Source organism: Rhinolophus hipposideros, assembly GCF_964194185.1.
Source record: "Rhinolophus hipposideros genome assembly, chromosome: 19".
NCBI classification, from domain to species: domain Eukaryota; kingdom Metazoa; phylum Chordata; class Mammalia; order Chiroptera; family Rhinolophidae; genus Rhinolophus; species Rhinolophus hipposideros.
Genome location: NC_138065.1, coordinates 13,998,616 through 14,140,079, shown reverse-complemented (window position 1 = coordinate 14,140,079; position 141,464 = coordinate 13,998,616). Strand labels below are relative to the sequence as shown.

The 141,464-nt window shown below is 47.1% G+C and overlaps 6 protein-coding genes across 16 annotated transcripts in view; 2 read left to right on the top strand and 4 right to left on the bottom strand.

Annotated features, from left to right (window-relative positions):
• SARS1 (seryl-tRNA synthetase 1) overlaps positions 1 to 16,144 on the top strand; it is an 18,360-nt gene extending 2,216 nt beyond the window's left edge. Inside the window, exons 2-11 of the mRNA XM_081025060.1 lie at positions 4,698 to 4,768; positions 8,712 to 8,792; positions 9,749 to 9,907; positions 10,845 to 10,988; positions 11,977 to 12,132; positions 13,263 to 13,484; positions 14,066 to 14,195; positions 14,452 to 14,609; positions 15,278 to 15,407; positions 15,766 to 16,144. Coding sequence (XP_080881186.1) covers positions 4,698 to 4,768; positions 8,712 to 8,792; positions 9,749 to 9,907; positions 10,845 to 10,988; positions 11,977 to 12,132; positions 13,263 to 13,484; positions 14,066 to 14,195; positions 14,452 to 14,609; positions 15,278 to 15,407; positions 15,766 to 15,923 — 1,409 coding nt within the window. The 3' untranslated portion in view covers positions 15,924 to 16,144. The remainder of the gene's footprint in view (positions 1 to 4,697; positions 4,769 to 8,711; positions 8,793 to 9,748; positions 9,908 to 10,844; positions 10,989 to 11,976; positions 12,133 to 13,262; positions 13,485 to 14,065; positions 14,196 to 14,451; positions 14,610 to 15,277; positions 15,408 to 15,765) is intronic.
• Positions 16,145 to 26,059: 9,915 nt separating this feature from the next.
• CELSR2 (cadherin EGF LAG seven-pass G-type receptor 2) lies at positions 26,060 to 49,260 on the top strand. The gene is made up of 34 exons (XM_081026281.1): positions 26,060 to 29,510; positions 33,939 to 34,586; positions 36,581 to 36,803; positions 37,197 to 37,312; positions 37,486 to 37,574; positions 37,971 to 38,128; positions 38,526 to 38,689; positions 38,839 to 38,964; positions 39,326 to 39,492; positions 39,799 to 40,086; positions 40,173 to 40,347; positions 40,566 to 40,707; positions 40,881 to 41,001; positions 41,431 to 41,614; positions 41,793 to 41,894; positions 42,623 to 42,717; positions 42,948 to 43,157; positions 43,629 to 43,812; positions 43,898 to 44,026; positions 44,112 to 44,292; positions 44,453 to 44,620; positions 44,719 to 44,845; positions 44,959 to 45,159; positions 45,465 to 45,639; positions 45,970 to 46,082; positions 46,187 to 46,266; positions 46,356 to 46,482; positions 46,575 to 46,697; positions 47,265 to 47,392; positions 47,625 to 47,713; positions 47,816 to 48,007; positions 48,144 to 48,314; positions 48,407 to 48,641; positions 48,968 to 49,260. The coding sequence occupies exons 1-34, from the start codon at positions 26,204 to 26,206 to the stop codon at positions 48,993 to 48,995; spliced, it is 8,766 nt and encodes a 2,921-aa protein (XP_080882407.1). The 5' UTR covers positions 26,060 to 26,203; the 3' UTR covers positions 48,996 to 49,260.
• Positions 49,261 to 49,954: 694 nt separating this feature from the next.
• PSRC1 (proline and serine rich coiled-coil 1) lies at positions 49,955 to 56,304 on the bottom strand (the record flags this gene model as incomplete). Of its 10 annotated transcripts, none has more annotated exons than XM_081026284.1 (8): positions 56,235 to 56,303; positions 55,796 to 55,853; positions 55,584 to 55,704; positions 54,764 to 55,205; positions 54,289 to 54,403; positions 53,947 to 54,198; positions 53,542 to 53,635; positions 49,959 to 50,088 (listed from the first exon to the last, which is right to left on the bottom strand). In XM_081026284.1, exons 2-8 carry the CDS (start codon positions 55,812 to 55,814, stop codon positions 49,959 to 49,961), a joined length of 1,173 nt encoding a protein of 390 aa, XP_080882410.1. In that variant the 5' UTR covers positions 55,815 to 55,853; positions 56,235 to 56,303. The 10 variants fall into 10 exon arrangements, with proteins under 10 accessions (XP_080882415.1, XP_080882410.1, XP_080882412.1 ...); XM_081026286.1 differs by having other exon boundaries at positions 54,764 to 55,229; positions 55,647 to 55,704; XM_081026287.1 differs by having other exon boundaries at positions 55,647 to 55,704; positions 56,235 to 56,302.
• Positions 56,305 to 59,316: 3,012 nt separating this feature from the next.
• MYBPHL (myosin binding protein H like) lies at positions 59,317 to 71,451 on the bottom strand. The gene is made up of 9 exons (XM_081025270.1): positions 71,034 to 71,451; positions 65,209 to 65,297; positions 64,515 to 64,710; positions 64,146 to 64,285; positions 63,848 to 64,007; positions 63,611 to 63,747; positions 62,405 to 62,591; positions 61,481 to 61,525; positions 59,317 to 60,321 (listed from the first exon to the last, which is right to left on the bottom strand). Exons 1-8 carry the CDS (start codon positions 71,176 to 71,178, stop codon positions 61,515 to 61,517), a joined length of 1,065 nt encoding a protein of 354 aa, XP_080881396.1. The 5' UTR covers positions 71,179 to 71,451; the 3' UTR covers positions 59,317 to 60,321; positions 61,481 to 61,514.
• Positions 71,452 to 73,844: 2,393 nt separating this feature from the next.
• SORT1 (sortilin 1) lies at positions 73,845 to 133,484 on the bottom strand. Of its 2 annotated transcripts, none has more exons than XM_081025318.1 (20): positions 133,118 to 133,484; positions 114,120 to 114,179; positions 112,679 to 112,752; positions 104,003 to 104,105; positions 103,323 to 103,487; positions 100,249 to 100,322; positions 97,473 to 97,522; positions 96,472 to 96,602; positions 93,629 to 93,773; positions 92,643 to 92,798; positions 90,915 to 91,021; positions 88,194 to 88,296; positions 87,687 to 87,855; positions 86,915 to 87,105; positions 84,759 to 84,948; positions 81,279 to 81,395; positions 80,290 to 80,398; positions 78,858 to 78,964; positions 78,451 to 78,574; positions 73,845 to 78,241 (listed from the first exon to the last, which is right to left on the bottom strand). In XM_081025318.1, the coding sequence occupies exons 1-20, from the start codon at positions 133,427 to 133,429 to the stop codon at positions 78,227 to 78,229; spliced, it is 2,502 nt and encodes an 833-aa protein (XP_080881444.1). In that variant the 5' UTR covers positions 133,430 to 133,484; the 3' UTR covers positions 73,845 to 78,226. The 2 variants fall into 2 exon arrangements, with proteins under 2 accessions (XP_080881444.1, XP_080881445.1); XM_081025319.1 differs by having other exon boundaries at positions 96,472 to 96,599.
• Positions 133,485 to 137,320: 3,836 nt separating this feature from the next.
• PSMA5 (proteasome 20S subunit alpha 5) overlaps positions 137,321 to 141,464 on the bottom strand; it is a 20,621-nt gene continuing 16,477 nt past the window's right edge. Inside the window, exon 9 of the mRNA XM_081025317.1 lies at positions 137,321 to 137,562. Within this exon, the coding sequence (XP_080881443.1) occupies positions 137,485 to 137,562 (78 nt within the window). The 3' untranslated portion in view covers positions 137,321 to 137,484. The remainder of the gene's footprint in view (positions 137,563 to 141,464) is intronic.

The window sequence follows — 141,464 nt, the reverse complement described above, 5'->3', positions numbered from 1 at the left end:
AATAATGTAATGAGGACACACTTGGGCACATGATAAGCATTTGCCTCGACTACTTCAAAGCCACTAGATTTCCACCTATCTTAAAATCGGCTGCTAACTCCAGGAATTCTGTCTTCCCCCCAAAAGTGCTTTTCTGAATGAGAGTTCTCTTTACTATAAATTGAAGTTATTTCCTGCTAACCCTTGCTGCAGATGTCTTCAGCCAGGCTCTCAGCATTGGAATAACTTTTTAACTGCTTTTAGTTTCACTTCAGTCTCGCCCAGTCCTGGGCCCTACCGAGGACATGTGATCTATTTGGAATGCAAATCTAATCCTTTTACTTCCAGGCATAAGTCTAGCAATGACATTCATACCTTAAAGCAGTACTGTCTGATGTAACATAATGTGAGCCACAGGTATAATTATAAGTTTTCTTGTAGCCACTTAAAAAATGAAAAGAAGAACAGATGAAGATAATTTTAGTAATATATTTTATTTAACCCCATATATCAAAGAAAATATTATTTTCAACATGTAATCAATATAAAAACTTATTGAGATAGTTTACATTCTTTTTCTTTTTTTATAAGTCTTCGAAATCTAGTGTATACTTTACACTTACAGTACATCTCAATTCAAGCTGGCCATGTTTCAAATGCTCTGTAGCCACATGTAACTAGTGACTATAGATTAGACAGTAGAGTCTTAAAGCATAAAAATCCAAATTTCTTAACCCAATTTACAAAGTCCCACATTCCTTCCTAGCCTCATCTTCTGCCATTCTCCCACATATGCCCCTCGCTGTTTGTTATGCTACGCCTAAACTTTGTCACATGTCTGTGACTGTTGCCTCTTCTTGGGTGATGCCCCACTTTCATCAGCCCTCCTTGCCACCCAATTCTGCTCCGATAGCTCTACTACTTCATGTGTTGAGTGCTCTCCATATATTATATCATATATCTCTGTTGTGGCATTTATACTATTTTTATATACAGCTTTTTAAAACTTGCTTTTATTGACGTGTAATGTAGTGAAGTGCACAAATCTTAATGTGCAGTTTGAATTTTACCCATCTATACGCCCATGTAACCACCACACAGGTGGAGATCTACGGCATTTGCAGCACCCCAGCAGGCTCCCCTCACCGTCACTTCTCACCTCCAAAAATCACAGTATTCTGCCCTCTTCCTGTCAGGGACCCCAAAATAAGGCCCTTTTGCCCCGTGTCACTCACTCCAATATAACAGAGACTGTATTTGGTAAAGCAAAGCAGAAACTTGATTTCTTTGATCAAAGAATGCAGAAGGATGAGCTTACGTTAAAGATACCATCTCCCCATATGGGGAAATTAGGAGAATCTTAAAGGATTGGTGGGAGATGGGCAGGTTCAGGAGTAGAGATTTCTGAGAAAACGTGGAGAATTCTCTGAATTGCCAGGGAGTATGAGCAGTTTCTATACATAATTGGAACATGGCTGGCCAGACAACATGTCTCATTTTAATGTTAAGTCTCCAGCCCTGGGCATGATTTTTAGCATTCCAAAGAAGGAAAATTCATCAAAAGGTCACTTGGGAAGGGGTTTTGGCACCACCTTGGATTCTTCTGTGCAAACCAGTTTTTTAACTGTGTCCTTGGGTCTCTTATCTAGTCTTTACTGGAAGGCTTAGCTTGCTCTGGAATTTCTGCCCTTTCCTTAGGAGTTCAGCCAGGTTCAACAGGGGATGCACTGGAGAATGAGAGCAGACAAGAAAGTTAATAAGGGTTAACTAATACTGTGGTGGCACAACCCAGTGACACTATCACCATAAATTACCTTTGCCTGATTTTGAACTTCATATAAATGGTCTTATATAGTATGTACTTTTGTATGTGACTTCCTTCTCTCAAAATGATGTCTGTAAGATTATTCCGTGTTGTGATGTGTAGCAGTGGTTTGTTCTTTTTCATTGCTGTACAGTACTCCATTATGTAAATATACCAAACAATTGTGTTGATGGACTTTTGGATTGTTACCAGTTCGACGGTATTAAGAGTAAGGTGTTATGAACATTGTTATGTGTCTTTGGGTAGACATAAGCACTCGTTTCTGTTGCGTATGTACCCAGGAGTGGAATTGCTGGGTCATAGGGTAGGGACATGCTTAGATTTATTAGTTGCTATGAAATAGTTTTCCAAAATGGTTGTCGCAGTTGGTACTCCCACCAGCAGTAGAAGAGTTTCAGTTGATGTACATTCTTTCCCTTCATATTGGCAGTCCTTTCAATTTTAGCCATTCTGGTGGAGAGATAGTAGTCTCTCACTGTGGTTTTTATTTACATTTTCCTGGTGACTAAAGATATTGAACACTTTTTCATGTACTTGTTAGCATTTGGACAGCCTGTTTTGAGAGGGTCTGTTCAATCCTGTTGACCAGTTTTTATTTTGATTGTCTTTTTCTTATTGATTTTTAGGAATTCTTTATCTATTTTGCATACAAGACCTTGTCTGATAGTATATATATTGCAGATCTTTTCTCCCATCTGTGACTTGCCTTTTCACTCTTTGTCTTTTAATGAGTAGGGTTCTTAATTTTAATGAAGTCTAATTTATTGGTCTTTTGTAATTTGTGCTTGTATTCTTTTTAGGAAATCTCCATATCCAAAGTCCTGAAGATATTCTCCATTTTTTTCTACATGTTTTATTACTTTACCTTTCATATTTAGATAGATGATTTATCTCACATTGATTTTAGTGTATGATGTGAGATAGGAATCAAAGTTCTTTTTTTTTAAATGTGGAATCCAATTGCTTATGATAAAATGTGGCAAACTAGGAATAGACAGAAACTTCCTTAATTTGATCAGTGGTATTTATAAAAAAAAACCCATGGCAAACATTATTCTTTTTTTTTTTTTTAATTTATTGGGGTGACAATTGTTAGTAAAATTACATAGATTTCAGGTGTACAATTCTGTAATACATCATCTATAAATCCTATTGTGTGTTCACCACCCAGAGTCGGTTCTCCTTCCATCACCATATATTTGATCCCCCTTACCCTCATCTCCCACCCCCCTCCCATATTATTCTTAATGATGAAATATTGAACGCTCTCTCCCTGAGCTTGGGAACAAGGCAAGGATGTCTACTATCACCACGTCTAATCCACAGCATGCTGGAGGTTCCAGACAGTATGGTATAAGGCAAGAAAAAGAAATAAAAGATTGGAACAGAAGTAAAACTGTCATTATTTACAAATGACTTTGATTGTCTATGCAGAATCTCAGCTATTAAAATTAAATAAATTTAGCAAGATTACTGTATACAATAAACAGAATCAATGATGTGTCTATATATAAGTAACAATTAAAAAGCATCTGATACCTAGAAATATATTTTAAAAGTAACATTCAAGATCCCTATACTGAAAACTACAAGACATTGCTGAGAGAAAAATAATAAAGGCATATACTGTATTTATTGATTAAAACATTCAGCATTGTTAGAATATGTGTTTTCTAAATTATCTTATTTTCTTTTATTTCCCAGCGCCTAGCACGGTGTTTTATATTCCCAACCCTTAGCACAGGGCCTTGGAAATAGAATGGACTAAGTAAAAAATGTTTAACTTTTTATTTCAAAATATTTATAGATTTAGAGAAAATTACAAAAAGTAGTACTAAGTGGTCCTGTGTACCCTTCACCAAGTTTCCCCCAGTGATAACATCTAACATAACTTGTACAATATAAAAACCAAGAAATTGACATTTCACAATTCACAAACCTTATTCAGATCACCAGTTTTTCATGTACCTGTGTGTGTGTGTGTGTGTGATTTTATCACATGTAGATTTGTGTCACTACTGCCACACTCCTGATAAAGAACTGTTCCTCCACCACAGAGATCCCTCTTGCTGTCCCTTTGTAGTCCATTCCCTTTCCCCTCCCCCACCTATCCCTGGCAACCATGAATCTGTTCTCCATCCCTGTGATCAATGTGAATAAGTGAATGAGAAGGTAGTTGTATATCATTTTCTGCTAAAATTTAGTTTAGTTAAAGTTTGGCAAAGTCTTAGAGAGTAGCTACGTCTAGATGCTGTCTCATTTCTAGTCATCATTTTATCTGTTAAAAGCCTGATTTTCACTATATTGCTCCTGAAGTTTACATTTAAGAGGTCCAATTTTTGCTTATCAGTTAGACTAATGAACCACAATGCCAATATATTAATTTGGACCAGAATATATATGTAGGTTGATTTAGTAGTACACTGCCTTCCCCAAAAGAAACCAAATTATGAGAAACTAAATTATTATAATTTGAAGGTTGCCAGATAAGCATTATGTCAAAGCAAAGAGAACACTTACCGTTTCTAGCATAGAGATGTAGCAGCCAAGTTCCTGGGAATAGAAACATGAATGCCCTCTTTCTAGATCTCCTGCGTACCACATAGTTTCTTAAATGAATTTTAAGATGACGAAGCACTTTATAGTTACTTGAGTATTTTTAGTCTCAGAATGGTCTTTTCCTTGTCACCAAATGCTGGAGAACCCTATTGTAGTTACCAATATATGCCAACTAAATTTGGGACTCTAAAGCTACAAGATTTCACAACTTCATGAGGCAGATCTTGCACTCTGGCCTTGGCTGAGATCAGTCCTAAGAGGCCACGATTAGGAGAAGGAGGAATCTTAATTATGTGCATATCTTTGGTATATTCTTGGGTTCTTTATTCTTCAGGCAGATTTCGGGCAGACAACTTGAACAAGCTGAAGAACCTGTGCAGCAAGACAATTGGAGAGAAAATGAAGGTATGTAGCAACCTTGAAAGCTTGAGCAGAGGAAGTCAATCTTATTCTTAGTTAATACTCATATAATTTCTAATTTAGTCTCTTAATTCTATGGATACCGAATTTCTTACCAAAGTGGGGGAATTATTTTAAAAAGAAAGGAAGGAAGTAGGGAGGAAACTAAGAGATACTTTAAAGCATCAGATAGTCCATCTTCAGATATGTCTTAGTCTGTTTGGCTGCTACTATAACAGAATACCATAGACTGAGTGGCTTATAAGCAACAGAAACTTATTTCTCACCATTCTAGAGGCGGGGAAGTCCAAGATCGAGGCACAAGCAGATGTGGTGTTTGGTGAGGGCTCACTTCCTGGTTCATAGACAGTCTCCTTGCTGGTTCCTCACATGGCGGAAGGAGAGGGGGAGCTCTCTGGAGTCTCTTATGAGGTTGCCCTCATGACCTAATCACCTCTAAAAGACCCTACCTCCAGATACCATCACATTGGAGATTAGTTTCAACTTTGAATTTGGGGGGACACAAACATTCAGTCTGTAGCAAGATTAGGATTCTTGCCACACTTGTCATTCATTGTCTATTCTGTTCTGGTAATAAGAATATAAACTCCACCAGTAATCCTTTCCAATTATTTCTTAAGTTCAACCTACAGTGCCACAAACAATTTCTCATGGCAGACTTCAGGTCGTTTGACCCAGTGCAGTTGTGTTCTTTAATGAAAAGAGCATACATAGGGACTCCAAATCCTGGACTGTTGGCTATGTCACTGGAAGCAAGTTAACTCCTGAGCCTCATTTTTCTTGTCTGTGAAATGACAATAATAACGTTTACCTATAGAGTAAAATTGTGAGAACTAAGTTTTTTAAATGTAGAGAACCTGGTACAATGTCTAGAACGTTGTAATTACTTAGCAATAGGGAGTAACAATGGCTGGCAAGTAGTCACGGCCTTCGTCCACAAAACCCTCCCATGCTTTAAGAATGTTGTTTCGGCAGTTTTGGGGACACAAAGAAAAATCCGAGAGTTGTTAGATGGGTGTGTGTGGGGGGGGGGTTGGGGATAAGGGGAAAGGTGAAGGGATTTGGAAGCAGCTGGTAACCACAAGATGGCCTCAGGGTTTTTTTGAAAATTAATTTGGGGAAGGTATTCAATAATGTTGTAAAGATTTTGTTGGGTATCCGATGGACATGTGTCCTATTTGGGAGACCACCTCAGGGATACTGTGGATACCTGATCATGGCATTGTACACCAGAAGCTAAACATTAATGAATGCCAACTATAATTTTATATATATAATGTGATGGTTCAGTGTGAGGTCAGAGGGATAGTGGAGGGGGTGGGGGTTCACAGTGTGAGGGATATAAATGATGAACGTCTAAGTATTACCTTGTCTTGTACACCTGAAACTAATAAATAAATAAATAAATAAATAAATAAAAAGAATGTTGTTTCGGGGCCGGCCCAGTGGCTCAGGCGGTTGGAGATCCGTGCTCCTAACGCTGAAGGCTGCCGGTTCAATTCCCACATGGGCCAGTGGGCTCTCAACCACAAGGTTGCCGGTTGGCCTCCTGGACTTCCTCAAGAGATGGTGGGCTGCCTCCCCTGCAACTAACAACGGCAACTGGACCTGGAGCTGAACAGCGCCCTCCACAACTAAGATTGAAAGGACAACTTGACTTGGAAAAAGGCCTGGAAGTACACACTGTTCCCCAATAAAGTCCTGTTGCCCTTCTCCAATAAAATCTTTAAAAAAAAAAAAAAGAATGTTAAGTTTCAGCCGGGCCTTGCCTTGGTTTCCAGAATAGTACATGTTTCTCGTCTTTCTTCCAAAATACCCTTTTAGCCTCTCAACCACTTTTTACAAAGTATATTAATTTCACCCTACGCTCTGTCTCATTTTTAAGTTCTAAACCTCTAAACTAAACCAAAAAAATTAAAACTTTGGAAACAACCAGTAAAGAGCATAGCAAAAGATTTCCTTGGGATTCTAACACCTTATGCTTCCTGATAGTTCAAATCCTTCTCTTTAACAGCATTTTATTCCACTTTCAGCTTGTAGAAATTGGTGTCAATAATCGCATTGTTTTCTTCCTATGGGACTTATGATGCTTAATCATTTGCATGCCAGAGGTCCTGTAATTATGTTAATTGCAGTGTATGCTCCTGCCTGTGTGCTCTGTGAAACACACATACAGGTAGTGCCAGCCAAGTGTTTTGCATAGCAAGAAGATGGGAGTGTTTGTTTTCACTTGCAATAACAATAAGGAGTGTTCTCCTTTGCGGTCCATTGGAATGGTACTCAGAGTGCTTTAACTTGCATGGCACTTGAAAGTATTTAAAACCCTTTTATATATATACATCTCGTTTTGGGTTTGATTTTTGCTGCAAGCAGGGAGTGTAGGTAGTACAATTATCAGCCTTATTTAAAGGTTAAGGATATAAGCTTAGGAAATTCATTTATGGCCTAAAATCATGCTATCAGTTACTTCCAGAGTCAGAACTTGAACTTAGAACTTGAATTTGCTGCCCTGATGGATAAGTGGAGAGCAGGGTAGCCTCAGCTATCTTGTTACCATATGGGAAATGTTGAGATTTAGGCCATTTTTTTCCTCAGAAGTCTTTGCTTGTTCTTATCAAGACTCATTTTTGATGTTTTCAGACTTTTCCAACTTTTTAAGATGATTTGATTTAGTCACCAAAGGGTATGAGTTGGGTTATGGTTACAATCTTGACTTTTCACTTCAATGTCTGAGAATGTATAATAAGCCGAAGGGATTTCTATGCTTTATGTTCAGAAGATTTAGTCCTTTCTCATGATTCAGTTTTGTGCAGTGGGTTATGAGGTTGTGTAAATTGTCTACTATTATTGGATTGGATTTTAAAAATCCTTAGGGCATTGAACATGATTTCTACACATCATTTTATTTATATTTGCAAAGCAGATCCAAAATCTTCTCAACTTATAAGAGTTTTGCTGAGATCTTCTATAGCTTGTTATAATGGCCTTTGATAATTTTCCTTAATTTAGGAAGAATTTGACTCATAAAGTTATCTTCTCCCTGGCTTTGGGCAAGGATTAGAAGTGAATTGGCAGATTATCATAAAGAAGGGTGAGGCAAGAAACTGGAGGGGAAAAATATCTAGTCCTGTGTACACCTCTGCTGTACAACTTGCATTGACTGCTCTAAACTTAGTTCCAGATTTTGTGACTTTTTCCTCAAAAATGTTGTATTCCTTGCCTCCCTAATATTTCATCATCCCATCATTTTATCCCCTTTACCTTCAGCACCGGGACTGTTCTTAGCAGGTAAGCAAGGATTCAGAAATTCACACCCAGGCGTCTGCCCTGCCCAGTGCTGGCTCCTGAGCACCCAGCTCATGAACGCTTTCACACATTCTTGGTGCCCAGAACTATTCTATGTCCAAGGCAGACATTCTTCTTGTGTGCCTGATGATGTCAGCTCTCTGACTCTGATTGGTTAATCCACCTATCCGGGATCAAAAAGCTAGAAAGTGGCAGAACAGGGACTTCAAACTTCTCACTTCCAATTTAGCAATTTTTCTCCCACATGTTACATCTTTTAGAGACAGGTATGTAGAAAGTTCTGTGAGTGCTCCCTTTGGCAGCACATTTACTAAAATTGGAACGATACCTGCTCGTGGCCCCTGCACAAGGATGACACACAAATTCGTGAAGTGTTTCATATTTTGTGCAGTGCTCCAGCTTCATACCCTTTGCTGATTAGCTCAGAAGAAACAATGAGTCAAAGCACAATGTAAGGCACTCGATAGCAAAAGCGTGACTTTTCTCTATAAAAAGATAAAGCAATAAAAAATAAGTTCGGTGATTAGTTTACAGGCTATTAATTGGGTGTGCACTTATAAAATGTCAGAATTTTTTTTTTTACACTTAGTAGTGCTACTTGTTTGTATTTTTTTTCTTGCAGAAGAAAGAGCCAGTGGGAGATGATGAGTCTGTTCCGAAGAATGTGTTAAATCTTGATGACCTCACCGCAGACACTTTAGCTGTAAGTTATTGTCCTTTTCTAGGTTGGAATTTCTGTTCTTCTATCTAAACTTATTCCTAAACAAGCGAATGCTGATACTCTGCTCCACCCAGCCTTGCGGCATCCTGGGACTCGTCGCCATCTGCTCTTATTATATACTCTGTACTTGAGTGTCTGTTAAACAGCAGAGATGGAGTCATGGAGTGGAAGAGCAAAGGTAGGAAGAAGAGAAAACAGGAATCGAACTATGTTTGGTTTATATTACTCCATTTTCACAAAGTCAAGGAATCTTTTCAATATACTGTAATTCAGTACATGTTCACTACAATGGACCTAGGGCAGTAATTTTCAAGGTTTTAGTCACTGAACCCTTTCTTAAAACCCACAGCACAAAAGCATAGCAAGAAATAAACACAAGAAAAGCAAAGTTGCTGTACTTGAAGGGCTAGTTTGGGGGAGTTGTTCCTGTCCAGCCCTTCCTGGTAAGGACTCCCCCTAAGAAAACAGGGCATTTTGTGACTCCTGCAGTAAGGAATACAAAATTAGCTTAAGGCAAAGTCTCTTGCTCCTAATAAATGTGTAATCTTCCTGGAGAACTGTTAAATGTCGTACATAACAGAATGTTGAATTGATTTAACCAGGAATATCAGAAAGTGCAAGTTAAGGGAAAGAGCTCTTAAAAGAGCTACATATTAAAACTCCTGACATATATAGGAACAAGAAGAGTGGCCAGAATCGATCCATCTCTGCCTCGGGCACCCCAAAAGAAAATGCCAAGGGATTTGTAGGGCAAGACCATATATCTCCGTGTGTGAAATAAATCTCGGTTCTTTGAAAGCCTTCCCTGTCAATTTTCAAAATGCCCTGACATTGGTTTTCGTTAGAGCATAACAGGGTTAGGGCAACAGAATCATATTGCTGCTGCTCAGTCCTTGACTCGCTGTGGCCTGGCTGCGGCCTGACCTGTTCACCTACAGAACCTGAAAGTGTCACAGATCAAAAAACTCCGACTCCTCATCGATGAAGCGATCCTGAAGTGTGACGCCGAGCGGATAAAACTGGAGGCAGAGCGGTTTGAGAACCTGCGAGAGATCGGGAACCTTCTGCATCCCTCTGTGCCCATCAGCAATGATGAGGTAGGCGGCAGTGCTACAGCAGGCAGCTGCCTTACATCTTCCTCTGTTAGGAAGGGGCACGGTGGGAGGAGGAGAGCGAAACACTGGCACTTTCTGTATAATAGGCCTTGTGTCAGTAGCAGGCTCTTTGTACGTTCAGTCTGTCCACCAATTGAGAATTGAAAGATTCAGATCCTTGCCTGATTGGGAAGTAGCAGAGACAGCAGGTAGGGGACTTCTGGCATAGAAATCTCTTCTAAATTGGGCTACTGTCCTTCACTGTTGCCCATGGTAGCAGTGAGTCTCGTGGGAGGGATCTGCTAAATCAACCTCACCCCTCACCCATACCCTGCTGAGAAGCTGCAGGTTGAAGGGAAATCTGCATGATAAAAGTTTCCTGCTGAGTGGAGCTTCCCCGGCACAAAGCTGCTCAGAGCCCAGCCTTTGTTCCCTGACACCCCAGCCATTGCTGGGCCCATCTGTGCCTCTTTCATTCATTCCCTGGTGAACAGAACCTTAAACTCAGGGAGGTCAGGGCCCTGAGCCCGCCCTCATGTGCCCCGGGACCAATAAGAGCCTGGAAAAAAAAAAAAAATCTACATTCTCCTCTGCACCCCAGGCAATGCTGATTGTCCAGGGGAGGGGTGTCCTTGTACAGGATTTTCAAGGAGTCATTTAAAAGGGTAAAAAAAGCAATGCAACAGATCTTTTGGAAAATCATGATTTCAGTTTCATGGCTAGAATCGCTTTTAGGAATTTACAAATGAGTATTTCTCTATTGAGCACAAATTCTCTAGCAAATTCCCCTGTCTAGTCTCTGTACACAGTGACCAAAACCTCATGTTTGAGTTAAGCAATGGCTTCACTAAGCTCAAAGTTGTTGGAACAGGATTTAGAAAGATGGAGGTTGTACAATTCAGAGGTCATGTATGTTTGTCTCCTGGTCTTGTTTCCTTAGGATGCAGACAACAAAGTAGAGAGGATTTGGGGTGATTGTACGGTCAGAAAGAAGTACTCTCACGTGGACCTGGTGGTGATGGTTGATGGTTTTGAAGGCGAAAAAGGGGCCATTGTGGCTGGGAGTCGAGGGTACTTCCTGAAGGTAAGAGTAGGGAACCACTGGGGATGGGATTATAAAGAAGGAACTAAATGTGCAGAAAACAGAACCTACTTAAAGAGGCCAACACATCAAATCTACCATTTGTACTCACCTTTCTACTGCAAACTAAATCCGAACAGCCTCTGCCTAAGGAGCTCAGTGTAACTGGACAGTGAGACAAGTAACAGAGTCAAAAGCCACTGTGATAAGTGCTGTCCCAGGGTGCTACGAGAACAGTAGGCATAGGCCAACCCAGATTAGATGAATTCAGGGAAAACTTTCAGAAGGACATGGTAAAATAATTTTGGAATCACAGTTGACCCTTGAACAACACGGCTTGAACTGCGTGGGTCCACGTACATGCAGATTTGTTTCCAATAAATACTGTGAGTGAATTTTTTCTTATGATTTTCATAATAACATTTTCTTTTCTCTAGCTTACTTTACTGTAAGAACATAGTATATAACACATATAACATGTAAAATATTTGTTTATCGTGTTTATGTTATTGGTAAGGCTTCCAGTCAACAGTAGGCTATAAGTAGCTAAGTTTTGGGGGAGTCTAAAGTTACACATGGATATTTGACTGTGAGGGAGGGGCATTGGCAGCCCTAACCTCCACGTTGTTCAAGGATCAACTGTACATATATACACATACACAGGTATGCTCTACATTATGTAAATGAATCCAGCCTTGTAAGAATTAGCACAAGAAAACTTTCCTGTGCACCCGGAGCCAATAATCCTTTTCTCTTGCTTTCGTATCTGAAAGAGAATTCAATGTTCCTGGATGATATGCTGGGCATTTGTATTAAGGAAGAATCTCTTGAATTAGTATTGGGGTGCACGGTCTTTGCTGGCCTCCTGTGTACCCCTGCGTAGTCATATCCACGGTCCCAGATGCCTCTGAATGTGAATTCTAGCAGGTGGACATGTTAGTGACAGAAGCCAATCAGCCAATCACACAGCACTGTGTCTCTGCTTCTTTAGGGGGTCCTGGTGTTCCTAGAACAGGCACTCATCCAGTATGCCCTTCGCACCTTGGGAAGTCGGGGCTACATTCCCATTTATACCCCCTTCTTCATGAGGAAGGAGGTCATGCAGGAGGTGGCACAGCTCAGCCAGTTTGATGAAGAACTCTATAAGGTGAGTAGCCTGAGGCATTGGGGCAGAGGACTTCTTAAGTTAAGAAGTTTAACTTCAGTGGCAGCCGGTTAGCTCAGTTGGTTAGAGCGCGATGTTTGTAACACCAGGGTTGCTGGTTGGATCCCCGCGTAGGCCAGTGTAAGCTGTGCTCTCTACAACTAGATTGAAACAACTACTTGACTTAGAGCTAATTGCTCCTGGAAAAACACACTTAAAATAAATACAGAGTTAAAAAAAAAAAAAGGCAAATTTAACTTCAAAGATACAGAGTAGCGCTGTCCAGAACTTCCTGTGATGATGGAAATGTTCTATATCTGTGGCTATTGCTCACTTAAAATGTGGCTAATATAACGGAGAAAGTAAAATACTGATTTTTACTAATTTTAATTCAAGTAGCCACACATGGCTAGTGGCTGCCGTATTGGACAGAGCCTGTTTGATCTTTCCCCAAGCCAATCAGTATGATGTATCTAGATGAGCGTACTTTAACATTATGAGTTTAGAAAAGCACATCTGTTGAGTGGTGGGACAAAAGGAAATCATAGAAGTGGCTGGTCTTACCATGTCCTTCCAGTTTGTAGCTCCTTCTCAACCAGGGACCGTCTCACAGAGCCAGAGGACTCAAGTCAAGATTCAGAAGATCCATCTAATTGACTGAACACCAAAGTGATTTTTTGAGGATTAAAATCAGTAGACTAACCCATAAGCACCAAGAAAGCAGAGACTATGTCTCCTTTTGCCTGGCATTGGCAAAAAGGACGTGACACTTAGTAAATGCTTCACAAGCACTTGTTGACTGGATTGATTTATATTGCTGCCAGCTCAGGTTTTATCGTATGCCTGCTATCATGGGCCCTTATACGTCATTTATAAATGTTTCATGTATGAAATAAGTAAAAACTATTATCAGAATATTTTATCTCCTTTTGATTTGCTTTTCTTTGAACTAGTACGGACCCATTTGGGACTGACCCAATCCCTCCCCTGTCTTTAGCGTCCCTTGCTCACTCCCAGGCAGAGATTAAGGAAAATTCTCCCTGCCCCATCACTCTTATCTTCTCTTTGGTTTCTTGCTCTAGCTAAGGTCCTCCTCCCTCACTTTTAACTAATAAAGGTCCCTCCTCCTTCAGGTGATTGGCAAAGGCAGTGAAAAGTCTGATGACAACTCCTATGATGAGAAATACCTGATTGCTACCTCAGAGCAGCCCATTGCTGCTCTCCATCGGGATGAGTGGCTGCGGCCAGAGGATTTGCCCATCAAGTACGCGGGCCTGTCCACCTGTTTTCGCCAGGAGGTGGGCTCCCATGGCCGTGACACCCGTGGCATCTTTCGAGTCCATCAGTTTGAGAAGGTGAGTACTCGAGTCGGGATGAAGCGTAGGACCCTTCTACCTTTCTGTCCAGCGTGGTTAGAGGAGAGACAGGATCTGTGTTGCTCAGGCCCGCCCTGGCCTGGTCTTTCCTCCTGTTGCCTACATCTGTGTTTCTAGGAAAGAGCCTGAGAACGTGTGGAGTGGCTATGAGCACAGACTCTGGAACCAAGCTGCCTGAGCCCAAATGCCAGCTCCACCACTTACCAGCTGTGTAACCTTGAACAAGTTGCTTAACCTCTCTGTGCTCAGTTTTCTCCCTGTAAAAGGAGGATAGTAATAGTACCTACTTCATTAGGCCTATTGTGAGGATTAAACTAGTTAATAGACATAAAGCGCTTGGAACAGTACCTGGCACATAATGTGGTAAGCTATCTATAGACGCATTTGTTCTTGCTGCATTCCCAGTCCAGTTCAAGTTCACCAACCCCTTGCTGGGGGCCCCCACCCTCACCTGATTCCCAGTGGTGTAGGAACAGGTCTTCATTGCAAGAATATCACCCACTTCAGTCCTTTATTCACCTTGTCCCACTGTTACTGTCTCCTTGGGTCCCTCTTTGCAGATTGAACAGTTTGTCTACTCGTCACCACATGACAACAAGTCGTGGGAGATGTTTGAAGAGATGATTACTACCGCAGAGGAATTCTACCAGTCTTTGGGGATCCCTTATCACATTGTGAATATTGTCTCAGGTATCGGCCTCCCTTTCCTTCATCCTACAAATACCACCCTCACCACACAAAGAAATAGCTCACAGTCCGATTAATTGCCCTCATTAATTAAAATATCACACTCTTCTCACTTGGGAGTGTTTGGTGATAAGAATATCTGGGCATGATTTCACTTCTGGGGATAGGATATGAATTAAAGAATTCTTCAGGTTTGCTAAAGGTTAGTCTTCTGAAATACCATCCCTCCTTCATGAATTCTAGGGGTTTTTCCTTACAGGTTCTTTGAATCATGCTGCCAGTAAGAAGCTTGACCTGGAGGCCTGGTTTCCGGGCTCAGGAGCCTTCCGTGAGTTAGTCTCCTGTTCTAACTGCACGGACTATCAGGCTCGCCGACTCCGAATCCGATACGGGCAAACCAAGAAGATGATGGACAAGGTAGATGGCCCCTGGGGAGGCAGGCAGCAGGGCCTTCCATGCAGAGTAGATCCATCTTATTTCTCAGCCCTTGGAATACATTATTTCCCAGCATCATGGGAAAAGCTGAGCTTTTCAATCAAGACCAAAAAGGGAATCTGAAAATGACTTGTACTGGATCAGGACTGAGGCCTTTTAGATAGAACCCTGAATCTAGCTCCATTCTACAGGGCAATTCTAGCTTTTCTCGTTGGGCTTTGTTTTCTATAACTCCAAATAAAGAATAATTCCCCTTTGTCTACACCGAACAAGTCAGAGGCAAAGTTTTCCCTTATCATCCAAGGAGGTCTGGGTTGTAAGCTTATCTCTTCAGACCCAATTTGCAGGTCTTACTTTTCCAAGTTAGGTTCTGGAACGGGATTAAAAGGAGAGACCACTGTAGTAGTTTCTTCTTTTTCCTTCAAAGGGCCCAACTCTCCTCAAAAATGCTGGAACCCAGCACTTGTGACTCATGGAGACATGAGGAATCTTCCTGGAGTTACCTGATAGGCAATACATATAAGTTTAGAAAAAGCTTGATAAAGGGTAGAACCCATGATTTTGAGTTGGATACTTGCAGTAGGGGAGTCATGCATTAAACTAGCTAAGGGCTGAGTTTAACTGCTCCCTCTGGGGCCCTCTCTTCTCAGGTGGAGTTTGTCCATATGCTCAATGCTACAATGTGTGCCACTACTCGCACCATCTGTGCCATCCTGGAGAACTACCAGACAGAGAAGGGCATCATCGTGCCCGAGAAGTTGAAGGAGTTCATGCCACCAGGTAAGACTCCAGCCCAGCCCATCTTCCTCCTGTTCTCTGTCTTCACACTCTTCTGAGTAGCAGGCCCCTTTCAGAATGGACCAGATTTTCTTGTTGAGACACAGTCTCCAAAACTCTGCCTGTCCTCTGGTGCTGGGCATCTAGAGGCAAAGCTGCGAAAGTAGCCAGTACAGGTATGATATTCTATTGAAATGCAGCTAAAATTCAGACTGGGGAAGAAAAGAATGAATGAAACCAGTGCCCATTGTGGGTACGCTTTTGTTCAAAGAGATCTTTGTCTTGTGAAACTCACCCCAGAAATCCTTGGGCTTTGACTCCTGAGAAATGACAGGTTACTTGGTTGGCTCTTCCCTTCCAGGTCTCCAAGAGCTGATTCCCTTTGTGAAGCCAGCACCCATAGACCAGGAGCCATCAAAGAAGCAGAAAAAGCAACATGAGGGCAGCAAAAAGAAAGGGGCAGTGAGAGATGGCGCCCTGGAAAACCAGCTGCAGAACATGGAGGTCACCGATTCCTAAACATTTATTCCTCCCAGTTTCGTCAGCTGGGATCTCAGAGCCTGCCCACGAGCAGGGGAGCTAAGCACTCACTCATCGCCCGCCCCATCTGACTGCATTGTTAAAAGGGGAACCATCTGCCTTGCACTACACAACGTTCCTGTCTCTTCCCAAGGGCCTAGGATCCAATCATTGCTGACTGATGAAACCATGTAATAAAGCATCTCTGGGGAAGGCTACGACTTTTCCTCAGCCTGGGGCTGAGCCATCTCTGGCAGTTCTTCCTTGGAACCATACTCACTTTTTCTTTTCCTTCTAGATTGTCTTTTCCTGACTTGTTGCATTTACCAAGTCAGCCTTTGAGAAGGTGGGTGAAGGCAGAGGTAGATTTAGTAAAGACTCAAGGGCAAAGTGAAAACCTTGCAGGACAAGGGCCAGGATCCTCTTTTGTAAATCTGCTTCTGTTTAAAAGCAGGTAAGACTAGCTTAGAGACCAGAGTTGATCTAAACAGAAGCTTCATAGCACTTCTGTTCCCTAGGAAGGGATCGTTGGAAAGAGAGGGAGGCTATGAGCCTTCGGGAGAAAGGTAACCATATTTAATCCAAAAGAGCCCCTAGATTCAAGAACATGAGGCCTTATTAACAATTTCTCTCTTTCCACTCATTTCAGAATGGGAGCTCAACTGCATAGCAGTTTATTGGTACATTTCCAAAGGATGGAGATAGCCAGCAGGACAGAGGAGAGGGAGGAAGAACGCTTTAATCCTTTCTCTGGAGCTCACACTATTGCCCTAATAGCCAGTTCACCCTTTTTCTCTGGGGAGGGTACTGTTTAGGCTCTTGATTTACCTGCTGCCTTTCATCTGCAATCTACAAACACTTTACTTTAATAATACCTCTTGTTAGTTTAGTCCTTCTCTCCTAGGAGCCTAAAATACTTCCTGTAGGTGATCTCTTTTATCTTTGTGACAGTCCCAGAAGGGAGGGCGGGGGCATGATTATACCTCTTCCATCATATGGAAGACAGAGTACAAGGTGGGTGAGGGAGATGAGACAACCTGGCCAGGTGGAAGCCAGTAGTCCTAACTCCTCAGCAGTGCTTGAAGTTATGTTTCTTTGGGAGAATGAGCAGGACTCTGAACTGTCCTGTCAGACGCCTTTATGTCATCTCAGCTTCCTTAGTCCCTAAGCAGTAACTTCCCCAGGACTGCTGGAGCTTGGCACCCAGGAAAGTGGCCATGTGCTTGGTTTCCACTGGGGGCTTAGGGCTGATCCCATCCATCTTGCCGGAAACCCTGTCAAAACGGATACCTGAAAGGGTGACCGCAGTGGCTCTTGCCACAGGTAGGCTCCGCCAGCCCCCCTCTACTGTAGCCCATTGCCCTCAGGTCTGGCATAACAAAGCCAGAGCCAACAGACAAAAGCAAGCTGCTCCCAGTAGCCTCAGCTTTTTGGTATGAAGAAAGGCAGTTTACACAATGAGCAGGAGGCTGGATTTGCTCACGACACAGCCCTTCTCCCATTTGAAAAGCCCATTGGGCTTTGGGGTTAGAAACTTTCAGATGTCCTTGAACACCCCTGTCTAGCCATAGAGGTCACTACACTGTTCCCTTTGCTCCCCACTCCTACCTTCTTCAGCTCCTTGTGCCGGGACTTTCCTTCCACCAGGAGGTACTGCTTTTCTCCATGGCCCTGAATCCCAGGAGGGCCGAAGCTGGGGCTCTGAGGTGCAGAGGGCCCAGGCTGGCTCTGGGCTTCCCTGCACTGCCTGACTTACCTATTTCGTACCTGAATAGTTTTCTGGAGCTGGTTGCACCTGGAACCCGGACTGGACTCCCTGCTGCTTTATGCAGAGAGCGCCTCCTAACTGTTGCTGGCAGCCCAACTCCCCATGCCAACCTCCCCTACCTGCCCTGCAGCTGGGTAAGGGTGTGGACTGGCCTGCCTAGTGAAAAGGAATGTGTGAGGTCCAGAATATGGCTGCTATATGCCAACTAGTGTGTTAGAAAGTCTATATCCTCTTCTTACTGGAGACAGGAGAGAAAAATGGAGGAAAAGATGACCCTGGGCCTGAGGTACCTCCCTGCCGGCCATACAGTAGAACACAAACAGGTGAGCACGTGGGCATAACACGCATTTACTGAGTGCTAACTCTGGACCAGTCACAAGTAGCGCAGGGGTTACAGAAAGAATGGGACACAGTCCTTGCTCTCAAAGAACTCGAGAGTCACTGGGAAAGGTGTGGCCTGCCTTCTTCCAGAGTGAGCTGAAAACCAGACTCCCCTCCCTGGAGCAGTGGGATGGGGCTGATGCAAGCCTTGTTTATGATGGGCTGGCTAGCCTGGAAGCTGAGCGCTTGGGAACCTGCCCAGATAACCTTGACTCCACCCACGGCTGATGCCCTCATCCCAGGCACCTTGACCTGCCCCATCTCCAACTTCAGCTCCCAAGTTTCCTCAGCAAACTACCCCCACGGGCTGGTGGAATGAGTCAGAGTCCTGGGTCCTTCGCCAGCCCTGGGTTCCCACACCCAGGGATTCAGAGCCCAAGATGCAGGTCCGGGTGCTTCAGGCAAGAGAGGAGACACCTGGCCTTTCTACCAAGAGAAGCCCTCTCTACTAAGTAGAGACGGAGACAGATAACTAGGAGGCAGACTTCCAGAGACAAATTCTAAAGTCAGGCAACTGTGGGGACTCAATCAATGTAAGACCAATGGGCCTGCCTGTGCTCACAGTCTGCTGGGAAGCTCGGTTTATCAGCCACCAAGGAGCCAACGGAACTGCACACACACACATACGTGAAATCACTCGGGGGAACTGACACTTTGCCTGTGATTTCCGGTTTACACAAGGTCCAAGACTGTCTCCTCTCCCCCCACCCCCCAAACCTTTCTGGCCTCTGTCCCAGGATGAGTCTGACAGGCAGAGCTGGGATGGGCCCCAGAGAAATGTGTTGCATGTCAGAGCCTGTGCCAGGATGAGGGGCCTGTTCCACTCCCCCATTCACCTCACAGCATGGGGTTCCCCAAGAACTCCTCCCAGATACACATAAAAGGAGGAGCGCAACCCTGCATCTCCAACCAGGGAAGGTCTGGTGAGACTGACATCTCCGCCTCTAACGTTGCCCTTTTAAGAGGCCCCCCCACACGGGTGGCGGGGTGCTGCAGGCAGGTTCTGGTTGCAGAAACCCAGCAACTGGGCTCCCCATCAACCCAGAGGAAAGGAGACCCAGACGCGAACCTTGCCAGTTCTCAGCCTCTAGGTCCCCGAACCTGCAGGACAGGTAGGGGGTCCCAGTGACCTCTGATTCTGAGAAAGCCCCTTTTTCTAGAAGGGGAAATTCCTCTTCGCTGCTCTGATTGGTTGGCTGACAAGCCCTGCATTTTGGAGAGCTGTCCCGCTCCCTCCCTAAGACTGGGGTTTCCCTCCCCCACATAAACCTGCTGTCAGAAATAGTCTGGAAAATTATTTTCCTGGGGGTGTAAATTGCTGATAAGATGGCGTGACCCTTCAGGGAGACTTTTTAAATTTTAACCCCAAAGAAAAGGAGAATTTAGCTCCCAATTAGAATAGTGTTCAATCCTTGCCTCCTTCCATCTTGTCTCAAAAAAAATTTTGTTTTTCCTACTCTCTCTCCCAAACCAGCCCTTATCTACTTTTGCCCTGAATCTCACGTCCCTGGGTCCCTGTGCTTCAGCGAGCTCTCCCCTGAACCTCCCCTCTCAGCCTCCCCACCCATTCCCTTCAACATACCAACCTGTTTACATTTCCCCATCTTAAGAAACAGCCTTCCTGCCTCTGCGGTCAATTCTGATCAAACAGAAACAGTGGGCACTAATAGGCTCTGGTACCTCAGAGACATTCCAGACCCTCCTGGGGCCAACCCCTCAGAGGGAAAATGGAATGTTCCAGACCGGGAACAGCATGAGGGAGCAGGAAAAAGGCCTGAATAGCTGGAGTGCAAAGAGTGAGGGGGCAGTTGAGTAGAGGCCAGAGAAGTGGACAGCATAAGGAGTTAGTGCCTGCCCCTGAATGCTGGTTCCCCAGGGCTCTGGCCTCTCCCTGCTCCTTCTCCACGTGCTCTCCTAGCTCTTATCCCAAATCCATGATCTCTCATCACACATCTCCAGCTCCTGCTCCCTACCCTGCAACATACACATTGAGCATCTCCACACAAAAGTCCAAGTCTCACTTCGTATCAGATTCTCTACTTCCACCCTCCTCTGGGTATTCAGGCACCCAAAACAAACACCCAGGAGTCACCCTGGACCATCCCCTCCTCATGCCCTGTGTCCCTTCATCACAGATCTGGCCCTCGGCCACAGCACAGGCTCTCCTGGACTGTACAATCGCCTCCTGCTGGCCTGCCAGACTCAGTCTCTCCTCCACTGGGACTAGGCACTGGGTGGGAGTAGTCTGTGGATGGTATAGCCGTGACCATGCCCTCCCCTGCCAACTTCGGATGGCTCCCTCAGCTTATCAAATAAAATCCAGACTTCTCAGCCAGCGTCCAGATTCATCCAACCGTGGCCACAGTTCAGATGAACAGGCCCTTCTGCTCTGATTGCGCCCACCCCAAACTCTGAGCTCCAGCCTGCATGACTGCTCACCTCTCCCAGCAGTGACCATGCTTTGCAACCCTCCATATTTGCTCATGCTGTTCCCTCCACCCAGATGCCATTGCTGCTGCCTGTCTGTAAAATTCCTCCTTCCTTTTCAAAGTGGTTGGAATGCCACCTCCTTTACAAAGCTTTCCCTAACCCCTCCCACCCCACAAGGAAATATTAATGAATACAGCGATACCCCTGCATTTGTCTCTGTCGCATTAGACTGGTTGCTCCTTGAGGCCAGAGCTGGAGTCTTATTCATCAGTGTAACTTTCATGCCTTGCCTGGTGCCCAGAGCACGGCTAGGGCTCTCCCCTCGGCCTGCTCTGATAAACTTAACAACTAAGTTGTTGAAAGTGTTGCTTTGGGATTGGCTGCTCCAGCTCAGCTCCAGGCATCATCTCTCCCTCTCTGTGCTCAGGAGCCAAAAATGATCTCAGTGGGATCTTAGACGGACTGTGCTAAGACTGGAATGCTGGCCTGCTAAGCCACCCTCAGCAAACAGTGCTGGCACTGTGGGTTGACCCTATCACTGGGTTAAGGCATCCAACACCATCTTTTAATGAGCCTCAGAGAAAGTCTAGGTAACTTGGCTGAGACATCAGGCCTACAACTCCTGGCTGCAGCTGGCACTAGGAATAAAATTTTATGGTTAAAGTGAATGAATTCAGAGCTGTCCACAGAGGAGCCTAGATACCCAACTGGCCTCCGAGATAGTGGCTCCAGGAATGGAGGGACACCTGGTCACCCCTCTATGCCATCCATCCATCCATCCATCCACCCATCCATTTGATCAATATTTACTGAGTACCTACTATGTGTCAGGTACCATGCCAGGTGCTAGGTATTCAAGGCACACATGTTGTCCCTGCTCCTGGACCTTACTGCTAGTGGGCAAGACAGCTGTTAACCAGTAAATTTACAAATAATACTTTATGTAATTACAAATTGCTATATGTGCCATGAAGAAGGGGACATTTAAGACTGCCATAGTCAACAGTTGGAAGGAAGCCAAGATGCCCAGAATAGAGTAAAGGAGAAGGAGTAAGAAGAGTCTGGGCCCCTCCGCACCAGGCTTTGTGGGCCAGCCATTCAAAGAACAACAGAAAAGCCTGGTGCAAGGTTTTTAGGGAGGGAGCAAGATGCTTAGATTTGGGACCAGTATTGCTCTGTGAAAAACTCCGGGGGGGGGGGGGTCCTTCAATCAGATAAATCCAGATGTGGCACATTCTACAAGAAAACTAGCCTGGACTCTTCAAACAGTTAATATCCAGAGAGAGAGAAGAAAAGAAGGCAGGGAGGAAGAAGCGAGAAAAAGAAGGGAGGGAGGGAGGCAACTAAAGTGACATAACAAATGTAATGCATAAGCCTCTGGTTTGAAAGTAGCAGTTATCAGAGACCTTTGAGAGACAGTAAAGAATTGAATCGGACTGGATATTAGATGGTAGCAGGAATCATCTTTCGTGTTCCCCAGCGTGGCAGCAGTCCTGTGGGATGTGGGAGAAGGCTCTGACTCAGGAGCTGAGGGGCAGAGGGTTGAGGTGCCGTGATATCTGCACCTCACTTTCACTTCATCTTCCAAAAATTGTGAGAGAAAGCAGTGTCAAAAATGAATGAATTGAGGTGGACAGTTGCTGAGGATGTATTGTCCTATTTTGACAATTTTTCTGAATCTTGACATTTTTCCAAAATAAAAAATTGGAAGAGATTTTTTAAATCTAAAAAAAAAAAATGTTTATTAATTAAAAAAAAAAAAAAGCATTACTTCGGCCACTGAGTGGAGCCTGGTTTGGAGGGGAAGCAACCACACAACTTTGTATGAGTGCCGCTCTGTGCCAGGCAGGGAGTGGGCGGTCAAGAAACAACAGTGCTCACCCATGAAGAGCACCCCTTTAGCCACAGAAAAAAGTGGGGGGAAGCAGACTGGGCATGAAAGGCAAGTGTGGAAAAGAGAGCACTCAGGTCCTGGCCTGCCAGGACTGCTGGCTCTTAGTCACCTTCCATCTCACCCCACCCCGCTAACCCAGAGCACCAGTATCTGGAGTGCCACATGGCCAGGCTCTCACGCCCCCGTGTCTGTGCCTTTTATAAAGCAACACTGAGCCCAGAAACAGGATCAGGCATCAGGGCCTCTCCTCACCTCTGTCTCTTGCCAGAGAAACTGCCCTGCCCACCCACCAAAGGTCACTATGACCGTTCCCCATCAATAGCCACCCTCCACACCCCTCCTTCTAAGCAGGCAATTGGTCCCAATCCAATATTGGCTTCAACCAAAGCAATACTCACATTTTATTCATTCATAGTAACTACATAAGAAGAGCACGGACTCTACAGCCAGATTGCCTGGGTTCAAATCCCAGGTCTGCCATTTACTAGCTGTGTAACCTTGGGTAAGACTTTTAACCTATAGGTTAAATGAGTTTGATGATCAATTCCACTTGCCAGAAGTGCAGGTGCTGATTCTTTAAGAAGCAACCCAAGTCCCACTTCCTCCTGGAAGCCCTGTAGGATTCCCTCAACCCTCAAGGCTCTCTTCTCTGAATTCCTTTAGCCTTTTCTGGCTCAGTTGCTCCTAGAGCACTTCACCCATGCTACCCCGTTGAGAGCCATGCCTTGTGCAGGCTGTAGTCTCCATATGCCTGGGGGATTCTAGAGGAAATCCCATAAGAGCTGAGGGAGAGCCCTGGTCTCTCCCGGCAGGTTACATTTCTTCCAGAGCCTCCACTGTCAAGTGGAAGGTTTGGCCTAGAAAAACAGTAAATTCCCTTTGAACAGACTCCAGAATCTTGCTGCCCCTTGGTTTTCTCCCATGTAGGAGGGAGGTCTAAATGTTCCTTACAGCTGGAAAGTTCCTTCCTGCTTTTGGGAGGTGGAAGTAGCTGAGGAAGTGAGAGTGGATTGGGGGGGGGGGGGCGCGCGGAGGCAGCTCGGTCCTGTGCCCTGGAGTCCTGGTGGGGAGAAGATAAGGACTATTTGCCAAACAGGCTTGGAGATGAAGGGAGGGGTTCCTTGCCTCCCCCAAGCTGTCTGCCCTTAGGCTGGAAGGCCAATCACCTGGAGGGGCCCTTCCTGACCAAGCTTTCACGGCAACCCTGTCCTCAGTGCCAGGCTCCCAAGCCACAGTCCAGGATCCAGAGCCTGCTGCTCTCTCCCACCCAGAAGCTCATTTTAGTACAAAGGGAGAGAGAGGAACGGAGAGCTGGCCCTTCCACAGAAATGAGAGTCTCATTACCCAACCCTGATTCAAAGGATAATTAACACATGGTATAATTTCCGAACATTCCCCATGCCACATGGCTATTAGGTGAAGAGCAAAATGCCCACACAAACCCTAGATCCTCAAAGGAAGTCCTGAGAGGCAGAGCCCAGTGGAGGCCGCTTACCCCACTGGAGCTGCCCTCGGCCTTGACCACAGGGAAAGAGCTCATCTTCTATCAAAGGGGAGAGAATTCCCCTGAGTTGTGGGTTCTTCACCCACTTTCTCCTCCTCATCCCATCCACCACAATGCCAGGAATGTAGTCTAACCCTAATCCCTCTTGGGGTCCCCGAGGCCCATCTCCTTTCCTTTCCCCTGGGGAGAAAGAGAAAAGCTGATTTCTCATTCTTGGCATCTCTGTGTGGTCACACAGAAGTTCCTTGGGCCTGGAGCCCCTGAGAAGGGATCCATGACTCTTCAGCTGTGACCCACTGAGAGTGACACTGCTGTGACCAGAGCACAGTGTTGGAAGGGAGAATCTGTCCAACGCTTATTCAAATTGGGTCCCTCTAGACCCTCAGGCTGCACAGGATGGCCCAGGGATTTCTTGATTGCGGGGAGCAGTGGGGCAAGACCCTGACCTTTACTTCAATCCCGGGACACAACCTCTATTTTATACATTAGGCCTCTACTTTAGATTTTATTTGAAAAAAGGATTCTACTGCTAAATAACCTTTTGAAAACCATTGACTTGATTCACCCCCCCTCATTTTTGGAAGGTGAAGTTGAGGCACAGGAATTTGGCCAAGGTCACAGCTAGAAGGTGGTGAGCCTGGGACTAACGCCCTGGCTTTCTCCCCAGCCCAGCCCTTGTACCACTTGAACAGGTCTCTTGCTGCTCACCCAGTTGACCCTGCAGACCCTAGATGGGGACTCCTGGTTGGGGTATGAAAGAGGGGATCCCATTTGGATCACTCTTGCCTGTCTTTTCTTTATGATCAGCCTCCACGAGGGCACCTCCCCCAGGACGCCTGGAATCCCCACACCCCTTTCAGGTGGAAGGTCCAGCCTGTGGGCCTGCACGTGAAGAGGCTCAGGAGCCCTGTGCACCGGGCTGGGCTGTTTATTGGTCCCAAAGCTGCGGGTGGAAGGAGGAGAGTGGTAGTTGGACATTGACGGGGAAGCAGCAAAGGGGAAAGAGGTCATCTCTCCAGATGGGAGGCCCTGTGGGCAGTGAAACCACTGGTCTAGGACCCAGGAAGCCTGTGTTGAAGTTTGGCTCCATCCCTAGCCATCTTTGTGAGTTTGTACAGGTTTCACTCTCTCTGGGCCTCTGAACCTGGTCATATCAGCCTGTTTATACCAGCTGGCTTCTGCCCTCACACTCCCAGTTTACCTCCCCCCTGAAAAGCCCAGGTGGTGTCCAACCGAGGCTGGGGTCATTCTGCGCAGCAGCTGGACCCCCAGGGGGCAACCTGGTTAGAAAACACCCTCTCCGAGGGGTGGAGCTCAGGACTGCACTGTGCATTCCCAGGAGGTGGGGTGTCTGTGGGAGATGAGGAAGCCTTATGCTGTGGAGAAAGGCCATTTTAGCTCAGTCTGACCAGAGACCTGTGGGAGCGGCGGCAGGGAGGGCTGTTATCTGCAGTCAGCAGCAGCCAGCCGGCATAGACGCTGTAAGGTGGGCACTTGGCTGCTGAGAGCCCTTCAAAATGTTTTGAAAACCTCTAAGCATGCTGAGGGTAGTACCATCATTATTCTCACTGTCCGTCTGGCTTCTGATTGTTACTTCCTCTAGGAGGTGGTCGGGACCTGGGACAGGGGGGCGAGGTGGGTTCCCACAAGGAGAATCCTAGAGCTTCCGCGGGGCAGGCGCCGGGTGGGGCCCACCGCCCTCGGTGCGGCTGGCGTCGCCACTTTAAGGCGGCGGCGGCGGAGCAGGTCTATGGTAATGAGCCGCCGCCGCGGCTCTGCAGAGCTCGCCCGCCCGCGGGGTAGGCGAGGGAGCTTGGGGCTGGGCCCGCGGCCGCGGCGACAGCGGCAGCCGCGGCGGGGACGCGGGGCGTGAGAGGGCGGCGCGGGGCCGTCGGGGGCGGAAGGGTCCGGGCCGGGGGCCGGGTGTGCAGCTCCGCGGGCGCAGGTGGGCGATTTCGCGGGGGCGGAGGGGACACCCGGGGGCTCGGGGGCCGGCGAGGCCTGGGGCGCGCGGGGCCTGAGGGCGCAGGTGGCGGGAGCCGGGTGCGCAGGTGGAGCCGCGGCGGAAGCCCGCAGTGGTCGGGGTGACCCGGGTGCGGGCCCGGCCGGCGACCGGTGGGAGCCCCCGCGCAGGGCAGCGCTGCGCCGGCCCCGCCGAGCCATCAACGCCCAGGCCCCGAGGGGCGCACGGGTGGCCCCCGGGGACCGGCACCGCGGCCCGGGCATGAGGCGCGGCCAGGCCGGCAGGAGCCGGAGGAGGAGCCGCAGACGCCGTTGACCCGCCCGGCCGGGAGCTGGGAGAGATGCGGAGCCGGGCGGCCCGCGCCCCCCTTCCCGCGCCGCTGCCGCCGCCGCTGCTGCTGCTGCTGCTGCTGCTGTCGCCACTGCTGGGAGACGAAGTGGGGCCCTGTCGTTCCCTGGGGACCAGGGGACGCGGCTCCTCGGGGGCTTGTGTCCCCGTGGGCTGGCTCTGTCCGGCCTCATCCTCGAACCTCTGGCTCTACACCAGCCGCTGCAGGGAAGCTGGGACCGAGCTGACTGGCCATCTGGTGCCCCACCACGATGGGTTGAGGGTCTGGTGTCCAGAATCCGGGGCTCACATCCCCCTGCCACCAGCTCCAGAAGGCTGCCGGTGGAGCTGTCGCCTCCTGGGCATTGGAGGCCACCTTTCCCCCCAGGGCAAGCTCACCCTGCCTGACAAGCACCCGTGCTTGAAGGCCCCACGGTTGAGGTGCCAGTCCTGCAAGCTGGTGCAGAACCCAGGGCTCAGGGCAGGGGAAAGGTCAGCAGAAGAATCCACCGGCGGGCGACGGAAAAGGAATGTGAATACAGCCCCCCAGTTCCAGCCCCCCAGCTACCAGGCCACAGTGCCTGAGAACCAGCCAGCAGGTACCCCTGTGGCGTCCCTGCGAGCCATCGACCCAGATGAGGGGGAGGCAGGTCGGCTTGAGTACACCATGGACGCCCTCTTTGATAGCCGCTCCAACCATTTCTTCTCCCTGGACCCCATAACTGGCGCTGTGACCACAGCTGAGGAGCTGGATCGTGAGACCAAGAGCACCCATGTGTTCAGGGTCACGGCGCAGGACCATGGCATGCCCCGACGCAGTGCCCTGGCCACACTCACCATCTTGGTGACTGACACCAATGATCACGACCCTGTTTTTGAGCAGCAGGAGTACAAGGAGAGTCTTAGGGAGAACCTGGAAGTTGGCTATGAGGTGCTGACTGTCAGAGCCACAGACGGTGACGCCCCTCCCAACGCTAATATTCTGTACCGCCTGCTGGAGGGGCCTGGTGGCAGCCCCTCAGAAATCTTTGAGATTGATCCTCGCTCTGGGGTGATCCGAACCCGTGGCCCTGTGGATCGGGAAGAGGTGGAATCCTATCAGTTGACAGTGGAGGCAAGTGACCAGGGTCGGGACCCCGGTCCACGGAGGGCCACAGCCTCTGTTTTCCTGTCTGTGGAGGACGACAACGACAATGCCCCCCAGTTCAGTGAGAAGCGCTATGTGGTGCAGGTGCGGGAGGATGTGACTCCGGGGGCCCCAGTCCTTCGAGTCACAGCCTCAGATAGAGACAAGGGCAGCAATGCCCTGGTGCATTATAGCATCATGAGTGGCAATGCTCGGGGACAGTTTTACCTGGACGCCCAGACGGGCGCCCTGGATGTGGTCAGCCCTCTTGACTATGAGACGACTAAAGAGTATACTCTACGGGTCCGGGCACAGGATGGCGGCCGGCCTCCGCTCTCCAATGTCTCTGGCCTGGTCACGGTGCAGGTCCTGGACATCAACGACAATGCTCCCATCTTCGTCAGCACCCCCTTCCAGGCTACTGTCCTGGAGAGTGTCCCCTTAGGCTACCTGGTTCTCCACGTTCAGGCCATCGATGCTGATGCTGGTGACAATGCCCGCCTGGAATACCGCCTGGAGGGGGTTGGTCACGACTTCCCCTTCACCATCAACAATGGCACCGGTTGGATCTCTGTGGCTGCTGAGCTGGACCGGGAGGAAGTTGATTTTTACAGCTTTGGGGTGGAAGCCCGAGACCATGGCACCCCGGCGCTCACTGCCTCGGCCAGTGTCAGCGTGACCATCCTGGATGTCAACGACAACAACCCGACCTTTACCCAACCAGAGTACACAGTGCGGCTCAATGAGGACGCAGCTGTGGGCACCAGTGTGGTGACCGTGTCGGCCGTGGACCGGGACGCCCACAGCGTCATCACCTACCAGATCACCAGCGGCAACACCCGGAACCGCTTCTCCATCACCAGCCAGAGTGGTGGCGGGCTGGTGTCCCTCGCTCTGCCGTTGGACTACAAACTTGAGCGGCAGTATGTTCTGGCTGTCACTGCCTCTGACGGCACGCGGCAGGACACCGCACAGGTGGTGGTGAATGTCACCGACGCCAACACCCATCGTCCCGTCTTTCAGAGTTCCCACTATACAGTGAATGTTAACGAGGACCGGCCCGCAGGCACCACGGTGGTGCTAATCAGTGCCACGGACGAGGACACGGGTGAGAATGCCCGCATCACCTACTTTATGGAGGACAGCATCCCCCAGTTCCGCATCGATGCAGACACGGGGGCCGTCACTACCCAAGCGGAGTTGGACTATGAGGACCAGGTGTCCTACACCCTGGCCATCACCGCCCGGGACAATGGCATTCCCCAGAAGTCTGACACGACCTATCTGGAGATCCTGGTGAATGACGTAAATGACAATGCCCCTCAATTCCTACGGGACTCTTACCAGGGCAGTGTCTACGAGGATGTGCCCCCCTTCACCAGCGTCTTGCAGATCTCAGCCACTGACCGTGACTCTGGCCTTAACGGCAGGGTCTTCTACACCTTCCAAGGGGGCGATGACGGAGATGGTGACTTTATCATAGAGTCCACATCTGGCATTGTGCGGACGCTGCGGAGGTTGGATCGTGAGAATGTGGCCCAGTACATCTTGCGGGCGTATGCAGTGGACAAGGGGATGCCTCCAGCCCGCACGCCCATGGAAGTGACAGTCACTGTGTTGGACGTGAACGACAATCCACCTGTCTTTGAGCAGGATGAGTTTGATGTATTTGTAGAAGAGAACAGCCCCATTGGGTTGGCTGTGGCCCGCGTCACAGCCACGGACCCTGACGAAGGCACCAATGCCCAGATTATGTACCAGATCGTGGAGGGAAACATCCCTGAGGTCTTCCAGCTGGACATCTTCTCTGGGGAGCTGACGGCTCTGGTGGATTTGGACTACGAGGACCGGCCTGAGTACATCCTGGTCATCCAGGCCACGTCGGCTCCCCTGGTGAGCCGCGCCACAGTCCACGTCCGCCTGCTTGACCGCAATGACAACCCACCAGTGCTGGGCAACTTTGAGATCCTTTTCAACAACTATGTCACCAACCGCTCCAGCAGCTTCCCTGGGGGTGCCATTGGCCGTGTGCCTGCCCACGACCCTGACATCTCAGACAGCCTGACTTATAGCTTTGAGCGAGGAAATGAACTCAGCCTGGTCCTACTCAATGCCTCCACAGGCGAGCTGAGGCTGAGCCGGGCCCTGGACAACAACCGGCCTTTGGAGGCCATCATGAGTGTGCTGGTATCAGGTAAGGAAGGGCCCAGGTGGTGTTGGGGTGGGGTTGGCCCCTAGGGGAGGGGCTGGGCAGCTGACCAAGGAGGAACTGCTGACCTGCCACTCGGTCTGGTGCCTGGCACAGAGGTTGAGGGGCAGAAGCAGGTTGGGAAGAAGCCCCTGGAGTCCTGGCAGCAATTGAAGGACCCGCTCGTCTGCAGCCCCAGGCTGAGCTGGGCTAGTCTGCAGCTCCGGCTGAGCTGGGCTGCTTCGATTGGCTGCCCCCTGCCTACCAGCCTGTGACATGCTGGAGGAAGTTTTGTGAGACTGCCCTGGCTATGGCTGCCAAGAATTGTGAAAAAAGGCGCGTGGAAGACTGAGAAGCCAAGGGAGCTGGGGGAGGGGAGAGGAGAGGACTGTGACAGGGAGAGGCAAGAGGGTCCCCTCAGCACCCCTTCCCGCCAGCAGGATATTCCTGTGATCTCATGCAGAGCTGAGGGCTATGGGGGCACAGGGTTGCCGCTGCTGTGGGGTCAGGACCCTGCTGTCTCGCCTCTTTGGGCCCCTCTGGCTCCCAGCTGAGGGGGACTTTGTCTCGAGCATTCTTTTCCCTCCAGGCAGAAAGAGCCTGGCCTGGCTCCCCATTTAGAGATCTCTCAGGAAGTGAGGCTAAAGCTCATTTTCTCTGTCCAAACAGACCCCACTGTCACAGGCTATGGTTCGGTCCGGCTTGGGGGAGGGGCTGCAGTGAAGCCAGGAGCAGGCTAAGGGCTCCTGAGCCCGCTTGCCACCCCATGAGCTGTTCTTAGGACCCCAGGCCTTTCCTACTGGTTGTAACAGCCTGGGCTTGGGAAATGCGGTGTGGGACCAGGGTGAGCCAGGGGACCAGTGTCCTTTGAGGGTAGAACCCCGAATCTGGTGGGGAAAGAACAGAGCCCCGTGGCGTGGGAGCCTGGCCAGGAACCAGGCAGGGCATTCCTGCTGCTTGGCCAAGCGCTCAGCCTGCAGACTCTCTGGACAGAAGGGTTGGAGGAGGAGAGTTGGGATGGGGGTGGCATTGTGTCTTTTCTGTCAGCTATGGGCAGTGAGCAGCAGCAGCAAGGAGGGGCCGGCCCTAGGTTGCTGAGCCCCTTTCCCAAGCCTGGGAACAATTGGGATACTTGTGAGGATCCATTGTTAACTGTACCCTGGGGATGGATGGGTCATGTACCCCCACTCCAGATACACCAGAGAGGGAAGGCCTGGCAGGCTACTACTTCCACCCCAGGGAGTAAGAGGCATGAGAGGCAGGGTATGGCTTCAGCCTCCTTCCGACTCATGGTCCTTCCTGCCCCACTCCTCTGCTGCCCATGAGAGCCAGGGTATGGGAGCTTTTAGAGCTCATCGCTCTGTGGCTCTCAAAGCTTAAGTTTCCCCTCTAGGAGGAGGAAGGCGGAGGCTGAAGGAGGGTGGAGTTCTTGTATCCCTGGGCTTCCCCGTGCTGGGAGGCGAGGCCCTGGGAAGGAGCAGGAAGGACAGCCTCTCCCTCTCGTCCTTTCCTCAGCTAGTCCTAGATGAGTGAGGCAGGGCACTGATGATGGGGGCAGAGGAGGCGCCACCCAGACTTTGAGTCCTACCAGACCTTAGTTCCTCTGGGATAGAGAGGAAGGTCTCACTGGCCCTCCACCCCTAGCCACACCCTCTCCCTCCAGCCCTGACCCTTGGAGGCAGTCACCAAGGCAACCCCAAAGTTCAGGGAGACTGGGGTGAGGGGGAATTGAGTCCCACTGCCCCTTTGTTTTCTTTCTCTTGTTCTTTGTCTCTTCTTTCTTTCCTAGCCCTGCCCAGGAAGGCCCTTCTGCACTGCCCCTCTCCATTCCCCTCTTGCCATCTTCTGTGAGGTTCTTTCCTCCTATCCCACTTCTTCCATTGCTGGCTCTTTTCCTGGGCCTTTGTCTTACCATTTGGTCTCTTCTGTGTTTCTGCCTTTCTGATTTCCCCTTCTCTTGTGCTCTGTGGCTGCAGCTGCCCTAGCCTGGGCTGGATGTCTCTCCTCAAACCTGAATTCTCCCTGCCTCTTTCTTACTCTGCTAGGACACACAGGAGCTCTTGTCCATGGCCTATTGACGCCAAGAGTGGCAGACCTCCTCCAGGCCTGCAACCTCCTCTGGCACATCTGCCAGGGGAAGGGAGACTTGGCGTCTGACTCTGCCACAGTCTGGGACCTGGCACTCTTCCAGGTGTGGCTGGTTGGGCTCTGTGCACAGGTCAGTGTTTCCTGGGGTCAGAACCCATCCAAACCATTTTATGTCCAGGAGGATGGCTCAGGCAATGCACCCCCTATCCCTGTTCCCACCACTGCCTTGGCACCTGAGGAGCGACTCAGGTCAAGGCAAGGGAGAAGAACAAAAGGAAAGAGAGAGCAATAGGTTAACTGCTGGGGATGGGGGACAATAGCAGAGGGGGCAGGTGGCCACAGATGGTGGACCAGATGGGGAGCAACAGAGATACAGTGGGCAAGGAGCATAGTAGGCGGGACCTGGGATGGCAGCGGGGGGCTGTAGGGAGCAGTGCTTGTTCCCAGGGCTGAATGGTAGTGAGGTACTCTTGCTCCTTGGCCTTGACTCCCTCATCCCCTCCCTAATCAGTTAGGAGCACTCTGTGTGGACTTCTCGGCTGCTTTCTGCCTGGAGGGACTTTCCTCTCATGGAAGAGTTGGTCAGAGCCACCAGGTACACAAGAGCCCTGTGCCAGCTCTGTACCTGAGTACACGGGGGTCCAAAAGAGGGAGGAAAGCAAAGCCTAAGGTCATAAATCTGGACAGGCTTCCCGGAGTAGGTGAGCTGAGGGCAGGTTAGAAAACTCAGAGGACTGTGGGCTGGCAGCTGGCTAGGGTGGGTAGGAAGGTGGTAGGGTGGGTAGCCTGTTCAGTAGCTGCGAGATGAGTGGGAGGAGCAGAAGTGGGTAATGACAAGCAGGCTTGCTGATGAGAGCAGGCCAGCCTCAGCAGTCTCAAGCCATGAGGCTGGGGGGCAGGTGGGCAGTGAGCTCTAGATATAGCTGAGATGGCTTCCCAGCCTCAACTGAGCTGCCCAGTATAGTCAGCCACCTCAATAGGTGTGACATGGAAGCAGAATCTATTTCCAAACCCCTCTTCTATTCTCACCCCAACCCAGGAACATTATCTCCTGCCCCATTCCTACTAGGATGTCTTTCCTTTTATCTGCTCAGGGGCCGTCCTGCTATATTTTAAAGACCATGTCTTCACTATGGATACTGAATAGATTTTCAACATCTTAGTATTTACTGAATACCTATTATGTACAGGATGTTGTAGTAAATGAAAATATGATATCCTTGCCAGGCCTTTTCCCCCTCCCCTTTGCCTCCAGCTTTTATTTTTGACCTAAACAAAATCCATTCCCACGTGATTGTGCTTTCAGGTGTGTGTGGTATTTCTGGGCTCAGGGTGTGTGGGTGGCGTGAGGTAGCAGAGTGTTAGTACTTAGCTGTTTATAAGTGAGTGTGCGGCCTGGGGGTGTGGCAGGAACTCGATGCAATGTACTGAGCTAAGTGGGCGATGAGTAACTAGAGGCCCTAGGGCCAGAGGAGAGATCAGCCCAGTGGGGCTGTGTCTGGGGTCTCCGGGAGGAGAGCTGCCCAGGCCTTTCCATCTCTGGGCCCCAACCCCGCCACATCAGGACAGTGGGTGGTGCTGCCACTGGTAAGGTGGCTCAGCTGAATTTCCTGGGGTGGGGCCCCCCAGGCTACCCTCAGCAGCCCAGAGAGTTGGGCGGGAAGAATGCTTTGTGTGGGGCGTTTCCATGGAGATAGCGGGCTTGCGCCCAAGCAGCTATTGCGCTCAGTGGGAGGAGGACCCGGTGGCCCACTGACCCAGTTCATCCCCCACTCTCTGCTGTTGTGGGGGAGGGGAGAGCTCAGCCAGGGAAAGGGTTATGGTAGCGTTGAGATACAGGCGCTGAGGGGCCAAGAGGATTACATTTTTGGGTCTCTCATGGTGCTCTGGCCCTGTAGAGAAGTAAGAAAAAGGTGAAATAGGGTTCGTGTGCAGGGAGTACCCGAGTTTGGTATAAGGAAACAGGACCCATGGTGTAAGGGAGCAGAACCCATGGCTTGGGCAGGAAAAGGTGCACAAACATTAAAAGCCGTGCCATGCTTCACAACAGAGGTTTTGGGGAAAGTATGCAAAGAGAACTTCTGAAAATCGAATCTCTATGCATCTGTGGGGCTGGTCCTCAAGGAGCGACTTGCCCACAGGTGACATACACAGACCTCCTTGCCAATTGAAAAAGGGAGCCCCTTCTTGGCGACTGAACAAGGCAGGAGTCTTCCGGCTGGATTTCAGCCCCCCTTCACGGCCCCCTCACGTGCTGCTACCCAGGGACAGGTCTATGGCTTGGCACCCCTGCCCTCCCCAGCCTGACCCGTGGGCAGGGTCCTGACCCGTGTCGCCTCTCTGCAGATGGTGTGCACAGTGTGACTGCCCAGTGCGCACTGCGCGTCACCATCATCACCGACGAGATGCTCACGCACAGCATTACACTGCGCCTGGAGGATATGTCGCCGGAGCGCTTTTTGTCGCCGCTGCTGGGCCTCTTCATCCAGGCGGTGGCGGCCACGCTGGCCACGCCCCCAGACCACGTGGTGGTCTTCAACGTGCAGCGGGACACCGACGCCCCTGGCGGCCACATCCTCAACGTGAGCCTGTCTGTGGGCCAGCCGCCGGGGCCCGGGGGCGGGCCGCCCTTCCTGCCGTCCGAAGACCTTCAGGAGCGCCTGTACCTCAACCGCAGCCTGCTGACCGCCATCTCGGCGCAGCGCGTGCTGCCCTTCGACGACAACATCTGCCTGCGTGAGCCCTGCGAGAACTACATGCGCTGCGTGTCGGTGTTGCGCTTCGACTCCTCGGCGCCCTTTATCGCCTCCTCCTCGGTGCTCTTCCGGCCCATCCACCCGGTTGGGGGGCTGCGCTGCCGCTGCCCACCCGGCTTCACGGGCGACTACTGCGAGACCGAGGTAGACCTCTGCTACTCGCGGCCCTGTGGCCCCCACGGGCGCTGTCGCAGCCGTGAGGGTGGTTACACCTGCCTCTGCCGCGACGGCTACACGGGTGAGCCAAGGGAGGGGGACCCTGGCCAGGCGTGAGCCAAGGGAGGGGGACCCCAGGGTGTCCCTGGAGGGAGCCAGGGGTCGGGGGATTGGGAGGTAGGGGGGTTTGGGGGGATGGGGAGGTGAGGAGTGGAGGGGGAGGGGGAGCAGCCCGCAGGGCTGTGTGTGGTGCAAGCACAAACCAAGCTGAGAAGAGGGTTCATTTACAGAGTAAGGTACAGGTTGCATTGGCCATTCACAAATCCCACTTGCTCTCTTACGACAACCTATTGAGGAAGGCAGAGAGGGGAGTCCTTCTCCACCACCCTTCTCCCCCCAGGCGGTGTAACTGAGGTCAGCACTAGCTCTAGAGCAAACCTGCTTGGGTGTGTAACCCAGCTTTGCCACTAGGAGCCATGTGACCTTGAGCAAATTACTTAACCTCTCAGTACCTCCTTAATTTTAAAAAGGAGATAATGAGTCTACTTACATCATAAGGCAGTTGTGAGGATTAATTTAATTAATTTAATACATGGAAAGAGCTGGTCTGTGGAAAGTGTTGGCTGTGATTTAAGGGACCTCTGAGATCAGGTGACTTACTCCAGGTCTTACCTCACAGCTTGATTAGAAGTGACACTGGGCCTAGACCCTGATTTCCCCCGCTCCCGCTACTGAGTCAGTTACATTTCTGAGCTGCAGCAAGTGCTTTTCTCCTAGGCATTGAGGGGACACTGGAGAGGTTTGGGTGCAGGGGGTAGGTGTGTTTTGGAAGATCATTATACCTGGGTGACCCTGAACAGACTAACCATACTGTGCCCAGGTGCGTAAGAGGGTCTTGACTAGGAGGCCTTCCTGTTGGCCTATGACCTGGGGTTGCTCGCTGCCTCTGCTTTGTGCTCCCTGCAGGCTCCCATTTCTCCTCAGGACACCCGTTCTGCTCCCCACCCCCCTGGGCCCTTCCTTCACAGTGCCTTAGGCCTCACTCCTTCTCCGGAGCCATGCCCACAGCTCTGCCAACAGTGGCAGGCAGGCGCCACCGCCTTCCCTACTGCATCTTCCTACCCAGAACTTGCCAGACTTGACTCCTCTCAGCTGCTGCTGTGGGTGGGGGGGAGGGGAGGGTGGGCTTGTAGGAGGGGAGGAGAGTCTTTGTCCAGGAGGATGGTAAGGGGGGGCTTGGAGTAGGCGAACAACAGTTTCCATGGAAACAAGAGCCAGTCACTAGGCACAGGAGCTGAGAACCTATCTCTAGAATCTGGGAATGGTGAGGGAGAGAAAGGGGTAGATTTTCCCATTGGAATTTTCAGCTCCTCCATTGAATCCTGGTCTGCTCCCAGGGCTCAGTTTCCTACTCTCTCAGCATCTCCCAAATGCACAGAGGTCCTCAGTCTGGACCCCAGGGCTCAGAATCAGAGTTCTCTGCCCCATTCCTGCAGAGTTCCCAGCTTCCCCCCGCCCATACACACACCCCATAACTCTGACAAATCTAAGTGGAAGCCTGGTCTCATCCCCAGGGAGGGAAAGTGATCTTGGCGCCTGACGGGGACAAAAGCACCAGTGGGAGGGCGGGAGGAAGTGGGGGTTGGCACCAGCCTTCATGCTGTCCTGCAGGCCCGTCTTCCATGCCCATTTACCCCTGCAGGGGCCAGAAAGTTTGCTTGGTAGCTTTGACACCAAAGGCTACTGGGACCTGGGCCTTATGATCAGGGACCTCACAGGCCTGTTCTCTAGGCTCCAAAACAGGAACTGACTGGGATTGGGAGCTTCAAGGAACTTGTGGGACATCGGTATATGGGATTGTGGTGAGAATGGCTCAGTGGGCCAAGCACAGCACCAGGAAGGGCTGGGCTTTCTCAGAGAAAATGGGCCTGTGAGAGGAAGTGGATGCCTGGGAGAGTTTGGGAATATTGTGGGGGCCATAGGAGACCCTGGGAGGTATTGCTGGGTTGGGAGGAGTCCCAGTCCCCCTCCTGCTTTCAGGGACTTGGTCCTCACCCTGCCTTTCCTCTTGCCCAGGTGAGCACTGCGAGCTGAGTGCCCGCTCAGGCCGCTGCAGCCCTGGTGTCTGCAAGAATGGGGGCACTTGCGTCAACCTGCTGGTGGGCGGCTTCAAGTGCGACTGTCCATCTGGAGACTTCGAGAAGCCCTACTGTCAGGTGACCACGCGCAGCTTCCCTGCCCGCTCCTTCATCACCTTTCGTGGCCTGCGCCAGCGCTTCCACTTCACCCTGGCCCTCTCGTGAGTGGCTGGGCACTGTGGGGGAGGGAGCGTGGTGGGAGCCTGGGCTGCCTCCTGTTCCCCAGATGAGGTGAGAGGTGAGGTAGCAAAAGCGCTTGGAGCAGGTTGTTGCCAGAGCCACGTCTGCACTTGGAGTTGTCTGTGCACTTTGCCAGCAAATCTCCTCACCCCCCGGGGTCCACCTATCCCACCTATCCACCCTGGATGCGAGGGTTCTGGTTCTGCTTCCGGTTTGGGCTCATCTTCCACTTTCTAGCCCGTGGCCCATGGCCGTGGCCAGGGTACCAGCCCTGTGGGTGATATTGTGTAAGATCAAGGGCTAGTTAGGTGGCTGGGGTGCTGGCATCCAGGTGGGTGCCCCATTCCCTGCCCCTACCCCCGACTCCCGCTCAGGTTTGCCACCAAGGAGCGTGACGGGCTGCTGCTGTACAACGGGCGCTTCAACGAAAAGCATGACTTTGTGGCCCTCGAGGTGATCCAGGAGCAGGTCCAGCTTACCTTCTCTGCAGGTGACCCAGTTACCCCCTGTTCTTGCCCATCTCCCAAAGGCCCGATGTCTCTTGGCCCCTGACTCCGACTCACACACTCTCCTAGCCATACCTGGGCCAGTGCCACACACGAGCACACCCTCCCCATTCCCAGTCCTCGTCTGGTGTCCCAGCTCACCTGGTCCTTTCTCCAGGGGAATCAACCACCACTGTGTCCCCATTTGTGCCTGGAGGGGTCAGTGACGGCCAGTGGCACACAGTACAGCTGAAATACTACAATAAGGTGAGTGTGGGAAGGGCTTGAGGAGTTGGAGGGTTCTGTCCTTGGCTCAGGTGCACCCCCAGACCTGGGTGGCACTGCCTCAGGGGGGCTGGTCATGGCACTTCTGGCTGCACGGGGTGGGGGTGGGGTGAGGAGGTGGGCACTTGCCACCTTGCCAGGCTGTTTCCTTTCCGCTGGGTAGTGCTCGATACTCCGTTTTATCAGGCCAGCCAAACTTGAATGGACATTGAGGAAGGACATTGACTTAAGCTCATAAGTCCTGTCAGCACATGTGTATATGCACATATATGTATGCACAAAGGGGTGTCAGTGTACACTGGTGTCTTTGAGCCTGGTCCACGAACCTCGTGGGCTCCTTGCCCACTGTTTCCCTTCTCTGCCCTTCCCTATCCACAGCCACTGTTGGGCCAGACAGGGCTCCCCCAGGGCCCATCCGAGCAGAAGGTGGCTGTGGTGACCGTGGATGGCTGTGACACAGGGGTGGCCCTGCGCTTTGGAGCTGTGCTGGGCAACTACTCCTGTGCTGCCCAGGGCACCCAGGGTGGCAGCAAGAAGTAAGCAGGGGAGAGGACAGGGGGACAGGGTGAGGTGCAGGGCCAGGCAGGGACTGATGTTTGAGAGATGGGCCTCAGAGGGCGCTGAAATGGGAACCAATCCACATGGGGGCCTGCCCTCACCTTGCTTCCCTCAGCCCCGCTCAGCCCTCTGCAGGCGGCTGGGGTGGTGCGTGGTAGCTGGCAAGATTGGGGTATTAGAGCAGGGCCTTGTGGAGCTGTCTGGGAAGGGGGTGGGTATAAAAGGAGAGCAAGTCCAGGTCGGGGGTGCCTCCCTTCCTTGTGGTGCTGCTCTGCAGGGCCCCTCCTGTCTCTGGCCTGGCAGCAGGACATGGGAAGAAGGAAGAGCCACGAGCGGCCCACTCTGCTTCATATCGCCACTGTTCTTTCTCTACAGGTCTCTGGACCTGACAGGGCCCCTGCTGCTGGGCGGGGTGCCTGATCTGCCCGAGAGCTTTCCTGTCCGGACACGGCACTTTGTGGGCTGCATGAGGAACCTACAAGTGGACAGCCAGCACGTGGACATGGCCAACTTCATCGCCAACAATGGCACTGTGCCTGGTATGGGAGCCTGGGGCTGGAGCAAGGCCAGGAGCTACCTGCAAAAAAGGAGGGGACACCTGTTACGGGACATCTGCATGCAGGGTGTTGAAGCCCCTTTTAGCTACTGCCACAGAACCCCTGCCTGAGCCCTCTTCTCTCCATTCTAGGCTGCCCTGCCAAGAAGAATGTATGTGACAGCAACACTTGCCAAAATGGGGGCACCTGTGTGAATCAGTGGGACGCGTTCAGCTGCGAGTGCCCTCTGGGCTTCGGGGGCAAAAGCTGTGCCCAGGGTAGGAGGGGCTGGTGTCAGAGGCCGAGGCCAGGGAGCTGTCAACAGTGCTGGGAACACTGGCAGGGTCGGGGCAGGCACTGGGCAGGGCCCAGCAGAGCCCGCTGTGGGTGGAAAAGCGTGTCTGGGCAGAGCTCTGAGAGGGTAGCACAGGAGACAAAGGGCCCAGTCAGAGGCAGGCCTGGGCACAGTGTGGGGCGGGTCCAGGGCAGGTAAATTCTCTGGAGGGCGTGGCTGACAAGGGAGGGGGCACTAGGAGAGGCAGTGCCCTGCCTCCCACAGAGCCGCCATCACTGGGCACCATATCTCCTGGGGCACTGAGCTGCACCCTCCCCTCAGTTTGCCTTTATCTGCCTCCCCAGAAATGGCCAACCCTCAGCGCTTCCTGGGCAGCAGCCTGGTGGCCTGGCACGGCCTCTCGCTGCCCATCTCCCAGCCCTGGCACCTCAGCCTCATGTTCCGCACACGCCAGGCCGACGGTGTCCTGCTGCAGGCCGTCACCAGGGGGCGCAGCACTATCACCCTGCAGGTGATGCAGGGAGGGGTGGGGGCAGGTGGGCCCTGGCCAAGGCTGCCGGAGCCTCCGAAGGGCTGCTCAGAGACGGCTGGGCGGGGTCTTTTCTTTGCTGGAAATAAAGAGGCAGCTGGATTGGTTCAGTGGATCACTGCTTCCATCTATTGGGCCTGGAGGAAATAACATCTTGTCCTCTGGCCTCAGCGCAGCAGGATGGGTTTGGTGGTTCTGCAAACTGGACGGGACGGGACGGGACGTAGGCTGGAAGCAGAGCCAATTAAGGCGGTCTGATGACACTCCTTTCTTTCCTCCTGGTGCCAGCTGCGGGAGGGCCACGTGGTGCTGAGTGTGGAGGGCACAGGGCTACAGGCCTCATCTCTCCAGCTGGAGCCAGGCCGGGCCAATGATGGCGACTGGCACCATGCACAGCTGGCTCTTGGAGCCAGTGGGGGCCCCGGCCATGCAATCCTGTCCTTCGACTATGGGCAGCAGCAGGCAGAGGGCAACCTGGGCCCCCGGCTGCATGGGCTGCACCTGAGCAACATCACGGTGGGAGGCGTGCCTGGGCCAGCCAGTGGTGTGGCCCGTGGATTCCGGGGCTGTTTGCAGGTGAGCATCTTGCCTGGCCGCCCCAGCCCCCCCACCACCTGGAAGCCCACTCCGTGGAGGACCGACACTGCCCCTGTTCCTCCCAGGGTGTGCGGGTGAGCGAGACACCTGAGGGTGTTAGCAGCCTGGATCCCAGCCGTGGGGAAAGCATCAACGTGGAGCCAGGCTGTAGCCTGCCAGACCCTTGTGACTCGAACCCGTGTCCTGCCAACAGCTATTGCAGCGATGACTGGGACAGCTATTCCTGCAGCTGTGATCCAGGTGTGTCAGGGACCCAGGGAAATGGGGCATGTTAGCGGATGCCCGGGGTCTTACTCTGGCTCTGCTTGTGACCCGGGGCCAATCAGCACATCGCTCAGATCCAGTCTCCTTCATTACAAAGGTAGTATGGTCAGAATGGAAGGAGCGGATGAAGGCCAGTTTGAAGAAAGTGCCGAGGGAGGGTGGGGATTGAGAGTCTCCTGTGCTTCTGGCCCTAGGTTACTATGGCGACAACTGTACTAACGTATGTGACCTGAACCCATGTGAGCACCAGTCCATGTGTACCCGAAAGCCCAGTGCCCCCCATGGCTACACCTGCGAGTGTCCCCAAAATTACCTTGGGCCATACTGTGAGACCAGGTAAGTGGACTAGGCATGCAGCAGCAGGTCTCAGTGGCCAGCCTCTCTCTCGTGTGTCCCTCAGAGAACTGAGAACCTGGCTGAGCTACAGCCAGGGTCGGAAGGGTCACATATAGCCATACCAGGTGGGGGTGGCAGAGGGAGCTCATGCCTGCCTTGGCTTTTCTCTGCAGGATTGACCAGCCTTGCCCCCGAGGCTGGTGGGGACACCCCACGTGCGGCCCGTGCAACTGTGACGTCAGCAAAGGCTTTGACCCAGACTGCAACAAAACAAGTGGCGAGTGCCACTGCAAGGTGACAGCCCCGCCCCACGCCTCCACAGTGCTGCCTCAGTCTCTGTTCTACACCTCCTGGACCCTTGACAGGGGACAGTGGAGAAAGCCTGCCTGCAGAGAGCTGAGGGCTTTGTGCCTTTGCTCTAACAGGGTGGGCAAGTGACTATTTGTCTTCACGTGTCGGGATTGGGGGGACCCGAGACCGATACCTAAGCAGTGAGCTCTGGCCCAGGTGGACTCGTTGTTTGACATCTGTTCCGACTGGTTGGTGTCTCTCACTGATGGGTCAAACTCCCAATCATTACCAGTTGTTAAATATTTTGAACCACTCTCGGGGACCTGACGTCAGGGAGCCTCTGTCCAGAGGGGCGACACCTGAAAGGATCCATGAGAGTCCAGGGAAGAGAGCCTGAGCCAGTGACCCCATCCCCCTCCTCCTCCCTCCCAGGAGAACCACTACCGGCCCCCCGGCAGCCCCACCTGCCTCCTATGTGACTGCTACCCCACGGGCTCCTTGTCTCGAGTCTGTGATCCTGAGGATGGCCAGTGTCCATGCAAGCCAGGGGTCATTGGGCGCCAGTGCGACCGCTGTGACAATCCTTTTGCTGAGGTCACCACCAATGGCTGTGAAGGTGGGGCTCCCACGATGGGTGGGTGGCCCTCCCCACTGTGTGCCAGGTCCTGGTGTCCCAGGGAGGCCAGGAGCAGGGCTTGGTGGCTCGCCTGAAGATGGTGAGGGAGGGCTGGGGAGCCTGCGCAGAACTGCAGGGGGACAGCTGCTCCTGAGTGACTGTGTGTACTTCCTGGCAGTGAATTATGACAGCTGCCCACGGGCCATCGAGGCTGGGATCTGGTGGCCCCGTACCCGCTTCGGGTTGCCTGCTGCTGCCCCCTGCCCCAAAGGCTCCTTTGGTAGGTGCTGGATCACTAGGATATGATATGGAGGGCTTAGCCTCTCTTTGGTGGGGTGAGGGTGGGAAGCCCCTGGCTATAGCTCCTGGGACCCCCTTTCTGGCCTCCAGTTCCTAGAGACTCCACATATCATCTTTTCCTAGCTCACAGTTCCTCTGCTCCCAAGGGTGCCCCAGTGAGGGGCACCTACATCTTAGATTTTTAACAAAAGTACTGAGAAACCAGCAGGGTGCCTGGCAGAGGGGGCTGGGTGCTGGTGATTCTAAGATGGAATTCCACGTGGTTCCCAGACTCGGTTCACTGCCTGGTCCTGGAGTTATGCCCCTAGACAGTCTGGGAAGGAGGGGATGTGAGGTGCTGTCCCAGGGGACCCTGCCTGAGATGGAGGCTGGCGCTGGTCCTCAGACTGACAATGAACAGAGTTCACCAGCAGAGAGTGGCTGAGAGCTCGAGGTGGTGGCTGGAGAGGGGTAGCGACGTCTGGCGGCTCAACGAGGCCCCGTGCTCTGTACTCCTGTAGCCCTTGTTTGGGCTGATCTGGCAGAGACTTTCCCATTTCCCACACCTGTCTTCCCATTTTCACCTGGGCTGCAGAAAGGAAGGGCCCTTGGTCGCTCGTCTCCCGTCTCTGGCCGAGAGGTGCTGGCCCCCAGCAGAACTTCTCAGCCAGGTCTTGGTGGCCTCCTGTGTCTCTCCCTGAGGCAGCCCTCTTGGCTTCCTTTCTCCAGGGACCGCTGTGCGCCATTGTGATGAGCACAGGGGATGGCTCCCCCCAAACCTCTTCAACTGCACATCAGTCACCTTCTCAGAGCTAAAGGGCTTCGTAAGTGAACCTCCTCATCTCCATCTCCTCCCTCCTCTTCCCTGACCCAGTCTCACTTGGCCCACCCAGCTTTGAGGAAAGGATTCTGGAATTCCAGCCCCTGCCTCTTGGAGAGGCCATTTGTCCCCTTTCCAGAGGCCCTTGTACTCCAGTTCTGCCCTGTGGGTACCCCACTGCCACCTTCCCGCGTTGACCCTCTCCCTCTCCCCTCCTGTCTGGCTCCGTCCTAGGCTGAGCGGCTACAGCGGAACGAGTCAGGCCTGGACTCCGGGCGCTCTCAGCAGCTGGCCTTGCTTCTGCGCAATGCCACCCAGCACACGGCGGGCTACTTTGGTAGTGACGTCAAGGTGGCCTACCAGCTGGCCACACGGCTGCTGGCCCATGAGAGCTCCCAGCGGGGCTTCGGGCTGTCGGCCACACAGGATGTGCACTTCACTGAGGTGGGGCTTGGCGGGGGCAGGGCTGGCTAATGGTTAGGTGGGGTCATGGTGAGTGAGCCTGCTCCTGGCAACCTGAGGCAGAGTGGGGAGCACTCCACACCCCTTCCTTTGGGGAGCTCCTAGCTGGCATGAGACCTCCATGAGATCTCCCGAGCCGTGGCCCAGCACTGGGGTAATATAAAACACTTCCCAACCTTTTTCGCAAAGTGCCCATAGAAAATAATGTTTGTCATGGGGCCTGGTCTGACCAGGCTTCTCAGAGCAGAGGCCCTGCTCTCATTTAGTACCTGTGTGCGGGTCCAGGCACAGAGCCTGGGCAGCTTAGTTAGAGAGTGAGGAGGAAGGAAGGATTAGAGGGAAGGGAAGGTGGGTGGGGAGCAGAGCTGGTCTAGGCACACGCTGGGGCTTGGGGGCGGGATGAGAAGGTGTGCGGCCGCGGGCGCAGCTCGCTGTGACCATGCCCACCCCCAGAATCTGCTGCGGGTGGGCAGCGCCCTCCTGGACGCAGCCAACAAGCGGCACTGGGAGCTGATCCAGCAAACGGAGGGCGGCACTGCCTGGCTGCTCCAGCACTATGAGGCCTATGCCAGTGCCCTGGCCCAGAACATGCGGCACACCTACCTGAGCCCCTTCACCATCGTCACACCCAACATCGGTGAGACTGGTGCCCAGGGCGGGGGAGGGTGGCCGGCTGGGGACCTGCCGGCCTCACCGGGGTCTGACCTGTGACCCCTCCCTAGTCATCTCTGTAGTGCGCTTGGACAAGGGGAACTTCGCTGGTGCTAAGCTGCCCCGCTACGAGGCACTTCGGGGGGAGCGGCCCCCGGACCTCGAGACGACGGTCATTCTTCCCGAGTCTGTGTTCAGAGGTCAGTGGGGGCCTCGGGGGCGGGTCAGGGGCCAGGCTGGGGCATTGTGCAGGGCCCAGCTGAGTGGACAGTGTTCCCCTCCCAGAAACGCCCCCCGTGGTCAGGCCTGCGGGCCCTGGAGAGGCCCAGGAGCCGGAGGAGATGGCACGGCGTCAGCGGCGGCACCCGGAGCTGAGCCAGGGTGAGGCTGTCGCCAGTGTCATCATCTATCGCACCCTGGCAGGGCTGCTGCCCCATAACTATGATCCGGACAAGCGCAGCCTGAGGTGAGCGAGAAGGGGTAGGACTGGTGGGGGTGGGGGCGGGTTGGGTGGGGGCGTGCTGAGGCACGGAGCAGGAGCAGGGTTTGGGGTCCTCTTGGAGCATGGAGTGTGTGCCCCAGTCACAACTACCCTGGTGATCGTGCACCGGCCTGCCCCCCGTCAGAGTTCCCAAACGCCCCGTCATCAATACGCCGGTGGTGAGCATCAGCATTCATGACGATGAGGAGCTTCTGCCCCGCGCCCTGGACAAGCCAGTCACGGTGCAGTTCCGGCTGCTGGAGACAGAGGAGCGGACCAAGCCCATCTGTGTCTTCTGGAACCATTCCATCTTGTGAGCCTGCGCTGCCCTACCCCCGAGGCTTTGGGCCAAGAGCCCAGGCCCTTGGGCTCCCCAGCCTCCTGTCTCCTGACTCAGCCTCCCTCATTCAGGGTCAGTGGCACAGGTGGCTGGTCAGCCCGAGGCTGCGAAGTCGTCTTCCGAAACGAGAGCCACGTCAGCTGCCAGTGCAACCACATGACAAGCTTCGCCGTGCTCATGGACGTGTCCCGGCGGGAGGTTGGACCCACAAGGGGTGGCTGCAGAGCTGGGGGGGGAGCCCAGGGCACCAGGCTGGGTGCTCAGACCCGGCCCTTCCTAATTTCCCTGGTCCTCTGCTGGCCACCCTGCAGAATGGGGAGATCCTACCACTGAAGACACTGACATATGTGGCCTTAGGCGTCACCTTGGCTGCCCTGCTGCTTACCTTCCTCTTCCTCACTCTCCTGCGTGCCCTGCGCTCCAACCAGCACGGCATCCGGAGGAACCTGACTGCCGCCCTGGGTCTGGCTCAGCTGGTCTTCCTGCTGGGAATCAACCAGGCTGACCTCCCTGTAAGATGTCCCTCCTCACCCAACTGCCAGCCCTCCCAGGCTCCCTTAGGAGTCCTCCCCACCCCTCCTGTCAACCCCTGCTCCTGCAGCAGTAACTGACAGAGAGCCTAGTCCTGGGCCTGGCCCATGGTTTCCTCTTCTCCAGTGCCCCTTACTTCCCCAGCCCCCCAGCAGTGCCTTCGTCTGGCTCAGACTCCCCCTGAAGCATCTCCCTACACCCAGCCCCCCCCCCCCCCGCCTGATGAGAGCAGAATCCTCGTCCTGGGGGTTCCCCAGGCAGTTGCTGACCTGGCCTGGGGCCTCAGTTTGCTTGCACAGTCATCGCCATCCTGCTGCACTTCCTGTTCCTCTGCACCTTCTCCTGGGCGCTGCTGGAGGCCTTGCACCTGTACCGAGCGCTCACGGAGGTGCGCGACGTCAATGCTGGCCCTATGCGCTTCTACTACATGCTGGGCTGGGGTGTGCCTGCCTTCATCACAGGTACCCCACCCTCGTCCTGGGCCTCATGGTTCTGCATCCCGAGGTCCACCTCCGTGCCACATGCTACCCACCCACATCCCAGGCTCCACATCCCAATGCCGCAGGCCAAGTTCTCCATAGGTGTCCCTCTGATTTCACCTGGCCCCTAAACCCCCACCTGAGGGCTGGGTCCCCCATGCTGACATACGCGGCCCTCGTTGAGAGGACGGCATGGACAGATGGTGGACAGAAGGCGTCGTCCCCTGTGCCTGGCCCTGTGAGCCCACTTGACCGCCTGACTTTCCCAAGCCCTGACCACCCCTTCCCCTACTGTTGTCACCATGCTCCCAGGTCTCGCTGTGGGCCTGGACCCCGAGGGCTATGGGAACCCCGACTTCTGCTGGCTCTCCATCTATGATACACTCATCTGGAGTTTTGCTGGCCCTGTGGCCTTCGCTGTCTCGGTAAGTGCTGGAAAGTGAGCGGGCTGAGTGTGTCCTCAGCTGCCAGGCCCCTGTGGGGTGGAAGCTGTCTGTCCTCTGATGATTCCCCCCCACTCTACTGCTAGATGAGTGTCTTCTTGTACATCCTGGCGACCCGGGCCTCCTGTGCTGCCCAGCGGCAGGGCTTTGAGAAGAAAGGCCCTGTGTGAGTACCGGGTGTGAGTGCCTGGGCAGTGGACGGGCAGCGGTGTGGGAGGCCTGCTGGCCGCACTCACGGCCTGCCCTTCTCCGCAGCTCGGGCCTGCGGCCCTCCTTCACTGTCCTCCTGCTGCTGAGCTCTGCGTGGCTGCTGGCACTGCTCTCCGTCAACAGCGACACCCTCCTCTTCCACTACCTCTTTGCTGCCTGCAATTGCATCCAGGTACCTGGCCTAGCCCCTGCCTGTGGGAGATCCATGGAGGCGGGTGGGTGCCTGAATAAGCACTGAGACAGTTGCTGCCTCCTGCCATTTAGGGCCCCCTCATCTTCCTCTCCTACGTGGTGCTTAGCAAGGAGGTCCGGAAAGCACTCAAGTTTGCCTGCAGCCGCAAGCCCAGCCCTGATCCCGCTCTGACCACCAAGTCCACCTTGACCTCGGTGAGGGAGCCAGGGCTCAGGGAAATGGAGGGGTGGAGGGAGAGGCAAGAGGCCCAAGGAGCCTGTTCTCAGAGCTTTGGCCCCACGTTTCTTCCATCCCTACATCCTTTCCTGGGAAGGAGGGAGGGAAGTAGCAATGGTATGTGTAGTCTGGGGAGAAGGCGGCATGGGGGTGAGGAAGAGGATTTTGACTTGAGAGAGGTGGGTGTGGAGCGTGGAAGCATAAGGTGATGACGTGGCCAAGACAAGTAATGAGGTCATGAATGCCCAGCACCCGAGAATCCCCTGGTGCACTCCCAGGATGCTCTCGGGAGACAATTCCTGGTGCCATCTTTCACATTACACGGCTGGATCCGGGGGACTTGGCTGTGCATAAGACTGGCACAGTTATGGCAGAGCCACAAGCACTACTAGGTCCTGGGATGGGAGGCAACAGATGAGCCTCTTTTCCAGACCTGGGTGTGTGAGAGGTAGGACTCAGCGCAGGCTCTGTCGGCTCTTCCATTTCCAGCCTGGGGCCATCCCATCCCGCTCCTCCACTTACTCACCTCTCTGTTTCCTGCCTAGTCCTATAACTGCCCCAGCCCGTACGTGGATGGGCGGCTGTACCAGCCCTACGGGGACTCGGCTGGCTCTCTGCACAGTGCCAGCCGCTCGGGCAAGAGCCAGCCCAGCTACATCCCCTTCTTGCTGAGGTGAGCCCTGGCGACGGGAGGGCCGGGGAGGGGAGAAGAGCACCACGCATGTGTGCCAGGCCCAGGCCAGGCAGCTGTTGGGAGTGTACAGCATGGCTGACACTGGGCGGCAGCTGGGATTAGGAGCCATAAAGGACATGGGGTAGGAACTGAAAAACCCACGAGAGAGACGAGAATGGGACACTGAGCAAGAGGCCAGGCGGACCCTTCCAGCATGGCCTTGTCTTCTTAGGGAGGAGTCCACACTGAACCCTGGTCAAGGGCCCCCCGGCCTGGGGGACCCAGGCAGCCTATTTCTGGAAGGTCAAGACCAGCAGCATGGTGAGGCTGGAAGCCCCTCAGGTGGGGGGTGCAGCTGCTTGGGTTTTGCTGAGGGTAGGCAGAGGCAGGTAGGCCAGCTGTGATCTCTCTCCCACCTCCCAGATCCTGACACAGACTCCGACAGTGACCTGTCCCTGGAAGATGACCAGAGTGGCTCCTATGCCTCTACCCACTCGTCAGATAGTGAGGAGGAAGAGGAAGAGGGGGAGGCGGCTGCCTTCCCTGGAGAGCCCGGCTGGGACAGCCTGCTGGGGCCTGGGGCCGAGAGACTGCCCCTGCACAGCACCCCCAAGGGTGGGCCAGCGCCAGGGCTGTGGCCTTTGGGGGAAATGGGAGGGCAGAGGGATTCCTGGGAGGTAACTAGGGTGGTGACTCTCCTACCATAGCCGTCTGCCTTCTCTGGGCCTCATCTACTTCCTTTCTCCACCAGATGGGGGCCCCGGGCCTGGGAAGGCCCCCTGGCCCGGAGACTTTGGGACCACAGTAAAGGAGAGTGGTGGCAGTGGGGCCTGTGAGGAGCGGCCGCGGGAGAATGGAGACGTCCTGCCTTGGGAGGGGTCCCTGGGTCCCCTTCCAGGCCTTTCTGCCCAACCTCACAAAGGTGAGTGGGCCACCTCCCGCCTCACCTTTGCCCTGCAGCCCATGGGGCTCTCCCCGCCTGCTCCTCATGGCACCTGGCCTCCTGCCCCACAGGCATCCTCAAGAAGAAGTGTCTGCCCACCATCAGCGAGAAGAGCAGCCTCCTACGGCTACCCCTGGAGCAGGGCACGGGGTCTTCTCGGGGCTCCTCAGTCAGCGAGGGCAGCAGGGCTGGGCCCCCTCCCCGCCCACCACCCCGGCAGAGTCTCCAGGAGCAGCTGAACGGGGTCATGCCCATCGCCATGAGCATCAAGGCAGGCACAGTGGATGAGGACTCATCAGGCTCCGAGTGAGTGTGGCCGGGTGGGCGGTGAGGGTACAGCCCTGAAGAGGCCCCCGCTGGGCTCAGAGCTGCCTCCAGTTCTCCCCGGCCTGCTCTGGTTGGCAGTCAGAGGACGCACGGGTGGAGTGTGGCCCAGCTCCCTTACGGCAACATGCCCACAAACCATGGTGCCCATGGGGTTGACCCAGCCCAGCATCTGGCAAAGCGAGGAGGGTGGGGAGCTGGGGTTGCTTTTCTGTTTCCTTCTTCTGGTGGAAGCTTCTCACTGTCTCCTCTGCTCCAACTAACCCTCTGTCTGCCTTTTCTGTCACTTTCCTTTCTTGCCTCTCCAGATTTCTCTTCTTTAACTTCCTGCATTAACCCTGGGCCAGTGGTTCCTACACCCTGAGGCTCCCTTACCTTTCCCAGCTGCACTCATGCCCCACTCCTGTCTTGTGCTTTATCCTGCCCTGCTCCCCACCGCCTGCCCGCAGCAGCGACGAAACGTCCATCTGAGGAGCCTGGGCCTTGTCAGGAGGGGCACCCACCCCACCCAAGGCCATCTAGTGCCAACTCCCTTCCCCACCATCCCCCTCACTGCACTTTGGACCCCTGGGGCCAACATCTCCAAGACAAAGTTTTTCAGAAAAGAGGAAAAAAAAAAAAGAATTTAAAAAAGGATCTCCACTCTTCATGACTTCAGGGATTAATTTTTTGTATATGCTGGAAACTGACTCCCCTTTCCCTTCCCAAAGAGGATAGGACCTCCCGGGATGTCTCCCCAGTTTCCCATCTGCTGTGCCTCTGGGAGGAGAGGGACTCTTGAGGGGCCTGCCCCTCATTTGCCATCACCAAAAGGAAAGGACAAAGCCACACACACCCAGGGCAGCGAGCCCTGAAGGCTGTACCCTGCGGGCCTCAGTATGGCAGGGGTGTCAGGGCAGAGTGTGCTCGTCACCCTGCCTGTGCCACCCTCCCAGGAACTGAAAAAGCCCTGATTGGAGAGGGGGCAGAAGGACTCAGAGCCCCCGGACCCCCAAATGCTGCATGAACACATTCTGAGGGGAACCCGTGCCCCTGGGCGGCGGCCGGGCCACCCCAGCCCCTCTCCTCTCCCTGGACTGCCACATGCTGCAGCCCAGGTGTTTGCTCAGTTTGCTGACCCAAAAGTGCTTCATTTCTCTGCCCGACCCGCACGTGGGGAAGGCCAGTCATGTTAAGTTGCGCTTCTTTACTGTTGTGTGGGTAGGACGGAGAGGAAGAGGAAATACAGTGCTGACTCAGTTGCTCCAAGCACAGGTCTCAAGTCTGGGTTCTGGGGTCCACTCACCCATCCCCCCAAGATCAGATAAACCCCACTCTGTCTGACTTGCTGTGGCCACTGAGACGTTCTATTTTTAACCCCTTCCGGGAATTGGCTCTCTTCTTCAAAGGACCAGGTCCTGTTCCTCTTTCTCCCCCGACTCCCAGCTCCCTGCGAAGAGAGAGTTAATATATATATTTTATTTATTTGCCTTTTGTGTTGGGGTGGGTTTGTGTCCAGTCCCGGGGGTGTGATGTGGCTGTTACAGGTGGGGTGTGTACCCAGCAGTCCTGGCATGGGGAGCTGAGGCCCTTCCCCTTGCTACAGACTGTCATCTCCCCGCCTCTCCCCTCCCCTCAGTTTTGCCAACTGCTATTCATTTGAGTCACCACTATGCTAAGCATGTATTCCAGACTTGTCACAGACTTTCCTCTGGAACAGGTGGCTAAAAAAGAGGATATGGGCAGGAAACATGCTCCTGTTTGTCATTTGTAAGGCTGATTTCTGGCTTTCCTGCCAAGGATCCTCCCTGACCTCTCCCCTCAGCAATTCCTGCAAAGGGTTAAAAATTTAACTGGTTTTTACTACTGATGACTTGACTGAAAAAAATACAAAGATGCTGGAAGCTAACTTGATACTAACCGTCAGATTGTACAGTTTGATTGTGATTGTAAATATGGTAGGGTTTTGTGTTCTTTGTTTTTTTGTTTCATTTCCCCATACTACTGAATAAACTAGTTCTGTGCGGGTTGAGCATCATCAACATGCACTCCTGTTTGGTGTCCTGTCCTTCCAGAGGGAGGGAGGCCTGGTCCCTGGAAAACAATAGCAGGAAGGGCCAAGAGGTCATGGGACTCAGATACCAAGTGGCTGGTGAGCTAGCCCCTTGTCCGATTCCCCCAACAGTTTTTTTCTCCCCATTAGAAGTGAAGCAGCTACTCATACCCTAGCCAACTGTGTGCTCTGCAACATTACTTCTATTCCCAAGTTTGGGGAATTACTTGTATTTCCAAGTTCTGTTCAACAAACTAGATAGGGAGTTAACCTGAGGGCAACAGAGGGGAGTGATTAAGAACACAGACCTGGGAGCTAGATTGACTTACTCTCTCTTGGCCTTAGTTTGTTTGCCTGTAAAATGAGGATGATTTTGTGTAATTGAGCTTTTATGAGAATTAAATGTGTTAACACATGTAAAGCACTTAGAACAGTTCCTAGTGCATAGAAAGAGGCCCGTGAGCATTGGCTTCCCTCTTTGTTGCTACCGGTTGGGGGCAGGGGTCGAGTGCATAAAGAAAAAACAGAAAGCGAGACCAAAGGGGAGGAAGTAAGCAAGTAGCTGAACAAGGGCTGCTGTGGCCAGCAGGCCTCCTCCCTAGCTGGCACTGCCTACTGCATGTTGGTCAAGCAGGTTTGGAGCGGGATGGGGCTGGGGGTGGGTACAAAACTCAAGACTGATCGAGGGCCAAAGGGACGTGTCTTGTCCTCTCCGGCCACCAGGTGGCAACAGCACAGGGTCTGCCGATCCTTTTGCTTCTAACGACCGGACCCGCCAGGGCCTGGCCCACACGCAGGCCACACCTGCCATTTGCTGGCCACACCTAAGTGTGTGCCTCGCTTGCCCTCCTTCCAGTGCTTCTGTCAGAGCGGGAAGTCACCAACAGGCCCTACTCACTAGTGTGGGACGCAGCTGGGAAACACACCTGAGGTGTTCTTGCCTCTACCAAATTGCTCCAGAACCAAATACTCAATGTGTCTCCACACCCTCTCCCCTAACTCAATTCTTGGAATCCCAGAGGCTGCAGGAGTAGCTGCAAGAGGCTGAAGAGAAAGGTGAATGTGTAGGCAGCTGTCACTGTGACACAGGTGAAGGTAGGAAATGAACTTGAAGATCAGCCAGAAAAAGAAGAAAACAGTGAAAGGCCCCTGGCCTGGGAACAGAGGGAGGCGTTTCAGTGCCTAAGTTGGGCGCTTATGGGCATATAAGAGTGGGGGGTGGCACCAGATGGCACTCCACTATCTTTGCCCAGTTGCCAGCTGGCTTCCTTGAGTCATGGCCTCCCCTTCAAAGAGTAACATTCTCTCAAAACTCACAAGGAATTGAGTTTGTTCTGGTTGCAAAAGTCAAGGGCTGTGGGAAAAGGGAGACCCTTAGTTCAATCTCTTAAATGAGTCTTTGTTGTTCATTCAACAAACACTCATCTTGCACACAAATATTTTTTCCATAAACGAAGGAAATTCTCTGCCACATACAAATCACAACGCTAGACACTGCAGGGAATCATAAATCCTGGGGCTGCCCCTCAAGTCTATTAGGGGAAATAAGAGGAGAACACCAACGATGCCAGTGAAGTAAGGTAGAACATGAGAGGTTTTCCGCTATCTTCTACCTGAAGCAACCAGCGAAGCTGAATACCACAGTACCCAACAAAAGGTCCCTTCACCCCATAAGTACAGCAGACAAGATGCTGAGGAGTTCCTAGGAGGATCCATTCTCTTGTCACGAAAGGACACCCAACTTTAACATATAAATAATATATAGACCATGGCTTAATAGCTTCACCTATTGTGAATTAAGCTATACTTAATTTGATCTGGACCTTTTAATAACATACAAATCCTGGGAAAAGACAGCCTGTTTCCTATCTAATGCCAAAAAGAGGAGTCATCACAGCTTGATTAGGTGGCCCTATCTAGACCCTGCCTGGGAAGCCATTCCTGGCTTCCTCATTGGAATTACATAGGTATTTATTACCAATTTGTTAGAAATCAGAGCAAGATTCTCTTTCACATATACAGAGAATATAAAAATATAAAAATACATTTATTTTATTTTAGAAAAATGCAAGCCAACAGAGTAAGCTTATCATAAACTGGCCTGTTTAAAAGTCCGGATTCACAGGGAAAATGTTCGGAAGCCACGTGGCTGCCTCTGCCTTTCCAGACAGGCTGGATGGAGTTCAGTAGAGGAGGTAATTCAGGAGGAGAGCAGGGAGGTTATCTGGAGGTCATTCACATGTAAATGTCCAGTGAACCACTGCCTGGGAAGGAGATCAAACTCGGGGGCTGAACATAAGAGCGGGGGTAGATGAGGACAACCCACTCTTCCGCATTTCTTTTTTCCTGTTTGTGAATCTCATTGCTGGGAGGCAACTTCTTTCCCCTGGTCTTCTTTCACCCCCCTCCAGTTCAACCCCAATCCACCCCGTCTCTCATGGTCTCTACTACTGGGGCACCAGCCCAGGTGGCATCTCTTCCTCTTGCCCCTGGGCCAGAATCTGCTGAAGTGAGGAACTGCCTCCAATGAGAGGGCTTGGGAGGCCGCGGAGAGTGAGTCCAGGCAGTAACTGTAGTAGTCTGCTACTGAATCCTGGCTTGCTGTCCTGATCTATTTACCTAGAGAGACAGGAGGAACTGCTTTATTGCTCTTCTTCCTCAAGCCCATCTGTTACCCGGCTGAGTTCAAATTCCTCGGGGTAGGAAGACATGGGACACCCAGACCCTCCGGGCTCCCCTCCTTGTCCCCAGTTTGCCACACAGGAATCAGGACTGATCTACGACTTGTGCATAACAGCTCAGAGGCCCAGATGACAGTGGAGAAAGAGATAGCATCTCGACCAGTCTTACCTGGTAGGTCCGGCAACTGCAACTTTCCTGGGGGGCTGCAGATTACTGCGAGTGGTACCAGTGACAGAAAGAGTTGGTCGCTGGGAAACAGGAACTTGATGGGAGTTAGCAAAAGAAATGAGTTAGCAGCAAGTTCACGGGACCTTCCAAAAAGAAATACTGGATGAAGGCAGAGTTTGGGATTACTGCCTTTCCTCCCACCCACGTTATTTGGAAACCAAGACTCAGAACTCTTGGCCTAGGCCCAAATTCTCTCCTTAACTCAGTCTGGCCTTCTTCAAACAGAGCTGTAATGAAGATGGAGAAAGTGGTCATTGTTACCATCTCTGGGAGGTATGATCTACCTGGGCAAGAGTAGGTCTTCTTCCTCCTGACTTCTTACCCTTACTGTCCATTCTTCCTCACCTCTGTGCCCTGTGGTGCTTGGTCTTGGAAGTCCTTTCCGAGTTGACAGAGAATCTGGAGCTAGGGCACCTTTGCTGGGTGGTATACTCCGGCTGGTGAGTGGCACCCGGCTGGCAGGCCTGGGGATGGCCGAGGGAGCAGGCAGTCGACTAGAAGGTTTAGCAGCTGCTCCCTGTGGCCGAGACGGGCGCTGAGAGTTGCTAGTAGAAGGCTGTGGGGCCAAGACTGGTCTGACCACGGGGGTAGGTGGGCCTGGTGCAGAGGAACAGAGGAATTTAAGGGTAAATTCCACATCTTCCCTACTCCCACTCACCCACAGCTTTGCTGCCCAGGTCTTCTCACTTGCTGTTGCTCTCCCATTGGGCCCAGCTTTTCCCCGGATTGGAGGAGTTGATCGGGAAAGAGGAGAAGATGCTGGGCTTTTGGATGTGGGGAACAGATTGCAAGTGGGCGACTCCTGAAACAGAAAAAGAGACACGAAAAAAAAAAGGGACTAGAATGGAAAAAGAATCCGTTCTGCTGGCTGGTTGAGGGATAGAGGTGGAGAGTTGCCTAGATCCCAGTAAAAAAGGGCAGAAGTAAGCTGCCAACATCATCATCATCACTAGTACCATTTATTGAGAGTGTATTACAGACATTAGAGAGCTATGCACACAGTGGTAAGTGCATGGCTTATGGTATTTTGTTTAATTCCAATAATTCTACAAGGTAGAATTTTACCATCCCCGTTTTACAAACAAGGAAACTATGCCATGGTTGTACCAAGTCACACACTGTGTCCGGGGGCACACATCCAGCCCAGACCCTCCAAACTCACCCTCTTCACGCTGGAGGGCCTCTTTCCAGAGGTTGCCCGAAAAGCCCTGACTGACCCCTTCTTATCGCTGCTCCGCAGTCGGGGTGGCACGCTGCTTGGGGAGGGGGTACTCCGAGCCAAAGAGCTCACAGTGGGCAGCAGGTCTCGGACAGGACTGTCCTTCAGCACAAAGGTCTCCCGCCGAGGGCTGGGCTTCACCCTTCGAGGTGCGGAGCCCGCGCCTGTACTCTCCTGCTCCTGCAGGGCACACTGCTCCAGCTGCGCTGCCAGCCTGTTGGCCTCATCGAGAATCTCCTCCAGCTTCTCTGGGCTGAGGCGGCCTAAGCTGAACCTCAGACCTTGGGGGGTGGGGGCCACCGCATTTGGGTCACTTCGGTGGGAGAGGCCGCGTCGGAGCGGTTTCTCAGACGTCACCAACACTGCTACGTCTTCCTCCTCACGACTGAGACAGAAAACAAACCAGGCACTGTGCCCACATGGAAGAGAACAGGAGACTGTACAAGGGAGACTGGGCAAAACCGCACAGAGCCAGAGAAACAACCCCAAACCCTGACGCCCATGCTGGCTGTGAGATCTGGCCTCTAGATTTGAGAGACTGGGTTCGGTGAGGCCTGATAGGCCGGTAGCATTTACTGACACCGGCAATTATGCCAGGATGGAGATGCAGCAAATCCACTTGCCCTCTTTCTTAACTCCCTGCAATCTCATTCCAGCTTCTCCCTTCTCCCAGGAATAGTGTCATAGAGGCCCAAGAGAACCAGCCACCCAGCAGCCCCAGCACATCCAGCCTTGAGACCCAGGTTTGAGACCCAAAATTCACCAGTAAGGGGCTAGAGACAGAGGCATCGGTGGAGGAGAGTAAGTAGGATAAAGAGGCTGGTACCCGTCAGATGGTGACAGCCCTCCGAAGTCCAAGGTCTCATCCACTATAAACTTCACATCTGTAGGGGAGTTAAGAACGAATGCCAGCCTTGTGTCCCTAACATGGCTCTCCATCACAGGGCCTCAATCTTCCCTCCAGGGCTCCCTTACCTTCTTGCAAATCTCCCATGTTCCAGCCAGCAGGAGCAGGAGTCAGCTTAGATCCGAACTGGAGAGAAAACACACTTCCCTCAGATCTCCACCCTACCCAAGGCTCTCAGCTAGGGTGCAAGCCAGGGCGTTGGGAGTCATGCTGGAAATAAAGCAAGCCTCCCAGGAGCAGCACCTGCCCCTGTTACTACCGTTCCCTCCGGGAAGGTGCGGAGAGCTCCCCCTGCACTCCTATCCCTCTCCGCAGATTGCCCTCCCGTCCCCCAGGCGACCACCCGGCCTCTCCTCACTGGGGGCGGTCTGCGCGCCCTATTATCCTTCCTGCCACCATCCTACGGGTTCTTCGTCTCCCCAAGCCTCCTTTCCACTCCCCGCAGCACCCCAGCCACGCCACACCTCCAGCTCAACCTCAGTTTTCACTTTCCGCCCCCCCACTCACCTCCCGTGAACTGTGCTTTCTTCGCACAACTCAGTCCCGGGAATCAACTCCGAGGGGGCGGGGCTCCTTTCGAATCTCTCCGGCCCACCCACTCCTACCACATGTGCACAGTGATTGGTGGATCCCAGCATCCCCCGCCCCCAGGGGGCGGGGCGACAGCGGGCCGCTGGCCGGAAGTCCGCCGGTGGGGCCGTGTGGAGAGCTAGCCATTCCAAGGAAGGAGCGGGGAGGTCGCGAGCGCGCGCGCGTGCCCGGGAGGCCTTTGCTGGCCGATGAGTGTGGGTTTCGCTCCCTGTCATCCCTGCTCCTCTCCCTCCCGGAACTGCTAGGCGGAGCCGGGGTGTGTAGCCCCGGGGACCGGCATGGTCACCTGATGCCTTTCTCGGCTGTGGGCCCAAAAGCTAACGCTCTGACTGAGAAAATTCGTTTCCTCAGGCTCACTCCATACGCGAGCGCCGCGTTTGCCAGACGTCCTCAGTGGCGATTTTTCCAAGCTACGGAAGTATCGAAACACTGATATTTTAGGTATATCGAGGTTCTCTAGGAAGTACATTTTCCATGGCTTTTTAGGAGAGCACGTTCAGACCCTTAGGCAGCCAAGGTGTAAAGAAAACAAGGGTCTTCTCAGACAGGGCCATTTGGGTTCAAATTCAACCGTGACTCCTCCGTTTACAAGTGACGCAAGCTTGAATCAATTTTTATTTATTTTAAATTAAAAAAAAAATTTATTGGGGAATGTTGGGGAACAGTGTGTTTTTCCAGGGCCCATCACCTCCAAGTCGTTGTCCTTCAATCTAGGCGTGGAGGGCGCAGCTCAGCTCCAAGTCCAGTTGCCCTTTTCAATCTTTAGTTGCCGGGGGTGCAGCCCACCATCCCATGTGGGAATTGAACCCGCAACCTTGTTGTTGAGAGTTCGCACTCTAACCAACTGAGCCATGCGGCCACCCCAAGTCAATTTTTATATTTGACCCCTCGCTTTATCCATGAAGCGAAGATCGTGACCGTTAGTTTCATGGTTGGATGAAAATTACGAATATCAAGTTTTATACCCTGCAGGTCAGGGGCTTTTGAGGGTGTGTTTGTAACTTGCTACCTCTCAAAGCTGTGTTTGTAAAACACTTAAGCCCACTTATTAGGGATATTCTTTCTGTTGTTTCCAAGTGTTGCCTGTGAATAGGCTGGGTCACCAGTTAACAGAGTTTAGAAATGTTCTAAAAGTCAAATCAAAAAGGTCCTACAAATGGGCTGAAGAGCTTTCCTGTAAACAAAGAGCCTGAGCGCTAGTCTCCAGTATTTGTGGGCCATTTATAGGCTTTTTTGTTTACTTCCTCGCTTTTAGCTGTGAAGTTGAGGTAGTGAGGTTGGCAGGAGTGAGATATTACTGTAATAAACGCCACCAGAAGCAAAGGAGACTTGAAATTTAGTGGGGTGATAAGGGAAAGGGTGGGGAGACTCAGAACTTGCAAGCTTATGTGAGAAAGAGCTGAGACAGGACTGCCTCTTTTTCCATAGGATTGCTAGTTAAGGTGAAATTTCAGTTGCCTGTAGGATTCAGGATCTATGGAGGTGGGAAAACCAGAGCCAGTATCTTCCCTCTCCAGGCAAATAGTGGCAAAGTGGAGCCCTGGGGAAAGAAGTTGTTATTTAACTGCATTCTTTCTTTCCCTAGGAACAGCTTGAGTGGGGAAACTGCACTTACTTCTTCACCCGTATTCAGGTAATTGGGGGAAGCAGTTTTGGCAAATTGGAAGTTAGTTTCTCCTAAGGTAATTTATATGCATTTTTCCATCGCTAAATTATGATTTTGAAAACTGTTGCAGTACCAGAGGGAAAAAAAAGCAGAACTACTTTCTCTTCCAAATGACAACAAAGACAGAAAAATACAGATTTCAAGTACAAGAATTCTTCACTCAGCGTAAGGCCACTAACCTGGGAAACATTTGTCCCCTGGAGGTCAACCCCAAAATGATACGTATGAGCACGTGTTTAAGATTTTGGATAAATAATAAATAAGTGAATTAATGAAGAAATTTTACTCCTGCCCAGGCACATGGTAGGCCTTAGTTCAGAAGGTACTCCAAAGTGATGAATACATAAATCAAAAAAATTAAGGATTCCAGTGCAGGTTTTCTTGAATGCAGAAGAATTAACTGTGATTAGGGGTCCTGTTCAGTGTAAAGAAGATTTTGTTCCTTCACCATGAAGGTTGAGCATATGTGAACTTTAAGGTATAGTCATTGAGTACTTCAACAAACAGCAGAGGCATGGGGCTGGGGGCTGAGGCCAGAGGTCTAACTGATGCTTAGGGCATCATAGCTGAGAGCACTTGATAGTCATAATTATCATCCAAACCATGAAACTGAAGGTCACAATCCTCGCTTCATAAATAAAGTGAGGGGTCAAATGTAAAAAGTGACTGAGAACTGCTAGAGGGAGGCCTCTTGGCTACCCTGTACATGACTGGTTGGCTCTGGAGTCTGCTCCACCTCTCAACATTCTCAGCAGGGTTTAAGCGCATTAGACCCTACAAATGATTTGTGTGACTGTTTTCTCAAGTTTCCCAAGGATGGTACATAACTAGTAACATTCTAGTTGCATAGGAAGAAGTTAATTTATGACACGCAGTGGATGCCTTGGGACATTGGGTCTTAATTCTCATAGAACTCCAGTTGAGAAAGGCTAGAAAAGATACTTTTCCTCAACTTAAAATAGACCTTAAAATAGTCTGAACAAAAAAGCCTTTTACACTCTTCTCAGCCCAAACACATCCCCTTCCTCCTCAAAAATCTTGCCTAATATTTACTGGATCCTGGAAATCTTTCCATTCTTAAGCCCATATCTACTACAGTGGAGGTCACTGAGTAAAAGAGATGAGAGGAAATAGGGAATGCTTGAGGTCAAACAGACCTGGTTCAAATCCTAGCTCTGCTACTTACCAGCTGCATATTTGGAGCTATTTATAAGGTTAAACTTACTCATTTGTAAAATGAAGATCAAAAGAGACAAAGCACTTCGTTCAATGGCTGACGCATAGAGGGCTGTTTCAGTTATATATTACCACATGACGCACCACCCTGATATTCAGTGAAACCACAGCAACCATTTATCTGCTCATAATTTTACAATTTGGGCAGGGTTCTGCAGAGACAACTTGTCTTCCCTCCACAAGGAGTAGATAAGGCTTGGATGAAGGGTCCAAGGTGGCCACACATAGCTAGGGCTGTGGTGTTGGCTGTCAGCTGGGAGACCTGGTTGTCCTCTATAATGTGGCCTCTCACAATTCAGTAATCTGTCCTCAGATTCTTTACGTGGGAGCTGACTTCCAGAAGCAAAAGCAGAAACTACCTGACCTCTTAAGGTCTAAGTCCAGAACTGACCCAGCATCACCTCCGCTACATTCTTTTGGTCAAAGCAGGTCACATGGTCAGCCCCAATTCAAGAGGAGAAATAGACCCCAACTCTTGATGGGAAGAGTACCATGCCCATACTAGGATGGGAGGAATCGTTGCTATCTTTTGCAGATTCCATCACAGAATACCTTCAGTATCTTATTTGTTTTAAGAATAAAAACAAACGTAAGCAAGGGCACCTCACCTTAACTCTTTCTCAAGGGCTTAATGAGACTGCTCCAATTTCTTCAGTATCTCCCAGCCCTCAAGACTTAGGAGGTCTGTCCTTAATTAGCTATGTATATATGTGTGTCCTGCTGTCTGATCTCTGTGATGGATGTGATCTTGTTACCCAACTTTTACTGGAAAGCCCAGAGAGGAAGAGAGCAAGTCATCTTCAGCATCTTTCAGCACCTCATACTGTATAGAGTTGAACTCAGCTCTGTCATGACTATCTAGGGACAAGACAGTGTTAGCAACCTTTGTGGAAGAGAATGTAGATATGGAAAGAGAAAGAGGAGTCTGAGGGTTCTGAGATTCCATACAGTCTGGCTAAAGAATTCCAACTTCCTAAATGGTTTTCCCACATGGAAAAGCTCTAACAGATGGACACTTATGCACTGAGAATCCACACATTTATTTAGACCAGTCCAAACCAGACGCTGTGCCGGAGCTCAATCTCATCGCAGTCAGGCTTCCTGGAGGCACAGAAAAGAAAGAATTTACTATGGCCCTAACAGCAAACAGCCAGAGCATATCCAATGTGCTGAGGCATCCCCTCTTCATGGCCCCTGGGTTCTGTGCTATGAATTCTCTACATACCCGGCTTCATTGCTGGGCAGCAGCTGGGAGAGAGGTGAAAGGACAATTAACACTAACAAGGCTAACATTAACCCAACATCACTCTGATGGGGAGTTGAGGGGATGGTGAGAGGATGGTCTTTACAAGCCAACGGGCAGAGACAGCTCTCCTGAGAAGTCTGTACTTTTAACGCACCCCTTAGGGTTTTCATTTGCTGTTTAGCAATGATAGGCTTAAATAAATGGCTTTTGGGATTGAATGCATTCTCAATTTTTATCAGCTAGGCGCCGTAAGTCAGAGGAGACATTGGGAAACAGTTCTCTTTAATTCTCTCACGAGCTGCTTTTTCACCTGACTCATCAGTTTGTACACAAGATTTCTACTATGGATGATTTAGACTCTGAAAGTGCTGTCAAAGTCTAAACAGTGATTTGAGTTGCCCTTTGCCAGTAATGTGCTGCTTGGAACCACATGCCCAAATGTTCAATTATTATTGACATGTAATGATCATGATGGTTTTCTTTTCTTGAAGGGGAAGGAATCCATAAACTTCAAAGTTAAAAAACAGGCAATAAATCCGTTTCTCACCATGCTTATGATACTGAGGTAGAAACACTTAATTGACAAGAACATCTTCCTGTCGCCTTTTCCACGCTGCTGCCATGTAGTGGTGGTGACTCTCACCCATCCTCCACTCTTGATGGTTCCCTTGACATCTGTTCTTATAGCACCGGCCTCCCTCCCTCCCACAGAAACCCCTTCCAATTAGATGCTATCACTCTTCTTCAGAGGACCATTAGGTTTAATTCCTGTCATGAACTTGAGGAGTACAAACAGGTAGAAGATGTGACAAAAATAGACTTCATCTGTGGTACGTTCACTCCATGGGGATGAGACTATTAACTTACATTTTAAAAAATGGATAAAAGAAAAGTTGTCACCAGTGAATGCATATGGTTGAAAGGCTCAGGACTACAGGAATACACATCTATCTGAACAACACTAGCCGTAAACATCAAATACTCCACTCAGACACCCTGTTTCTCTTTCCTTACCTTCTTCAGAATTGCCCATGCCTCTTAGAGAGCCTCATTCAGGAGCTGCAAGAATCCCGACATTTCTCAATGTTAATATCTCAGAAATCTCTGGGAAACCTTCCTTTGGAGTACTGAGGAGGGATATACTTCTCTGATTTTTTGGGAGTCCACGGTGCTAACAAGGGGTGTGTCTGGGCATAGGGAAGAATAGGGCAGGTAATGACCCATTTATTCCTGATTCATGCTCCACACACTTAGAGAGTGCCTGCTGTGTGTCAGAAACTGGGCTCATTACTGGGGGGACGCAGGCAAATAAAACTGTCCCTGCCCTAACAGTGCTCATACTTTACTGGGGAAACAGATCAGTAGATAGACAATTATAAAAACAATGTGCTAAAATGCAGTGATCTAACAAGGTGACAGGAATGGATAAAGGAATGAATACTTGAAAAGAAGTAGAGAAGATGTGCAATATTTTCTTTACACAAACCAGAGGGGAAAGTCTTCTGGTTTGTCTAAAAGCTGCAGGTTCAAACAAACAGCTGCAGGTTTCCTGGACTGACTCGGAAGAAGACTGTATAGTTTCAAGAAAAAACATCTGGTGAGGACTAGGAGACTTGGGCTGTTTCCACGATAGTGCCAGCTCCTCACTTAACCAACACTAGAAATCTTGGGTAAACCAATCACCTCCTGTGCTTCATGTGTCTCCCTTGCAAAATGGAAATAGCAATTCTTCCTATATTACAGAATTACAATGGAAAAAAATGAGACAGGGGATAAGAAAAGTGGCTCCTTAAATACATCTTGATGGTGACAGAGATGAGAAGGCCCAAAAGGGGAAGCAAACTAAGCCCTTCTCCATGTGGGCTTGTGTCTCTGCCCCTGCTTTCCCCCCTTTGCAGACAGGAGATGACTACCCTAAGGCACAGATTCTGCCCTTACCTTTCACATCCACCCGACAGTCCACAGACGCCTCCCCCAGGGTGTTAACCGCCTTGCAGGTATAGACGCCCCCATCAAAGGGACCAGGCTTGCGAATTTCTAGCGAGCAGATTCCCAGGCATGTAAGGGCTCTGTACTTGGGGTTGCCTTGGATATCCATCTTGTTCTTCAGCCAAATGATCTTTGGCTGGAAGATAAAGATGAGGGGGCAGTAGGGGTGGTTAAGAACCGAATTGTTATTTTCATGCTTAGTCTCTGAGACTCTTTGCCAGTGACAAGGTTTGGGAACACACCGGTCAGAGAAGCAGGAGTAGGGTGCTTTAAAAACAGATGGTACAGGGATCTAGAAGAGAGAATGGCCTCCATCCCTTATATTTGGGGAGGGATTCCACTTCCAGTACCTTCAACAGCCTCCATACTCCTTCTTTTGGTTGAAAAGAGCACCTGAAACCTTGTTTCGTTCATCAAGTATGTATTCCTGATCAGAAGAAAGGCGGTAACTTGTATTCCACCTTGCTCAAGCAGCCCCGTCATGGATCCAAAGCACTGGGCGTCAGGATCTCGTCTTCTTTGTATGTACATTGTTGAACCATTCCTATGCTATTCCCACTGTTGCTTGGAAAGCCAGTCCTGTTCCCTCTGGTTAGAAAGTAGTTTCTAAGATGGGATTATTGGTCTTCTCTTTCTGAGATGTTATCCCTACGTAGTTTGGTCCAGGACTAATACACAAAAGGTACTTAGTAAAGGTTGGCAGTGGCATTTTATGCCATGTGTGGAGTACAGTGGCTAGAGTGTTAAGGATTGTGGCTAAAGGCTCAACTCTAGGCAGCTTGTATGTGTGTGGCCCTGAACAGATGACGCCTGGTGGTGTGGGGGGTGGGGAGGAGTGGGGTGAGTAAGGAGAAACCAACGGCACTCCATCACCCCTGCCAGAGAGACAACTTTGAAGCCATGCCCAGTTGCCAGCCAGTCAGAGCAAGGCATCTGCATATATGAGGAGCAGACACTAAAAGGAAAACTGGGATCATGCACATCAGCCTTCGTGGACTGCAAGTGCCCTGACTATTTCGACATAACCTGCGGTGCATGAGGCAGATGATGGGGATGGGAACAAACATTTGGGTGAGAATGCTCTTCACGTAGCTAAGGTTAGAGCAGGAGCAGGAAGCAGCGTGGCGCAGCCAGCCCCGAGACCTCCCTGCTCACCTTGGGAAAGGCGCGGACACAGCAGTAGAGCTGGGTGTCATAGCCAGTGATTGCAGTGCAGTCTGCCAGAGGCTGGGTGAACTTTGGAGCTTCAGAGAAATCTCGCGGGGCAAACCCCGTGGCCTTATAAACAGTAGCTGAGGGGATCAGGAAGGGCCACACGGTGGTGTCTGAGATCCCATCCCCCTTCAACTCTTTATCCTTAGCTCTTCCCAGTGCAGGGTCTCCGTGCCTTACCTGCTTTCTGGATGTGGGCAAGGTCGGCAGTGATGGGGGCTGTCTCACTGAGCCCACATTGGTTCTCAGCAAAGACTCGGAACGCATAGGAGTTGCCCACGATGAGCCCGGAGACCGTGCAGCTGGTGTGGTGAAAACGCTCCAGCGCCGTGAACCACAGCTTCGGGGGCCCAAGAAGATGCCGTGAATGAGACACCCGTTTTGTGAACTCGGTCCACCTTAGCCCACCACGTGGAGCTACCAGAGCTCCATTCTAGAATGTGCTATGCTTCCCTCCCTCCCTCCTGCTGGGCCTCACCCCAGATTTTGTGTCAGCCTTCTGCAGCATGTATCCCAGGAGTGCTGCATTGCCCGTATCTTGCGGAGGTGTCCACTCCAGGAGAGCATTGGAGCCCCAAACATCCACCAACTTGATACTCTGAGGAGGGCCTGGCCTCTCTGAAAGGGTCAAGCGCGACAGTGGGCGTGGTACAACTCACATTGTGGAAATCACCTCAGGAGTGGCCCCTTCCCCTTCTCTGCTCAGCCACTCCTCCCTTCACACACCACTGTGTCCCGTGCTCAGTGGGGGAGGCACCGGAGCTTCCCCAGCTCTCTGCAAGCCTCCTTCTCAGCCTGCAGAGGGAGCCCCTGAGGACCACCCCATCTTCTACTTCCCACACCATACCAATCACCAAGATGTCAATGGTGGCAGTGGCCTCCAGGCCACCCAGCTGCACACTGAGCTGGTAGTGACCCGAATCAGCACGCTGGGCTTCTCGGATGAAGAGGATGGAGTCCCGCTCCCCATTCCGCACGCTTACACGACTGGCATCCAAAGCACAGCCATTATGTGTCCAGGTGGCTTGAGGTTTGGGTTTGCCCTGAGGAATAGGGATGAGCTGTGAGCAGTCCCTTCCCCCCAGTTCCACATGGTCACTTGACTTGCAGCTGCAAATTCCTTGAGTTAGAGGTTGATATACTCTCCCAGGGGACTTTGTCTTTTAGCAATAGCCAAAGGATCATGGGAAAAGGGGGATGGCTTTGGGTTTCCCACTCTCTGGGAATTTAGGTCATGGATACCCAGGGCAGCTGGGACTAACAATAGCTGCCCAAACTCCCGAGAGCCCTCCCACTGAGAGCTCCCAGACCTCTGCTGACTGAAGGGCATAGATTAGCCTTCATCAAATGGGGCCTGACCCGACCCACCCTCAGGGGTATAGATGGAAGGCCCATTTGGCCCCACACTTCTGGTGACATGGCTCTCTCCATTCAAGGCCAGGACGACTGCCCCACTGCTAGCAGGACACTTGGTATCTGTCTCCAAATCAAACCCTGTCTTGTTCCCAGCCATAGACCCAGCATGGGGCTGACATGGTCACCTGGAATGGGATTAGTAGTTTCACAGTGTCTCCAACCTTCCGGATATAGGTCTGCCGCAGGGCGCGAGGCAGACAGATCTTCGGGTGCTCTGAGTGGTGGAAACAGAGAAAACGGTGGTGAGCCTCCTGTAGAGGGAAGAGTAACACTCAGAGGGAGTGGGCATTGCATTCAGCTATCCCCCTTGGGCAAGTGAGCCGGGCATCACTCGGCAAATGAAGTCCTCTCGTGGGAATGGGAGATCGCTCCCATTGTCTTGCTGGGATTTAGGGATGAGCAACTGGCCAAAGGATTCTCAAGAGCATTAAAGTCTTGGCAGGAAGAGCACTGGAGTGTGAGTCTGACGCTTCTTTTAATTTGTAACTCTCAGCTCCCAACTTTCCATTAACTGAGATTTCTTTTTTCTGTTTGTCACAGGCCAATACAGTCGGTGGGGTTTGTCTTTCCATCCACTTTCTACATTTGTCCTTAACAATTCTCCTTTTAGCAGGGCCACTTTCAATGTTACTGTGTCGCCCAGAAAATAAGACCTAGGCGGACAATCAGCTCTAATACGTCTTCTGGAGCAAAAAATAATATAAGACCCGGTATTCTATTATTCTATCCTATTCTGTTCTATTCTATCCTATTCTATTCTATTCTATTCTATTCTATTCTATTCTATTCTATTCTATTCTATTCTATTCTATTCTATTCTATTCTATTCTATTCAAGAGCTGGTCTTATATTACAGTAAAATAAGACCGGGTCTTATATTAATTTTCGCTCCAAAAGACACATTAGAGCTGATTGTCGGGCTAGGTCTTATTTTCGGGGAAACACGATAATCCTGACCTCCAAGTATCAGCCCTGCTCCCCAGTTTGGTGCCAGACTCAAGGAGAAAGCTTTCCCTTCCAGAGGCAGAGTCAACAGCTTGGACCCACTAGGACAGCACGGATGTCATTGCAGAGGGAGCTGGCATCTAGGTCCCTTCCGCTGCATGACTGCCCTGCTCGGTGCCTGCGGAGTATTCTCCCAGCTTGTGGAGGGTCACTTTTACAGCCAGAATCTGGGAAAGATGAAATGCTCCATTGCTCACTTCCCCTTGACTTCCCAGGTGTGTCCCAGTGAGAAGAGAGATTAGATCTTGTTTATTGGCTTCCAGAATAAAGACAGGAGATGCTCAGGAAAGTGCTCAGTGAGGTTTGGAGAATGACCAGAAGTCATTTCTCTCCTCGGCCTCAGGCTACCTTGGCTGAGAAAGTGCAAACATCTCACCGGGGTTCCCTCGGGGGCCTGGCTAAGACTGACACCATTTTCTAGCTTTATTGGGTCTTCTGTCGCCTCCTTTCTCAGGCAGAGACAGTCCCCTGCTGCTGTTGTCTTAGGGAATGTGACAGTGTCTCAGTTCCCACCAAAGCCCCAGCCTCGCCCCAGTTCATTCCTAGCAGTTGGAAAAACTCCACGCCAGTACACAACTGCAGAAAAGAGCAAAACTGCTTGATAGTGGATTCCAAACTTTTTGATAATATTCATTTCCCTGTAAATACTTTCCTGAGCATTCACCCCAGCATACGTATGTTTATTTATAAATTGAACTGTGTAAATGTATGCATTATATAATGCAAAATTTTGAATGGTGAGATTTAAAATATAATAAACGGAGGTTTTGCTATGTTCTTCCTATACCTCAAATTGTAGACCATGTTTAGAGACCAGGAACTTCACTCCCACAATTCCCACACCATTATGATCTCGAGATTACTTGGTCTTTGTAAATTAATATAAACCCCCATATTCAGTGCATGCTGTCCATTTATCTTTTAGCTTCCCTTTTTGCTGTGTGGCTTATGTTTTCACCTGGGTTGCGCTGTCTTAGGCTGTACCTCACCGCTGCCTTGATAAAAGCAGGAACTAAGGGATACGAGGCCTCCAGTGCACTGAGGCCCGTCCTGCCTTTGTGGCCTGGCCGCCTTAGTAGGAGCACTGCAGCCACCTAGCCCCAGGCAGCTGAGTGACCCTGCTCTGCTTGCCCTCCGTTTGACTTTGGCGGTTTGGGAGGGGGCAGGGCATGAAGAACAGAAGAAGTGTTTGTGTGATGTGTTCCTCTCCTGGGGCCATCTTGGCAAGCCACCAAGGAGTTGAGAACAGGCGGATATGACTTAAGAGTTTTCTGAAAAAAGAGAGCAGCAATTGAAAAGGAGGGTCAAAACCTCATCTTGTTGGGCTTGGTTCCCCACTATTGGGTGGGGGAATCGCCCTTCACACTTGCTGGGCAGAGGGCTGGAGAGAAGCCCGGTTCTGCAGTCCCTTGCTCTGCCTACAGACTATCTGAGCTATGAAGGGCCTTGATGAGCACTTAGCACAAGGAGAAGAGTGGGAGGAAAGGGCTCAGAGAGAGAAACAGATTTGCTAAGGTGTCATGGCTGGTTGTGGTGTTGTGCTGATACCAGGACTCCTGTCTCCCATCTAGGAATGTGTGTCTGAGGGGCCCATTCTCTGAGCATGGCATATTTGTCCACTCACCTGTCCTCCGGTGTCCACCGGGGACTGGGTACCACGGTCAGTGCTCTAAGCATGACCTTGCCCTGGAGGGAGGCGGCAAAGAAGGGAAAGCAGACGGACACCCTCAAGGATTGAAAAGGTGGGGCAAACAGGTGGCTCAGTTGGTTAGAGCGTGAGCTCAGTTGGTTGGAGCACGTCCTCTCAACCACAAGGTTGCTGGTTCAACTCCTCGACTCCCACAAGGGATGGTGGGCAGCGCCCCCTGCAACTAGCAACGGCAGCTGGACCTGGAGCTGAGCTGCGCCCTCCACAACTAACACTGAAAGGACAAGAACTTGAAGCTGAACAGCACCCTCCACAACTAAGATTGAAAGGACAACGACTTGACTTGGAAAAGTCCTGGAAGTACACACTGTTCCCCAATAAAAAAAAGTCCTGTTCCCCTTACCCCGCCCCCCCCAAAAAAAAGAATTGACAAGGTTAACATGAGGAAAGGTGAGCCCAGGTGGGAATGCCTGGAAGATGTCCCAGCTCAGCCCCGCTCTGCTTAGACCTCAGGCAGGAAATGGGCTTCGGTAGCTTGGTGCACGCTGATGTATATATTTGTTCCCACTTAGTGTTTCTTTTGTTTCTTACAAAAATATCTTGGAAAATGTTAGCATTGTTTTACCTGAACTAAAGAGAAAACTTAAAGAAATAGGAACATAGCTATAATGGGGGTATTTTATGTGGAACATAAGTTAAAATAGGGGAATTAGGAGAAGGACGAGCAGCTCTGAGAGGCACAGGGGACTCAAGTGGGGACAGAGAGACAGTGAAGAAAGGCTGACAGCTAGGCTGGTGGTTTCTTTCTCCCTGGAGGGCTCCTGTCCCAGTTCTTTGCTTATAAGTGGATTCCCTGACATGAGGAATCAATGGGGGGCAAATTTAAGCTACTAGAATGTTCTGGGGATTAAGTAGGTGAGGATAAGTCTTTCAGCAGGCTCCCAGGCCCTGGTGGGAGGGCAGAGGATGGGCTTAAGGCTAAAGCAGCTGACAAAGGGCGGGAGGTGGCAGAAGTGTTTGACAGCTCCAGGTGCCTGGGCAGCAGCAAACCCTTTCCCAGCTCAACCCAGGTCTTCTCGTCTGCCCAGCAAACAAGAGCAATCTGACCCTTTGCTGAGAATGTTACTAGGAAGGCTCATCTGGGGCATCTCTTTTCACACCTCCATAGTTCAGCGAGGCGTTAATTGTACTGACCTTGGAGAAGCATGGCTTTCTCCTCCTCAGATGCCAGAAAGGATGTGAACCAAAGCCTAGAGCCCGAAAGCAGAACCTGGATTTTCTAAGACGAGGTTTGAGACAGCCACAGTTTGTTTTTCTCCCTTTATAGAGTCTTGGGGAAGTCCTTTGAGAGCCACTGGCTTCCGAGCTGTGTCCCTCTTAGCGCGGTGTTTCTCTCAGACAGGATGTTGTCTAAGTCTGTCTTAGATATTGGTAGAGAAGGAGACTACTTAAAGTAGTCTCGACACAGATCTCGACTCCTCTTAATTAGAAAATTCCTCATAGTTCTATCCTATTTCCTTCTGCTGAAGTTTATGCCCATTTTCTTATTCTATGCTCATGGGAAAAATTGTTCATATCCTCTCGTAATTTCCTTTCACATGGTTCAAGACGCTGCAGTTCCCTAAGGGCTGTAGATCAAATTGATGTGTTTTAATTACGGCCTTGAGAATGAAGACACAAGATAGATACATTTAAGGAATGAAAGGGGGTGTGTATACTCATGCGTGTGTGTGAGTGTGAGCATGTGAGTGTATGTGTGTGTACATGTGTAGAGTGTGCGTGTGTATGTGTGAGACGATAAGTATGTGAGACAGCATAAGCGTGTCTGTCAGTGGATGGTTACCAGAAGAAGACGAAAGCACAAGGTGAGCTGTGGCTTTCAAACATAACCAGAGATTTCCAGGGATCCAAAATGCACCAGCGTTTCTTAGACATTAACAGATGCGTACGTTGTGGCCCTGGGCTTATCAGAAACCTGTCTGGAGAAGTGGGATGAGAAAGGAGTGTAGTGACCTTCGGAGCACTTTGTGAAGGACAAAAGTGTCATCTCCTTGCAGACCATGAAACTAAGTTCAGGAAAAATCAAAGGACGTAGAAATAGACAACAGTGCTCTGAGGAGAAGACTTGTCACCCCTCCCCTTGTGGTCTTCTCCTCATGCTGATGGCTTTAGCCCTGGCTCACTGTCACTCTTTCCAATACTGCTCTACTCTGATTCCCGGTGATTTCAATAGCCGTCCTTCCAATCCCTGCAGGGTCTCACACTGTGCCTGCCACTCCTTCGGTGATTTTGTCCTCCCCTGCTTCACCCTGGTTCCTTGGCCATTCTCTAGACCAATAACCACAAGCCCCCTATAATTTGAATTTCCAGCATCCCACTCTCATCACCACCTCGGTGGATAATTGCCCACCAAACTTTACATGATCTCTCCCATAGTATAGTTCTCTCTGAGAAGGGGCTGCCCCCCTTGCTGTCTGACCAGTGATACATGAGTAGAAATGATCAGAATCACTGCTGGGCCAAGGATTTTAAGAAATGTATTCTCTATTTCTCATTCCACTTCTGGTTGGCTGAACCAGGCGCATTGGGGACCCCAGGCAAGTGTCACAGAGCTGTCAGCTACCGAAGTCTCAGCCAGGAGTAGCTGGGGTTGGGCGGCAGGGCTGCTGGCAGGGGAAGCTGGGGCTGGAAGGGGGACCTGCCACTTCCTAGCTCCAAAATGTCTCTTTGCTGACGAGCTCACAGAGACCACCAGGGAGGGGAAGCCAAATGCTTCTCCCAGAAGGACTCTGCTTCCATGGAACTCACACTGAGAGGTGGGGATTCCCCACGGGAGCCAGTGGGGTGTTGGGTGGGCTCTGGATCCATGGCACTGCCGAGCAAGAGACAGAGTGTCATGGACTTCACTCTCGCCTCCCAGTAGCTATAAGTGTTCGTTTCCCTCTTCTCCTGTTCTAGAAGCCTCATTCCCTTTCTGAGTGGCACGTCCTTCTAGTCCCTGTGACAGACCTTTTTTAAAGGTAAAAATAGAAACAGGTCATTTTTACTGTAAAGTGCCCAAAACACCATTTACTGAATTCTTAGCTAAAAAGCAAAAACCCAGCAGAGACATTTGAGCAGCAAGGAGGGCTCCACCAAGGAACGGGTGGGGGCTCCCACCAGTATTCCTGCGTCCTCGGAACCCACCCCACGAAGCCGTGCAGCTCTGCACAAGCCTGCGGAGGTGCGGTCCGGTGTGCAGCTATCCTCCCAACTCCCCCCATGCAGCTCCCCACACTCCCCACTCCCACAGGTCACCTTCTACAGGGGACAGGAGCTGAGGAACGGGGCTCCCGGCCCCCTGCTGAGGCGAAGTCTGGGGTCCTTCAGCATCGGCTGGGCTGACTTCCTTCACCTTCAGAGTGGGGCCCGATGCCACCTGCAGTGCTGTGGCTGCCTCCATGCTGGGCCACCCGACGCTGGGCTCCAGGGGCAGGTTTTCAGTGTTGGTGGTGAGGGAGGGGCTGAGCACCTGCTCTCCAGCCTCTCCAGGGGTCCCTGCCACCGGGTTATGTAATCGGGCTGGCCTTTCCCCACCAGCTACTCCCAGCAGAAGAGCTAAAGCAGGGGCTAGGGGAAGCCAGGGGGATCAGACGGCAGCCCAGAATAGCCACAGGAGGAGGGCTGAGGTGGCCCTGTTATCTTGGGAGCGAGATGACATCCCTCACCCAACACCAGGGAGGGAGTTGAGAGCTTGAGCTTCAAATAGCTTCCCCATGTCCCCCACTCGCACACCGTCCACAGGGGGCCTGTGGCTTGTGTTGGGAGGATTGGGTGACATCTCGACTCCTGCTCTCCAGCTCATCCGATGGGTGCTCAGGTCCAGAGAAAGGGGCCCCCGGATTAGCTGACTCACAGGCACACCTTTAACTGCTCTTTCTCTCGCTGCTCCCACATTCAGTTAGTCTTGTCAACTCGACCTTTACAGGGTGTGTCCCCATTCTGCCCACCTCCCCCTGGTGGCAGTGGAAGGTTTATCTGTGCTCTGGAGACGCTACCAGGCCTCACTTTGGCTCTATCACCAACTCTGTGTGACTTGCAAACACATCCCAGTCTCTCTTAGGTGTTTCCTCATCTAAAAAATGGAGATAATAACCATAGGCTTGTTGTGAGGATTAAGAAGTAATCTGTGTAAAGTGCTTAGCAGAGTGTGGCCGACTAAGTGCTTGATAAACGTAAGCTATTTTTAGGTTAGGCCAGCACTTGCCCCTTTGACAGATCCCTTGCCTGTGAGATCAGTACAAATAAAGTGACAGAGCAGTGGAGAAGGGAGGAGAGCCGGGGCATAAGGTCGGGGGACGCGAGTGTGACTTTTGGCCACACCGCGCACCCGTTACTAGGTGACCCTGAGCAAGTCACTCCTTTTGAACCTCAAGTCTCTGGTCTGTGAAACAAGGGACAGTGCTACTATGATTGTGTTGAGGATAAAATGACAAAAATATAGGAAAGTGGCAAACCCACAGGTGTCCGTTACATACTAAAGGTCCTATATGATTTCCAGGTTTACCAAACCATCATTCAACACGTGCTGCATACTCCATCCGAATTATCTGGCTTCGTGTCATAATGCTTCTTATCTCCAGCAGGCAGCATCCCCTCTGTGTACGCGTGTATATATTTCTATGTAGACTTTGAGAGCAGTTTGAGGTTCACAGCAAAGTTGAGCTGAAAGCACTGAGTTCCCATATATAATACAACTCTCCACCATGCCTTTATTCTATTATGGAAAAAAGTGTGGTTCAATGAATAAGCTCCTTACTTATTTTTCCCCTTTAGCCCTCAATCTGGGGGCAGAGTCAGTAGGATCCCGGGAGCCTGTGTTGGGGTGTGGGACTGAAGCCCAGAAGTCCTCTTTGCAACTTGTACAGGGAGGGGCGCAGGGCCAGGACAACCTGCAGACACACTTTGGGCCCAGGCCCGTTTATCAGGAGCTAGGATGGCCGAAGAGGGTGACTGTGGAGCTTGCCCTATGGGGCTGGTTGTAAGAGGCCCCATCAGGACTAGTGTGAAGCTCTCCAACCGACTTCTCTTGCCTCACCCAGCCAAAGCTCTCGTAGGTAAGTACAGACAACCCCCACTCCTTACACCCCACTTGTGCTCTGGTGAGACTGGCCCAGGTTTTCAGTCTTAGCCGTTGGTTGCAGTGAACGTGTGAAAGAATCAAATTAAAAATGCATACCCTAGCGTCTGTCCATTAGAACAGTCTAATAGGTCTGGGTGGGACACAGCAATCCGCATTTGAAACAGCAACCTGGTGATTGTGATGCAGCCAGTCTTAGAACATTATGTTCGATAACTTCCTATAAACGGAGCCACCTTAGATCACCTCCTGGGGGAGGAACTCTTCCACCAGACAATGGGCTCCTCAAGAGCAAGGTCTTTGCCTCGTCAGCTTCAGACTGGGAGGCCAGAATATATTCTACAAATATGTCATCCCAGGATGGCAGGCTGCGGAGCCAGCTGGGCCTGGGCTAGCGGATCTAGGAGAGAGGACAGGAACCTCTCCTAAAAGAAGTGCTTTGCAAGAGTGGAGAGCTGCAATGCTTTGAAGGTCCTGAAATGAAACGGATCAGGAAGGATGAGGAGAGCAAGAGAAATTTAAGAGGGGGCAACTGGAAAGATACCAAAGTTAAACTTCAGTGTTGTCCTTTGTCAAACCTGCTATAAGGAACACATAATTCAGGAGAGTAATTATATGTTGCTGTGTCCACAGGAAGAGTACAGCAACTGAAACCTGAGAAGGTGTGTGGGATGGGTCAGACTTTCTGGGATAAGCAGAAGAAAGCTGGTCTGACAAACACCCATGGGAAGTAGATCGTTATGAGCACGCAGAGGAAGAAAAGAGTGAGTAGTTTCACCCAGACGTGATCCAATACCTTCCACGCTATAAATGCAGTCCTGGCTCTTTACCTGGCTTATTTGCTGGTTTGGTTTGATTGCTGAAGCTAGAAAACTGGAAAAGCTATGTTAACACATGGTAGCTTACTCATTTCACTGCGTCAGGTAACAAAGTCCCAGTCCGTTTTATTTCTAACCCAAATATTGCAAATATACAGAAAATTACCAGTACAAAGTTAAACACATCCAGATTTATTTACACAATGCTAAAGAACTTTGAGTTTTATTTCCATTTTGTGGAAATTTTATTATGGGGTCTGGCTTTGTTGTGTAACTGACATGGGTCATCGAGACTTGATTATTCCACCTCACATGCAATTTTCTGTCCCAAGGGAGCAGAAAACTGGTTTTGTAACGCACATGCAGTAATGATCTTACTACTGCTTTACACTTTAGTAGGAAGGCAGTTGTCCCACAGCTTGGGGAAAAGGCAGAGAAGAAAGAGAAGAGGGAAGGACCACATGCGCAGAAAGGGAACAGGGGACGAGAGGGTGAACGACAGGCACATGGGGACCCTGAGCAGTTCTGTGCACAAGGAGGAGGAGGGTACGATCAAACCCTCCTTCCTAGACGTCCAAACACGGGAGGTGGGCAGTCATCAGGGAACATTCAAGTCACCTGACCACAAACCGAGGGCATGCAGAGGATGAGGACGGCATTAAAGATTTGGGACATATCAATAAATCATTACCATGTACACTATACAGTTTATACATGTATATATGTACATATATATAAAGATACAGATTAGCTTATGTTATTCTCTATAAACAAGGATGCTTAAGAATGTACTGGTGAGAAAAAATGCATACAGCAAGTTGTTGCAGACAATTTCAAATTCATGTTCTGATTCTTGTTATAATGCGACGTAACCAAGAAGTCAACATGCTCCTGCTCTTTCGGTTCTCCTCCATGAGGGCAAGGCCTGGGCTCCGCTCAGGCAGGATGGTGCTCCCGGCGCTGCCTGAGCTGGGCAAACTGGTGGCAGATGGAACACAAACACTGGCACCTGCTGAGAGCCAGTGCTGAAAGGCTGCCCTCCCTGCCACTCCATCCTGTGGCACATCTTACAACTTTGGTTTTGTTCAAAGGATACTTAAGTCCATGTTTATTTTCCTGCTCAAGGGAAGGCAGTAGCAAAATGGAAAAGCTGAATCTCTTCCTACGTTAGAGCCAAGCATCCAGGTTTCGTACAGGATGAGGGGGTTGTACCAGCAATGAGCAGGATGTGCTCTAAGCCATAGGGGCAGGGCTCTTCAGAGCTCTCCTAAAAGGAAGGCTCTTTCCAGGATGATTTGCCTAAACCAGCCCTGCCCCCTGGGGTGGGTGTGGACAACCCTGCACTCCTCTTTGTATCCTGCTGTCGTGACAAAGGCCATGGGAGAAGCAGCAGGAGCTGGATGGAGGGGGCCAGCACATTACTGATCTGTTAGGGATGGAAGGCCAGCTTGGGCACGTAGAGGCCCAGAGGCAAACCTATGAATGAGAGACGCACACTGGAACGCCTGTGCAGAGGCAGATGGCAAACGCTAAGTTTCAGTTATGGCTAAACTATTGAATCTCCTGAGCCCAGCTTAGAGCAGCCACACCCTCTAAACACTGATTCTTCTAAGTGCTGTTGCCATTCAATTCACAGCCTAGGTGGGTGCAGCTGTGGTCTCTCGTGTCACTACGAAGCAGAAGCCCCCTCAGGTCCCAGACACCTATCCACAGAGCAGGAAAAATGGCAAGTTCTCCACCTGGATTTAAGAACTCAGAACACTTTGGATGGTCTGATATGTCCAACCTATCTTACGATGCCAAATTCTATCACTGAAACCTCCAGAAATAATCTCTCTGATACCAACAAGCCTGGGACTTTACACCATAATATGTTATGCTTTACTTCCAAAGATAATGCTCCTAACTTAACATCAGTGAGACAAATCCGAAATCTGTTTTCCTTCGATGCTGTCATCGATCTCGGCTGTGTTACTCACTGGCTGAGGGCATCCACTTGTGAGCAAGCAGGCTGATGCGGAAACGGAGTGAGTCACGCTTGCTAGCAGTCCTCAAACCAACCGAGCAAGCTTAGCCAGGGACAGGAAATGAGGAGACTGGAGATTCCACTCCTGCACTCTTGGAACAGTGGCCCTCAGTGAGGTGAGGGGCAGTTTCTAATCACATATTCAAAAGTATCATCACTTTTGTTTCCAGCCATGACGAACAGGAGAGTACAATTTTCTGTTTACCAAAGTGGCAAGAGGGCGCTAAATGCTGCTCTGAGACAAATGCCACTGATCCCTGCCCTACAGAACAGCAAGTCATCTGTCAGGAAGCAGCCCTGCCCCAGGGATGCAGCACTTGCACGCATAAAAATGCTCATGAGTTCTGAAGACAACCAACCAGGATTGCTCGTAACACACCAAAGACCCTGGACAATCTATTCCATTTTTGTACCTCAGCTCCATCTCCTAAAAAAATGTGATGACAACCCCTGCCTTTTTTTAACCTCACAAGAATGTTGTGAGGTTCAAATGATATGATGCCAGCGAAAGTGCTCTGAAAATCCCAGATTCACTACAAAGAAAGAGCCCTATTCTCACCTGGTTAGAGAATATTAACTTTCCATCTTAAAACTGATGAGAACCAACATGTACCGGCACACCTACCCAGTGAGCATATGCTGAGAGCAAAGGTGGAAGCGTAAGTAGGTTTTGTCTGGCATCAAATGCACTTCGGGCAGGAGGTGAGGATGCCCAGGGCAGAGGCTAACATTGGATCACTTGTGAGCTGCTTAATCTTTGGAATTATTTTTAACTTAAAAACGATGAAAAATGAATGCGCTTTTCCTAAAAGACTAGTGTTCTCTGGCTCTAACAAATATTAATTCTCTTCACAAAACCTGCCCTAACTTTATTCACTAACTGAAGCTCCCTGATTCATTTAATTTTACTGCAGTTTCAGAGTCTCTAAATTCTCCATCCACTCCCTCCCCCACTTTCCCTGCTGCTGTTAATCTATTCTGGTGAGGAGAGAATTTGGTCATCTGCTCTTGCATTCTGACAAAAGCTAATTTGGCACATTTACTTTTTACTGATTTTCTAGCCATAAAATGAACTAGCAGCAAAATGGCAGTTACCAAAGAAAGTCCCAATCATAATTATTGGGAGAAACTGTGACCAGCACAGTCGGTATGCTAAGACCAAGAATGTACTATACTATGTCCCTGTAGAGCAAATATTCAAGCTGTGTTAAAATGAATTATTGCAGCTTTCCATTACTATGTGGCCACCCCCAAATCCACCTCACTGTATTCTATATTTGAAAAAATGTCAAACGGATAACTCACTTAAATTTAAAATATGAACTTAACGTATCACACAAAACATCATCTACACTGGAAGTTTTCAGTTGGTTCAGCCAAGTTTCATGCCAATACATTACTTGGTAAAGCTGGAAAAAGAGGTGAGGAGGAGAGCCTGGTAATAAAATTCTGATTTTTAAAGACAGCCTATACATCTGAAAACATGTCTGGTCCTGGCTCCATGAACGATAGCCACCTAAGGGGAAGCAAATAAGCAGCCATTCTAGTGATTCACCAAAGGGCCAACACAGCAGGTAGAATGGCATATGAAGACTCTACGTCCCGTCCTCGGGGCCTGCACCATACATGCCACCATCGGCTCTAGGGAAGAGATCACTCAGCTGGGCAGACAGCCGGGGCAAGCCTCAACGCTGTCCTCGAGCGAGTGCACTGGCACACACACAAAGCGTGGCTTGAAAGATCGCAGAAGAAGGAAGAATTCCTCCTTTAATAGGTGCTATATCTACTCAGTTCTCTGCTGCTCCCTTCTTCCTGCCCCAAGTCAAAGATAGTGCCCTTTAAGTTTTCCTGATTTACTGTCTTGGAAGCACATGGTTAAGTTAGTCGCCAACGGGCAATTAACAAGGGTACTGCCTGCTTACAGAGGGAAAAGAAAAATCACTGTGATCTATGGTCCCTGAAAAAAAAAAGAAAAGCGGGATTTGCGTGAGGAGCTGGTATGCAACGTTCTTGGAGCATGGCTGTCCCCAGACAGAGAAAGGTCACTGCAGCCTCTGTGTGCGCCTCTGCAGCTGCTTTGTGTCACCACCAGAGCCCAGGGACAGCACTGAGTACTTTGCGAGAGAGTTGATGCTGGAGCTGGCAGATGCCCTGGGGCAGGCACCAGGCAAAACATGCAAGAGTGGGATGAGTGCAGCGTTCCCTTCAAATTCCATTTCATTTCCCTTAAAAAACAAAAACAGAAAGAAAAGAGCCCATACTTTGCAAAGACAGAACTTGAAATAAGAGGCTAACAAACTGAAAATTTCCCCTCTTCTCAGAGCCAATTGCCAGAGTGTTTAGGGTTTTGCCCCCACCCCACCCCCTGCATTTCTTTAGTGGAGGTCCTCCTGGCTGTGACGGAAGCAGCAGAAACAGAGCTGGGTCCCTCGCAATGGGAAATTTATTTCCCCACGTCAGAGCCACAGGGAGTGTAAGAGGTACTGCGGTTCCATCATCCATGCTCGATCCCAGCTTCTTTGAGGAGCTATTCCAGGAGGTCCTGAAAAGACAGACATAGACCATATGTAGACTGAAAAATTCCTATTTTGAAAGCAATCACCGCGTTTCTGGCTGACCAAGTCTTATAGTCATTAAGGTCTTGCTTCTAGCTTATTGCCGCCTTTGCCTCAGTCACAGCTTCATCATGACTCGGCAAAGAATCACTCTCTCTGCACTTTTGGACCACGCTTCAAGAAGAAATAGTCTCACCTCATCCGAGTCGTCATGATAGCCACTCTTATGAGTGTGGGAGGCTGCGTCCAGAGCGTCCGCCCCGTCCACGCCATTGGCCTCTGCGTGCTGCTGTAGCACCGAGTACCGATGCACGAGGAACCTGCGGACGGAAGCCTCCGTTAAGCCCCACGCGGTGAGGAGGGCTGCGCTTCTAACGGGACTGGGGGTTTTCCGAGTTTGCACCCCACAGAATGAGTCACACACCAGGGAGCACAACCCACAGCCGGCATATGGAAAATAGAAGAGCTGAGGGATTCAAGCCTGATGTTTAAAGACCATCATTTTAGCGAGCTGCTTTCTGCCACAGGCAGACTCAGCCATATGCCCCTCGATTACTTTCTGGTTTGCATGCAGCACCTCTGAGCGACTTCCACGTTCCTTACCTTCCCCCACAGACGTATTTCTTCACAATGAGCACTCCTGCTACGACTGTGACCAGCATCAATCCCACCGTAGCCAGGATAATTGGAACAGAATTTGACTTGGAATTCTTGATAAATGAAAACACAAACAAAACATTTCAGGTGTGCATATTCTAGGACTGAACTCAAAGAGGCTGCTCATCCGCTCACTTCCCTGAATGTCCTGCGTCTCTAGACATTTCACAATGGTACTCTTCCAACCCCCAGATATCACAGCTGGCCGAGGGTCACCAGAACCTCAAAATGGTACAAGTGCAGGGGCTTCAATGTCAGTTACATGGAAGCCTTGGGAACCTCGGTCAAATGGTAATTGTGACTGTTCCTCACGACAACTGTTTCTAAGTCTTAGAGCTTTGTAGGGTGGAGCGGGGAAGGGAGATTATGATAACAGTGGGCTGAATGAATCTGTGCCAATGCTGTATCAGGAAGGCAATCATGTGATACCAAGATTTATTTTTTCCACTTAATTTTTGGTATGTTTTTATAAATATGCCTTTTCATATCATTGAGTGTGACCTACCTGCTTCTGGGTGGGGGACAGGGAGTGTGTGTTTTCAGTGTATCCAAGAGGAGGCTGAGCTGGATTCTGGGACAAGGTGTGTCCCTGTGGAGGGAGTCCTGTGCAATCACACACACTATTCTCTGGGGAGAGCCTCCAGAGTGAGGGCAGGGGCCCCGAGGATGCGGAACTTGCCCCTGACGAGTACACACAGCCACACATTCTTCTCCCGCTGCCTTCTTAATCCTACCTCTTGTCAGGCCCTCATCTTTTCCAAGTTAGAGAGGAGGGGCCTGCAGATTGTCCAGCTCTCATTTTACAGATGAGGAAACTAGGGCCCCCAGTTTACTGACCCAAGTCACACTGCTGGTCCAGTGCCTCTTTATCAAGAAGTTTCCTCTTTACCATGTCCCTAAACCCCAGCCAGATAGTTCAGTACTACACACCTGTAATCAGCCCCATAACTGCTGCTACATCAAAAGCAGCCTATTATTACCAGTTGGTTTTTTCTTCCTGAACACAGTTGGCGTGACTCGGCAGAGCTCCACCCTACCTTCTCCACACGTGCAAAACTGCAGTCCTTTACAGCCAACTTTCCTGAGTCTTTTTCCTAAATAAACCTGAGCCTCAGAAATTTCCTCAACTCTATGCTTCTAAGACTTGGAACAACTTTACGGAATACTGTTTTTCCCTCAACAAACACATTTTCAGTAGATGAGCTTATCATTGGCTTATGTGACCCATCCTTCACCCTAATAGTTTCCTGTGCAAAGGGAAGCCTGACAGAAGTAGTTTGGCCACTTTGTATTAAGCAATAAAATTCCTGATGCTTTGACTATTCCTGGCAGAACATGAAACTCCACTTGTACCTAAACCAGATCTATTTTAACATACCTGTTTTTCTGGACTCAAAAAGTTGCTTGTGCATTTCTTTTTCAAGTCTTTTACTTCTCGAACTGGATTCACTCCACCTTGACATCTGTCTCCTGGAATTTTCCGGTACCTGAAAGGCAGAGAAAATTTGTTAACAGAACACAAAGATGTATTCCTGGATTCCTGCCTATTATTATATTACATTACTACTATTATATTATATCATACAGTCTTATAGTAAAATATTATATTCCTACTATTATATTCTATTATACAGTTTTATAGTAAAATAAGACCCGGTCTTTATATTATATTAATTATATTATATTATATTATATTATATTATATTATATTATATTATATTATATTATATTATACCCAGTCTTATTTTACTATTTTTTATTTACTTATTTTACTATAGTAAAATAAGACCGGGTCTTATATTAATTTTTGCTCCAGAAGACGCCTTAGAGCTGATGGTCCAGCTAGGTCTTACTTTCGGGGAAACACGGTGCCATCTTTCAGGCCTGGGGAGAGATCCACAGGAAGGTTTAGGGATGTTTTGTGTAGTTTCGCCTCGAACAGGCTAAGCATGCCTGCCCTTGCCGCAGGGACACGCTCACCTTTCTGCCTCGGGAGACTGTGTCAAAGAACTGTAACCTGGGAAAGCACATTAACCCGTGGTACGAAAATGGGAGGGGAAAGTGTTTGTCAGGGGAGGGTGGCAACGAGGCTCCTCTAAATCGGCACTGTCTAATATGGAGACTATTTAAATCAATTCAAATTAATTCAGTTCCTTAGTCGCACTGCAGCCAATAGCCACACAGGACGAGTGGCTACTATACTGGACACAGCAGACTATAGAACATTTCCATCATCAGGAAGGTTCCATAAGGCAGTATTTTTCTAGAGTGCTCTAAAACATGGCTCGGATCTTGCTGTGGAGAGCAGTTTTTCACTCTGAATAATGGTGATTCGTTTGTCACGACAAGGAAGAAACGCCACCTCACCCATTTGTTGTCAGGTGCTCCTCTCTGCCATACAGACAAAACTCCAGGTCGTGGCCCTTCAGCTCTGGCTGTTCCACACACTTGGAGTCATTTTCTGGACGGAAGTAGCCAAAATCACTGCAAGAATCAGCAAAGACAGTAGCTTTCACAGTTGCTGAAAGATAGTGACTTTCAATGAAGGTTTTATGTGGGGCGGTGGATGGTTAACATGCCAGTCTTGGGTTACCTGAAAGCAGCTCAGGAAGGCCTGTGACATCTACAAAGAATGTCCATTTAGGAAAACAGACATGGAGAGGGCTTAAGTGGGGGCAAAACAGCTTATCGATTGGCCCTGGCAGACTGAGGACTCAGGAACTAGGAGCCCCAAGGCTGGGAGCCTTACACAGATCACGGCTCCGGGAAGGGAATGACTACAGCCTGCGTGGAGTGGGGACTCATGCAACTAAGACACAGAGAAACAGTGGCAACAGTGACAGAGCTAAACTCAGGGACACCTAGCAATTTTTTATTCACCTCCAAGTAACTCATTACGTTCTTTGCAGACAGACCATGGGAGGACATGCAAACCTTCCCTGCCTCCCCATTTTGGACCCTCTAGCTTCTCAGATGTCCTTGCCTCCCGTGAACGTGCTGACCTGCCCTCTGCTCTCTCCTCTCTCTCCACATGCCACCCCTCTGCTCACCTCTCTTTTCCCCAAGAAAGGACACACCGCCTCCTTTCCCAGCGACCCCTTCATGAGCATCCTGCGCCCGCCCCGTGTGTCCTATTGCCCTGGGACCCTGCTTCATCCACAGTGTGGGAGGGAGCCCCCAGGCCCGCTCACCTGCTGGTTTCCCCTTAGCCCGCACCTGTCCTCTTTCTCCTCCTCTGTCTTACTGGCAAAATTTCTTTAAAGAATACGTTTTACTTGTTCTGTTTTACTCATTTACTTTTAATTCTGTGCCTTTTGGCTTCAACCTCCTTTGCAACCTTGAAAATGCCCGTCTGAGCCCCCCTTCAGTCCCCCTCCTCCCCGGGCTCACTAGTTATCCAACCCGGGGGCACCCTCTCGGGCCTCACTTACTGTAACCACCTCTTCTGCGCACCTGACACACTGCCTGCTCCTCCCCAGCCCGGTGCTGCACAGCTGTATTTGTCTGTTTTTCTGGTCGCTGATGGCTCTCCTCTTTCCTGACCCATAAATGCAGACATTTTCCAAGGTTCTGCAATTCATTCTCTTACTTTGTATCTGCTTTCCCTTTGTGAGCTTAACTATTTGTTGCAATTAAAACATCCAGGTTTTACCTCTCTTGAGCTCTAATCTTCCATTTCTAAATGCCTGCTAGACATCACATCTAAATCTGCTGACACAACCTCAAATAAATAAAATATTCGAAACACATGGTTTTTCGCCTTCACGCCAGCCTGTCCTATCATTTCCTTATGTTTGTCCACGACGCTACCCTCCTTTCTCTTTATCTAAGTTGAAAGTTTAGCCTGAACATCCCCGTCTGGACCCTACTCACCCCTTTATCGCGACTACTGTGACTTCCCCTCAGGCCTATCTTCCAGCGCAGCCTTCCCCCTCACACTGTCGGGTGTCCACTGGCTTTAATGACCTGCTGCTTCCCAGACGCTCATGGTCAAAGCCGACTGCTCGTCAGGGCTCAGCTCAAATGCCACCTCCTCAACGAAGCTTTCTTTGACACACCTTCTTTCAGCTCTAGCTAGAACCGGCCCTCCCTTCTCTAAATCCCCGAGGCATTTACCACCCTCTGTTTCACAACATAATTATGTGCATCTTACCGGGAAAGCCTATTTTTACTTTGTGCTGCCCTGTGCACAGCAAGTATTCAGTGAATATTTGGGGAATGTACAGATGCTGCCTGTACTTCCAGGTTTATCTGACAAATATTTAGGGGTGAGAGTAGGGAGAACCTAAGATGCAGAGAACACCACCACTCCAACAGCAGAGGGAAACTGCTGGTAAAAATTTTAGGTATTCAATCCCAAATTTGAGGTAACGTCCTTTCCCACGCCCAGAGTACACATTTCTCAGGCACCTGTGGCACAGTGTCCGGGCTCTGGAGCTGGACTCCAGGCACATCCCAGCTCTGCCCCTTCCTGGCTGAGTGGGCAAGCCGGCCGTAACCTCTCTATACCTTCATTTCTTCCCTGTGTGAAATGGAACTGACCATAGGATCACAGTGCCATGAGGTTAAGTGTAAGGTAGGAGAGTGTCCAGTACAGTTAGTGCTCAATAAACGTCAGCTGTGTCATTGCTACTATACGATTATCAAATATAGGATCTCCTCAAGGAGTCAAGGGTTTAGTGGTGGAATCAAACCTGTACGCAATGATTAAAACACAGTACGTGCTGTAATGGAGGCTCTGTGGGAGCCCTGACGAGGGAACACTGGGGAAAGCTTAAAGAAGTGCTATCTGGGCGAAACAGCAATCCATCAGGCTTGGGGCTTAAGCAGGGAATGTGGAAAGACTTTCCAGGTAGAGGAAGCAGCAGGGGCAGTAGCGTGGAGCTCTGAAGCATGTCTGCAAAACAGGTGAAGCTCAGTAATTAAAAGCCTTGCCTACGTGCAGTCAGTAATGGGAGGCAGTCCTTAGAGTTTTACAGTATCCGTGAGCTCTAGCCCTACAGTAACAAAGTGATACAAGTGCTATTTTCCCCGTGGAAATAGAGAAGGGAAGACGCCTGGCCAGTCCACCTGCGGTTTGAGAGCACATGATGGAGGAGACATGGCTGCTATCTACCTGCCTCTGCTCCAAATCCTTTAGGATCCACCTTTACCTCCCATCAGCATATTTTTGCAGGTGACAAGTTCCACAAAGTCACTGCCTGTGATGTGAAGTTGTCTTCTCTTAGTTGCCCTAAGTTACCGTGCTGAGGCTGCCCAGGGACTCCCTTGCCCTTGTATAACCCCATACCAGCCACATAACTGATAAATTTGGATGGTCCTGAACTCTAGGGAGGTCACTTTGATGGCCTCTAAACCTTAAGGGACATAGGGACCATAAATATACTGATGTCACCTCGTGTCTCGGGACATAACCCCACTCTCTCTGTCTTTAGTCCTGCAGATGACCCAAGACCTAGCGCCCTACACGCCGAGCTCAGGCTGTCGGGCTTTCTGCTGAAGTCCAATGCCCTCTTAACTCCTGTACCACTTCTCTTTGTGTTTTTGTACTATCATCTTCTATTTTTAAAAATTTTCTTCCTCCTTATATACCTTGTTCCTTCCTACCATTGTCAAGTCAGAATTTCTGGGGGTTGTTGCTGGTTCTGCCCAATAATTAACTGCTCGATATAATATTATCTGTCCAATTATTAACAACTTTGGCTCTTTCTCTGTGCCTCAATTTCCTTAATAAGAAGCAGTTCTCCACTCTTGGGGAAGAAAAAGATTGAAATACTTTTCAGCCCTATAAGACAACTGGATTCCATCTCCCCCAGACGGGAAAAGGGCTGACAGGTATGCTGATACCAGAGGAAGTCCTCCAGGGAGCAGAGACAGACGGAGGGCTGCTTGGTCACAACATAGTCCCGACCATTCTGACAGACGGACGACTTGCGCAGCCGTAGGAACTGTTCTTTGTAGCCTAAAATGCAGCCATCTCCATAGTCCCCGGGGTCTGTGGAGTGCGCCAGCCATATGGTGTAGTCCTTCTCTTCACCTGCAGGAAAGACAGACTGTTGGGAAACTGCATGGCACAGAACCCGCCCACAGGAAGCAGCTGCCAGGCTATAGGAAGAAGAAGGACAGGAAAAGTGGGGCTGTCTGCCTCAATCTAGTCCTTCATTTTGGAACTGTAAACCGTAATTAATTAGTTAGAGCCTACTAGCAATTAGCATTTCCTCATACCAAAGGAGGGTTATTTGCATCTCACCACTCATTTGGGTATTAGGAAAACCCTTATTTATTTGGAAGTGGGAAGCTGGACAGACGACCTCAAGGATTCCTTCCAAACTGAGAGGCCGCTGTCTGTGTCTTGTACGCCTGTGCCCTCAGCCAGCAGGAGCTGTCAGAGGTCAGCAACCAGATGTTTCCCTTTAGGACAAGACACCAATTAGCCAAAAGCATGGGTTCAATTTCACTATGGGTTAGTTTGCTTCAAGCAGGAGGGAAAACATTCTTTCTAGACTTTTAACTCTAGTCGACTGGCTGTCAAATGAAGATTTCTGACAAGTCAATCTGGCTCATATCGTCTCCTTCACTCCTGGAAAAATGACTCAAAGGCTGTGGCCTAAACACTGTGGATTAGGTTTTATCCTTCATGATATGAAGACCAACACAGAGCCTGTTAAAGAACAGGTGCTTAACAAATCTTTTAATGATGTGAAACTTTAGGATAACTGTAGCTCCCTGCTGAGGGGAAAACTCATAAGCCAGCTCCTTTACAGCCGATTGAATGAATTTAAACAACGATGGCTCCAGTATTAAATCATGTTTAAACATTTGTAGAAAAGTAAGGTCCAAATGAGTGCTTCTGTTTCCTCCAGGAGTCACTGAATTAACATTCTAAGGAAATGGACCCATAATGCAGTCTAATAATAGGACCAAAATTCAACCAAAGTGCTTTAAAACCTGAAGTCTTATATGATATTATGCCAACAAATAACTACAGGTCATAGGATGATCCCCTCTTGTCCAGTTTTCTTTTTTCTCCTCCATAGTTTTTAGTACAAAGTCAGCATTCTTGGTTCTGGGGCCTGGGTTTGCTTGTGATTCTTCCAACGAACATTGTAACTCCTTTTCCGAAGCCATTTTTCTGGGCCTGTAACATGCCTTCTAGTTTGAAGTTACAGAGCTCTGAAATGGTCAATGTGGGCTTTACACCTACTCAGTAGCCATCCTAGAGCCTCACCTGTGACTGACATTAAAGCCAAAGCTCTGCAGGAAAACTTCCTCACTTATCAACATTTGGGAAGTAGCACAATTAATTAGGTGCTCTTTGCAACCCACTTTCCTCTAAAGTTTCCTCTTTATAGTTCTGCTATACTGAAGGGTGGACAACCCTGAAAATGTTATGAAATAATTTTAGACAAACACAAGCATGCATTATTCTTATAAGCAGAAAAAGTCTCATAAAATGTTACAGAAACCTAACAATGAAAAGCTGTATTCTCCTATGTGATCGCTGTAGCTACATGTGGCTGGTCTGAATTGAAATTTATTATAAGGATAAGTGTAAAGTATTTTTACACTTTTTTGATTAAAAATTATCAATGAAATACTTTACATCCTTTTTCTGTAAAAGAATGTAACCAGATTTTGGAGACTTAGTTAGAAGAAAAAGAATGTAAAGTATTTCATTGATAATTTTTAATATTGCTTACATGTTAAAATGACATTTTGGATATATTGAGATATTATTAAAATTAATTTCACCTCTTTTACTTTTATAATGTAGCTGATTTAAATTACATTTAAATTACATATATGGCCCTCATTTTTTTTTCTTTTGGATAGAGCTCATCCAAAGAGGGAGCTTCTTTTCTGATACCATTCCACACGGAACATCTTTCAATCCTCTTTCATAAGAATTTTCTTCTTTCAGCAAGAAGAAATTAAGCTGAGTTGGTTATTTAGAAGAAGGGGCTTACAAGTTTCTGGTAGCAAAGGTCAAAGGAGACACTCACAGTTCCTTTCGAGGAGATCTTTGAAATCAATGGTGTAGGAGACCCACTGCCGAGTGAGGAAGGGTTCTGTGAAGCCCCAGATGCTGACATTCATGGATCTTGCTCCAGGCTCTGAAGCCAGGCCAGTGAAGTAGATGGGTGCCCTGGTGAACATGTAGGTTTGCCAGCACTGACCTTCATCTGTGGAAAACCTGAAACCCCCGCCAGAGAGAGATCATAACTGAGGACACTTAAGGGAATATCAGGAAACCAATCTGGCTTTTTGATCCCAAACCTGAGAAAAACCCTCATATTTAGGTGGCTTACTGACTGACAAATATATCAATTTTTAATGCCTATAGTTAACAGGGTAGGGGAAAGGGGTTCATTCAGAGAGTATAGAAGAACATGCCTTTATAAAAATTCTTTCAAAAGAAAGAGAGGGTAGTGACTATGCAAAAATGGGCTTCCAAATCAACAAACAGAAATTATTTTATAAGAACTTGTACTTAAGGAGTCATTACCTATCCAGAAAGCATGAACATTTCTGTAATATTTTTGTGGAAAGAATATTTGTACAAGTGACAAAAAGTGTTAACTAGAGGGAGTCAGAGGAAAAAGCAAAGCCATTTAATCTGAGTTCCTCTAAACGTAATCCCCTCAAGAACCTTCCCTACAGTTCTGCAGAATGCACAAATTTGAGTGATGGTCAGTAACTTTCCCCGACAAACTGAAAACCTTCCCCAGTTGTGGACTGTGCAAATAGTGCGGGTGGAGCCGAGCTCATGCATACTTAATCACATTGATAGGATGGCTGCTGTGCTCAACGGCCACCAGGATGCCTCCGGAATCCAGGATGGTGTAATAGTGGGGTCCTTCCAGCATCTTCGCCCAGGAGTAACCCCCATCATCTGAGATATACACATCCGGGATCATCACTGAGATGGCATCTCCCACGCTACCTGCAACACAATCCCCGATCTCCTTAGCACAAATCAGCAATGGAACAGAAAGGATTTGCTGCCAAGAGAATAATTTTGAATGAATTTATTATTTCCCATCATGCTTCGTGTGATAGGAAAAAAGGCCACTGAAAATTTGGAAAAGTGGGAAGTCATGTTGTTTTCGCTGATGGGAGTCTATGAGAAACCCAAAGTACCATTATCATGCAAGAAATTCTACAAAGGATGGTAAAAGCCACATAATACTGATTTTCTTACAGGGTTCAAGGCTGTGACTGAGTTTCAGTCTGGTCAGCTACTTTTTCCTGTGGAGGGGCGGGGAGGGGAGGGCTGCTTACCATGGGCAATGACTATGCCGACAGCATTAGGTTCTGAGAGGGGGGGCATTGGAACGTTTAGTTTCTGGGAGATGCTGTAGGAAGCATGAATATGAAGGCTGCACTGTGAAAAGAAACCAAAGGAGATTAAAATCAAAGGTACAATTTTTTACTAATCCCACAGAGCCTTCTAATAAAACTTTGAACCTACCCAGACCTTATGGGATACTCCTTTTTTAAAAAATTATTGTGATAAAATACATATACCATAAGATTTACCATCTTAACCATTTTTAAGTGTACAGTTCACTAGCATTAAGTACATTCACACTGTTGTGCAACCATCACCACCAACTGTTTCTGGAACTTTTTCATCCAGCAAAACTGAAACTCTTCACCCATTAAACAATAACTCCCCATTCCCCCCAGCCCCTAGCAACAACCATTCTACTTCCTGTCTATGCATGACTACTCCAGGTACCTCCTATAAGTGGAACCATAGAGTATTTGTCCTTCTGTGACTGGCTTATTTCATTTAGCATAATGTCCTTAAGGTTCATCCATGTTATAGCATATGTAAGAATTTCCTACCTATTTAAGGCTGAATAAATAGCCTATTGTGTGTATATACCACATTTTGTTTATCCATTCATCTGTCAATGGACACCTGGATTGCATCCATTTTTTGTCTCTTGTGAATAATGCTGCTATCAACATGGGTGTGCAAATATCTCTTTAAGACTCTCTGTTCAATTCATTTGGATATATACCCAGAGGTGAAATTGCTGGATCATATGGTAATTCTATATTTAATTTTTTCAGGAACCACCATACTGTTTTCCATAGTGGCTCTACCACTTTTCATTCCCACCAACAGTGTACAAAGGGTTCCAATTGCTCCACATTCTTGCCAACACTTGTGATTTGTTTTTAATTTTTGATAGTTGCCATCCTAATGGTGTGAGGTGATCTCTTGCTGTGGTTTTGACTTGCATTTCCCTAATAATTAGTGACGTCAAGCATCTTTTCATGTGATTATGGGCCATTTGTATATTTTCTTTTAATTTGAGTTTTTGTTGTTGTTGAGTTATAAGCTCAGTGGAATATTCTTGATTCTGAAATACATTAGTACATTTGGGAGCAAATTACGCAATTATTTTCTCATGTGTAATCTGTCTTAGTTTATTTTATTCCTGCATTACACCAAAACCTCTGATCAATATTTAAAGTATGATTCCACACAAATAAATATGATGAACGCCTATCATATTTCAGATACTGTACAAGATGTGGTGGTGATTAGAAATAAGACCGAGTCCTGTCTTTAAGAAATACTTCTCAGGAACTAGTTGAGGTATAAAGCAGAACTAAAGTCAGTGCTTTAAAAGAGATTTAAATGAGTTAAAATGTTAATTTTATGTCATGTATATTTTACTGCAATACAAGGTTCAAGCAAACTATTAATGAAATGAACTAGAATGACTAGTCCTAACTGAAGATGGGCAGTGAGAATGGTTAGGATTTCCACTGATACTAATGAATGGGGGTCGGGGAGATGGGCACGGCTTCTCCAGGAACAACGTGGGCAGGCCATAGAGGCATGGGTACATACGGGGTATTCACAGAGCAGCAGAGGATGACGAGGGGGTACATCTGTGACCAAACGAGCAATGACAAGGAAAAGGCAGAAGAGAGCCTGATGGGAGGAGAGGACCTGCGTTACCAAGTCACAGCCTTTACTCACAGCAAAGGGGAGCCATGAAAAGCATTAAGAAGAGAGAGGCGTGGGCGTGTGAGACTGGCAAGACGAGTAAGGAGGCCCCTGTACCTCCCAGGCTTAAAGTGAGAAGGGCAGGCCCAGGCCCAGACCATGGCCAAGGGATGGGAAAAAGGAAGCAGAGGGACAGAGACCTAACAGTATGTACGCGTATGGGGCAACGGGACAGAGCGCATTGGGGGTGCTGTAGGTACAATTTCTCTCATACTGAGGCTCTTTAAATAAAACAAAAACCCTACATAGAACAGCGTATCAGCCACAGGTATTCTGAGGAACTACCAACACTGTCATTTTTTGAAGAAAACTCTTAGCGTTCCCCTAAGCTCCTCTCAAATTCTGAGTCACACACAAAGCTTGTTTTTCTTTTCTTTTGTTCTTGCCTGTCAAGACCTGTCTCCCCTGGAATTTAGGATCTCCTGGAGCAATACATCTGTATTTCTAGTTCTCAGTCTTTCCTCCGAAGAGTCAGCTCCTGCTTTCACATGCACTGCCAGGTCACCACATACCACCTGGCTCTGTGGCACCCCGGCCGGCCGAGGGGCAGAGAAGGCCAAGTTCTCTTCTATTTGTTTCTCGCCAGCATGGCTTTGCACTGCTCAGAACGGCTGGCTGGTCTATCTATGGTTTTTGTAGATTCCTAACATCTCATAGCTGTCATGCTGACTCCTAACTAATCACTGGCCCATCTGTCCATTCTGTTTTCATTCAGCAGTTTATAATCAAACACAAATTGTGGCCCTCAGTTTGTTTTTACTTAGAAGATGAATAATCCCCAGTATTTTGGCCTTTCTTCACAGTTCCTATTTCCTACTTTCTGAGTTAGTTTTATTACTCTCACTTCCAAACTTTCCACCTTTCCCTGTGAACCCTAACAAAACTTCACTGTTCACAAGCCTGGCACAGGAAGGGCAGAGCAGAATGGCTGCTTTGCTCCAAATATGTAGGACAACTGGAGGAAAACAAACCTTATTCTTATTTTTTGCTGTGGCATCACATTCACTGTTTTCGGGCTTCTGTAGGTGCTCCCACCTTCCTCCTTGGTCAAACGTGATCATGGTCTGGATAGAATTATCTGAATGGGAAAATAATGATATTGAGCATGATACACAGGAAGCACCCTATTAAATTCAGTTTATTATTGCAGAACTCTCTCCTGAGACTATACAACACCACTATAACCCTGGAGTCCTGTGAGCTTGTGACCCCCAACAAAATGGCTCAGTGTCAGTGAGTAACTGAGCAGCACTCTAAATATGACATCCGAAGAAGGCTTCCCACCTGAACAGGACCCAACTGATTCCAGAAATCATCTAGACTGACACTCTTAAAAAATGATACTTTTTATCTCCTTACTAACACAGACTGATGTCCATTCTCCTTTCTTGCCTGCTTGTCTTAGAAGTAAAATCTCCACAGGGAAGGCATCCTCATCTTCACTCAGACAAAGCCATGAAATTGGGCTTGTTTTAGGGAATCTCAAGATTTTAATGTATGCGCCCAAGTCTGAATTAATAATTCTTAATTCTTGTCTCTCCATTACCCCATATCCTATCTCTCTTACACCTTTTCTTTTTTTTTCTCATGTCTCTTCCCCATTCTCTATTTTCAATGATATAAACTGTTGCAGGTTTAAATTCAGAGATAATATGCTTTGAGTCTCAAGGAAAATCAAACAAGAAGGCAAATGAAGGAAAATTCATTTTTTCAATAAATATTTATTATGTGCCCACTATGTGAACATTGTTTTAAGCCTTTGGGAATTTTTCAGTGAACAAAACAGAAAAAGAAAACTGTGAAATATGCATTCTGGTGGGGTGAGACAGACAAACACTAGTGCTGTAAAGAGTAAATTATATAGTATGTTAGAAAATAAGTGCTATGGAAAGAACTTGCACAGCTAAAGGGGGAGTAAGAGTGTGTGTGTGAGTGCGGGAGGGCAGACTGAAATTTAAAATAGGATAGTTGGGGCAGGTCTCATTCAGAAAGTAAATATGAGCAAAGGCTGGGAGGAGAGAGGTGTCAGCCTGGCAGCTATCTGGGGAAACGGAGAGGACAGTCAAACCACGATGTGTGAACCTGGCATGTGTAAGGACTGGCAGAGAGCTGGAGTGGCTGGAGGAGAATGAGCGATGGGGAGGTGAGTGGGAGGTCAGGTCAGGGAGGAAATGGGGCCAATGTCACTTAGGACCTTGCAGACCACTGCAAGGTCTTTAGAAAATAAAAACAAACATCCCCTACCTCCTACCAAAAAAATAAATACACAAAACCTTATGAGTCTTTCACTTTAGAGTCATGTGTTTATTTGTATAACTGGGCTGTAGTAAAGATAAGCAATGCAGAACCACTGAACAGAACGCAAGAAGAATCTTGGCTGGCTGTTGCTATGCCCTCTACGAAGAGAAAAGCAGGAAGTTGTTCAAACGTAATCTCATTCCGTCGGTCTAAACCTCCCAATACAGAAGACGTGGTTTAGAAACTAAACATAGAACCCCCAAAATACTTCTTTCTACCTGTGGATGCTTTGCTCTTTCTTAGTTCTACTTACCAGAACTTATTTTTAAAAAAGAGCCAGAATTTATATGCGTAGGCTGTGGGCTATGTAAGCAACATTACTGGGGGGATTGGACCATCACTCTCCTCAAAAGCCTCAACTCCCAACACGTTCAGCTGAGGACCGCTGTGCCAAGGCTCACCTTCTGAGAGCACACTTGTTATGTAGACCCCGCGGAGGGAGGTCACATTGGTAAAGTCTGTCTCGCCACCTGTGGTGGTGTAGAGATGTCGGTCCAAGGACTTGGAATAGACAATGCCTCGATCGTCTGAGGTAAAGATGGTGCCAAATCCGGTATCTGAAATCGGCAAACAAACAAAAACACTAAGTCTTGGGAGGGAACAGAGAGACAATAGTCGAACCATGACTGAATGACTGCACATTAGCCAACTGGCTCTCTTCATGATGTGGACGGAGACCTGAGAATTAAAGAAGGTTTGACATGCAAGATCTTCATGTCCATCTTTAATTCTAGGACCCAGCTTAGTGCTTGGAATATGGTAGATGCTCAGTTTGTTGAATGAATTAATCAGATATTATAGAAAAGCTCTACCCAACTATATTGTGGTAGCAGAGATACTGTATTTAGATTTATATCTTACACATCTCTAACTCTTTAGAACAATGCTTCTCAAACTATCTGTGATGAAGGAGCAATTTTTAAATTTCCATTGTGTCACAAACCAATGCTTTTGTAAAACATAATCAATTAGTCATTAGCAAAATGAAATACAAAAGACGGACAAAATATATTCATCAACTCTTTAATCATTAGATTTTTATCAACAGACACAAAATTACTTTGTCAAATGGCTTGTAAGAGTTTCTAAGTGCTTGCTGTCACTTTATCCTTATTTGGTAAGAGTCTGCAAATCAGTACCAATCCTCCAGCCATTCTTTGAGCAGCATTGCTCTAGAACACTTGGACAGACGTACAAACCATATAACGTCAAAATAAGTGGCCTTTTAAACAGAGGCTCTATTTATCTCTAAGACAATATTTAGTAGGACACTAATGAATTCCTAGTAGTAAAACGAAAAATCTACACATAAGAAGAAAACTTACTCAAAGTGGGGCTTGAGACTTAAATCTATGAATTCGAGGAAGGACCACTGAAAAGCTCTTACCTCCAGGTTCATCTACATGCATGAACACCATGTCATCATTAGCTGCTAGAATAGAATAGAATTGTTCCTGCCCCACGGAGGGGAGCTGGGCCATGCTCCACGTGTCCCCTTGATCTGTCGACACGTGAATCCTTCTTGTTGTATCCTGGAACAAAGGCCAACATTTATCTTTTTAATTTTCCGCCACGGTGCCATGTGTAGGGACATAATAGGAACATTATAAATAATTACACATATCATTATCCATTTCCTCACTGGGTACAATTGTTATAAACCAAAGGTTCCATTACCAACTAGCAAAGCAATTTCTAACGTCTAGCAAAGTTGCAGGCAATGGGGACAATCCATTCCATTGTAAGCAAGGCTATCTTGGCTTCCTCTTTGGATTCTTCATTCTGGTGTGGCCGTAAGATACTATCCTCCCAACCTCTGACATTCCAATTTCCTTCAATAGAGCCAAGGGTGTGATGGGAGCATCATTTATTTGGCATTACAGCCCTTCATGTACACTTACTTGCTCAGATAATTCTTAAAATGCGGATTGCTGCATAAAGGTTTGGTCCCTGTGAGACAGTCCTAGTTAATCCAAAGAATTAGATAATTAAGGGTCTAGAAAATGAAGATGAATTCCATGCTTGGGAGATTTCAAGGGAAGTCAGATGTGACACATCTCAGAGCTGCCATAACGAGGGGAACGTGCACAGGCTGGGAAGAGGCCAACGATGTCAGAAATTAATAAAAGGAAGCTGATCAGGGAGTATTTAGCTGCTAAAAGGAGTCTGTTAAGGATGCAATTAACACCTACTTTCTGACAGTTTAAAATAGCTACTAGACACAATCAGGCATGGCACAAGAATTAGTCCCAGGGCCTCTTTATGTTAAATACTCTTCAAAGTTCAGTGACAAGTATATTTACCTTATTTTTCTCACCTACACCTTTGAATGTTTACTTTGAAACTTACTCTCATTATTATAGATAGAAACTAGAGTTCAAAAGCACAGAGTGGAATTTTAATTCTGTAAGACAGAGACAGTGTAGTGTAGACGGCTACCTCTGGAATCAGATAGTCTGATTTCCACCAGGGTTCCACCTCTGTGTGGTCCTAGGCAAGTTACTCAGTTTCCTCAAATAAAAATGAAGGGAACAGCATTAGTTTATAGGGTTGTTGGGGGAATTATTACAGTGTCACTGAGGGAGTTACCTGTGGTTACTGTGTGTGCTTCCCCAGCTCCAGTTCTCTCTGAATCCACTCTAATCAGTCTTTTAACCTCAGTACTCCAGTGAAACTGCTCTGCCAACTCCGGTGGCTAATGCTCAGCACTCCTCTAACTATAATAACTCGACATTTCAGTTGAGTTTAACACAGCTGATCACGTTCTCCTTCTTGAAATCCTCTTTTCGCTTGGCTCTCGTGACATCGCACCGTCCTGTTCCCCTGCCTCACTAGCCCCTCCCGCCCGTCTTCTCTGCTGGATTCTCCATCTCTCTCCAGCCTTTCAGTGCTGTGAGCTCCGGGGCGTGCTCAGTCCTCCCACCTCTTCTCTACCTACTCATTCCTCCAGAAGATATCATCTAGTCACATGGCTTTAAACACCATATAATTTCAGGAGATTTATATATCGAAATGCTTACGTGACATTTCCACTGAGGTATCCAATAGGCACCTCATATCCAAAACTGACTTCTTGATTTTCCTCTCACAAACTTGCTTCTCCTGTAGTCTCTGCCATCTTAGTAACGGCACCACCATTCACCCAGCTGTTCAGACCAAAGACTATCAAGTTATCCTTGTTCCTCTCATTCTCTCATGATCCACACGAATCCATCAGCAAATCCTACTGGCAATACGTTTACAATATAGTGTCCCCACCACCTTACCACTGGTCCCTTCCTCCACTGCTGACAGCCTGGTCCGACCTCCCACCTCTTACACTCTTCCTATAGCAGGCTCCCAGCTGCTCTGGCTGCTTCCCTTTCTGCCTCGTCAGACTAGTCTGCACACACCTATTCTGTCAAAAGAGAAGTTAGATTACACCATTCCCCAGCTCACAACCCTGTCACAGCTTCCCAACACAAGAAGAAGAAAAGCCAAGGTCTTCATCACGCCCTGTAAGCTCTGGCTGCTGGCTCCCTCTCTTTGGACCTCACTCTGTGCTCCAGCCACGCTGCCCCTTCTCGCTTTTCTCTGATATGTCAAGCTCCAGCCTAAGGTCTTTGCACTTGCTGTTTCCTCAGCTGAGATGTCCACATAACTATGCTCTCACCTCAGGCAGGTCTCAGAGAGCCCATCCAAACCACCGCACCTACAACAGCCCTGCTCCAATTCCTGTCACTTTCTATGTCCTTACTCTGCTTTAGATTTCTTCATAGATTTAATTATTACCTGATATTATATTTATTAATTTAGTATCTATCTCCCCTACTTAAATATAAGCTCTGAGAACAGAACATTTATCTGTTTTGTTCACTGCTCTAGTCCCAGGATTTAAGAGTACCGTGTGTGTGTGTGTGTGTGAGAGTGTGTGTATTAAGTAGTCAATTAATGTTACCTATTTCTATTATTACTACTGGATAATGAGCAAGTGGATTGCCTGTTTTCAGATACCCATGTGTGACTAAAGCCCAACCACTGGATCTATCCCAGAATTCATGTGGTGATGACTGGCTGAAGTGCAGAGTAGCCCAGAAGGATCAATCAGCCTCCAGAGAAAGAACCACCCCCAAATCTTACAGGAATATAAATATTGCAAAAAGGCAAGAAACACTGACAGTACAAGTCGTAAAAGGCTCTCTATGCGGCCTATTTACAGAAATATCAGAACCCAAAGAGGCACACACTCACCTTATCAGCCATCACAGAGGCAAAAAGGAAACGCCCCCCAAGACCGAATGAGTAGATTTTCACACCAATGGTTTTGAAGCTTTTCCCCAAGTCTGAAGTTCTCCATAATTCCAGTGCCCCAAGGTCAGCTTCTTAAACAAGACGAAATATGAATCAAAATTCCATTTACTGGGGAGCTTTTAGTTCAAACAACTGTTTTGGCAATGTCCTTAATGTTATAGCCGCAGCATTTGTAATCGTATGCAGGTTAATCAAGTGAGAATATAAAATGAAATGGCATTAGACATAAACAGTTCACATTTGGGTTTTATTTTTATACATGTGAGGTTTCACCCTGGACACAAAGATGGAGTTTACTTCATTCCAGCAGAGCGCTACACGACGGCCCCCTTCTTTACTTTTTTCACGACGCGGTTTGAAATGATCTTACCCCATTTTCAGTTGTCTTGTTTGTGTTTTGGTTCCCTGTTGGGAACCCTGTTAATACACACACAGGGAACAACCCTGCTGGAATTTAGTTCCATTTAGTCCATGAGAGCAGGCCCTGCGAATCTCGTTCTCTCCATTCTTAGAACAGTGTCTAGCACACTAGTGCAGGTGCTTGAATGAATGAATGAAGTGAATTTTTGAAGAATAAGTGAAAGATTATGCTTTGTGCTTTGAAACTGTGCCACCGACTGAAAAGCCAATGGTTCCATCGACAAATACCATCCATGTTCGCTATACATTTCAATTTATTGTTTGTAGCCTAATATTTACTTTATGTAAATACATTGCTAAGACCAAGTACACTGTCTCTGTGCGCAGCCTGCTTTCTTATTTGATCTAGGCATGGTACAGCAACTTGATTGTACTTTCAAGATTTTAAAAATCATTAACAGCTATTTTTAGCTATTAAAACTACAGGAGAATGGAAGGATCTTTGATGTTTCTACCCTCACCACCCAGAACAGTCTACCACAAATGGACAACACTCTCTTCTGGGACTAAAATATACTTACTGCAGGAGCCATTCACGTAAGTGGTGAAGAAGATGGTGTTTTCTGATCCCCTACAATGAGGCAAAAACAAGGGAAAAGACATGGTTCAAGACTTAACGGACGGTGTCAGCCTTAGCCGCAAAGCTCCACGCAAGTCTAATAGGCTCCATCCACAGGTACTGGCCAACAGCCTTCTCGGATGCTGTACACCTGTTTCTTTCCCAGCTCACAGCCCGGGCTCCCCACAGCCCGGCCCCAGGCACTGCTCATAGCCCACTACTTCTTTATGTCAGCTCTCCAAGCCGGGCAAACTGGTTCACTCATTCTCCAAATCTGCCTCTTGCATTGGCTCACACTGTTTCCTTCTTTAAATGCGTTTCTCTCGTGGAATCGAATCTTACCCTCACAATCTTCAGGCTCCAGCTTAAAATCTAGCTCCTCCATGAAGCTTTCCCTGTCACTCCAACTAGAAGCCTTCTTTGCTGCAAACTTCTAGAGCAGTGATTCTCAACCAGGGGTGATTTTGCTCAAGGGACATTTTTGGTTGTTACAACTGGGGGAAAGGGAGTTGTTACTAGTACCTACTGGGTAGAGGCCATGGACGCTGCTAATAAACATCCTACGGTGTTTCCCTGAAAATAAGACCTAGCCGACCATCAACTCTAATGCGTCTTTTGGAACAAAAATTAATATAAGACCCGGAATGACATTATATATATTAATTATATTATATTATTATACTTATATTAATTTTAGAGCTGATGGCCCAACTAGGTCTTATTTTTGGGGAAACACGGTACAATGCACAGGATGGCCCCCACAACAAAATGTCATCTAGTGCTGAAGTGGAGAAACTGTTGTAGAGCCCTGGGCCATGCTGTATAAGCCACTTGGCACTGCTTTGTCTCCCATTGAGTTATTTTACTCACAAGTCTGTGCCTTCTCTCTCCTACCACACACTGTTGGGTTCGTTAGGGCACGTACTAAGTTTTACGCCCTGTTGTTTCCCCTCAGAACCTAGTGTGATGCTTTGCATGAGCTAAATAATTTAGTTCTTTCATCTCAAATAGACGACTAGGTTAAATTATTTAAATTCTAACTTGGAAAGGGAGTTTGCAGGGAACTAGATTCAGACCCTGATAGTACTTATAGGTTGGCACCAGCAAAAGGAGCTGGCCCTCTGAATGTTTTTTCAGAACTTTAGGTTGTCAATTCCTAGAACTCAAACCTCTAAAAGGTGAACAAACAGTGATCAGCAGCCCAGTCATCTCATATTGAGACACTAATCAAACAAACGAGTTACAAAAGTAAAAAATCTTATATACCATACAAAATAAAATACCATTTTAAAATGACTTTTTAGTTTTAAAGATGAGTTTGTTTCTTTTAGCTTTATTGAGGTATAACTGACAAAACTGTGAGCTATTTAAAATGTACATTGTGGTGATACACATGTCAAGATGAGTTTTAATGATCAAAATTATATAGTCGTTCTTGAACACATCCTACGTATTTTAGGTCCATCAAGAGCGAAACAATTTGTCAACTTACTGTAAAAATTACTTCCTTCCTGATAGACCATATAAGATACAAACACAATTCATTAAAACACATAAAATAAAAGCAGATGTGGCATTTGTACCATAGTGGTATGGTAAAAACCTCCTTTAACCAGCATTTTCTGGAAAGGACCCACTTTAGTTAAGCAACATTTTTTAATATTTTAGCTAATTTTAGTAGACATATTTGGCAGTGTCTGTATTACACATTTCTCTGACTTCCTAAGTAGAGGATATTAAATTCTTCCTTGGGATGCTGGTTCACTGTGAACATCACCATATGAAACTCTAACACAGTGTTCCCATTAGAAGTTACTGAGGTGTGTGTGCTCTCTTGATCTAGCACTAAATAATTTCATCCCGCTATGCTCTCTCAGCTTTTGCCTGCTCTTACAGTTCTCCTGCTTGTTGTTTGTCATACACACCACCTCTGGCAGCAATCTGCTATTAACTGGGAAACCAGAATAACAAATTTGCTGAAGTTAGTCAAAGAGAAAGAACCAAGAGGCTCTACAAGGGTCTGAGCCTAATCAGAATTTTGGAGGCATGACGGCTCTTAATTCAGTTCTTGCTCAACCATCCCCCAAATTCCTCAAACAAATCTCTGTTCATAGACAGAAGGAAAAAACTAAAGCCCGGAGAGGTTAAGCCACTGACTAGCAGCAGAGCCAAGTTAGAACAAAGGTGACCTGACACCCCAGGAAGAGCTCCCTCCACCGTGTCCTCTTTAAGCAGGAACCGGGGTGGGGGCATGGGGGCCCCACCGAGAGAAGTGAATGAGTTTTGTGCACGGACAGTGTGACTCCAGCACGGAAGCTCTTTGGGCTTTCCTCCCCATTCCTCGCTATAGGCCTCGTAACTGAAACGGAGCTCTAGCTGACGGAGTGTAAATCTGGTCATAGAGAGGTATGGAAGTCCCCAAATCACAGCTGTATTTTATGCTATTCCAACTGACGTCACCATTTATGGAGAATAAACCTTTTGCAGGCAGCAGCTACTCAGTCACATGCCTTGTTTTCTACTTTACATTCTAACATTTTGTGAGGCTAAGTCTTCTTTCCCAGCAGAATTAGAAGCTCCTCCAGGTCAAGGTCTGTGTCATACCCCTCTTGTATCCCTGTGGCACCCTGAAGAGTACTTGGCACATAGTAAGTGCTCAGTGTTGATTCACGTGACTCTTGGCAGCACTGTCAGGAAAGGTTTAGGGCTCTGCACAGACGCAGTCTTCTGTTACTCACCATTTGGCCAAACATACTGCTTTGTGGATTTCTTCCCATTTTCCCCCAAAATTCTTGGACACCCACAGGCCATTCTGAAAGATTATAAATGACTTATCAAAATTCCAGCTTTATCCTGTGCAGCTGCTTATATGACCTTTAATAGTTCATATCTAATCATTCAGGACAGTAAACACACACTGAAGTTCTGTCCGAGTTGCCTGAGCTCCAGAGACACACACACACGGTTTACGGGGGCCCCTTCCGGGTCTTGGAAGTTCAGAATAACAAATGCTTATGAAGTGCCTACTATGTGCCAGGCACTGTTCCAGACATTGCATTGGGGATACAAAGACGAATAAGACACACTCCCTGCTCTCAAGGAGCTCACTGTTTAATAAGTGTCCCAGATAAGCAAGTTTGAAACAATGTGGTCAGTGTTATGGAAACAGGATCTCTGAGGTAAGAGTAGGGAGAGGGGATACACTGCACCAGAGTCAGTTTGTGAAGAAGAAAGCTGAATAGAGTCTTAAATGATGAGCAGTGTAACCAAAAGAAGGCAAGTGGGAGATTAGATGCTACGGCACAAGGACAGACTAGAACTAGGAAAGGCAGACAGGTACTAAAGCATTGCAGTGTGTACAGGGAGCTCAGAGCCTTCAGATGTTGATGGAGCACAAATTACAAGGTGATGGAAGGAGCAGCAAATGCAGGGAGCGGGGCAGGGCCAGCTGAGACCTCTTCAGATGCCGTGCTGAGGAACCTGGTCTGTATACGAGGTACTTGAAGGAGGAGGTGCTCTAAGTAGGGGAATGACACAGTTGGTTTTACTTTTTTAGGAAGAATACGAGGATGACAATGGGAAAGACAGATTTCAGAGGGTCCAAATCCGAAGTGGGAAAAGCAGTGAATAACTGTCACATTAGTCCATTAAGAGTTAGTGAGGCCGTAAACCTCGGCTGTGAGGAATAGGCTCAGGAAGAATTTAGAAGCTAGGTTCAGTAGAACTGGACGACTTTACCTGTAGGGCAGGATGGTGTGTGTGTGTGTGTGTGTGTGTGTGTGTGTGTGTGTGTGTGTGTGTGTGTGTAAGTCCATCACTCTGGGATTCTGGTTGAGGGACAAGAGGCAGTGTGGAATCTTTAGCCAATATAAGGACTAAGGGAAGAGAGTGTATCTGTGAGAAGAGCAGGAAGAAGTTGGTTTAGATTCAGTCTGAGGTGCCTGTGAGACTTCCAGCTAGAGATATCCATGGGGCAGCACAATAGGAATCGGACGCCCCAGGAGGAAACCAGGACCAGAGATAGGGACTCGAAAATCTTACACATTACCGTGGCAGTTAAAATGCTAAGAGGGAAGAGACTACTCAGAGCGAAATGAGCAGAGTGATTTAAGGGTAGGTTGTCAGGAGTTTAAGAAAGAGACCCAAGGAGGAATGGTTAGAAGGAAGGAAAGAACCAAAGGGAATGATGTCACAGAAGCCAAGTGAGCAGCGTTCCCAAAAGGAGGGATTGGCCAAAACTTTCAAATGCAGCAAAGACTTAGTAAGATAAGGACTGACAATGTCAATTACACTGGCAACATAATCCAGTCAGTCCAGATTCAGTGGAGGTGGGACAGAGATGTCCTGGTACAGAGATGTCCTGAAATTACATGGGGCTGATCTAGGCAGTTTGCCTTCAGTGCTCCCCCACCCGCCATTCTTATTTCTTCAACTTTTCCTACTCTTGTAAAGTACACCTCCCAGCATTTCTAATTTACCTAATTCTACTCAGAAACAGGCAAGGGTCTGATAGCCCCTATTTGCACTTCATACAAACTGCTCCATGTTCTGGACCCTAATTATTTGTACTTCAGATTAACCCTTAACAGGAATAAATATCAGGTATAAAAGCAGACTGTGCCTACTTGGTAATCGTGATGGGGTGATCAAAGGGGGGATTGATGGTTCTGTCTATTCCTAAGGGATCTCATCTCTTTGCTCCCTTGAAAGGCCTTCAGCTCAAGGTGCTGGAGGCCAATTTCCAGGAATTGTTTCTGGAGATCTGAAGCCTACCCAGCAGGCTAGTTTCCTTCCTCTGGCCTCCTCTGGCTGAGCTTCACTCTGACCTTCCTTGAGCCTCCCGTCTTCCATCTGTTCAAAGATCTTCCCTCACAAGGCCCGGAATGCAGACCTCTCTTCCAGTGCCCTTCCCCGGCTCTTTGCCACCCCATGCTCAGCCTCACTTGTCCACATTTGATGACCCTGTTTCTGTGACCAGGGTGGTCATTACAACAATGGCTCTCAAATTTTAGTGTGCAGGCTCGGCTGGGGGGTGTGTTAAAAACACTAGCCACCTTGCAACCAAAAGTCACTGACACACTACATCTGGGTCGGGGACTGGGAATCTGCATATTAAACCAGCCTCCCAGGGGTTTGTGACACTGCTGGTCAGCAGACCACGCTCTAAGAGATGAGACAAGAGAGAGCCATATAAAGTATAACTGTGATTATCACAGTCCAGCAGCTCAGCCTCTGGGCCCTTAACACCCAAGACAAAGGAGACTGGTCCTTAGGAAGGGGAACTTTCGGAAGAGAGGTAGGAGGGACACTGGTTTCTGAGGAGAGTATAGGAATGTGTAGAGCACAGGGATTTCAGACTCTAGATATTTAATACACGAGTATCAAAGACAGAAATCAATATGCTTCATGTACTACGCAACTAACAAAAAAGAAAAATTATAAGGATGTGGTTTGGCCACAAGGAACAATAGCAACATTAGGACTTTGACAATTTATGCTTGTCCCTTGCAGAACAAGAATGATTACATTAAAGGTTTCTCGTTCATAACTCCAATAGCACACATCTATTCACTGAAAAGAAATTGTAATGATATCTAGATATCATACTTATTTGGAATAGATAGCACATAAAAATTGTGCCCTTTACCAAATAGGAAAAAAATGCAAAAAATACATGCGTCATGACATAAGAAGTCACTAGAAAGCAGTCCAATACTGCATAAAAGCATTACCTACAGGGTCCTTTTAAGATAGTATATTTTTGAGACAATAAAAATGCAAAAGGCAAGACAAGTTCTTTAACTAAACTTACTTCAGTGCTGAGAGCTAAAAGATAATCAGAATTCTGAGGACTATACATCATCTGAGTCAGAGGATGAAAAGGGAGATTGGTTTGAACAAAGTTCTTTGCAAAATCTGATGATCTGAAGATTCTTCCTCCGTGACTTCCTCCAGACACTTCTGCTGTTAAAATCACCTGGTTAGGAAGAAGAAAGTTCAAATTCAGGATATAACACTATAAAAGCACAGGAAGGTTTTGCCCCACTTTCACCAGACATTATTTAAGAAAATTTTAGTTCCAAAAGTAAGAAGAATTATAAAAACAGATTAGCTGACGTACCCCACTCCTCAAGGATTAGTCTTATCAAAAAGTATTATCCTGAATCGAGCTAGTGCATCATACCTATGAACTTGAGCCTGGTCAGTCTGAGGTTAGCCAGTTTCCCAAAGACTACAATGTTGTCCTAAGGAGTGTACCTTGTAATGCTAAACAACTGCCACGTGAAGAGTTTTGGTACATCTCGGACAGGGACCAAAAAAGAACCTGTGCACTGAATGCCATTCTTTTGAGATCTGCATTAAATTAATTTTAAAATACAGTAAAAGTAAACTAAATATACCCTGCGTATCACTGGATGGTACCAATAGTAATGTCTGACAGCCTGCATGTGGTATCAAGCACAGCTCTACATATGCATGAATGAGTCTCACCTTTCCAGAGTTTTCAGGACCAATAGCCATGCCAAATTCAGTGCGAATGAAGGTGTTATTGATGAGATTTGTAATATCCTTAAAGTTCTTTCCATAGTCCTCACTGAGAGGAAGAAAAATAAAGACAAAATGAGAATGCAGTGGTCGTAGACATTGCTGGGTTCCTTCCCAGCTTGCATCCCCATTTCGCTGACTTTACCGAAGCCCGCAAACTGCGCCCTGAATGGGCCCCTGAATGGGCACCTGCCACAGGGGAGCTGATTCCATCCCTGGCTCCAATGCTGTGCCTGATGAGTGTAAAGAGAATGCCACCTCCTCGCAGGTGACGGAGTCGGGGATGGAGGAGTGACCCAGGTTGAGGCAGTAAGACAAAGAGGGGAATTTGGGATCTATCAGGAAGCACGCTTCCTCACCCTTTAGACAGCCGCCTGATGAAATGCTCTGTCCTCCTTTAGACCAGTGGTTCTCAACCAGGCTATTTTTGCATACACACCCTCCCCTCTAAGCAATTTCTGGAGACATTTTTGATTATCACAACTCAGGGTTGGGTGCTACTGGCATCTGTGGGAGAGGCCAGGGCTGCTACTAAACATCCCACAAGGTACAGGACAGCCCCACAACAACAGAGAATGATCTGGCCCCAAACGTCAATAGCGCCCAGGTTGAGAACCCCCAACCCGATAGCATATAAATATAAAGCAAAACCGTTGCTGGAGGCATTCTGACACGACAAAAGCACAGCTGGAAGATGAAGCCACCAAGAGTGGAGAGCAGTTCCGGACTCCAGGGAAGCAGAGCCTGGGACACTGGACGGGACTGATGCCGAAGCCCGTTCTTCCTCTGTATTTAGTCAGGAGCCAGTAATTCCTCACTAGTCAAGCTCCTTTGAGTTGGGATCTCTGCTCAGTGTAGCCAAAGGCCTCCTAATGAACCTACTGATGCAGAGTACTCCTGCTAAAGCGGTAAGCTAAGCAGCAGGAGTCCTGAGGTTCCTGCCCCCCCACCCCGAGGTTACCATCCCTGGCCACACGTCTCTAACACATGGAGCATGTGAAACACAGCTAGGGAAACAAACAAACTTAATCTTAGCTCTTGGGTTGTTAAAGCTTTTCCCAAAAGTTCGTTCCAACAATATCTTTGAGAGATAATTCAATTCCATGTTTAGATTTTGAAAAATACAAGCAAAAAAAATCAGTAGCTGTCTAATTCTGAGAGGTTTAATACTACATACTGTTCTTTTAGAACATGATACAGATTGCTAAATCTTAATATTCATTACATTTGAATATCCATCAGAGAAGAACACTGTACTGCAAGTTAGGTGCCCCGGGATAAATGCAATGTGCAGCGGTCTTCACTGATAGAATATATAACTTAACCTGGGTAGCAGCTGCGACAAATAACGAATCCCAGAACCAGAGAACACGAGGGCCGCAGGGGACTGAAGAGAGCATTTTGTTCCCCTTCCTTTCACAGATGAAGACGTTCAAGGGGAGGCAATTTATCAAAAGCCAGGCAGTTAATTGTAGGCAAAATTGAAACTATATTCAAAGTCTCTTCACTTTCAGCCCCAAACTAAAGGCACTTTTTAATGATTTGTGAGAAGTTTTTCCCTTATAACCTGTAGTCTTCCTCTATTGTGCCAGGACCTGTGGCCCGGCAGTAACAATCAGCGACGAGGACCCTGGAGACACACACAGGACGGAGGCTTCTCTGAGTGTTTATTTATGTCCCTGACAGCAGGCTAACGTAAACTACAAGGGACTTTAAGTTGTCTGAATGACTCTTCCCATCTCTTAGCACATACACACACAGAAAATTCCTCGATAAATAAAACAGGGAGCAGGCACCACCCAAAGATTCCTGTATTACCCACCCCTCCCCTTTTTTGGCTTTGAAGTACAAGAAGAGCTCTTATCTTCCTGACAGCAGGCCAAGAGACGTGCATACACAATTCCAAGCTCTGCCGTATACATACATCAGCAGCAGCTCAGACAGCCTTCTAAAGGGGCTGGCAGCAGCCTGATCATCACGAGCTTACAAATCTCCCCTTCTTCATGGTATCTCCGGGGGACCTTTGCAAACCTGCTGGCAAGTATGCTGGCTTTTTAAGAACTTGGCGCAACAGATCCCTGCCCTTCAGAAAAAGAGAGCAACACTGAGCAAAACAAAAAATCATCTGCTACAACACTCTGGTAATTTAGCCAGTTAAACAAATGGGGCACAATGGACTAGAGTCAACCTGCTGGCACTGGAGTGTGGTTCTGTTAAGGTCTCGCTGGGCTCAGGGATGTATTTTCATATAACACTTTATTTAAAAGTAGCTTTATTTTCTATCCGCGTATATATCAGCATACAACATACGTGTCGAAGAGGAAATCAACAAAACTCTTTGAAAAACAAATCTACTTTGCAAATTCCAGATGATAATAAGAGCAATGAACAGCACTCAAAAGAAAAGTTAACAAAACCCTGTGAAACTATCTGCTTTAAAAACAAGTCTTTTTAATAACAATTCAATACATCAATCCTGATGGCTGCTCTTTCTGCTTACCAAAAATAAATGATCACTTTTGCATATATTTGTGCTGTCAACATACATAAGAATATGCACACATTTAGAACTCAAGAAAATAGTGGTAGAATACAAATATTTTGGGAATACCCCCAAAGAACCAGAAAAATCTAGAAATTATTTTTTAAAAAAGAGAGAGAAGTAATCACCACACGGGCTGCCAGTAAAACACTGCGTCAACATTCTTACAGAATGAAGCACTCGAAAGGGGGTTTTTCCAGAAGACTCACATGTTCACACTCACATGGTTGACAAACAACCCAAATGTCAATAGCCTAGAATCACACCCGTTTTGCAGCACTTTTCATTTACAATATATGGGAATTTGTGACATAGTCATTTAACCTGCAGAAATTTAATGAGAAGTAACAGTAAAAGACTCCTACATATTACCTTTCTCAACAATCAAACAAGAATAGATATCCTTGTTTGGTGGGCTTTCAGGCCTAACGATTTCTCTTTTCCTTTTAGTTCATTTTTGCCATGATTAAGTCACTATAAATTGCAGCATAAAAACAATAAGGATGACAACAAACTCTTAAAAACACAATTGTAGTTTTGACTAATTGAGAAAGCTTATACAGTTGATTCTCATTATTCCTGGATTTTGTATTTGTGAATTTGCCTACTCGCTAAAATGTATGTGTAATCCCCAAATCAATACTCGTGGCATTTTTGCGGTCACTTGCAGACATGCACAGGGCGGGGAAATACCTGAGTCACCCAGCAAACCTGTTCCCAGCTGAGAGCCAGTCAGGGAATGCTCTGCCTTCTTGTTTAGGCTCTTATATTATAAACAAATGTCTTCCTCACTGTCTACTTAGTACCACACATTTTGTATTCCTGTGCTTTTATTGGTGATTTTGCTGTTTAAAATAGCCCCCAAGCATAGCGATGAAGTGCTGTTTAGTGTTCCTGAGCACAAGGCTGCGATGTGCCTTGTATAGAAAATTTATGAGTTAGATAAGCTTCTTTTGGACATGAGATAGTTGTGAGCTCAATGTTACGGAATCAACAATATTAAATAAGGTAACTTTAACCAGAAACACACATAAAACAAGGTTATGTATTGATCGACTGACAAACATTAACATTGTGACCAGAGGTTTGCAGGAACCTAACCCTGTATTTCCCTTAGGAGCGATGGTTCAGTACTCACTAATTCAGTATTCATGCAAACTATGTATAACATAATTGTCAAGAATGAGAATTGGCTGGATTGAGATTTCCAGTTAAAATATCAGTAGGGAGAATGTAGCTTATTAAAATGTGCCAAAGGAATCACTGACCTGAAATTGTTTCCAGGTAAAATTGGCAGAATTTGAATTTACAGTAAACTGAACTCCAAATACTGTAGTCTTTTTTTTTTTTTTTTACTCCAACTATCTAACACACTGAAAAGTGAACCAAGCATATCATTAAAAAGGTTATCATACAGGATGGCTTGGAGAAGGTGGTTTACTGTACTTTGCTTCAATATCTACTGCATATCTTCAGGTTATTCTTTTTTTTTTAATCTCAAGTAACATCCTGAGAAACTTACATCAACTATGGAATAAACTTTGATAGGAAATCTGTTAGAGATTCCCTTACTAATTTCCAAAATTTCAACAACTGTCATCAGGAAACAAAAATCACAAATAAAATAGCCCAGCAATTTTGTGGTAATCAGGTATGAATGCTGGTATAGAATAATGCTTAGATGTGCTTCATTAATGATCTTATAAGAGGCCATAAAACAAAAGATACAAAACATCTTTCAGTTGCCAAAAATCAAATTATCATCTTATCTATAGCTAGTTTACTTCCCTTTTAACTTCATACGTGCCCAAGTGAGAAACAAATGCACTTTCCAATTATAATATGAATATTCTTTAACAGAGAATCAAAACTTGTACTATTCAAACATGACTCCTTTAAATTGAAGATATTAACATATTCAATTTTATCTAATCATTAACTCCTAGGGGCTCTATTTATTATTTCCCAAACCTTTCACCAATTCTTTTTCACAATCGAAAGACTAAAGTCTACTCCGTCTAACTTCTATTCTTGTGAGCCTCTGTGCTGTACTACTCAGAGCAAGTGGTGATTAGCTGCCTTTTATTTGAATCCCAAATGAACCTTTGACCACATGAGATTTAGTGAAGATAATCCTGTAAATAATATCATCATTTAAAACTGTGGGGGCCGGTCCAGTGGCTCAGGCAGTTGGAGCTCCATGCTCCTAACTCCGAAGGCTGCCAGTTTGATTCCCACATGGGCCAGTGGGCTCTCAACCACAAGGTTGCTGGTTTAATTCCTTGACTCCCACAAGGGATGGTGGGCAGCGCCCCCTGAAACTAAGATTGAACACGGCACCTTGAGCTGAGCTGCCTCCCGGATGGCTCAGTTGGTTGGAGAGCCAGCTCTCAACCACAAGGTTGCCGGTTCAACTCCCGCAAGGGATGGTGGGCTGCACCCCCTGCAACTAGCAACGGCAACTGGACCTGGAGCTGAGCTGCGCCCTCCACAACTAAGACTGAAAGGACAACAACTTGACTTGGAAAAGTCCTGGAAGTACACACTGTTCCCCAATAAAGTCCTATTCCCCTTCCCCAATAAAATCTTTTTTAAAACTACTGTGAAATACAGAAGAGTCTTCAGAGTGGATTCAACAGGCTTTGATTGTATGTCTCAGTTGGGCAACCTCAGTATAGGCAGAACTCACTTTGATCAAACCGCTCCCCCCCTTGCCCATTTCTGGAGCGACGTGTATTCAACAGCATGAGTCACATCAGGCCAGGGCAGCCCAGATGGAGAGGCAACAGGGCACGTTTACAGCTTCCACCTAAACTCTGGTAGACTTTTCCATTCACAGCAAGGAGGAAATAACTACAACTCAAAATGACCTTGGTAAAAACAAACACCACCAACAAAAAATACTGCGTGCAACATGCAGAAAAACACCTTAGTAACATGATCCCATACCAGAAACAAATAGGATTGCTCTTTAGTAAAGTGTATGTTCGGGGTTTCTCACAGACTAGACAAACAAAGAATGAAAAGGGCTGAGTCAGACGGTGGTAGATATTTAAACAGTAACACAGGGATACCGTTTTTTGTTTTGTTTTTGGCTGTCTTAAGGTAAGCACAATATTGAAAAGCAAAAGTGTGGGGAAGAAAGTCACGAAGACCCATTTTACTCCTCATGGCTCTGACTCAGGAACCTGTCAGGTCCAGTTCTGGCGACATGATTAAAGAGCAATGTAGAGAAGAAAAAGTAAATTCAGAAGGCAAGCAAAAAAGTAGCTGAAGCAACAGGTACAGAAGATAATTCAACCTGGAAAGGAGATCAGTAAATAGCCTTCAAACCATATAGGGGTCAATCAGAGAAGAGGTTTTCATTTGCTACTAAAAAGTGAACTGAAATTAGCATCCTCTATGACACATATTTGTGTGATATTCATCACAGCAGCATTAATAAGTGAAAAAAATTAGCTACAATCTGAGTGTCCAAGAGAATAATGATTAAATAAATTCTGTCAATCTAATTAAAATGATAGGTTACTAGCAGAAGGAATGTGAAAAACATCATGGTATGAGCACTGCCAATCAGAATGGATATGGGTCGTAATGCCAGCTATGTGCTGGGAGGGGCACCCGTAGAAGCCATGGAGGCATCTGGGGGCAGACATTTTACCCACTGGCATGAAAGGCTTTTCTTTTTAACAGCTGCTGCTATGCAATGCCAGTACATCCTGGTTACATGCCATCACTAGCTGTTAGCATGGCAGCAGCTAACCCCACCAAGTTCTTTCACCAGGCACTGCAAAGCATAACTCACACCAGCCCTATGGTGGCCATTATTGTCATCTTTCTTTTACAGATGACAAAAAAACACGCGGAAGGAGGGAGGTTAAATGACTTGTCCAAGTTCATTCTACTTGCAAATGACAGTGCTGAGATTCAATCCCAGGCCTATTTGCCAACAAAACCTGGCAACTTTATTCTGCAACCACGTTACTTCCCAAAACTATGTAGCCATATGATATAATACTAAAGGGGAAAAATCAAGATAATGAATTGTAAATAAATGAAGATTACACTCGACATTAGGGTGAATTTTTCTTTCCTTTGAAATTTCCAAATGTTTTATAATATGGTTGTATTGCTTTTATAATGAAAGATAAATTGGTAAGAGAAACTGTATCATAAGGAAAAAATTTATGACAGCAAGATTGCTTAAACACTGGAAAGAGTTACTGAAGTTACAATTTTTTATGCTTTTTTTTTTTTTTTGCCTCCCAAACAGGATACTTTTCACCAATCTGATGGTTCAACAATTGTTCTAATTGAATAAACAAAATCACCCATGAATTATAGCTTTTCTAGCACTAGAATTCTACAGTCCATTGTTAATTCTTATCATACAAATAAAAAATATCATCAGTCTAAAACTTACAGAGAAACCAAGGCATTCATTCATTCAATTAATATGGACTGCCTGCCTACTATGTGTCAATCGTTTGGCTAGTAGCTGGAGAACCCCAAGTTAGTCAAGAACCTTGCGTTCATGAAGCTTACAGTGATTCCAAGATGGCAATTCCTTCTTGGACTATTTTTAAACCAACACTGCTGTGTTAAAGGGCAGAGAGCACTGGCTCCAGGCTCAGAAGCAGCAGTCACGAATCATACCTACTGGGGAAGAGAGCTTGGGCTGATCCATCTCAGCACTTCAACGTGGGTTTGTTCCCACCTGGGCCAAGATCAACAGTCAAATACAGAACTCTGAGAAAGTACAATGGCTGCTGGGAGATCCCTTGGCCCTGGAGGTAGTTTCTATGTCACCTGCTAGGATGCCATATTTCTTTAGATCCTTTGGGGAAAAATGGGATAGGCACAAATTGAGAAGTCAATCAGCAATTTCTGGGAGTTAGCTGGTCTTGAATTTTACGGTTAAGGAAAAGAATCAAGTTGAACCTTTGAGAAGACAACTCTCAAACTTTGTGAATGGCACTGGATAGGCTACAGCTCTAGAACAAATGCTCCACCATCATTACCAGTGCGAACATTGCAAGGCACTTTGGGAGCCTCCTTCTGATCTAGAAACAGTCTGTTTGGGGCTCAACAAATTAGATAAATATATTCACTAGGAAGGTACAGTGAGAATTGTTACTTCGGGGATATGAAAACCATTTTGTGCTCGTAAAAAGATAGTTGAACTCCATGCTACCGTCCCACAAATAAATAATCATTTGAATTAATAAACACACTCCCCTATAGACTCTTCCTCCATCTTCCTTTATTGTTTTGCCATCCAGTCAGGTCAACCGAATCTCCTTGGAACTAGATTCCTTTTCATACCTCTTCAGATTGCTAAGTAAATATTAAAAGGGTACTGAGTGTGACAGTTTGGTCAAAATTGCAGATAGCTAGGAGATTTTTTTTTTAAGATTTTATTGGGGAAGGAGAACAGGACTTTATTGGGGAACAGTGTGGACTTCCGGAACTTTTTTCCAAGTCAAGTTGTTGTCCTTTCAATCTTAGTTGTGGAGGGCGCAGCTCAGCTCCAGGTTCAGTTGCCATTGCTAGTTGCAGGGGGTGCAGCCCACCATCCCTTGAGGGAGTTGAACCGGCAACCTTGTGGTTGAGAGCCCATGCTCCAGCCAACTGAGCCATCCGGGAGCTCAGCGGCAGCTCAGCTCAAGGTGCCGTGTTCAATCTTAGTTGCAGGGGGCGCTGCCCACCATCCCTTGCGGGAGTCAGAGAATTGAACTGGCAACCTTGTGGTTGAGAACCCGCACTCCAACCAACTGAGAAATCGGGAGGCAGTTCAGCTCAAGGTGCCGTGTTCAATCTCAGTTGCAGGGGGCGGAGCCCACCATCCCTTGCGGGACTCGAGGAATTGAACCAGCAACCTTGTGTTTGAGAGCCCACTGGCCCATGTGGGAATCGAACCAGCAGCCTTCGGAGTTAGGAGCACAGAGCTCCAACCACCTGAGCCGCCGGGCGGCCCTTAGATCTTTTAAACCAACTGTTAGACTCCATCATGTCTGGTAAGCTGTATATTCACGATGTGTTACTCAGTCAATGCCCCAACCATATATCATGCATCTCACCTTCGATAGAGCTTGGACTGTCCGAAAGTCATAATTACCAGTGGTACATGGAAGGTGGTCAAGACTAGAATGATCTGGAGAGAGACAAAAGCATTCGGTCAATAAGAAAGGCAGTCCAATTGTTTGTCTGTGATGGAATTAAATCAACATCTGAGAGGTTGCCAACAGCCCTGCTTTGTAGTAGCCTATCTTGTGATGTGTCAGAAAACCAAGAAGGACCAAGTTACTAGGGCTTGCAATGATGCAAGGTCTCAACTCATTTTGTTGAGATGGTCCCATTTTACCTACACTTGAGGCAGTGAGGCAGAGCTAATCAACTACACAGTACAATAAAGGAAGGATTTAACTATTTGTATCCATATTGTTGTACGATCTCCTCAGGCAAGAGTCATCTCTTCCTGCTCACAGAGGCTAGAACAGTGTGGGCGCTGCCGTAGAGGTCACTGTGTCACATATATCTCTCCTTTTCTTCTTCTCCCAACTGTTAGATCTCCATGCAATTAATTTCTTAAATATTTTTCTAGATAAAAATATGCATGAGGAAAAGATTCTGATAGATTAGTGCAAGAGGCTAGGAAGTCTCAAATAGCCATACAACGAGAAACCTTGTAGATATTGACTATCTTAACTAAATGGACAAATCATGGAAATTAGAGCACAACTCAAATTTCAGAAGGAACTGAGTGAGACATGCTTAAAGAAATTCTACCAGAAGCTTAACAATTAGTTACAGTAAGAAATTTATAACTTGCTCTTCAGCACCAAAATTCTGTTTCTTTAGGCTCCTGATATGGCCGTCATGTGCCTCAGTGCTGTGGTACATACATTACTGGAGAGCCGGAGGGTACGAGCTGGGGCCCTGAGGGCATCACCCTCAGCAGCCTCCTACCGGGAGACCCGGCATGTGCCTACGAGGAGGGAAAAGCCGCGGACAGACCACCCTCCCATCCCCAGCTCTGGCAGCATTTCCTTCGTGGTAGGGGAGCGACAACAGATGAAGCTGAATAACCCTGAGCCCACGGGCACCACAGCAACAGTAACTGTGGGAAAGGACACAGGGACAATACAACTTGGAGGGAAAAGGCCAAGATGTGCAGTTTTCTGCTTCTACACAGGGGTTTTCCCCAAGTCTCGTGAGGCTCCCTCCTCAGCATATAGCACTCTCTTTCCTCTTCCTTCTTCCTGCCCATCTTGATGCCAAGCAGCCACCAGGGACTCAAAAGGTGTCTATCTTCCTATTATGGAAGAAAGTGGTCACAGATGTTTCCAGTTCTAAAGCAAAACCAAACCCACCACAGCTTCCTGCAAGTCTGTCCCACAAACATGCATTTTTGTGACTGGGGCTGGAAACAGTTTCGGAAAGTAGCAACATTCAGTGCTCAAACTCCTCAAATCTCCATCCTCTTGCCAGGCTGAATTCATAGTCTCAAAATATACTTACCCCAGTGCTGTCTCCAACCCAGGACAAGGACACTGAGCCACTGAGATCATCAAACACATGCTACAGGAAAAAGAAAGAAATTCATTTAGAAATGACACCTCTGCTTCAACCTTTGGTTTCCTTAAATAATTCAGAACACTATTACTTTCAAAGTAATTAAGTTCATAATTATAAAAGAAGATGGATTCCCAGAACAAAATTTGAGCTAGACAGGATTTAACTACTTAATCTGAATTACAAACAACTTGGAAATTTTAATTCTCTCTCATACAAAAGTAAGCCAAGCAGATGAGTTTTCTTCACTGCACCAGATGGGGACATGGGACAATCTAATTGCTTTCTCCAACAGTCCTAAATATAAAGATACAGAAAGTATTCTTAGGATGCTTGGAAACAAGAGATCACAGCCCACATTGACAGATGTAACTGTAACCCTATCAGCATAATTTAAAATTTTCTAGGCAGCCTTCAGAGTGTAGCTGAATAGTTAATAGCTGGATTCCTCTTGTTTCTAGGCTAATTCAAAATGACAAGGCACAGAAGCAAGAGCAAATGCCCTTGTTTCACCTTTTAAAATAACAATTAATAATAATAATAGAACAACCTTAAGAGAATTATGGTGAGAGTGAGGAGATAAAAAAGGGAAAGCTAATATATTGTATCCAAAATATGGCAAGCACGTAGTTTTAATAATCATTGTAGGTATTTCTGGGTTTTGGTTTTCAAATACTTTATTTCTCTATTTATAAAATAATATATATCCAATATAGAAAACATACACAAGAATAGGGAGGCATAAGAAAATATAAATCACTCATAATCTCATCACACAGAGATATTCAAGGTTAACATAGTGCGTATAATATTCTAGTCTCTTATCATTTTTTTTAACTGACAAAGAAATAATTCCAAAAAGGCCATATTGGCACTTAGTAAAAATGTCCAACCATACAGAAATGTATATAGAAAAAGTGAACAGCCTTCCTCTCCCCCTGCCACAGACCCCACCACTCCAAGCCCCACTCCCCAGAGGGATTAATAGTTTAGTATGTATTTCTAAGTGTTGATGATCATTTTCTCTTATAAAACTTACATCTTATTAAGATTTTTAAAAATCTTAAACATGCCCTGCCTTTCCAAATATGAGCAGTTCCTTAGAAGCAGAGGACCACTTCCTACTCTTGGTGTTCCCTGTGCGTACCACAATATTCTGCACTTAATAAGCATCTCTTGAAAATGGTTATACATCCCTCCCAAACCACAAACTTAATCTCAAAATAGAACATGTCTGTAAATGCTGGGATGCCAGCAGCTTGGTCACTCAAGCCACCAATCCCCAACAGAGACGCCTAAGGAAACAGAACTCAAAACATAACTGTTTTGCTTATCTTCTTATTTTCTTTTGTGGTCTTCCTGAATGGGCCTCTAAATTCACCTATGCTGTTTCCCCTCTGGACTGTAAGGACCTCTGAGGTCAGCAGAATCTCCTGCACAATCTGTAAATAGTACAATCAGTGCCTCACAGAGGGCTTGCTCAGTAAACGCTGGTTAACTCTCAAACGCTCAGGCAGAGCGTCTCACAGCCTCTGCAGGACAGAAAGGCTATTCATACATGCAAGCCGGCCAAGCATCTGAGAAAAAGCAGGGCTGCTAGCGACATCTGGAACCAGAAGCTTAAACCGGACAAGCGGTGTGTCTGGTACGATACTCCACACAGAGCAAGACGGCATGTGCTCTTGAGTAAGGGTACAGTGTCTGAAATCACATCAATGAGTTCCTGGAGGAGAAGCAGAAACATCCAGAGCTATCACAAGCACTGGATAGGCCACACAGGGCTAGCAGTCATCAAAACAGAGACTGTCTTTCCAAGGAAGGTTCTGGTTACAGCAACTGACTAGGATAAAAATAAAAATCCACCACTGGAGTTCTGGCTACCTTGATCAGGCCACAATAGAGTTAGTCTTCAGCCAATGAGGACCTGCACTTTTCACTACTGCGCATTGCACAATTCTCCACACACCTGACCCAGTCACTGCACACTAGCATTACTCAGTTTCCTACTGGTCATTCACAGAAGGGGGAGGATGATTAGATGTCACTAGCAACCTGCAGACTCACGTAAACAACTCAAAGGACAGTTCACCTCAATCATCATCCGAAGAGTTCCTTTGGAAATGTAGGACCGATTTATTAACTATAATTTTGGTCTTCTGCTACACTTAACCCTCTCTCCTTCCCTTCCCAACAGCCAGTTAAATTTTACTTTTGAAAATAAACAAACTCATTGAATAAAACTCATTCATCTGTAGCAAATGAAGCTAATTTTTTACATTTCAGTGTTTAACATTCTTATGCTGGTGAAAACGGAAATCAGATCTAACAACAGACCAAAGCTCAGGTGGAAAGAAAAGCGATCATATGGAAAGGAGACAAATTCAGGAGAGTTGGGGGACCGAGAGCAGACATAAAATTCTACCCAATCAATGGGAGAAGGATTGCAGATGTCCAGGAAAGGGAGGGCAACGTGGTCATGGTCAGGTTGGATGGAATTCACAAGTGTCAGCGAAAGGCCATCAATTCTGACGCTTAATCATTTGTTATATTTAACACAGCATTCATGTCACTACATTGTGGCAGCATCTAAGATATTGCAAAATAGGTGTTACTTTTAATTATATTAATAGCAACCAGAACATCGACGCCTCCCTCACTAGACTTGAAGCCCATCTGGTACAGGGATCCAGCCTATTCATTTTAGCGACTAATATGTGACATAGCACATGGAAGGCACTCAATAAACATTAAATTCACTTTCTTTAAGAACTACTTGTGAAGCTCTAAAAAGGTGGATGATGAAGTGAAAGATAAGGTCATACCCACTTAATTGCCCCATGGCAGAAATGAGCATGAAATGTAAAGTTCTATTGAGAGTGCTTCTGCTTCAGGTCAACATGGAGTAACAGGAAATCAGATTTATCTTCCCACCTGAAACAACTAGGAAAACAAAACAAAACAAAACCCACAAAATATATAAAACCATAGTTTTCAAGACACTGGACTTCAGCGAAGGACAATAATCCCTGAGAGACAGGAAACAAACGCGGGCCTACATCTGTCCTGGCTTACTATCAGGCCACAGTGCAGGGAGGGGACCCAGGTAGAGCCCAGGTGTCTCCTGCAGCTGAAGAGATGAGTGGGCTGCCTGGGGAGGCCACACAGGCTGTATTCTCCATCAACTCCATCCACATATCAAAATGTGGTCCAGAGGTCCTGCACACATCGAAGTGTTTACGGGCACTGGCCAGAAGTAGTCTATACAGAAGAGAAGTTCAAATATTTGAGTATGGAAAAAGAAAGGTCTGCATACTGAGATTTAAGCAGGCCTTACAGAGGCAGGCGGGAGCACATAGAAGCAAAAACAAGATATTGGTAGAAGGTATCTGTGCAGGTAGGATAAACATGAATATACAGGCAAGTAGTCTGAGAAATCTTACAGGGTAACAGAAATACAATTTTAGTATCACCAACTAATAAAGTGCTGGGTATACACTAGATACCATTAAATACCTGTTAAATAAGAATTTCAAAATCAGGATAAAAAAGTTAAGGTGGGAATCAAAGGAAAATAAAAATAGAGAAAGGAAAGGTGTGTGAGAAGAAAAGTCTTCTGCTTGAAATACCCAGAGAAAGCTGAGAAGAGACCACAGGATCATATACTCAAAACAGGCATGGTTTCCAATGGTATACACAGCTGAATGTAATCAACCAATAAGTTATGGCTCAATTGTTCTAATCAAGGCAAAGTAAGACGAATAAAAGAAATATGAGTACAGGACAAAGCGTGTGGCTAGAAAGAACTGAAAGGCAGAATAATCCCTTTAGGAAAAGAAAACCTCAAACCTCCAACACAATACTACCAATGAATAGCTTATACTGTGTTTCCCCGAAAATAAGACCAAGCCTAATGCATCTTCTGGAGCAAAAATCAATATAAGACCTTGTATTACATTATAATTATATTATGTTATATTGTATTATATTATATTAGACCCAGTCTTATTTTACTATAAGACTGGGTCTTTTATTAATTTTTGCTCCAAAAGACGCATTAAAGCTGATTGTCCGGCTAGGTCTTATTTTCGGGGAAACACGGTAATATTTAAACACTGAACATATAAAAATGTTAAAATAATGAACATATACAAACATTTAGGAGTTAAGAAGTCCAGCCAACAGAAAGTAGAGTGAATGTCTACCACCAGCACTGTTACAAAAATGATGTTATGTGTTACCGTATACATGACAATTTAAATGGAGAAGGTGGGGGATATTGTGAAGCATGTTTTATTTCTGGGGAACAATAGCTGTGTTGCTGTAACACAGTATTCATAAGAGCTAGATTATTTAGCACAAAGGCAACATGATCTGGCCACTACATATTGCTACACTGTTAGCCAAATGTATGATTTAGAAGCTAGTCACAATTAAGGGAAGCCACGTAAGTATGCTGTTTGTGTGATTAACAATCCGAAAGTCAGTATCCAGAGAGGCCACAGAGTAAATACAGTAATTCAGATTACTTAATCATACCCTAGGGTAGGAAGCTCAGAAACTAGGAAGTTTAAAACTATGTAAAATGTCACTTGATCTAGCAGGAGTAGATGAGCACAAAACTCGTCACATCTAGAGAGAGATAATATTAATCCTCTACTAGAGCGAGATAATATTAATCCTGTAGCACAGTTACTGGCACAGAAAAAGCCAGATCAATGGAATTAAAGTCCAAGACTGGGCAAAGTTCCCCCCACTTCTTCCACTCCACCCCCCCTGCGGTTTAAGCCGTGGTTTCTCAGTCTAGTTGTGTAGGACACAACTCCCTGAGCCCAGGGCTGCCCATGCAGCACACAGCAGCCCACAGCAGCTCACAGTAGCTCACTCCGACAGGAGAGCCATTGTTCATGTTCACAATCTTAGCTGTAGAGGGAGCAGCTCACTGGCCCATGTGGGAAGCGAACCAGCGACCTCAGCATTAGGAGCTCGGCGCTCCGACCACCTGAGCCACTGGGCTGGCCCAAAGTTTCTTTTCGTTTATGATAAAACTAGCATTGCAAATTAGTGGTGAAAGAGTTTGGAAAAACTAGCTATTTGGAAAACATAAAAAGCTGGATTTCAAACTCCCTTCTTACCCCACTCCCAAATAAATTCCACACAGAGGAAAAATTTAAATACAAAAAGTTAAATCATAAAAATCCTAGAAGTATGAGTGAATATTTTTATAATCTTAAAACAAGAAGACTGTTACAAAAAATAATACAAAAACCAGAACCCATAAAATAATAATGGGATTACTTTGACTATATAAAAAACTTTTAATAGCAAATTACCAAAGAGGCAATTGGAGAAAAAAAACCTGGGAAAAATTACTTGTAACCATGACAAAGGGTTAATTTAGAGTTTTCAAATCAATAAGAAAAAGGCAAAACCCTCAAAAGAAAACAGGCAAAGGACACAAACAAGCAATTCATAAAAGGACACAGAAATGGCCAATAATGTGAAAAACTATTTAATCTCACTAGTAATCAAAAGAAAATCAAAGAAAAAGAATGCGATGACATTTTCCACCTTTAAGAAAAAAGCTTGACAATATGTATCCAGACAAAAGCTTGACAAAATGGATGGTGAGCAGAGCACCTTGTGCAACTGTGGTGCACGTATAAACTGCCACAACTTTCCTGGAGAGCTATCTGGTGATGTGAATCAGAACTGAAAGTGTCCACACCATGTGACCCAGCAATGCCACTCTTAGAACTCCATCATAAGGGGATAATTACACAGCTTTACAAAAGATGTAATGCACTTGTGTGTTTATTGCAGCGAACCAGTGCTGAGCACTTCCTGTAGGCCACTGTGGGTCTTAAGAAAGAAGATACCTACCAAGAAAGACTCCTGGAGGCTAATTTGGCCTCAAATTTAAAAACAGAGCTGAGCCACCATTTCTGAACAGGGGCCTCTCACACAAACCACACCTCAGGGGAAGCCCGCACTAAATTGCCTGCCTCCTGCACTGAACTGCCTGCCTGCACTGTGTTCCTGCCATATGAGCCAACCCTTAGGAAGAAGTTCCTGGAATTGGATTTCAACCAATAAGACTGAGGTTTCCTCTGTCCAATCGGAACTATATCCCCATCAGCATCTTCACCAACCATTCAGAGTGGCTCCATTCTGACCAATCAGGACAGTGCCTTTTGGACCAATCAAACTGCAAAGATTTGAAATCCTCATTTACATGAGTACAGACCAATCAGGGACCAGGGGCAGGGACTTCTCTCTATATAAGTCAGCTCCCTTGTAGCTGGGTGTGCACTTTCCCTTTTTACCAAAGATAAAAGGCTGTGTTTCACCAGCTGGAACTGAAACACTGAAAAAGTCTCACCAAAGCAGAGCAGAGCAGGGCAGAGGGGAGCAGATTGGAGCAGGTGGAGCAGACTGGAGGAGAGCAGGGCCGCCTCACAGCCGTGCTGTTTCATAATTGAGCTGTAACACTATTCAGCTGTTTCACAGCCAGACTGTATCACAAATGAGCTGTTTGCACCGCCTAACGTTTCCTTCTTCACTGCACCCCAAACTGGGGATTCCTGTTGGTGTTGAATTGGCGCCAATGACCATCGGTTGACACCATCTACTATGCTAAACATCGTACACACATTATTGTTTAATCCATATAACAACCCCAGGCCATGTTACTATATTTGTATATTCTAGACGAAGAATTGAAACTTTGTTAAATAAGATGTTATGCAATAAAACAATATACCAGACACTACTGTACTGAAAATCTTCAGATATTTATTGACATTGAAAGATATTCATAGCATGTTGAGTAAAAAGTAGGTTAAAAATAGCATGTAAAATAGTGTGTGTGTGTGTTTATGGTTAAAATGATATCCGGAAGGATGGTCTTCAAAATATTAACAGCAACTATCTCTAACTGGCAGAATTTATGGAGATGCTTTTTTCTTTATAGTTTTTCAGGACGGACTGAATTACTTCCCACCCACCTCCAATCAGCAGGAATCATTTTAAAAAAATAAAACTATAGGGCCGGCCCGGTGGCTCAGGCAGTTGGAGCTCCATGCTCCTAACTCTGAAGGTTGCCGGTTTGATTCCCACATGGGCCAGTGGGCTCTCAACCACAAGGTTGCCAGTTCGATTCCCACAAGGGATGGTGGGCTGTGCCCCCTGCAACTAGAAACGGCAACTGGACCTGCAGCTGAGCTGCGCCCTCCACAACTAAGACTGAAAGGACAACAACTTGACTTGGAAAAAAGTCCTGGAAGTACACACTGTTCCCCAGTAAAAGTCCTGTCCCCCCTTCCCCAATAAAATCTTAAAAAAAAAAAATCATCATTTAAAATAAATAAATAAATAAATGATAAAGTAAAATAAAACTATGTAATTTATTTTTATTCTGAAAAAAAGGATATACGAAAGGGTGGTAGAAGAAGTACACACAGACCATGTCAGTTCATTCTTACTGTGTTTCCTCGAAAATAAGACCAGGTCTTACATTAATTTTTGCTCCAAAAGACGAATTAGGGCTTATGTTCAAGGGATGTCAGCCTGAAAAATCATGCTAGGGCTTATTTTCTTATTAGGTCTTATTTATTAGGTCTTATTCTCAGGGAAACACGGTATTACACTGGCTAACAGCAAGTTACAGGATAGGTCAGAGGGCACCTGCTAACACAGGGGGTCTTGACTTAATTTAAGGTAGACTTAAGGCCACATCTAACATTATTCACTGACACATTCATCTTTTCGGAGCCACATTCGGTCTTTTGTTCATCACCTGCTGAACAGTGATTACTAGTGTCCCAGATGGCACTGACAGCCATTTACTGACCTCTGTAGGGGAGCTCTAGACAGCAGGAGTCATTGCCTGGCATTCATAACCAAATGAGTTTTCGGAGATTCATTAAGTTAGATAGGAGAGAGCTTGTACTGCCTCCTCCGAAATACATCCACCTTGATAGCTGCTGATGCAAGACTCCACAAATTTACTGCCTCCCATTTTAAAGCCGGAGGGCTACACATTTTAGAGACCATGAACTAACACAGAAGTCCATTTCTATGGTCTTGTAGCTAATCCCTACTTCCACCTGGAAAAAGAGAAAGGCCACAAAACCACATTCTCCATGGAAAAAACTGTCTTCACATCTAATTAAGACAGAAGTCTAATTAAATTACTGTTACTATAGCTTGGAGGACTTGAAGTTGGTCCCAAGAGTCGCTGTAGCTTGGAAAAAAACTTGGTAATGAGAAACTTCTGCTCATCTTTAGTTACACACCTGATCAAAAGTAAAATACTGGAAGAACTGACACTGGCACAACCAAGCGTGGGTCAGTTTCACGTGGCGGGCCCCAGGCTAGAAGACACTTGCCAAAGACCTGACCGTCATGCCTTCAGGAACGACCTCTCTGGCAAGTAAATAAGGGAGTGAATTCAAGGGTGCCATCCTTCACACACATTCTTGCTCCTGACGAACACGTTGGCTTATCAGACTTGGGGCACTGGGGAAACAGCAGTGATGGTACACATTCTGTGCTCACGGAGCTTGCACCCTATAAACACCTCTCACGGAAGTATAAAAATTAAGGCTAACCATGCTAGCCATTTAATCTACAGAAGACAGCCTGTCAGAGTGAAAATAAAACTACAAAAGGGTATAAAAGACTAGTCCAGGACCTAACTGGTTAGGGAAGTAGGCACAGATCATTTTCTTTCTTGGGAATCCATTTCCTGGGAAGTAAACCCGAATGCTGCTCCTTTACTCACTGGAATAATCAGAATCAAATGAAATAACATACAAAGGCAAGGCACTGGTGATTCCATAAAGGCTTGGAATTGAAGATTTAGGTTTCCAACCCCCACCTAGGGAACACAGGGATAGACACGACACCGTAAGATGCAAGAGAGATCGGCTGGAACGCCACCTGGGTGAGGCTCTTGCAGGCAGGAAGTCTTACCAGAATACAGTTTTGTTAAAGTATGGCACTGCTAGGAGCATAAAAACATGAGCCAAAAATAAGTCACGAATGTTCCAGTTCTCACGGAAACTATTCTTAGAAATGAAAGGCTAAACATAAACTATTATACAGGTTTTCAAACCTATTCAATTATTCAAAGTTTTCTGTGAAACAGGATGATACAGAAGCGAGCACTGGGAAAATAGTCAACCTGAATTTTATTTCCAGCTCTGCCTAAAGCCTTGTGAACTTAAGTAGCTCAACCGAATTTCAAGGCGAGGTGGCTGGAACATTTCTAGTCTCTATAAGCTTTACAATTCTATGACTCATCAATAATTTAACCTCTCAGTTTGCTTTTCCACTGCTCTGTCTTCATCAAAAAAAAAAAAAAAAAAAAAAGCAGTTCCCTTCTCAACAATACTCTAGTGTTAAAAGCAGAGAACAGCAACCTCCATTATCTAGAAACCTCCACAGATTACACTCAGTGAAAGCAAGCAAGGGAGACCACTGATGATACTATCCATGCAATAAAAATGTATGCAGTTGACCTCGAAAGAAACTTGCAGACCATCACTCTAAATCAATTTGCTAAGCTTATTAGAATTGCCTAAAATTAGTAATTTGTTCTCTTAGCTTACAGAAAAAGCAAATCAAATTTGGGGACAGTGTATCTACGTAGAGATAGGGACAGCAGCAAGAAGGAACAGGATATTATTGCAAAAGGGCTATAATTTCTGCAAGTTAAAAAAAGTAAACTTCAACAAGAAGACAATGGCATGAGGTTTATAAATCTGGGAGAAAACAACCCCACATACCATCTCAAAAGTCCTTGAGAGCATTAATGCTCGTGAGTCATGGTATAGCATAATCTCTTCTTAGACCCAGAGTCTTATGGTTGACTAAGAAGGCAGATAAGTATTTTAGAAAATTTTCCATTAAAACAAAACCTTTGGCACTTAAAAGGGTAAGTTTAGTTTTTGAAAATTCACTTTCACGGGAATAATTCATTTCTAATCATGCCCAATAAATGAGCTAAATTTCAAAACTGTTAGCATTTAATTTTTACATCTTGGTCCCATTTCAGAGAAAAGAAAGTGATGAAGGGATATGCCCCAGATGCCAGGGGACTGAACCAAAAAAGCTCACTGCTCGCCCACTGGGTGTGGGGACAAACCCCTCACTCCCTCTGCCACCACCACGCTGGCCTTCTTCCAGATCTCCAGGCACACCAAGCTCTTTTTAGCCCCAGGCATTTGAACACGCTGTTCTCTCTGCCTGGGATACTCCTGCTGGCAAACATTCTATTCATCTTCAAGTATCAGTTTAAACAATTTCTCAGCAAGTCCTTTCTAATGCCCCTGACTAAAAGGACTTCCGTCAATTATTCTCCTGCAGTTACTTGTTTTCTTCTTGGTACTTATCGTAGCTATAATGACATATTTGCATAATGTCCTTTTTCTCTACAGGGATCTTGTCTGTGGTCCCCGTGAGTTCCCAGGAACCAGTGCGTGGCAGGTGTTCAACAACCAACTGTTGAATTAAAGACTAACAATATGAGTACTGAACCTTTCCTGAGCACTTGTGATATAGTAAGGACCCACTGTTACTCTATAGGTGAAGCAACAGGCTCAGAGAGGTTACAGAACCTGCCCAAAGTCACACGACCGGTAAGCGGCAGAGCAAGGATTCCGACGCACGTCTGTCTGACTCCAGGCTACACACTTAACGTCGATCTTTCTCCAGTCTTGTGTGAGGCAAAAGTGAAGGACTCCTAGCACAAGTGTGGCCCTTACCTTTAAGGAGTTTATAATCTGGGGAATAAATATTTAACAAATGAAAGTGAATACAAGACAGAATACTACAATTAAGTGCTGCACGCGTTACATGGCATCGCTAAATGTAGGTGAGAATGGGGGGCGGAAATCAGCTAGAAGCACATTCAGACAAGAGAAATGCCCTGAGAACAAAGATGAAAAACCAATACAGCACATGGCAGAGACTGGTGAAAAGGTCACTTTACCTGAAACAGAGGGTTAACATAGGCCAGGAAGTGGCGAAACATTAAAGAGATAAGCATGTAAAAATAATTATGTTAACATTCTGGTCATCCACGCTTCCAAGCAAAATTCTTGAGAAGGACCTACCACATCTCATTAATGTTTTTTAAAACTTCACCAAGGTCAGTACACTGCACAGCTAACTGGCTGCTCGGTTAATGAATGAGAGTGAAACAGGCAAGGTGCTACTTCAGAGCCACCAACGTAAAACCCTAGTCACTAACTCCAATAAACCAAAGCTTAATGAAGGAGAGAAATAGTTATTAAATTGTAAGTAGTCTTATTTTTATAACTGCAAGTTCTTTAAAACTACAAGTTAATAACTTTATATACTTGAAACTATTATAACCAGATGACTAGGTATCTGATGATGGTGGGATGAGGATTTTCTCCTCCATCCCCCACAGCTTCAAGAAAGACGTTTGGCCAGATGATCTCTCCTTCACCATACCCACTTTTTTTAACCCCAAGTCCAAGGGCATGAATAGTATATATGTCTTAATCCAGATTTGGTTCCTCTGAATACCTGTAATAATTCTCTAGGAATACTACAGCTATGGAAAAAAAGAAAGCACATACACAAATATTGGAGTATCTACCTGGCAATGCATCAGAAGCTTTATGGAGATAATCACTGTAAGATACCCTCGATAAACGATGGATACACACCAAATCTCACACTGTCTCATTTAATCTTCACAATGACCCTAAGAGGAAGGTATTAGTACACCCATTTTATAGATGAAAAAACTAAGGTTCACTGAGACTAATCAGACCACAGTCACCACTGAAGTGTGAATCCAGGTCAGATCTGAGATCATGTTCCCTCCTAACCACTGCCTCAAAGAACAATCAATCACACTAACAAGATAAAATTTTGATGAAATCATTAAAGTTTTTTTTAAAAAAAGGGAAGAAGAAGACATATGCTTCTTACATTTCTGCCAATCTTGACTCACTCTCATTCCTGCCACCCCCAACCAAGGCTGTCACCCAACCCTGCCAAGTGATAAAACCAAATACATTTATGCCGCATCTGTGTCCTTTTACGCACATGTTCCTCTGGAACATGTTGGTATTTATCAAGACTATTTGGCTGACAATTGGGCCCTGTGGATTCAGTAAGAGATCAACAATCTTATTCAGAAATGACATAAATCTTACGTATATGGTACTTCAAGGTTTTCAACACGTTTTCCCTCAAAAGTCTCACGGTAATGCACCATTTTATCTGATGGGGGACCTGAGGCTTAGGAAGGCTAATTGAGCTCTGTTGAGGTTACTCTGAGCTTTAAGGAACAGAGAACAACTCATGACTACATGACTTATGACGAGGATCTCTAACTTTACCTTATCCCTAAAGCAAATGTGCTGATTTAAAACCTTTCTATGAAACACTTCCAAATGTAGCAGCACCATGTTGGGACATGTGTTCTACTCCCAGCTCTTGGCCCATAAGCAAATCATTTGGCCTCAGCGGTAAAAGTAAGAATCTCACCAGCTAATCAGCCTAACAATCTATGATTCAAACTGTGAAGAACATTATCAGCAAGAGTTCAAGTTTATCCTTGTTCATAAATGTTCAGAAAAGAGGTCTGTTCATGGGCTTCTGCCTTATAGCTAGCTCCTGGGTTTCTCATGCTGTGGCTCACATTCTCCTTCAAGGAGGCCCAGGAGTGTTCCTTAGAACGCTTAACGCTTCAAGTATAAAAGATGGCCCGCCCTGCTCTCTATTCTGCTGTCCTGTTGGATATACTCTTCCAAGACCACGGCAATGGGCAACCTCTACAAAGATAACTCTTCTTGGCTCCTCATTTCCACCTCTGGTTTCTCCAGCTCTCCCCTTATGTCTAGCGCTATCTGTTAAAACACTTCCCCAGTAAGTCCTAATGCCAAACTCCCCACCTGTACCTCCCTCCCTTCCCATTTCCCCCACCCAAAGAGCTATCTTTTTTGACCTCTCTATCTGTTTTCCTGGAAACCTTAGTCATATTCCTCATCAACCACTTCTTCCCAACAGAAACTATCCACTGAACTTGCCGGGCCATGTCTTGGATTTCCCTACCTCCATGCCTGTACACATCTCCCTAAGAATTACCTCCACATCTTGATTCTCTCCTCACCCCTGAGGCCTTTCCAGACCACCGCACTGTAGCGGTCATGCCTTCTTCAAAAATTGTTCCAAACTCTCAGCAAGCAGTCTCTGAATACCTAAATCCTTAAGATGGCATCAATGCCGATATTTTTCCTGTTTAACTTTGCTTATGCACAGGCCTGGACTTCCCCTATGTGTTTCAATGAATGACATCTACTTTAAATGAATGAAGTACTTTCCATTTAACAAAACATTTTGATGAAACTTCCCCTCCAAATAATCCTAAAGCTGCTTCTCTAATGTAAAAAAACAAATCTATGAAAGTCAGAGAAGTTAAGTGATTGTCCATGACCACAAAGCTCTGAAGCAGCAGAGGCAGGACCCAAATCTGGTCATTGAAATATCTCCTCTGAGTTTTGTAAACGACGTCCATGATTTGCATCCCTCTGACAAATAGCAGGTACCAGATAAAAACCAGGTAAAAACCTTGCTTGAAGTTAATTAAACTTTTCCTTCCCAGTTCAGTTTCTCTTGGTTCTTCAGGGTGATTTTACTGTTGAACCAGACTTGCAAACTGGCTCAAGTACAATATTATCACTTGCTTTTTAGAACATACAGGAAGAAAAGAACAAAATTCTTACCAAAAGCAAGTACAAGAAAGATAGTACTCATAAGCCCTGGAAGGAAAAAAACATACATTTTCTTCTGATGAAAATAAATCAAGCCAATGAATCACACATAAGTTCTAACTAGCACAGGGCTAAGTATACGAATGGTAAACTGACCATCTACTGTCAAATACATAGGCAGCAGCCGGGACCCAAAAAAAAAAAAAAAAAAAAAAAAAGAAGCCCCAGTTTTGGCAGAGTACTTGTAAGGAAGAAAAAAAACAAATTTACTGCTATATATCTATTATTTGATTTGTTTTTGGACTAGCCAAGCTGGTAGCTACGATCAGCACTAGATTTTTCAGCCAAAAAGGAATGATAAAGTATTACCCAAAAAACAAAAGTCTTTCATAATTATATGAAAAAAAAATACTCCTGCTATCTTTAAGAGCACTCGTATTTCGTTGAGGCAAGCTCTGGAGGTGGTAACAAATTACCCCCAGATGTGAAATCCAGGCTATGGTCAAGTTCAACAGGGAAGTAGAACAGCCCCAATTTGCTTCTAAATTTGGAACCAACCAATAAACATTAGTGATCATAACCTCTGGCTTCCTCCTCTTGCTTATGAATCACAGAATTATTTTAGACATTTTAAATCTAGTCCAAAACTTCTCATGTTGTAGACGAAGAACTGAGGGCCAGATACTGAAATGCAAAACAGAAAATAAATTACATTCACAGAAAACTTTCTCAGCAAAACACCACAGGCTTGGAATGGAAGATTTTGTTTTTACTGTGGTTTCCTGAGACTGTGGTTGAAGGTAGAGAGGGAAAAACAGCCTCAATCTTTTTTTTTTTTTAATCAAAGACAAAACAAAAATACCCTAACAAACAAAAACAAAAAACCCCACATGTCCAGCATTCACCCAACAAACTCCATAGGTTTGAAGGATCTGTCACGCGGGTTCATTCAGCCCAGCTAGCGCAAAGCCACGGTCACTAATCCAACTCTGTACCACCATTACAACAATAAAAAACCCTGCCTAGAAGTGACTGCGATGGACCAGCTTGTTCCTCAAGCCCCATTACTCCCCAATCCCACCTACATAAGGATCAGTGAGGCCACACACAGGTTTTCAAAAAGAGTAAAAGATGAAACAGCAACACTGGTAACAATGGGAACTAAAATTTTTTAGAAATCTACAAATGCAGTATCTATTTCACATTATTTTTGGAGCCACGGACACACAGCCCTTTGCTAGAAAGGCTTTCATTTTAATTACATGTCAAATGTAATGGTTTTGTCTACCTTCATATGAGCTTCTAATCATATAAAACACCTGAACGTCAATTCACTTTCTGTAAAGACAGGACTTGAGGGGTAGGGGTGGATAGGAAGGGAGGGAAAAGGGCAATGTTACCTTCCTGTTCTGACCACTACAACTTGGTGTTCAGCAATGCCCTTTGTGTGAGGATTACCCAAGGGTAAAAGGCCAGCAAGGACAAAGTTGGGGAACACAGCACCTGCAGTCACTGAGAATCCAAAGCTTGTTGGCAAGAGCTGATTGGAGAATCAGCAGAGTACAGACGGAGCTGTTAACAGCCTCTGTGAACCTGACATGAAAGATCAGATCAAAATAGCAGGATGGAGAGATTATTATTGTTAATATTATTATGAAAAGAAAATGACATTAGAAATTGAGCAGAAGAATAAGCCTTCTTCCTATTATTTCCACAGTCAATGAAATCTGATTTCTAATTAAAAATCACTATGCACCGAGCTAAATATTCAAATCAGCAGAGAAGTCACCTAATAGATACACCACATTCTCTTTGAGCCATTTGCCTTACCTGGCTAGCTCTCCACCCTCACCGCAACCAAACCTCAGATGAAGACTAACCTTTGCCCAGATAAATACATACCTCCTCAAATCTGCTAATACTGGTACTTCCAACTGAAATCCCCAATGCATACGTCATGTTACCATCCCTTCTGGGTTGGAGGGTTTGGTCACTATACTGCACGGGTGTCAAATCCTCATGAGGATTTTGCTCATTCAGCTCAGCCAGGACCAAGAAGGAGATCCTACAGAGTTTCTGTTCCTTGACCCCAGAACAAATGGATAAAACAGGACTCAAGAGAAAATGAACTGGAGGGTGAAGGTGGGAATGCTAGGCAAGGTAGTCTGAAGAGAGACTGAGCCCTGGAATAAGTGAGGCAGTTAGACAGTTCCGGGGTAGTTAAAGGCACTGACTTTCAGATTTCCGGGTGCGATCAAGACCCACAACAGGCTAAGAGCGACAGCTCCCTGAAGCCTCCAAAAGGCACATTCAGCCCTGTCAGCATGGACTCAGCCCTGCCAGCACCAGCAAACAAACACACACATTCTTCTCAGAGCTGACACCCCATTCCACATGGCCTCTCTATGGGGCCTGTTTATCTAAGAAACCAGATGCTTTGATGTTGGGGTGGAAGTTGGTAAGCAATGTGTAAAGAGGTAGTGACAGGAGCAAAGGGAGGACAGAGAATGAGCTTCATTAATCATACATTTTAAAAGTTTTAAGGAAATCGTCAAATGGTCTGAACACAGGAATGAGAAGTAAGGAAATTATGTCAGCCACCGCTGTAACTCTGGCCAAAGCATTTCATCTGTTTCTTTAAGACAGAGTTTCATGCCTAACCTCAAAGGGGTGCTTATAGGAGGAATGTTTTGAAGCAATCCAACTTAGCAACCAACATTAATAAAATCTTCTAGGCTTGCTCAATTCCTCTCATGTACAAAGGTTATACATGGCATGAAGGAAAACACTTAAAGGAAAGAATCAGTTAAAAGTGTGGCATGAAATAGTTTGGGCTAAAAGGCAAAAGGAAGGTTATTTATTGAGTGTAAGAAAAGAGCATTTATAAGTATATATGTACACTGTTGGATTTCATGAGTGAAGGAGCCTGAATTATAAGTCATTGGGGTACAGGGCTCCTTACACCAGAGGAACATAAAAGCACTATCATGCTTTTAGTTCTACTTCTGCTTTCTTAAGGTTAGTTAAATGCCAATAAGTTCTCACAAGCCAAATAAGCCATAGAAACAGGTCTAGGAGATTGGCTAAAACCTTCTGAGGCTTTTCATTCTCCAGTCTGAGTTATCTTTTCTTTGTGTCCTGGCACCCCAGCATCTGGAGGGCGGGTATTCACATACATGATGAATCAATGTGACTTGACATGGACAGCAAGTTATAACAAGTAAGAAGAGAACCAGGAACTTTGGATTTTTCCTGTGAAGTGAATCCTGTCATCTTACAAAAAACTCCTCTAAATGGCACTTCCCAGCTGTACAAACGTATACAATATCTCCAATAGAAAGTGGTTCTGTTATGCGGGTATTTTCATTTCACACTGTTTACAAAGGGTCCTAAAATACTAGATATCTTCAGTATAGTTCAGAATGATTTATTATGACTTTTAAAAACATAACTGAAAAGCAGAACAGACGACTACGTGACAACTCTGGGTTAAGGTGGTGGTCCGCTCGAACCACCGCTTTACTCGACCACTTCTAAGGTGAAGATCATTAACAACAGTTGCTCTTTAACCACATCTGCATGTTCCAAAAAGGATGGGATCGCTGAAGAAGGGGCCGTGATTGATTAACAAATGCAAAAGTAGTGACTTAAAATTATGTCACTGGAAGAACACCGAAAAAATAGCTAAAAAAATCATTGGGAACAATAGCTAAACATGATGATAGAAAACGGGGGAAGTTTCTTTACAAACGGACTTCAAAGAATATGGTTTCAGATATGCTCTCGAGTAGATTTGGCCTAAGAACCCCTTGAGCCAGTTTTATCAACCACCTTGCTATAGAAATCAGTATATTGCAAATGACATATCAACAACGCAAACTAACCAGGGAAGACTCAATTACAGGAATGAATCCAAAAGCAGCAGCAGATCCTAAGGGAATGTCAACCAGGAAGAGAGGAATCTGAAATATGGGGTAAGAATGCTGTGTCCAGCTGGCTCAAGGAAGGAAGCAGTCCTGTTATAAATTAAGCATCAGTATCGCAAAGCCTTTCTCAACTCCCCACTATGAGGTGGAAATCTGAGGTGGAAGTCTACACGATTTATTTCTCCCTTCGTCAAACAGGAAGACTTTCAGGTACTCGTACCACCCTACCTGCACCCAACCTGTCCCACCCGCCAGCACTACCTCGGCCAACTTGAAGCAGCGGCTGCTGGGACCGCATTAAGTGGGGTTATCCCTGCTTGTGCCTTGATTGCAACTGACCTGGCTCCCACATCTGAGAATTCTGCACAGGTAACAGGTGTAGTCAGTCCCAGCAGAGGGAGAAAGATCGTTCCAGGGGAGACTGAGATTCCCTGGTGCGAATGTGGCTATTCAAGGACAAGGGCAGTTAGCCACTCATCTCTGTCCCCAGGTGCAACTCTTCGCAAGAGAAAGGGATGTAACAGAGAAAATAGATTACACTGAAAATAAGTTATGCAAATGTGGGTAGCAATAATCAAATCGTTAGTTCTAGAAAAAAGACGAGTAAGATGCTCGAGCTGCACGGGAGCCAGGAGCCAGGACACACTCCTATCTGCTGGCTTTGTCAGTCCAGTGGCGCCCAGGGGTTGAGCTGCTTGTCTCCAGGGATGGCACGGCAGCAATTTTAAAAGTTTCCGACTAGGACCTAGCTCAAAGCAGAGTGTCTGCCATGTGTTTCTTAACAGTTGGAAGGCTTGTTGCAGGACGCAGACTTCCTGGTCAAAGTCCGATGACACCATAGAAGGTCAAACTGAAGGCGTTTTAAAGAGAGAGAACATGTATGTACACTGCCACCCCATTTCCACGCTGGTTCCTTCAGCTACGCAAACACACAGTAGCCCAACAACCGCGTGGGGGGTTCTGAGCAGCCCCCTGCCCCCCCTCAAAGTCCTGCCCCAGACCACACACCTTTGCTTTTGCGCAGCCCCACGGGTGCACACACTTCAGCGGTAACTGTTCCTCACCTTCCCGGTGAGGGACAGCGCGACTGGGTCCCGATTATATTTGTACAGACGGGAAACAACGACGCTCAAGAGATTTTTGACAACTTGAAAAAAGGAATGCCGTGCAGGGCTGAACCGGCCTCCGCTGTGACGACAGGGCCGCTCCCCGGGCCGGCCCCCCCCCCCCGCCCAGTTCGGGGCCGCGGCCCTGGGGGGCCCACCTGGTGCGTGTTGTTGCCCAGCCTGGCGACGAAGTCCGGGACCCGGCCGCAGCCCTCTTCCCCGTCCTCTTCGGGCGCGCTGCGGCGCCAACGGCCGCCGCGGGGAAACAGGCCCCCGGGCGCGGCCGCGCGCAGCCCCCAGCTCACCCCGACGGGGCCGGGCCAGCGCGACAGCGGCGCAGCGGGCGGCGGCGGCGCGTCCAGCCGGTCCCGGCCGAGTGTCGCCAGCGGTAGCAGAGGGAGGAGCAGGAGGAGACCGAGGCCGCGGGGCCGGCGCGCCAGGCCGCCCGCAGCTGCCCCGGGCCGCTCCATCGCCGCCGAATGCCTACGCCGCCGACACCTGCCGCCCGGCGCGCCCGCCCACCCCCGCCGGCGCCGCGCCACACCCCCGAGCCCGGCCCGGCGCTCCTTGGACACGCGCAGCCGGGCCTCTCCGCCCCCATAGGGCCGGCGGCCTGTCCTTCTTCCCCGGCCCGCTCCTCATTGGCTCGCGTCGCCTCCGGCTTCGGGGGTCCTGGGTTCGGATGCCAAGATGCGGGACTGATTGGCTGGAACGTGGCAGAGACGGCTGAGGTCATCCCCCGCCTCGCCCGCGTCTCCAGGGCCGAGCTTCCAGAGTTGGTAGGAGCTTTTCCCTCTTCCCGCGAAGCTCCCCGCTCCATGGCGCCTAGACCCCTCGCGGCTCTCAGGGGCACCCTCAAGTAGGGGCTGGTTTAGTCCTTCCCCCAGAGACTCCCCCCCCCCCAACTCTCCCCAAATTCTTTGGGTTGCGGCCGCGCCGGGATCATCTCAGGGAATCCCTGAGCTCGCCCAGCTGGAAAAGGGGGGCTTCGTCACGAACCGGTGCTTCAGGTTTTAAGCTCCGCGCACTGGAGCGCCCATTGTCTATGGAAGCAGCCGCCTTGCTGCCAGAAAGTGAATGCGAATTGTGTGGGCTAAATCCTACGGAGAAGATAGACATCAGGACATCCGTGACTCATGCAAGCCGTAAGAAAAGTCTCTCCACCACCTATGGCCTCATTCACCTTCTTCTGCAGGGAGTTAGGCCAAAGATGGGGTTGCTTATTGGTTTTCCTGGAGGTAGAAAGTAGCTTGGACGCTAAGGGCAGGTCAAAGCGGGCAAGACGATTGCCCAATGCCTGCTTCAGACGTGATCTTTTCATAGATACATATTTATCTTTACCAAAGTGCCTGAACCTTGCATTTGCACAAGTGTAGTTTTTAGTATATGATGTCCCCTAAATTAGTATCCCCCATCCAATAAATAAAACAAAACTTCTACGCTTTTCCCTTTAACTCAGAAACTGCACACATAACTTCTAAAACATGCAGTGCAGGTAAAACCAGTTCTGGATCTTAACTAATCCCATCCCTTCAGAATGTTAGTTGTTCAGTAGAAAATGTAGCAAATAGAAAGATACAAAGTGTACAAAACGTTACTCCCAAATAAAGAAAGCAACTAAAAATTACTTTTAACTATAAACTGCTGGTAAGCACAAATGAAAATATATCATTGTAGAGCAAAATGGTGCACTGCACCTCACTCAATACAGTAAAATTCTTCTAGTCATGTTAATTTGCAAACAAAAAGATTTTTACAATTTTACTTTTTTTTCAGGACAACCATAATAAGACAGAAATGAAAAATACTTTTGAATAGCAGAATGGGAAAAATCATGAGAATAGTCAAAGTTCTCAGCTACTGAAATGACAAGATGAACTCCATGAAAACTAGTAAAAATTTGTTCCTTTCTATTAACTACCATTGTCAAATTATTTTTTAAAATAGATTATTTTTTAGTTTATCCAACTATGGAGAAGATCACAAGACAGTCAGTTCCAGTAGCATGTGATGGGGGTGGTAAGAGAAGAGGGACGATACAGGAATATTTCTTTGTTCGGTGACACAAAGATGAATGGTCTATTGTCTTACTGTCTGAAAAGAAAAAAAACCAACTCAACAGTGACATCTCCTGGAGAAACTACTAAATACTTTTTAACTAACTTTGATACTTTTTAACAGTATTAAATAGTTGTAATTATCTGTTACCTTCACTTTTTAATATATTGCTTTATCATTATATGCTTACAGAATACATATTTCCTTCCTCAAACTGTTATCAGTTGCTGGGAACATGATACCTTGCATTTGGCACTGAGATGATGTTTGAGTGCATAAACGGTTTTAGTATTTCAGTCTAGTGACACTGGTACGTACTAAATACAAAAGTTGCACTGCTGCCAGATCTCTTGTGAAAACACTGTACATAAGATATTACCTGACTTGCAGAACTAAAGTATGTCAAGTTATCTTATTACTAAAAATCACACTGTTCTCCAAGATAAATTCTGTAGCAGAAAAGCAGTTAGACATCACAGAGCCATTCTTTTCCTCGTAAGATCATTTCTGTTTCAATTGGGCACAAGAACAAATCTTGTAGAAAGTTAAAATTCTACAGTAAACCAAAGTTCTCTTTCAAGAATGCTCTAATTCTATCTTTTCAAGAATTCTAAAATTAGAATTACAGAGGGTATGAAATTTACTGTTTCAGCAGTTTTTTGTAAGGTATGAATACACTGCCCCGGCAGTGAGAGAGAAAACAGTTCAAGCTGAAGCTAAGAGACATACGCCAAGAACTGTTACTTAGTATTTGGTTTTCCCCACACAATATAAGTAATTCAGAGACACAGTTCTCACCTCTCCCTAAAGCAGCGTGTTTTGTCCATTTCCATATTAACCTACGCTGAGTTAAAGGGAATATTGTCTAGTTCTCCCTCAGAAGCTTCATGGAAGTAGTTAGGTACTCAATACGCTTGTTAAATTTGAGTAAGTGGAAGGTGAGATAGTATTTTTTCAAAGGCATTTTCTATTAAGATTTGATAATAAGTGAACATGAGAGAAACTAATCTCATGATCATCATGTTATACCGCGTTTCCCTGAAAATGAGACCTAGCCGGACAATCAGCTGTAATGCAGCTTTTGGAGCAAAAATTAATGTAAGACCCAGTCTTAAAAAAAAAAGAAAAAAAAGACCCAGTCTTATTGTAAAACCCGGTTATATATAAGACCAGGTCTTATACAAATTTTTGCTCCAAAAGACGCATTAAGAGCTGATGTCCGGCTAGGTCTTATTTTCCGGGAAACAGTTATTTAGTAACAGGGTTCGAATCACTAGAAGTTAGTCTCTAGAACATTGGTGACCGGCACAAGTTGTTTTTTGCTGGACATACAGTATGAGTGTAATATGAATTCAGCCTACTTAAATCATTTTGATATTGAGTACAACTTCCTACAAATGTTAATGAATATACAATCAATTCTCCATTATCCACATGTGGATTAGTCATGTTGTGGATAGTGTAAGTACATTTCAAATCTCAATGAGATTTCCCTATTACTCAGTAGGTGTCTAGGCTTCAAGGGACATGGCATTGTAAAATCAAGAGTTGATCTGAAACCAGAAAATCTGAGTTCACTTCCCAACAGCTTAATTTTCTGTGTCCATAGACAAACAGCCTTAGATTCTTCATCTGCTAAGTATGATAAAAGTATCTACTTTATATGGCCATTGCCAAACAATTGCATGATGGCGGCTCTAATGGAGGAAATTCATAGTACATTCCAAAGTGTGATGTAAACTAGTTCTGAATTGTACCATTCCGTTACTCATTTGTAATTGATTGCCAGTGAGGTAAGATCATGAATTCAATTCTTTTATTGTCCTTAACTTCATTAAATATGTGTGTGTGTGTGTGTATGTGTATATATATATATATATATATATATATATATATATATATATATATATATGTATTTCCAAATTGTCTGTTAAGACACTGGTATAGCATTGTAGCTAGCTTACTCCAAGCCATCAGTATTTGGGGAGGACTTCAAAAAATGTTCTTTTGATGGTTAATTAGTAGCATCTCTTTCATATAAGGAAAGCAGAAAAATGCCTATTTACTGAAGATTAACTATAGGTCTGGAAACCACAGGGAGGAGCTGGATTAATCTGAGTTCATTGCCAATACCCAGGGACTAATGTAATGATATAGTTGATTCTGTTGTAGCAAGCCGCTAAAACAATTTTAGAATAGATACTCGGAGAGGGTAGGGATATGAATACAACTATTCCAGCCCTTTTGCCCTCTAACATAAGCATTGTGAATAAAAGACTGCATTAGAATAGTCTATTAACAAATATTTTAAATTTTTCTTTATTTCAGAACTGTCTTTATGTACAGACATCATAAAAAAATGCACATATAATGGAGATTTTTCCAAGGAATAGGAGCTGGAAATAAAAGTTAAGGGCAATTAGGAGAACTGAAATTGTCCCACAGAAGCTCTGAGGATCACACTTCTTTAAATGTCCTTGATAACCTCTTCAAGTTCTTCCTTTGTGAACATGTGGAAATTCCGGCCAGGCTGCACAGTGGCTAGCTGGAAGAAAAACAGAGAAGGGTCAACAAGCTGGGCTCGATTAGCCTGCTGTGAGCCCCGGCATGGGAAGGAGAAGCTGTACTGATGACGCAGCTGTTCACTAGAACTAAGGGATCTGCTGTCCCAGGGATATCCTTTCCGGCAGCAGGTTCCCAACATAGCTCTGACTCCAAAATAAAAATTCTCATTGACCAAATTTTCTATTTTGAGGTTAACCCACCACATCATAGTTAACCAAATGCCTGCTGTCACTGTTACTTTTTGAAGTTACTTCAACAGGGATCACAAAAGCAGCAGCAAATTATTTCCTTTAGAAATATATTATAAGCATATTTGCACACTCGGCAAGTCGAGCTTGTGTGCGTGACCTTGCGTTAATGGCCGCTGTATTTTAATTTCCATCAGTAAAATGGAGATAATGGTAACACCCAACTCAAGAGCAGCTCTGACGATTAAATGTGTTAATATATGTAAAGTGCTTTTGAACAGTGCCTAGAACATTGTAATAAGCACTGCATAATTGTTAACTATTTTTGTTTGGTAGTATTTTCTCTAATTTGTTCATATGGCAACTTAACAAAAATCTGTTTTGTTTTTTAAAAGGACTAAGAAGATTCCATTACCAGTGACAGGAAATCAGTTGTGACTGAATAACCAGCGGTCCATGTTATTATGTATTTAAAGCAGTAAAAGATTAGGATCAGAAGCTGGTTAGTTCCAACTTTAAGTAAAACTACCGAGTTTTCTATCATCTCTGCTGACAACAGTCTCACATTTTATGGCAATACTGAGGAACAGGTGCCACTTCACATTTGCCTAAAAAGCTTTTTTGTGTGTTTAATTTGTTTTAAATGTCATTGACTCATATTCTTTTTTTTTTTTACTTTAAAATTAAACATACTAGGGCTTTTTGAATAGTCTTCATTACCGATATTTACTATACCGTATTTTGCCACGTATACTGAATGCGCTCCGGTGCATATTGGGTACCCACCTTTTTGGTCCAAACTTTCAGGGGGAAAAAATCTTTCGTTTTAATTTTTAATTCAAATTTTTATTTGTTTACATTTAGGTAGTTTTTTGTATTATAATGGAAATTTAGCATTTATTTTTAATATATTATGGTACAAGAAATTTTATGAAATAATTACAAAACACAAGAACAGGTAAAAGATACAAGAAATTTTCTGTACGACTAACCAATTTATGATATTTATGCATCATAGAAGGCCAAGAACTCTTCATTGTTGCAAGTTCATCCTAAGTTCAACAAAACGATTATCGTATTCCAGGGTATTATACAGATATCGTTATTGATTTCTAGAGTTACATAACTCATAAGCATAAATAAAAGAATTAAAAACATTTATATAGATACAGAATTAGTACTACCCATGTATAATGCACATCCTTATTTTTCCCTCACAAATTTGGGCAACAAAGTGCACATTATACATGGCAAAATACGGTAATTTGAAAACTTCCAGAATTCGCATAATCCAGTTACATGTGTCTATTATTCTCTGCCTCATCAACAGGTGAAATTTAGAAAAGACTGTATCTTAAAACATCTGAAGATCTAGTCTGGGAACAGGCTAAAAAAAACGTTCCCTCAAAGCCTTCATTTCAGTCTCCACTAGATTCTCCCAAAAGATCTATCCAATTACATGAAATGTCAGAAGAATCCAAATATATTTACAAAATACATGTTAAACAACTCACTCATGTCCATACAGACCATGAATTCTATTTCAAGGAAATTAAAATATGTAAGTGGTATTTCTGCTTCTCTTAAGGACATGAGGAGAGACATATAAGGTCAATAAACCAGAGAAGAGTGAGGGCCTACAGAATTTTTTGGTCAGATCAATCATGGCTCACAGGCTCTCCTCCCAAACCATTATAGGGGCTAAAACCCAGACACTGCGCAAACACTTGACTACAACAGTCCTATAGAACTAGGCTGCAAATCAATACTAATAGGACTTGAAACCAAGTATTGCCTTCAGGAAGGTACTCATCATTAGATGAGTAGAAATCACCCCTTGTATTTGCATAATGATAGGTTTATTTACATAATTAGTATGAAAGATACTTCTGTTTATCTTACTTTAGTTTCGATAAACCTCTGTGAAGCAGGTAAAAGATATTTTCTTTCATTGATTCAATCAATAATTAATGATTAAGCCCCTGTGGACTAATTACAGGTGTACCCGGCACTGGGGATCCAAAGATGAAGAAAGCCTCTTATTCACTACCAGTGCTAGACACCCAATGCACTCAGTGTCAGGTAAGTGGTACAACAGAGTGGAGGCACCAGAAGTAATCGAGGGGGAGTTCAGGAAGGCTTTGAGGAGAAGCAATTTTTGAGTGGTGTCTTTTCAAGCACAGCAAGAATGGGTCAGTTGAGGAGCAAAAGGGCTGACTGTGTATATGCATAAAAGCGTGAAACAAGATGATTTATTTATAAAACTAAGTCATTCTGAATGTCTGGAGCAGAGGCTGCATGTGGGATGAGACGAAATGGAGAGAGCAGGAGGTCAGAGCTCATAGAGAGACAGGAGCCAAAAATCAGACCTGGGTTCAAATCTTGACTCTACTATTTACCAGTTCTGTTATTTTGGACAGGGTCCTACCCTCTCAAAACCTGTTTTCTCCTCTGTAATATGGAGATAGGAATATCTATCTCACAGGGTTGTTGTAAGGATTAAAAGAAATAATTGCATGGAGAATGCAAGGTGCCTACTGACTTAAGAAGTAGTGAATTATCATGCCATGGCAAGAAGGTTGGACTTTATCTTGTGACAGGAGCCAGAAAAGAAATTTTTAAGTGAACAATCAAGATTAGATAGGAAATTCAGAAAATCTACTTCAGTAGCACGATGAGGTGAAATGGAATGAAATGGAGGAAGGCAAGGCTAGAGGCAGAAGGAAATGAGGACCTGAACAAAAGAAGGCACTGGAAGTAGGGATGAAGAGGAGGCACTGATACGAGTTATTTATAAGGAGGCAAAGATACAATTTAGTGACAGGAAAGTGAACTCTTCCAGGGTTCTGCTGTGACTGACAGGTTCACTGGTTATGTCACCAACTAGAATTAGAAATATAGGAAGAGAAAATGGTTTTCAGGGGGCGGCCTGTTAGCTCAGCTGGTTAGAATGCGAGCTCTGAATAAGGTTGCCAGTTCGATTCCCCCATGGGCCAGTGAGCTGCGCCCTCCACAACTAGATTGAAGACAACGACTTGAGCTGAGTTGCCGCTGAGCTGAGGGTTCGATTTCCACATGGGATGGTGGGCTGCGCCCCCTGCAACTAGATTGAAAACGGCAACTGGACTTGGAGCTGAGCTGCGCCCTCCACAACTAGATTGAAGGACAACGACTTGACTTGGAGCTGATGGGTTCTGGAAAAAACACACTGTTACCCAATAAAATTAAAGGAAAAAAAAGAAAATGGTTTTCAGGAGAAGATAAATTTAGTTTTACAATTGTCAAAAAATTTGAGGTGTCTGCTTTAGAAAGGTCAAGTAACAGGTCTAAAAAGTGACCACGCACCCTGACAAACAGGAGTTATCTTAGCAAGGAGCCGTCTCGGAAATAATAAGAACAGAAAAATGGTAGTAACTGAGCAATAAATGAGGTGAGGCAGTGAAGACAATAAATATAGATTCTGTTTGTAAGAGACCTAACAATGAAGGTTAAAAACCAGGAGGCACTGAAGAGCAGTCAGCAACAAAATGCAACAGACTACTGATACACACAACATGGATGAATCTCAAAATCACTATGATGAGTGAAAGAAGTCAGACACAATAGAGTACATGGTGCATGATCTACTTATATGAAGTTCTAGAACGTGCAAAACAAATTGATAGCAACAAAAAGCAGATCAATAGGAAGGAGT

Bases quoted from the DNA above. Each gene is read 5' to 3' on its own strand.
- MYBPHL (XM_081025270.1), bottom strand. From the start codon at position 71,178: ATGGAGGCAGCCACAGCACTGCAGGTGGCATCGGGCCCCACTCTGAAG. The intron at 65,298-71,033 runs GTGACCTGTGGG...TCCACCACTCAG, and splicing joins GCTCCTGTCCCCTGTAGAAG to AGCACCCGAAGATCTGTCTG. The intron at 62,592-63,610 runs GTGAGCAGGGAG...TTTATCTTCCAG, and splicing joins GTGTCCGCGCCTTTCCCAAG to CCAAAGATCATTTGGCTGAA.
- CELSR2 (XM_081026281.1), top strand. From the start codon at position 26,204: ATGCGGAGCCGGGCGGCCCGCGCCCCCCTTCCCGCGCCGCTGCCGCCG. The intron at 39,493-39,798 runs GTGATGCAGGGA...TCCTGGTGCCAG, and splicing joins GCAGCACTATCACCCTGCAG to CTGCGGGAGGGCCACGTGGT. The intron at 48,642-48,967 runs GTGAGTGTGGCC...TTGCCTCTCCAG, and splicing joins GAGGACTCATCAGGCTCCGA to ATTTCTCTTCTTTAACTTCC.
- SORT1 (XM_081025318.1), bottom strand. From the start codon at position 133,429: ATGGAGCGGCCCGGGGCAGCTGCGGGCGGCCTGGCGCGCCGGCCCCGC. The intron at 103,488-104,002 runs GTGAGACTCATT...CTTCCTAACCAG, and splicing joins GTCCTGAAAACTCTGGAAAG to GTGATTTTAACAGCAGAAGT. The intron at 87,106-87,686 runs GTATGCATGAGC...CGGGGGTTTCAG, and splicing joins CATCCTATCAATGTGATTAA to GTTTTCCACAGATGAAGGTC.